Genomic DNA, 123,660 nt, shown 5'->3' with positions numbered 1-123,660 from the left:
TTTTTGCGGGCCTCTCCCTAAACCCGCGCGTAGACAATCGACCACATGTGTAAAATCAAAAGTGTATCTATCTGCATACTATTATCTAAATGTGTACCACGTGACGTGATATGTCACCATGTATTTAGTGCCACAAAGATAATTATGGCTTGCTGTTACATCTGTTACATGAAAAACATTGAAACGAAATCGATATCTCTACTACCAATCTCTCTAACACATTGCAATATCGCTAGTAAAGTCGGTTATGACGTCAGCACTTCACAAGAAAAACACACGTATGGTTATATTGAGAGGAAAAGTAGGTCCACACATGAATATTATGACACGTTGTTTAAATGATCTCGTACATATTCAAATTACGTGATCTTTATATCAACATAGTAAGTTCCGGTGGAAATCTGCCAAATTTGAGTTCAACTAGATCTATATTGCCCTGCAGATACACGTAGCTTAATTTGTAATCAATTTGTCGCATGTTCGGAATTGTCGGTACTTTGAACATACCACGCCATGAGGTTATGGCATCCAGCCACATACATCATTTGCCCAAATCAAGACAGCCCCTTGGTACAAATATTTACGATATGAGAAAAGATAACGGGAAAATAAACTAAGAACATGTCTATTCTTTGAACAAATTAAGATAGAAGATTTCTTGACAAACCGTACTGAAATCTGAACATATTTTTTTGTCTACGTGTCTGTTCGCCGTGAATTGAAACTTGACGCCATACAAACTAGAAAGATTCATAATTCTTCATGTTATGCCCTGCTCGCGCCCAACAAAGAAACATGCTATTCCTGGAAGCAGGGACACTGCCAAAAATGTAATCAAATTAACTATAATATTTTGAGCAATAAGCCCGTGTTAATCCCTTTAGGTCAATAGTTGAAAATCTGTTTTGATTCTAGGCAGTAGATGACGTTATCCGAGCCCTGTCATTATTGGTAGAACACATTAGTCTTCCATCTTTGTTGTGATTTTCTATGTGTTGTGTTTTAGCTTAGTCATTCTTTTTTTTTCTTGTGTTTTCAGTGTGTTTTTGTGCATTGTGTTCATTTTCACTCATTTCAATGAATAAACAAAATGGTGTGTTACATTTACAATAATCGAATGATAAGTCACATGCCATATCTGGTACATGTATGTGGTTCAGTCAATCACAATAGATGAATTCTGATGACATATCACCGTGAGAAATACACAAATGTGCAGAATGCGTAACGAGACTCAGTTTCGAATAACAGAGTGCAATATCATATGAATCATTCCATTCATATTATTGAAAAAAAAATGTTTAAGATAGTTTTGTAGCTATTGGGGTTCAGAAAACATTTGACACTGTTATGTTTGAATCGTGAATGAAATGTTTTAATTTAGGTACATACTTTTTAATCACTTCCCCTTCAAGGTACTCGTATGTATTGGTGGATCGTCATACAGAGAGGGCGCTATATCCGATTTCTCCCAACTGTGTGCTGTTGTCACATCTTAAATGTTTGTTTGTATCATTAAAGGGCGCTGGTTGTCGCGCAGCAGAGTTCGAATTTCATTAAAAAATAGGGTTTTTACATGTGCCGTGTACGTCACTATGAGTCCCATATCGAACAGGACGTGGCGCGAAGGCTACCACCCTTTAAACTACAGATACAAGTTTCGAGCTCCGTCGTTACCTTTGAAACTCGCCCTGGCATGAAAACGTTCCAATTTCGTCTGCGAAAACCACGAATAAATTCCGCGAATAAATTCCTACTCCCTTCCTCAATTATCGCAAGGAAACCGACTGAAGGGGCTATAACACGAAACTCGTCTACCCAGAGTTATGAGGGAACCAGAATTGTCATTGCATATTACAGCTTATGACATGATGGGAGTGTGCATGAATCCTTTGCAATCTCGGCAGTCGTTGGGTTGGTGCACGTGGCTTGTTAGCTGGTGTATATATCTTGTAGCGTTGGTTATGTGTGGGCTTAGAATGCAATGTTCTTCGTGGTATTCTGACAGAATGTGCCGACAATGACAGTATGGTGTTATAATTTTACGAATGAGCTCCCTTTTAAATTCCCTGAGCTACAGGGGGCTCTCACTTCAATTCACCACCCGAGTTAGTGGCGGAGTCCTTCCGTGACGTCAAAATGACTTATATAGGTAAAATGAATTTGGTTCAATTCGACAACTGCGTTTTGTTGTATAGTTGTTCGTCATCTAGAACACGCTTGTCCTGGGATTTTTACAATGGGGAACACGAGTCTTTTTGTTTGAGAATATCCAGGTGAGGGGATCACGGTGGAAACGAAACGAAACGTTTCAATGACATCACAATGACGTAGATGTGAGAAACAAGTGTCCGTTTAAATGTATCGTTGAAACCATAATAAGCCATAGGTGTTGACTGACATTATTCCATTATTGATTCAGAACGCAGTCATTGATTGTTTAATCCTCGTCTGCGTGGAAAACGCCGTAATGTTCTATTTCACTTTTAAAGTTGAACGGTAGTTGTGTTCCAGTTTGTTGGTCCGTGCTCAACTGTGGGTCAGTTCTACAAGTTTATGTATTTATCAGTTCGTTGAAGAGTTTCGTTCGCAAATAAATGCAGTTCATGTTATCAATTGATTTGTGAGAGTTTAAGTTCAAGTTCCGCTGAAATCCTACTCAAGTTGGAATGTGGCCAACCGAACCCAACCACAAAATGTTTGACAGAATATAGCCAAAATATATATCACATGTTTATAATAATATTATGTATACTAATCTTGAAATTTCAGGGTATGATGTTCCAACAAAATGCCGCGGAGAAAGAAATATTTCGAACGACGATCTTGTTGCTACATGCATTATGCAAGACATGAACATTCTCACATTATACCGCATTTGTAAACATTTTGTAACACAAAGGTCGTTTCCGCCAACCCACAGTGTTTCGGAAAATAGTCTGTGATTGGAGTTGTTATATCTTTGGGAGAAACGGACATACTAGTATGTTGTTGAAATATTATCGTTTACATGTACATATCTTAATTACTAACAAGAAAGTAATACATACATTCAGTATGTCGTGCTTTAGATTTAGACAATAAAAAAAATAGATAAGCCGAAAATCTATACACAGTCAACTCTAACTCTAACAACTATAACTCTGTCATTTCCACCTCCACATTTTTTAGATCATAGCAATTCGATAACAACTCATACCTGAGTCATATTTATCAAACACACTTCCGGTATACAGTCAATGATTTTAGACCAAAAACTCTACATGACGCAGTCACAAAATTGTGACTGACAACTATTGATTCGAACATTCGTCAGTTTGAGTTATTTGTTACATGACGCACCGTGACGAAACCTAATAAAAAGTTTCATAATTATTTCGATGTCTTTGTTCCCAACAAAAACGCTGTTACCTGGATACAGTGCTGACATTTGGTCAAATGCGTTTTTAGGGGATTTATGCGTGTGCCCGTCCTTTTTTCAACGTTTTCCTGGAATTGTCTGTCACCCGAAATACTCGTAGTTTAGTGTAAATCACGGGCTGTCACGAGCAATGAAGTTTCGATACGTGGTTGGCACCTCGGACTTCGCCCTCAACGATTAATGCATGCCAGGATCACATGCCGGGATTTGAGTAAATCCTAGTCACAAATATCAGTTCCAACTTTACGGAAGTGGGCAAAACGAATTGCCAACGCAATAAAACGAGTTACTCGATGCATTTGTTTATTTTCAAAAACTTCTATTTCGAACAAAATATTTGTTCTTTTTTCTCCTTGTCATTGTCGGCTTCTGACTCACAATGCAAATTAAATGGAATCTTCCATTCGAACGATACTGAGCATGCGTACATGGACGGAAATTTTCCGTCGTCGGGGCTTCGTTGGTGTAAGTGTTGAGGGATGTCTGTTATTTTACGTGGCTGTGTCCGTTGTCGGGGGTCTGCGGATCAGATTTTGTCAAGGAGGTGTGTTTACACAGGTAACTAACCACAAGTCCCATTGCTTCTGTTTAAATTGCTCGAATTGGATAAGATGTCACAGGTCACCGGCATGTCACCGGCGTGCATTTTTGCATGATCACCAAGCTGACTACAGCATTTGCAATCAATACAGTACCTTCCATGATCGATTCGACTGTGTTTATGTCCGTATTCTTTAATTCACTGTCATCAGATATCAACCAGTGGCCGTGCCCTTTAAACACATCCGTCCAAGACTGTAGATTCGTCAGTATGATGTAAATAACCAGCCAAGCATACGTCAGCACAAGATTATTATATCATGAACATATCAAAGTTCCTTTCGTTGCTAAATTATTAACAATGCAAAAAAATAACAATCACAGCTTGTAGTCGGTATTACCTCACTTCCCTTTTCACTTTTTAAAAAGAAAAGTGCACATTTGCTGCAATTGTTCGAGTCTTATTGACTGGACGAAGTTGTGTGTCAGAAATACCACACGTCTCTGTTTTACAATTTTTCATTGATTGAGAAAACGTTTTCCTTCACAATAACAATCAGTTTGAGTGCAACTCTTTCCCATAATAATATGGTTATATTAGTAGTTTAATAATGTGTGTAGTAGTATTGCATTTAATATGACCTTTTATTTATTTTATTTAAGAGGACAAGCTTGCTACTAGTATCTAAAGTGACTTCTGTTTTTATTCTGTAGGTGAATTGTTTTACAGAAGGTCATACCTTGATCGAAGCTACTATACAGTGTACCAGCGTACTAGGTGAGGTATTTATGGAATATGCAAATTAGTGCTAGTCCCATCCTGGTGTGAGTCATTGAAAAGGCGGAGAAGGAGATATGGGGTGGGGGAAATTTTGTTTTCACATGTGGTATTTATTATATATGGCTAGATTTGTTTTGCTGGAAAGTCAGTTTGACTTGTTTTCTTGACTCTTTCCTCATCCATCCTAAATAATACAGTCATAATAAGCCATGTACTGCCAAGAAAATAAGGTAAACGTTTCTGGTCAATTTGTCTTTTTTAAATCAACGCACACAGGCTGCTTTTTATTTTAAAATATGATCTTTCTTAAGAACTGTCTTCCATTCTTTCCAAAATTTAGCTAAAAAAAGCTGAAAAAAAACACTGTGTGACATGCACATTTGCGTATGTCACCGGGCACCCCCAAAACAAGATTTTTAATAACCAAGCTTATTATATCCAGAGGTTATGGATTGTATCCAGTGACCGAGGGGAAAGACGTGCTGTGACATGTAGCTTGGCGATTTGGTTCTACCGGTATATACAAGTGTCACTCACATAGTATATATTAACTTTGATTTAACATAGTATAACTGTGCCTTTTATTCAGTATAATTTATTTTGGTTTACTTCCAATGTTAGCAGGCTACTATGGGATAGCAGTAAAATAACTCACTTATTCAACCAGTAGTAATGATGACTGCTAATATCTTTATGGTCGCATAAACAAGATTATATCATATATGACTTTAACATAAGTCATAATTAAATTTTTTTTAAATTAATCTTTTTGTTGGTTTATTAATTGACCCTATTATAAGGTAAAACAAAAACGTTATTTGTTTCTGGTCAACACATGTGTCTGTTCAAAAGGTGCCGCTCACGACCTTTTTTCTGTTTTCTGCGAAATTACTGAAAAATATAAAAGAAAAATTGAAAAAATAAAGACACTCTTAGAACCAGAAACATATCAGAAATTACATCAATAAATTTTAAAGTTAAAAATTGTTACCTATTGTGCCTAACCTTACTGTGTTTATTTTTTCGTTCCTGTCAGATTAAATTCAATTGGACAACAGAATGGAAAACTCTCTGCAGTTCACCATATTCCTAGTCTAAGTATTATACTTGAAAACCAACATAGACATGGACAATCATCGCCGCTCTTTCTAAATTCAAGAACACTCACACAGGTGCATTATGGGAATCATTCCATATTTGGAAGTTCTCCTACCTTTTATAGGACTTTGCACATATCATCAAGGACTTCCAAAGAGGGATTGGAGTCTGAATCCAAAGTTGAACAAACTGTTAAGAATTTGAAACTTAAACCCAAAGTTCCGGAATCCACTGTTACATTGCCAAAGAAGTCGTTATGGCAACGGTTTGTAGATGAAGTAAAACACTATTATCATGGATTTCGGTTGCTAGGCTTGGACATCAAAATTACAATAAGGTTGCTATGGCAGATTGCACAAGGACGTGACTCGCTAACTCGGAGGGAAAGAAGACAGGTAAATGATTAGGAATTCAATCGTAAATATTAGCTATCACTATATACTGTGGAATATTTTTCACTACAGAGGTAATTCGGTGAAAAAATAAGATCAGTGAATATGTTTTTCTTATGGTTTGCATGTGCTTTATCAGTTAAAATAGGTAAACCACATTTGAGAATATATAAAAATATTGTTTTATTTGCATCGTAGGTAATGTTACATTTATGTCATTAAGCTGGTACAGTAAAATAAAAAAAAAGCATATTTTAATCAAAACTTCCACCTCAGTGTAATCCCTCGGTGGTAACTCTCCTATTTATTGTGATATTAGCCATATTAGTTGTACCAAAATATAATACAGATATTTAATTAATAATGTCTAATTTTGTGACCATTTTTGTTGCTGTCAATTGCCTTCAAATGTAATAAATACCAATGTGACGCAGACTGTATTTTGTCATGTATGTGAATTTATGGATCATTTTGGTTTTTCATTTGATTGTTAGGCCAACCTATAGAACTCGCAAACTTTTTGTTATAACATTAAATGTGCAAATGATTTCAAGTTGTTACAATTTCTAAATGTTTTGCTAAGATTCAACAACTAAAAGTGATTAAATTCCTGAAAATCCTTGATTTACTCTACCTCCACTCACTCCCCTACCCTCCCTTTCTATATATGCATTAAGTTTGAAATTTTTTGATTTTTGACATTTAACCCCATGTACCACACAAATGAATCAACCAATTGTTTGCATCTTGACAGCTTATTCGTACTGTATCTGATCTATTTCGACTGGTGCCGTTTCTGGTTTTTGTAATCATCCCTTTCATGGAGGTTCTGTTGCCAGTGGCGTTGAAGCTATTTCCTGGCATGTTACCAAGTACATTTCAAGATGACAGTTCTAAGGTGAGTTGTATACTGTATTTGCTTCATTAGTAACACTTATAAACTAAAAATTGCATTAGCAACTCAGTTTGTATCAATGCAGAGTATAGTGCAATTATGTCGCTTTCTTCATTTACTTGTTGTGCACATACGTGTTTGTTCAAGTGTGTGAATAGCAACAGTGGTTGTCAAGAAGGAAATTTTATATTACTTATTATTGTTTTTAATTGATATCATCCATTCCAGACAAAAAAGGTAAATATATATACTGGTAATAAAGTTTTACATGCTTGGCAGTGACATTATGATGACAACCATAATAGCTCTATTAATTGCGCGTACCCTTAAGTAATTTACACTTTAAAATGGAATGGTCGTCACCTGCGAGAATTGAGTCCCAAGCCACTATAACAGCGAACCCTGAAAAGGTTTATGGGTGGACTCTTGTTTGTAAACAACGACACGCTATGGACGTCTGCCGCATGTGCAGGTGACGGCTCTCCCACTTCAATAATTCAGTATACAACAATATGCTCTTCTAATAGAGCAAATACAATATTATAAGGAGTAGACATCATCACATCACTTTGGGGGGGGGGGGGGGTACATGAACCCAGTCAAAGATATAATGCGTTCTCATAGTCTCTGTACATATGTCATGATCATTGATTCCAACAAATATTTATATTAATTTTATAGCTTTTAGTGTTTTGGAAACATACCTAATGTAAAATATTTTATTTTTGCTGTAGCGATGATTCTGTAAAAATAAAATCCATTCAGCTCATTAAAAATCAATGAAAATAAATTCCTGACAAAACACCAAAAAAGGACTGAAAGCGAAAATGAATTCCAGCTAAAATGAAGTATTTTACAGTAATATATACCGGTAAATTGACAGATAGAAATGAATATTTTTTTTATATATTTTAAAACTTTGTACAATGTTTACATGGTGAATGGTTCTTTACTATGATATCAGAAATGATTGGTTTCTCTATTCATCATGCATATATATCCAAATACATAGAACTTTGTAAGATTTCTAACAATCCTTGTGTCATGTATCATATATATACCTGGTATATACATAGTGAATTCAAAAAAAGAGAGACAGCTTTGTTATCAGTTTATCAATCTAAAGCTAGTACATCATTCAGGGAATACCCAGGACAGACCAAGGCCCTTTACCTCCAGGAAACAAAGAGAATAAGAATAACGGTGATCTTGAAAGCACGGTTCTTATCCCACCCACATTGTATGATTTTGACTTTGCTCCTTTCTGTAACTACATTTTCCTTACTTTGTTAATTGTTCTAGCCACAATGGCTAATACCACAATGATTTTCAGCCAGTTACATTTACACTACTGTAAAATCTGTATTAGAAGCTGCATCCCTGATAGAAGTTGCACTCATTCTTTTTGAATAATTGAGAACCTAACATTCACAATTTCTCATATGTGTAGATGCTTTAATAGAAGCCACATCCCCCCTGTTGCATTTTACCATTTTAATAGAAGCCACGGCTTCTAATACAGATTTCACAGTAATACAAATACAAATGTACTTCAGAAAACACAATCACAAACAAATCATGAATGTGAATATGTTATTTATAAAATAGAAAAGGTGTCAACATGTTACAGCACAACTTTCACACTGATTGTTTTGATTTGTTTGCATATCAAATTAGTTAATTATTCCACACAACACTATCTGCCTCTGAAGCTGACATTTTTAGTTCTCTTTATTTATACAATATTATTGTGTTTTCCAGTTTGTTATGAATAACTGGCTTTGAATTTGATTTAAATAATTCTACAAATTGTCTTCTTTTCATCAGAGAAAGAAACTTACAAAGCAATTGAAGATGAAATTAGAAATGGCCAAGTTTTTGCAGGAGACTATTGAAGAATCAGCTGTGCAAAAAAAGAAAGGCAAAAGTACTAAAAGCGCACAAGAATTTGCCTCATTCATGGAATCAGTAAGTTTTCAAAATCAATTTTACTTATCTATTTTAACACACTTTCCACAAACCTCATGTGAGGGGAAGGGGGATTATTTGTGACCCTTGTTGTGAATCTCCATAAGATGCCAAATATAAAATGACTACGGTACTACTAGCTTTGTTTACAAGTTATGAAATGTTGCAAGACAATATTTAATTTATGGCACAGTTTCTACTTGTTTCAAAACATTACCTTTTTGAATGCATCTCATTACAAAATAAACTCGCATAATTATTCCATATTTTCACATTGAGTCGTAAACTTACGAATGTCAGAATCCCTGGTAACAATTTTGGAGCATAATCCACAAAAAGTAATATTCCATGAAATGTGATCAACTAATGTGATCAACACAATAAAATACTACGAGAAAAAAGGTATTTTACTTGTTTAATTAATTGGACGAGCAATTGTTGTAAGCCTATAGTTTAGACCACATACAGTAATCAATGGACATTGAGACATTAGACTGTATCTTTTAAACAAAGGGATATTATTGTGATTATATTCCAGAATAATTTATCTTGTTTAAATGAATTTTACTAAAATAAAATTATTGAATTCAAATGTTTTAGACAATGTAAGCATGATAGTTAGGGTGAGCAAATTGAGAAATGTATACTGATTTACTGTTCAAATAATATTCATTAATAAATCAGTGACCCTGTTTATATTGGCCACCTTACAACCTGTGTGGCCGCTATAGACATGAATGACTGTATTGCACCAACATTTTGGCACGAAAAATTCCAGCTTGTGGTCTAATTAATGCTATATAATTTCTGAGTGTCTGATAAAACTCATCTATTGTACTATAATATGGATTTCACTTTTAATACTTGTAGATCAGAACGGCTGGACATCAAGCAACAAATGATGAAATCATACGTTTTTCCAAACTTTTTGAAGATGAACTCACTCTAGACAGTCTCTCAAGAGCTCAGTTGGTGGCGCTATGCAAGATACTTCTGCTGCAGCCTTATGGGACAAATAATTTCCTGAGATTTCAGTTGAGAATGAAACTTAGATCACTACATGCTGATGACAGGGTATGTATTCTAAAACTTTAAACTGAACGTTGAATGCACATTTGAATGAGTGGATTACATAGGGCATCTCCATTCACCCTATGTGATTCAAGATGTGCTCAAACCTGCCTGATAAAATCAAGTGTGTTTCTTTAGACCAATTTTCCATTGGACCATCGATAATTAAACAAACTTGGGAAAATAATATTCTGGATCTCTTCCACTTCTGATTGTTACTTTACCACTGTGGTAACCATAGCTGCTATTCCTGACAGCCATTTCTGATAGACTGAATGAATTAGCTTGGGTGTTCACATGCGACTACTATCAAAGTCAACACAAGCCATTCAGCACTTCAAGTGCAACTATTAAATTGGTTGTATGCATGTGTACACTATGCTATTTTTCATTTTTTGAATGTTCACAACAACAATATATATTTTGTCTTTTTAGATGATTGAAAATGAAGGTGTTGACAACTTGACAGTTGCAGAGCTGCAGGCAGCATGCCAAGCAAGAGGTATGAGGGCGCTTGGCGTGCCTATCGAAAGGCTCAAGTTTCAACTACAACAGGTGAACATACTTTGTTGCATAATAGCTAGATTTCAGGTACAGAATGAACACAACTTGGTCAACAAGCAATGAGTTGTAATCCAGTATATATATGTTTGACTGTTTGTTATTGCTTTTCTCCAGTGGATGGATCTTCATTTGAATGAACAGATCCCTACGTCTCTTCTATTGCTATCAAGAACTCTGTATTTGCCAGAAACACTGACTGCTCAAGAGCAACTCAAAGAAACCATATCAACACTACCTGAAAGTATGGTGAGTCAACAATGAATAAACATTAATGCATTGCTTGGTTTATATATTGAAATTAAAATTATAAGTTTAGATCTAGTTAGAGAATAAAAGTATCCATCCCCAACAGCCAAATACCTTTTCGTATTCAAATATGCTTATTTACAAGCATTGAGACATGCACAGGAAAGCGACATTTAAATAAAAGAAAAAAATAGTGTATTCACTTGTCCACAGAGACGGGCTATTTCTACATTTACCTATTCCAGGTAAAATGCCTGTCTTGCACAGTAAGACAATCTGAAACTTGCTCAAATAAGTTTCTCTCTTTCAAAAACAACTTAAAAATCAAGTGTCAGGGCTTGAACTTTGTAGTGCAGATGGCACTCATTTTCAAGGCTAAAATTTACTAAATGAACTAATATCAATGAACGCCAAAGTAAACTCATTAGTCATCATGGCAATGGCTTTTGATGCCTTCATGAAGTCCTGCAGTGTTTTGTGCCCTGTAGTGATATTTTTGATAAGCAAGTTGTATGACTAATGAAGATGAACTGTCTGTTCTAATTCTTTTAGACTGAGGAAGCTAAGATTAAGATAGCAGAGGTGGAGGGTGAAACGGTGGACCATGCCACTAAGCTCAAGGTCATCAAAATGGAGGAAGAAGCCATTGCTAAAGAAAAGGCAGAAAAAAAGAAGCAATTGCAAGAAGAGAAGGCTAAAAAAAAGAAGGTAAGCTGATGCAAATGAATGTGTGAAACAGTGGAAATGAAAATAAATATAAACATCAAAATGACAACATATGATCATGTCCATGCATGTATACGATTATAGCAATTCTCAAGTACTGTAAAATCTGTATTAGAAACTGCGGCTTCTATTAAAATGGTACAATGCAACAGAGGGGATGCCATTTCTATTAGAGCAACCACACATATGATAAATTGTGTTTTTTTTTGTTTCTCAATTTTTCAAAACGAATGTGTGCGACTTCTATTAGGGATGCGGCTTCTATTTGACGGTATTAGGCCAGCAAGTTGGCAAACAAGTGTGTGAATTGACTGGCAGTTTGGGATTTGAATAAACTATCGGTTTTTTCCTACTTTCTAGTGCCATCTTGTGGTTACGCCCACTCTAGACTTGTAGTTGCAGGAGATGTCAAACAATATGCTTTTACATTGCATGATTTACAGCGAGCGCAAGATATTTACATACACCTAACTCGCGCACCCGGTAGGTAATTACCGAGAGACTTTGCAATATCCCCAGACACTTTGCTAGATGCCCCAACGACCGTTGTAGACGCAATAAAGTTACACACACTCTCACGTGACAGTTAATCAAAACACCGGATGCGGTATGCTTTTGATGTGTGGGCACGAGGAATGAGGAGTAGTTGGGATATTCCATTGCTTTGTAGGTATAACAATCTGTGTAACACTTGACATTTAATCAAAACAACGGTCGGGGTTTTCAGATGGGTTCAACTATTACAACGTGTAAGCGCCCAGTCAAACATTTATCAAACAATGTTTTATTCATTGCTGTTGTCGGACACTTTATTATGTCATGCATAGATATGCTTGTTTATTTACTTATAAATAAATTCTATTTTGAACGTTTCAATAATATAATAAACCTTGTTAATACAAATATGTAATACAACACCCCTAACATATAATGGAATTACCATCGCGAGAACAGTTTAGTTTTGAGTGTAGTTTCTGGATTCAAGTTTGAATTGCTCGCCGACTATAAAATTATTGCTATTATGCCAAAGCGTGTAGACGAAGACACTCGGAAGGAGATTATTCGTCTTTTCTTTGATGGAAATAGTTTGCAAATGATCGCCAAGGAAGTTGGACTAGCGAGGGCAACGGTCCAAGGGATTGTGAGGCATTTCCGTCGCACCGGTTGGATACGTTCAGACAAGAGTAGCGGCCGTCGTCGACTGAAATCTACACAGGAAATCGTTGAGTTTATGGAATTTCGTCTCTTACAGAAACCATCCCTAACGGCAAAGGAAATACGCATGTCTCTCTTGAGGGAAAATATTTGCGTACAGGAAAATTTGCCTTCGGTGCGTATGGTACATCATATAATGAAAAGTGATTTGAATTATTCGTTCAAAAAAATAAGTCAAACTCCTACTGAGCAAGTTACTGAAAGAAATATGGAACGAATATTACAATATATAGACACTGTTTCTCAGCTTGATCCACAAACTTTGCACTTTTTCGACGAGACTGGTGTAAAGAGAACGACTCCAAATCGCAATTACGGTCACAGTTTACGCGGTCAAAGAGCTTTCGAGTTTCAACGCTATGCTTCTGACGTCAATTTTACAGTGAATCTCTTACACAACGCCCGAGGTGTAAGTAACTTCAACATTCTAGATGGTCCTTCCAATGGACTCGAAATGCTTAATTTTTTTGAAGAGACCATGGAGTTATTCGACGAGAATGGGCAACATGTATTGTCACCAGGCGATACAGTAATAATGGATAATTTAGTTTTTCACTATGGCCGAATAACTGAGCCAGCGCTTCGTGAAATGTTGGCAACAAGAAATGTTACGCTACTTTTTCAACCAATATACTCACCTGAATTTAATTCATGTGAAATGTGTTTTCGTCAAGTGAAGAGAAAATTACGAGAAAATGATATGTTTGCCGTGTTATTTACAGAGACTGCTATTATTGACGCACTTGCATCAATAACGCCCTTGATGTCACGCAATTTTTTTTCGTTTTTGTGGAATTGCCATAGACTAGATAACATTAAAAATATACTAAATTTTGCTGGTGGAGCTTTATCACAAAACTTACTGGAAAGTGTAAATTGAAAAATAAACATGTTTTTTTTCTTCAAAAATGTTGTCGATCTCTGATTATTTTTTCATATGAGTTGCGTATGGGGGTAGGTCTGCCACTAAAATTAACTGTTACAGGGTTAGGGTTGACCAATAGAAACACTGGATGGAGAGATAAAACCGTTGAAATTATTTAAATTCTTTACTTAGTTTGAGGTTAGATCATTGTTGATTATTTTGTTTTCAAAACAATTCGTTTCCCTGGAGTTTCAAATAATGATCAATCTTTTAAAATTTGTGTGTTTTACTGTTTGTGTGCCTTGTTAAATCATAGTATCACCCAGTTTTTTGGTTTTGTTGTTCTTCGGCTAGATATGTATATATAATTTTAGTGGCCATGAAAGTACGCTCACTCAGATAAGTAATATTTAATCAAAATGGATCTTTAACGGCAACAACAGCACCGTGACCTGACCGAGTTGAAAAAGCAGCAGCGACACTTCATCTGCTTGGCCAACAAAATGTGAAATGTCATTGAAATTTAGAGAGTTGCTTGGGCGCGCTCAAAATATTATTATTTATTATCCTGAATAAATGACAAAACAAATTATTACATGTCATGAATTAGTTTTTGTTCGGTTCACATGCAACGTCTAGTTGGTAGTATTTTGATCCTGAAATACACGTCATATAAATATGGCTTGTGTTAAACTTTAGCACTGAAGCGAAGCCATCGAGAACCATGATAAACTTGGAATCTCGGCCATAAAAATACACATATTAGTGGTTATCCGTCACACATAGTACAATATAGTGTATTATGAACAAGTTTTTTTTTATTTTCCCCAAGAGTATAGCATAATGACGGTAACATTACATATGATGTAGTTTAGTTCAGTCAATATCGTAGGCGCTAAAACGATAAAAACCAACGAGAAACAAAGCATATACTGACTAACTCAAAATATAAATCTGATTTTCGAATTTACTGTTTGTTGTTTGTTGACTGATTTTGTTGACCAGCTATTGCAGCCGCCTCCAAAAGTGCATGCAAATTGTTTGCGGCGTTGAATGTCCCGATGTTTGCCTGCTCGATCGTCCCTGCCCCAGTGGGTAGTCCCACGCCCCGCGAAGTTAAATCAGGGTGATTTGCTATGGATGTTTCCATTTTGGCGTCACGGCGATATACTAGAGTCAATTTGTCCCGTACCAGTAATTTGCGGGGTGTTTTGACTCGTATCAGTACCGGTGATTTGTAGGGTGCTTTGCATCTGCCCTGTGTCAGTAAACTGACCCTGTCCCATGCCAATAAGCCGTTCATGTTGGCCCATAGTTGGCGTGATTTGAGAAGACAAACTACATAAATTCATTGATTCGGGTGTAGGTGGTAAACTTGAATATTGAGATAGTAAGGGTCGAGGAGCTGTTGCTGGTGTAATTGGGGCTAGGTGACGATATTCTACTGTCCCATAATACTCTGGGAACCCACGGAACCCCGTATTAGTGGCATTAAACCATGGATAAGGCCAGGGTGGATAATAAGGTTCGTTGTTAAAATAGTCCTGCATACGCTCTCTTTGGCGACAACGTTCACGTGTGTTATTTTCTGACACATCAAAGTCGGTATTTTCTGTAATTTTTCTCCTCTTTGGTTGCCCCGACAACTCTTTGTCACTGTCATGGGAGGACTTTATTGGAGAGTCTGCAACAAAAAAAAATACACATTTAATTATACTGTATATTCAACGCTAGTCTCACAGCATATAACATTAAAATATTGACGAATGTGTTACAGGGTGTAAAAAAGAATGAGTATACCCGGTACTCATGAATATAATTATTAAAATATCGGGTGGGCTCACCTTTTAGCAGTCCATATCATATACAACTTCGCAACTATCAGGTGCGTTCTGCACTCCGGAAAATTCCGCTGATTGTTTCTTTAAAGCAAGTAGAAATTCTGTTCTGTCTGTTTGTGGGCTGTCCTGGGTTGGTAAACTATTGACATTGCTATTGTATGCTTTACGCAATATGCTGATATCTCTCAGTAGTTCCAATCTACCCGCCTTGGATCGTGCACTGTACTTCTCCGGGAAAGCTGCTTGTAATCTGGGTGTGATTGTTGTGGTGAAAACGAACATTGCACGGCTATGAAAGTCGCGTAGCTGTTTAAGTTCGTTTTCTTTGCCTGTTATCTCCTTTGTAAGCTTGGCTTCGCGGTCTTTCATTTTTTTAATTTAGGCCACATAATCTTGTTTATGTTTGTCCTTTCTCCCACAGAATATGTAATCACGACACGGTTCACCGACTAAACAGCCATCATTGTTACGGTTTCCAGTAGCTTTGTGGCCTTTGCGATGGCAAATTTGGCACGTACTTCTGATGTTGGTACCAACAGGCTCAGGCTCTTGAACGGGGCGATCCAATTCGGCCCTCTGTGACGCTATCGCCATTTTCTCGTCTTTTAAACATGAAATTTCTTTCACGAGGGCGTCTTCTTTCTGTTTCTTCCAATTCTTGGGGCGATTGCAATTTTCGTCAATATTTCCAAATTCCAACTGTTTAGGTCGACTACCAGTTATAGATTCGGAATTACCTAACCGATTTGGTGCTGGTGAACAACCCTATGTAATTATAACTTTTATACGGAGGTAATCGGCATTGGGCACGGTCTTGACACATCGAAACATGTCCTGCATGTCAAAGTCGCAGTCCGACAATATTACGGAGATCCCTTCATCATTTTCATATCTTATTTGAAAGACACTGTCTGCTAGCCTTGTTACGTTACTTCTAATGAACCGTTCAAACTCACTGTATGTTTTCATACATTCGGAATATTGTTGCAAAACACGAGATCTGAACGATATTTGAAACTGGTACATGGTGATGGTATATACTATATACTAGTACTAGTATGTAAAACTATAAAGTAGAAGATTCCTGGGAAAAGACTGACTGGGCGCTGTATGGCAAACTGGCAATGGGACATGCCATTATGCACAAACGCGACACTCACAATGATAATATTTTTAATAGGACTGTGTATAAACCCATTGACAACAAACTAACAATCGAAGGAATTTACTTTTAACGTTTCTTGTTAATATTCATTTCCAGTTTTATGTTCGTATTATATTTCTTCCAAGTGTTACACAGCAATGATTGTTATACCTACAAAGCAATGGAATATTCCAACTACCCCTGTTCCTCGTGCCCGCACATCAAAGGCATACCGCGTCCGGTGTTTTGATTAACTGTCACGTGAGAGTGTATGTAACTTTATTGCGTCTACAACGGTCGTTGGGGCGTCTAGCAAAGTGTCTGGGGATGTTGCAAAGTCCCTCGGTAATTACCTAGCGGGTGCGCGAGTTAGGTGTATGTAAATATCTTGCGCTCGCTGTAATTTAATGAAACATTTTGATACAACCTTGTCTATACATGTTCTTCAAATTATTGATAGTGAGATTGCAAGTAACTATGGTTACTTGATAACTCGTATAAATCAACCTTTGATATGGGGAATCCTAGAAAAAGTTGTGTCAATCAACTGACGTGATCAAGATTAAGGAGCCAACCTTATTATTATGTTATTGAGCTACCTGCTAGTTTACAAACTTACTCTCCCAATAATTCTGATACATGTTGTAGTATCTCATGACATAATGACATGACATGATTTCATAATCCTATGTCTTTTCTTCTTCTTTACACAGCAAGAAGAACTGGCTGCAGCAATTACTGTGGTTACACCAGATGATGGTGAAATGCTGGTGAGTCTGCTGAACATTAATAGTATTTTATTATATACATTTTGTATATATGCGATATTCACATTAGATTTCCTGAATTGTCTATTACCGTACTCGACCGCGTTAGCGCCCAGGGGCCTCAACTCAGAAAATCACGATTTTTTAGGGGTGGGCGCTTACCCGAGCACCCCCTCGAAAAAGAGTGCAAATGAAAAATTTTATTCATCATGTGACAGATTACGTCTTTGAGGGAAATCAAATTACGAAATTAGTTGAGTCGTCATTGATTTTCACAATGAAGGAACAGAAATGATCACAAAAAATATGCACATTTTATTACAATATTAATTACGTACCACCAGAATTTACAAAATTAAAAACATTTGAGTCTGTTGGAACACAGTCGAAGTCAAAATTGTCATATTATCTCCACTGACGAAGGTGTTGGATCGTACGCAAACTCTCGATGAAAATCACTTTCCGCCATGATGCATTTGCAGATTTCACCTGCAGCGGCATCCTTTGACCTAATGGGTCAAGTTGGTTATTAACCAATCACAATGCTGTGTTGTACTGACGCAATTCTTCGGAAATTCTCGAAGACTTTCCGGTAACGCAATGCGGAAGTGAATTATCGATGTCGAAGTACGATCTGTTGGAATTGATTTCAGCGAATAAACGACATAGTTTTTCCAAAAAACTAGTAACTAGCCATTTTTGAGAGCTAAACTGAATATGGCATGAAATATTTACCGCATTTTACTTGTATTAACAGGTCATTGTCAAAGCGTAGGTTACGCACGGTTACCGTGTTCTACGCATTCACAACATGTTCACAGCGATCGATATCCACGCTGTATCATATAAAAACGATTACCAAGATTTGTTACGCAAGACCAAGTTTTAAATTAGTTGCATTTTGAAGGGGTGGGCGCTTTGCCGAATGTGACCCCAAATATAAAAATTGCACAAAAGTGGGGGGTGGGCGCTTGCCCGGGCATGGGCGCTAACGCGGTCGAGTATGGTATTACAATGTGAAAAGTTTGGATTGGATTGACAACCTCTCTGGTAAAATTGGGTTTTAATATATGTTATCAATATTAATTGCACCTATACCTGACTCATCCCAGAGGATGGGTGTGCAGTAAAAATGCCACAAGAAATAATGATATAGATAATAATGAAACAGTGGAAATGACCTAAGCGATAATAATGGCAGTGTCTCATTGCAAGACATGATCTTACAAATAAAAATAAGGACTGTATGTTTTTAGCAGATATGTATTAGTGTCACAATTCAACATTGTGTCACAACTTAAAAATCACTGTGTGGTTAGTAAATGTGGTCTCTGCATGTTCAGAATATTTTTTCATAAGAGTAACATTACAATAGGGTAATATTTTTTAAATGTATTAAGCAGAATGATCTATTTATAACAACTTCAGTATCTCTGAATCTAAATGACAGACTCAGTACTGTTCTTTGTCTGTGCTTAAAAATGCATAAAAACACATACCAGGCAGGATTGGTATGTCAATATAACTTCAAAACACTGGGATATGGTTGATTGCAAAAATTATCGAAATACATGCACAAAAATTATAAATAACACTGTTAGGTTTTTTTTATGTTAAAATATTTCACTTTGTTCACTGTCTACTGTGTGAGGAAAACATTCAATCATTCATTTATTTTTAACAACCCTCCAACGTAGATTGATGTGCGAATGTAACCTACAAGACTTTGTGTATTGATATAGCATATTGTATGAAAGTATCAGTAGTTTATTTTTGCCAGGGCGCCCTCTAGTGGAGTATTTACAATAATTTTGTCTAGGTGACTCAGTATGTCCGTATGTTTGCAGAAGGAGCTACCATTACTATACCGACCTGACAAGGAGGAGTTAGTCGATAAAGCACCAGTTATTACTGACAAAGCTGAAGAGGAACTCAAAGAAGAGGTCACTAAGGAGGATATCAAGATTCTCAGTGAAGCCGTCTGTAGTTTGCAAGCAGAGAAACAAATCGTATCAAAAGAGAAAGAGGAACTGGAAGAACTGAAAGAAGAGGTTGAGGAATACAAAGAGGTGAAAGTTCATTTTATGTCAATATCTCAACATTGACCTTTGAACTCTTTTCAAAAATAATTGTTAACATTATTTAAAACTTTGGAATTAGCTTCCTTGATGAAAATAGATTTTCATCTTTAATTTATGTCTTTTTATTTTCTCTATAGGATGTTAAAGATTTGAAAGCAGTTGCCAAGATAGAAGGTAAGGATCTGACAGAGTCAAAGGCCAGCAAGAGACTCGGTAAGAAAGTTAACCGCATGATTGCCAGTATGAATAATATCATTGGTGAACTGGAGAAGGAGAAGTCGTCTCTTCAAAAGGAATTCAAGTTGCATAAAGAAAAGATGGAATCTTCTGAGGGTACACTCAAAGAGGAAGCTCAGGAGAGGGTTGATAATCACAAGTAAGTTGATTGCACCTCATTTTGCAATGTAACATGTTATTTTATTTCTTACCATAACTTATACTTTTACTGAAACTTATGAGTTACAAACACACAAGCTTCCAGTAGTTTCACTATGTTTACTAAACATAGTGGAAAAATGAACTACAAATTAAAGTAATGTATGTCTTCTTGTTTGTTTGTTTGTTTGTTTGTTTTCATCTAAATAGAGAAGGGATTGTGAGTATAGAAGAACTTGTAGAGGCAATAAATAAACTAATGGTGGTCCCAGATGAAGCTAAACTCCGTAGGATTGCTGACGTATTGGATGAAGATCATGATGGTATCATTAGATTAGAAGATGTTGTCAAGGTAACCTTATATAGCAACATTTTTATCTTTCACTTTGGTAGTAATATTACTTAGGTAAGCCTTGTTTACTGTGTACACACTAAATGTAAATGTATCGATACACAAACTTGCAAGTCCATGATTGTGGTGAGATGTTCGAGATACAAGTGTGAATACATACATGGATGCATGAAAGGTCGAACATAAACTAACAAGCAGCCTCTCGGCTGAGATAGCCCCGCTGTTAGCAATGCACATTACAATTAAAGAACTGAAGATATCATTAGAAAATGCATTATATATATATATAAAAAGCAACGGGACAAATCTGAAAGAAGTCCACACGTAGTACGTATATATGTAATATAAAAGCAATCGGACTTGCGGTTTTCAACAAGAAGTCAAAAATATCACTTTTCACCAAAAATTAAATAATTGAAGATTTCACAACGAAATTAACAAATCTGAAAGAGGTCCACATGTAGTACCTATATATGTATTATAAAAGCAATCGAACTTGCTGTTTTCAACAAGAAGTCGAAAATATCACTTTTTACCAAAAATGACAAAAATATTCACTAAAATTAGAGAATTAAAGATATCATCACAAAAAGCACAAATCTGAGAGAGATCCACATATAGTAATTATATATGTAATATCAAAGCAATTTGACTTGCGGTTTTTAACAAGAAGTCGAAAATATCACTTTTTACCAAAAATGACAAAAATATTCACCAAAATTCGAGAATTGAAGATATCATTACAAAATTAACAAATCTGAGAGAGGTCCACATGGTAGTACCTATATATGTAATATAAAAGCAATTGGACTTGCTGTTTTTAACAAGAAGTTGAAAATATCACTTTTTACCAAAAATGACAAAAATATTCACCAAAATTCGAGAATTAAAGATATCATTACAAAATTAACAAATCTGAGAGAGGTCCACATGGTAGTACCTATATATGTAATATAAAAGCAATTGGACTTGCGGTTTTTAACAAGAAGTCGAAAATATCATTTTTTACCAAAAATATTCACTAAAATTAGAGAATTAAAGATATCATTACAAAATGAACAAATCTGAGATAGGTCAACCCTTTGTACATATACACCAAGTATCAAAGCATTCAGGCTTGTAGTTTTCAAGAAGAAGTCGAAAAAGTAAAATATTGACACGGACAATCACTCGTATGATAAGCTCCGCTCGACAAAGTCGACAGCGGAGCTAAAAAGGATATGAGGTCAAATTGCCAAAGGGGATGGACTCAGCAACTGTTGTTTACCATTAAAGGCACATAAAATGATCAGGAAACTGATATGAGAAAAAAACATGCATATTCTATTATATCCAGTTTGATTGAGACTGCGTATGGGTCAAATTAGTAGTCCTCTTTTTTGACAGCACGGTGGCAAGGCCTCGCACTGCAAGGTGGTATTGCCTCGCACTGCAAGGTGGTATGGCCTCGCACTGCAACATGGTATTGCCTCTCATTATGAATTTTGTTGTGGAATATACCTGTCATCCTAGAAATATCATACAGTTTTCCCCATTTGGAATTCAAATTTCCTTATATGGATTGATGCGGATACTAATACTTATTCTAGTTCAATTGAATTATGTGTTTCCCATCACCTAAGTAGTGGATTTTCATGTTTCTTTGTTATAGACAATTGAACTGATTGCTAAAGAAGAAATTGACCTCAACACCAAGCAGATTGGTGAGATCATGGACCTAATTAGCAAAGAAGAGAATATCGAGAATCTTGAAAAAGATATTGAGAAACGAGAACAAGACATTGAAGACCGAGCAGGAAAAAAGCAATAAAGCAAGAACACTAATTTAGGGAATTTATGTAAATATTGGTAAATAGAATGAATTAAAAAAAAAAGAATATATGTATTGAAAGTGTTTGTCTTATGATTGATTTTTAAATATTAACAACAAATTTGCATTTGCAGTTTTTTTATCTGAAACTCATTTTTTCAACAGCTGGCACAAAATTGGAACTTTAAAAAAGTAATTTTCATTTACCGTTTTAATTTTGTGAAGTATGCTGTAGGATTAGATTAAAGTCATTAAGCCAATCAGATGTATTGGGCTTGTCATCCAATTATTTTATTTACATGTATTTACCATGTATTGTATTTATTATGGGATATAGTTTGCAATTATAATTCAAATTGCCCCCCCCCCCCCCCCCAAAAAAAAACAACCAAACCATGTATGGAAATTTTCAATAGTTAGACGCAAATGGCAACCGAGAATTTGTTGAGAACGAGAGAGCAACGCGTCAAATAGTGTTTCTCTCTCTCCTATCATCACGTTCCATGATTGCTCTTATCTTTGCAACCAAGGTATTTGGAACAGTGGAGATAGACGAAAATGAAACATTAGGCTGTCTCATTCTTACGAAGATTTCGGCACTTTCTGCTCATCTTCTCAACAAAAATGTATTCTCCTTTTTGGATTTCATATTTTCAATAACGTAAGAGACAATAAGCATCACTGCCAGGACACTCAATAATATCAAATTAGTTTCTGCACCCAGACTGATCTTTGTCCCAGGGTGAATGTACAGGGTTTGAAGTGTCTGCCATTTGTTGCACACGTACAAAACATGACTGTTTAGGGATATCATTATTAACAAATTCTATTAAATTGAAACGCACACAATAATATCTGCAACTTGTCAGTATTATCGATACCCAAGACAAGTTTAGTAGGCAATTTCCAGAATTGCAAAACAAAAATTCATATACAAAAAGAAATGCAAATCTTTCAGCTCCAGAAATTGTAGATATTTTTTTAGGTAAAAATAATTTATATATATATATATATATAAAAGCAGGTTTGGCATTTTATGTTTATGCATGAATTTCTGATGAAATAGAGTTCTGTTGTTGCTCCATTCCTAAGCATATTTATGCACACTATCAACTCGTTCTGAATTCCCGAGTGCCTATTCTATACTTCCTTGTATTCAAAATAGTGCAAAATCTGTCAACTGTGATCCACTCGGGAGACTTCATTAAAATGGTCATTATAGACGGGTGTATGGACGGTATCTCTATATGGAGATTGTCACTAACACACTGCAAGAAACTATAATTCACAACAAACAAGTCACATTGTATAGTTTTCATGTAATACCAAACCTACAATGTACTTTACAGAAGTGATGTGTCACTGTATTTATATCAGAAGTAATTTGATACATAGAATTGTTTTATATTTCTTCCTTTAACTGAATCGCTCAAGTCAGTCAAATGTATTTTTTTTATTTTCACTTTATTTTGTGTCTCAATTTTCTATGCCTATTCTATTTCATCACTGTTCATACATCAACACATTCTAACTTGAACTTTCAAGTTTCATGGCCAATTTTGATAAGTCTGGTTCAGCATATAAAAATATCTTTTTAACAAGGGACATGAAACTCATTGAACTCAAATCATTTGATGCCTCTATGAATTTTCAAACCCTGACCATGTATACAAGTTGCTTACTTCTCTGGCAAAGTTTCTCCTATGGAGATTACCGGTACTAGCAATTTGTTGGTGTATTAATACATTCTCTATTTGCCATGACAGTGGTTTTACTGGAATATTTGAATGTGTTTACTAGTCTTTAATGTATAATTATATAATGAGCATAGTAAAAACACTCTGTAAACTTTATGGTAGTGTGAATTGCTTACAGCGATATTATTTCTCTGATGTACCTTGGGCTTAATTTTACCATCTGTGAAGTCTTGAACATATGTAGTAAAACGAGGCAAGAATTGGAATTAACAGTTATGGCATTTATGAGTTATGCATGTCAGAACCTGACTAATTTATTTTTTATCTGGAATACATAAATTCTGACATGCAACATTGTTTTGAATCCTGCTCTAGAACACACTCAACGCAACTAGCTAAGGAAGTTATAAAATGTTTCATTTTCACTTGAGTGGCAACGGATGCTAAAGAAATCTCATAAAACGTGTATAAATTCAGAAAAACAGGACAACTTTAGAAGCAAGTGTTCATCAAAAAAAATCCAACTTGGTTCTTATCAAATTTTTAATAATTAGGCAGGCGGCATTAGAGAGTTGTCAGTTTTGTGTGCAATTTGATGGACTTATTGATGAATTAAGCTACTGAAAATTCCATTACAGCTGAATCTACATAAATGCTTTACATGTTTCAGCTAACAATTTCTGACCCAGATATCTTGCAAATTCCGTAATTGTTAAATTTGATCTACGTCACATACTACGAGGTTATCACAAGAATACCGCAAAGTATACACAATGGCAGTAGGGTAATCGTATCGATTCACACGTAGTAATACTTTACTGCCGGAGTGCACACTTTGCAGTATACATCTTTTTCCTTCCATTAATAATTTAACAACCTGAAATCTCAACGAGAAATGTCGCATGCTGTGCGAGTGTTTGCTTTTGGCAATGGTGCTTGTAGCACTTCTGTGTCTATTAAATAAACATGATGCATATTTTCCAAATAAGGAAAGCAGAATATGTCCATACAGTATTTTACGGATTGGGTAAATTCTATTCTAGTGTCTGATGTAAATCGGTAATACAGTGGCCCCTCGCTAAGTCGCGGGTGTCGGGATCCAAGCAAAAACCGCGACTGTACTTCATACGTAAAATAAAACAAATATATCGGATAATACAGCTTTAACGGTTGCATTTGCATTCCAATTTATTTTGAGATTCAATGACGTTTTACAGATGGGAGTCCATTTTTGCCCTTCAAAACATTCTAGTGGGTTAGTTAAGGTGAATAACTACAGAACCATTATATCATGCTTGCGGTTGTCATAACTACATGTTATACATTTTTTCAATATCAATGATTTTTTGTTTGGAGCTTTTCTTTAATGTAACTAAAAAAGAAATATAATAATTGTACATAAATACTGGCATCCGTAACTGCTTTCATCAAATGTTTTCTGTGGAGGATAAATAGTACACCACTAATTGTGGTACAAGATGTATTATTTGTGATTGTAAACATTTTTTTTGTTTAAATATAACCATCAGAATGAGGAAATCTTGCAAAATATTGTTTTAGACTCACTTGCATGGGAAAAGTGACCCAACACAAGGCTGATGTGAAATCTAAAGGTAGAGTGGAAATCATTGAAGGTAGAAAATTATGGCACACTATCATGGGAAAGGACCGATAAACCAGGGACCCCGGTAAGGTGTCATCTTGTATCATAATCCTTGTGGTTCACTTGACAAAACTGGATTTTAATATATGGTGCCCTCTAGAGACCTAGATGCAACACAGTGGCCACAATTTTTCACTCTATGTTTTCAGTGTTCACATTTTGGTACATACACGCACCAAAAATAGTTACACCTATTGCCTCTTTCAACCCTAAAAATCCCCCACAGTGCCATATTTGATGGGAAGTCTATACCAAGAGAATGTGCATCACATCTAGACCCTTTTTTGAATCAAATACAACTCTGTGGGATTCATTGTTATAATCCACCATTAGAACAAGTCATTGAAAATGACACAGTCCCCATTAAATTTTTGAAAGTTCTCTTTGTGCTTGTCATATTAAAGCGGAGGGGTTGTCGCGAGCGTGTCCTTGAAACTTGAGTTCCAAGTGGCGTATACAACAGATTGTTTATTTACATCAAAACGCATGTTCCATGTAGTAGTAATATGGCCAAAAATAAAAACGGCCGTTATTCGGCCATCTTTGATCTGATTATGAAACACACCGATATGTATGATGTATGTGCCAAATACGAATGAATATGGTACATAAATTGTGGAAATGTAATAGTAAGGCCAAAAAGTCAGATGGCTGTCAATTGGCCATCCTTGACCAGATTTTGAAACAAATTGTCATGGACATGCATTCTAACATGTATAAAGTACATGTATGTGCCAAATTTGAATGAAAACTGACAGAGCATGTCCAAGATACCACATAAAAAAAAAAAAAAAGATGCCTGCCAGTCGACCATCTTTGATCCAATTGCGAAATAAATCGTCATGGACATGTATCCTTACATGTATAATCTATGTACCAAGTTTGAATGAAAACTGAAAAAGCATGTCCAAAATACAACATTTTCAAAAAACAAGATAGCTGCCAGTCGGCCATTTTGAATCGAATCGCTAAACCACTGCATGTGCATATGTCCCACATAAACTACTAGGCACATGCAAGGAATAAATGGAATCGGTCCAAGGGATTCTGAGATAATGACTCCGGATGCACGGACACACACATGGATGGAGACCGAATTATAAGTCCCTGTTTTCGGACTTCGTCCGAACGGGGACTAATTAACAAATTACATTTGACGGCTTTGTTACATGAATTTACTAGTGAAAAGAGGTTTACATTGTCATGTGATAAAGTTACGACTTCAAATTATTTTTATAGTGTTTTATAATCTACCATATTGAGATTTTTAGGACAAATATAGAAACACCAAGTAAATCCTAGAATGCCGATTTCCCTAGAACAAGTCTGTTAGTTAGATAGTAAACAAAACTGAATCAGAACATGAAATGAATTACATGATGTACTTGTAAAGTTTGATTGTGTTTAATCAATGCATTTCGGAGACATGACTTTAGAACGGTATTTGTTAAAATAAAGTGGTGTACATCATCAGTGGTACTCGAACTGCGTCTGAATGGGGACCAATACAAACACGGGGGCAAGATTTTAGGGGGTCCCCTTGACAAACATTCACAAATACCAGAGGGTATTAGCATCTAATTCCTACATATTCCTTAATTTTACCGTGTTACATTGTATTTTTTTTTCATGTTGTTCAATAATTTATATATACCAAATGAACACGCATGTTTAATCATTTGGTATGGTTCTTAACAAAAATATGAAATTGGTGAAAAAAACATACATGTAGCTGATGTCCTAAATATCTTTAAATAACTACAGATGTGTCAAATCTAGATGCGTGGTGAAGTCTCATGCAAAGGCTCTACCCCCCGGTATATATTGCATGTCAAATCTGAAATCTTGATTTGTATACGCCCCGATGCTCAACGCTTAACTAAATTGATACTGTAAACGTGTTAATTATTTGCTGGTTTTTTATTTTGCTATTTTCGTTTGACAAGTAAAATTAGCTAAATTAAATCCATGTTGACATGTAGAATATCAATTGTTGTTTCTCTGCCAAATTTGTGCACTCGCTTAAAACATTAAAATAGTGAAAATAAATGGTTTACAGTAATTTAAAACAAAAATAAGAATTTGTAAATATTGTAACCATTCTATCCCTGACTTTCTTGTAATTCAAAGTTATGATGTACAAAAAAAAATATTGTAATCAGAGTTTTCTAAAAAAAAATATATTGAAAGCAGTACACCTGTCAAATACTGACAAACAATTCACGAGTAGACATTAAATTCGCTTGCACAATACTTTTTCTGAGCAATGTTGCCTTCCAAAGTCCATTTGTGTATAAGAATTTGAAATGTCACAAAACTGGAAAAGAAGATGTTCATATCAAAGTCCTGTATACACTGGTTCTGTTTTTTCTCCAATCAGTGGTGTAATCTCTTCAGTGTCTACTGTGTGAGACTGTTGTCGTTTCCTGCAATATTGATAGACACCAATCACACCAACAACCACCACAGCCAAGGAAGATATGCAAACAATGATGTAGAACATAGCTGTGGGTTCACAATGCTGGAAACAGAATGTATAAAAATGATTATTTATAAAAATATTCTTCATTTTCGTAGAATAAAAAATTGTCCAAACAAGTTTTATACGTAGACAGCTTTAATTTCATGAGACAAACATTTTTTGAAATTCTGCTGTCCTACGACGTGCAGTACCGGGTATCATTGACTTTCTCAAAATGACAATGTCTAGCAGTGAAAATTGAACAGTATACAGTAGAAAACAATAGTTTTGCATTCAACTAAAGATGAGTTTTGAGTACACTGACCAGTTGGTTTACAAATATTTGTAAATCAACCAAAATCACTAAAACAACATTAAAATGAAAATCTGAGGGAAGTGACTATTGTAAACACTTCAAATTCACGAGACAAAGTTTTGTAAATTTTGCAAGTTAGTGGAATCATGTCACAGTAACTTTTGCGAAATGTTGTCTTCACAAATGTCAGTAAATCCTGAAATTGCAAAAATTTCTAGCAATGAAAATTAAACGAATCACTATATTTTCAATGGATAACTCTACTCCCTAGTGAATAAATTAATTATACCCCCTAGGTTATTGAAAATTACTAACCTTGCCTTCCATAGTAAAGAGGGCTGATTCACATGTAACTGGTTTGTAGCTACCAGGAGGACAGTAACCATCTTTAGGGCATACTTGTGGTGAGCAGGTTGGACACTGAAATTAAAAGTAGATATTTAAATTATGAATACTAGGAGGACAGTAACCATCTTTAGGGCATACTTGTGGTGAGCAGGTTGGACACTGAAAGTAAAAGTACAGGTAGATATTTAAACAAGCCGGTAGGCTGGTTGGCGATCCGCTCCGCTCAAAAACAAGCAACATGTTTTTTGGCTGTTTCCATGGTGACATAAACGTGAAGCTGACGTCGGTTTATAACTAATACGAAGTTCGCAAACACCATTCAGTCTTTAGAAGTCACTTAGTTTAGTACTAGGACCACAGTTACTCTCTCCTAGTAGAGTGACTGTGCTAGGACGTATTCTGCTGTTACATTTATTAATTCCAACCGTTTTGCGATAGCATTTTTTAGAATGAAGCGTTTCCCGGAAATGCTGGAAAGCAAAATAATGAAATAACGAAATGGTAAATATTTACCTAAATTGCAGTGTGTTGACCTTCATAACAATATACTTCATAATGCAAAACACTAGTCACAGTGAGTAATTTAAATATACGACTCCTAATCGAAAAATATGACCACAGTCCAGAATTTCAGACGGATATTAAGCAACCTAAGAGCATATCAGAAGCATTTACTCTAAAATATAAAAAAAGAACTGCAGTCAAAAGTCAAGAATGCCAGCAAATAAAGGACTCTGTCCCACAATCCTTTGTGCGCGTTATTACGGACACGCGCAAAAAACTGTACCACGCTTATCAAATCTGGGTCAAATATACAGTACGCTACTATCTTGCCACAGATTGTTTAGTAGTGGAGTGTTCGGTGACCATTGAATTAGCCCGTGATTCATATTTTATGTGTATTAATTTATTCATCAATTTTCGTGACTGACAGTACTGCCCAAATTTTAGTCAAAAAACGCAACTGGTGAAACAGAAGAGCATTGCCAGGCGATGGACGCAGGGCTCTTTGGCAACGACCGCATAGAGGTCAAAATACGCGTTCTATTTTTACGCGTTAAATTTGGCTCTTCCCTTTCGCCCCCTCCGGAATATTCTACTTTTGCAGCCTAATAGCAGGTTTTTCGAAAAACGTCTAAAAAACACAAGAATTAGTAGAAATGTTCCTGTTTTGGGCGGATTATTGATAGAGAATAATGTCTTTATTACAAAAATGCTGAAAAACCGTGAGTTGTTGCCTTAGTTATTTTTTTATTGGCGAAAAACTGCGAACTCGGCAAATTTGGTTGCACAACTTCCCTTTATCATATACACCCAGCGACACGGATGCCAGCTGACTGTGTACAAAACTGGTAGGAGGTAATACATTTGGGGCGAAAGTATTCAAAAATCAGTTTTTGGATGTTGCAATGGCAGTGGTGGGCCAGGATTTTTTTCCAATTAGTGACGGCACGACCTACCTGTGAAGTATGAACAAAACCAGCGGAGCCGTTGCTGGTGAAAAGTTACCCCAACTTTGGGGTCAAATTTCTCGGTAATGAAAACAGATATCAAAAATTCAAATGGTAACTTTGTGCCCACACTCAAGCTGAGTAGAATGAGCTATGTTTGAAGTATTTTATCCCAAATTTGTAGGAGGAGATACATTTGGCGCGAAGCTATCCAAAAATCAGTTTTTTGGCTGTTGCTATGGCAACGGTGGGCCAAAACAATTTTCCAGATTTTTCCTTATAACTAGGGTTAAGGTGTGACCTACCTGCCAAGTTTGAACGAAATCGGCCAAGCCAAAAAAATCACAGAAGAAATAATACGTGAACACTGGAACACTGGAAATGTACACACACACAGACACACACAAAACGACAAAAGTGATTATAAGGGCAATCCTAGCGGAGCGGATCGCCAATTATGAATACTAGGAGGACAGTAACCATCTTGAGGGCATACTTGTGGTGAGCAGGTTGGATACTGAAATTAAAAGTAGATATTTAAATTATGAATACTAGGAGGACAGTAACCATCTTGAGGGCATACTTGTGGTGAGCAGGTTGGACACTGAAATTAAAAGTAGATATTTAAATTATAAATACTAGGAGGACTGTAACCATCTTGAGGGCATACTTGTGGTGAGCAGGTTGGACACTGAAAGTAAAGTAGATATTTAAATTATGAATACTAGGAGGACAGTAACCATCTTGAGGGCATACTTGTGGTGAGCAGGTTGGACACTGAAATTAAAAGTAGATATTTAAATTATAAATACTAGGAGGACAGTAACCATCTTGAGGGCATACTTGTGGTGAGCAGGTTGGACACTGAAATTAAAAGTAGATATTTAAATTATGAATACTAGGAGGACAGTAACCATCTTTAGGGCATACTTGTGGTGAGCAGGTTGGACACTGAAATTAAAAGTAGATATTTAAATTATGAATACTAGGAGGACAGTAACCATCTTGAGGGCATACTTGTGGTGAGCAGGTTGGACACTGAAATTAAAAGTAGATATTTAAATTATAAATACTAGGAGGACAGTAACCATCTTGAGGGCATACTTGTGGTGAGCAGGTTGGACACTGAAAGTAAAGTAGATATTTAAATTATGAATACTAGGAGGACAGTAACCATCTTGAGGGCATACTTGTGGTGAGCAGGTTGGACACTGAAATTAAAAGTAGATATTTAAATTATGAATACTAGGAGGACAGTAACCATCTTGAGGGCATACTTGTGGTGAGCAGGTTGGACACTGAAATTAAAAGTAGATATTTAAATTATGAATACTAGGACAAATTGTTCTTTTATTTTGATTTTTCTAACAGTCCTGAAGAAGTGTCTTCTTTTCACTTTGTTAATTGATACCAATTTTCACCTCCATTGACATTGAAAAAATAAACTAAATTTATGAGTCTCTGTACAGCAATTTATTAAATAGAACCAAATCAAGTTATGTCTGCAGAATCCAGTAAAACTTAAATTAAATATTTATTGTGGCTATTTTTCTGTGTTGACTAGAATTACAATATATTTGCTATGTATACAGATATAATAATAGTTGGTATGTATTCTGATGTAGTGTCAGTCGTCTGTTTCATGCCTGCCATTATTCACCTTTCCAGTGTGTTTTTACTTAATCCTGCCAGTCATAAACCTTCTAGAAATAGTTTTAGCAATAATAAAATGCAATTGTGGCCACAAGGTTTTCAACCATCAAAATTTGTGACACCATTTTGATTTTACATTGTGTTTGATTGAGACGAACAGCATTTTATGCCCTTTTTATTTCAATCACACAAACATTCAATTCGATCATTCTTCACCTAGGTAGACAGTTCAACAATTTTTAGAGCTGGTAGGTTGATTCCTTTATGTCATAATTGCTATGCCAATCATCCGGTCTCTCCTGCTTTCACCAACTAGCTTTTCCATCATGCGTTCACACTCCCCCCATCTGATAATAAGCGATGGATTGCTACTTACCGGACAGAAGAAACCTTCTTGACATTCACTACACATGACCTGCCCAGAATGCATTTGATACCAACCAGCTGGGCATGGCAAACAAACGCCAGCACTTGTCTCAGGCTTATAATGTCCCTTCTCACATGGGGTACAAGTAAGAGCACCTTCCTGTAATGATTCATATCCCCCGGGACATTTCTTACAGTTAATACAGCCAGTTACATTGCAATAGGATCCTTTGGTACACGGATTACATGCCGATTGTCCAGTCACTGACTGATGATGACCAAAATCACATGGGAGACATTTACTGGCATTCAGTTTATTGTTGTATGTGCCTGTTGGATGAGTTGAAATAAAAACTGACATTGAATTGTGTTTTTAGTAGTATATATAGATATATTTGTGTCATATTTTGAATGAGATCATTGCAGTCATATATAATCAAATGACGTAGAATACATCTTTAAATATGCAGAAGCTAATTTCATTTCACAGTCTATCATACTCGTTACTATGGCAACTGAAGAAGTAGCCAGATATAAAGTTAGCTCAAGAGTCTTGGAAAATCAAGAAATTTTTAGCAGAGGAAGTTTCACTGGGATCCCCACAAGACAAGAATCACAGATTTGGGAAATGTTGTCACTGTCACCCCTAATTATAGACATGAACTGCCCTCCTCCAGATGCTTTGATACAAGGCTACAAATGACAGTTTTTGGGTAAACATCAATAGAAATAAATCTGCAGTGAAAATTTCAATCAATATTTCAGTATTTGTCTTGTGTTAGTTGCACCCACAGTCTCTCCCAAGCTACATCAACAGTAACCACAATGAAAAACAGTTTTTTTTTTCTAGCAAAATATCCTGAAAGTATCAAGACTCAAAAATTACCTTTGGGGCACTCTGAACATGCTGTTTCTCCAGTTGTGTTACCAAAATGACCTTTTTGACAGGGTAAACACTTAGCTGCTCCTTTTACTCTGCAAAACAATGTAAAGGATTCATGTTTCAGATATATTGAGTTCCTGAGTTAATTATGTATCCAATAATACTGCCAATTACTTAGATGTACATATAAATACATCTCAAAATAACGGGCATTCCTCCAAATGCTATTGGTAACAAACCTGAAGCTCAAACTGTGATTAAATTAAAGACTTTGTGTGTAATTTTTTTAAATTTGATTTGACAATCATTTTATATAATAATTAATTCAAGGTACAAATGTAGTTTAAGTGCCAAATGTTAATGGCACCATTTGTCACCTTGCACAAACTAAACCTGCATATTAAATTGTTTTCCGTATTAGTAAAAAAAATTGATCATAACCTTTAGTCAATGGAAAAGTATATCGATTTTGTGAAAAAGTTAACAACCCAATTATTCTAAAATACATAATCAAAGAAAGCTTGAAAAGAATTACTGCGTGCTTTAGTAATGGAGGAAGGAAATGTATGTATGTGCCCTCTGACAGGACTGATTTTATAGAAATTCTGACTGCTTGGGATGTTGGCCTTTAAGAAAAAGTAAATAAAATTGTATGTGACTATATAGGTGACTTGCGACACAAACAAAAATCCTGCAGTCAGATTTCATTCATAAAAAGTGAATTTTGTTTTACCAAATTACAAATTTGATAACTATAGTACCATGATTTTCATAATATTAATGTATGATTTTCTGCAAATCTTAGTCATACATACATGTCAAATGTAGAACTTATATCATATTATATTGGCTGCATGTATCTTATAAGGGAGTGTTCATAATAACGTTGAGGTCACATGACACCCCTACCCCTATATGTACTATATATGTTCAGTGAGTCTAGTAAGCAATGTACCCATCTGGTTTTTGTATACTTACTTTGAATATGTACCAATTGCACACTGTTTACAACTAGTCTTTCCTTCTTTATCTTGGTAATGTCCAGTTTGACATAATTTACATGTTGTACAGCCTGTTGAATTGCAACTTGTACCTGCCTTACATTGTGAACAGACATCTTTGCCTGATATATTAGCATAATGGCCAGCTTTACACTCTGTACACAGAACACTACCAGTTTCACTGAAAGAAAATGTATCACAATATTAAACAAGCCCCAATATTAAATGTTGAACACAGATCTTGTTTTTGACATACTGAATAATCTTAACACACACACAAATATAAAACTGCATTCTTTTTGAATTTTTTCAGGAATGAAAAAAACAAGCAATGCCAGGGGGTACTTACTTTGTTGCAGACCCAGGAGGACACAACATACAAGCAGTCTTGTTTTTCATATTTTGGAAATGACCAATTGCGCATTCTGTACAGGCTTTTGTTGTATTACACATACCAGCATAACAACAAGTACAAGAAAAATTTTCTGTAAAATAAAATAATTATTGAATCGGTGTAAAAATATTCATAACCATTAATTTATATATTTCTTACTATAAAAAGGTTGATAACAAATTTATGTCAATAATTTCAGAACAAGACAACTGCATAGAAATTAATACAAATGATACAATTGATAACAGATATACCCGGTAGTATCAACGGAAGTACATATGATCAGTCAAAAGTTCGAATAAATGAACCAGTGTGTTTGCCTCACATCTGCTTCTAATACAGCAATATTCTTTACAAGCAGCCAAATAATGATCAGTTCAGTTCAATTTTGTGGTTTTCAGATTTTGTGTTCTAAAATACTAAATTGTTTTGCTAGACAGTGATTGCAAAAATGCAGAGCAGATATAATTAGAGTGTAATATACCCGGTAAGTGAATTTACAAATATCATCTATTTTGAGTCTTATGAATAAGCTGATAAAATATGTCACAAATGCCAATTTTCAGCATATGTCATATATTCCTATGATGCAATGAAAACAGTCGAAAGCCACATGCATTTATATTCAAGATACTGGCATTTGGTCCATTTTCCTGTGAAAATTCTGATGCTGTATTTTGCAAATATAATATATTTTTCTATAATTTCTTTACTAATTTTAGACTGAACAAATATAATTTTCTTTTGGCTACAAGTCTTTATGAAAATTGTTGCCAATACTTACTGTGATTTGCATATGTTCCATTTGGACATTCTTCACACAGTGATGGATCAACATGTGTACAGTCACCAGAATCAGATACACTTCTTGAGAATAAATGATGTAAGACATTGTATGGTGTAAAACTCCATGATGAAATAATACCACCACCACCACCGAGTATAACTGCAAATAAAAATATAAGAACATTTGAAATAGTGTTCACAGTAATTTAGTAGCAAAGAACATTTCATTTCGGAACTTTGAAACAGCAAGTCACAGTAACTTTTTTCTGCTTTTTTGTATTGTTCTTTGATAATTTTACCAAAATATATCCAAAACCATCTACATTTTTTATGAAGTTGATTTGTTTTTGACTGGCAGTTGCAAATTCCTGGCTAATAGCCTGAATCACAGTTACTTTTGTAGCAATGAACATTTCATTGGCATTTACTACAAAATGTTCAAACAATGTATTGTACATGCGTTCTGTACGTCTTCATGGGTCCCATATTGAATATGCAGCAGTGTAGCACTTGCAACTCTTTAAATAACACCTGTATATTATACTTATTACTGATCAAAATAATTTGTGTGAACTATTGGAATTGAAGATAATTTTTATTAATAAATTAATGAGACTAAAAATAAATATTTCATAGTTAGTAACAGATCTGTAAATTATAACCAATAATGCGACATAATGACGTTATCACGTGACCTTAGTCATGGAGCAAAGGTGCCAACGTTGACACACGTTATTTTGTCAAAATATTTATTTTAAATATCAAATCAGGCAATAAGCTTATTCACTATTATTCGACATGACTTTTAAATCATAATTACTTGAATACTAGCATGTACATTTATTATGTCCTCGTGACGTACCATCAGATTCGAACTGTAACACCTCTCTGGCGTGAGAAACAACAGAACATGATCACATAATGACATACATGTACGCTTCAAATTTATACAAAAATACATATAAACACGAAAACAAAAATCAATATAATTGATTTCATTAGTGACCCTGGGTGTATCTTTTATGTAGTGCTATACAATTCATAGACATCATTTACATGCCGACTTGGCAACTCGACCCATTTTTACACGGGTACTTACCGGGTAAAAACGCAAGCAAGATGCACCCCTGTGTGACCAGGCGCTTATTCGACATCTTAAATTCGATATTTAACGCAGACAGTAGTTAAAATTCGGCCATAATTACGTCACGCCGCCAGATTTATCCATCGTGTGATAAGTTGTATTTTCTGATATCCGGCTGGCTGGCTGTGTCATGTGATTATTAGAGTTCAATGGTTCAAAGGTCAAACAGTCTTCTGCAACTTAGGTTTTTTCTCGCGTGCACAGTCGCTCGTAACCTGCGACTAAAACTTTGTACATGTATTATTAAGAGCTCTCAAAACAAGCCGTTAATTCTTGTTAACCATACTCGTGGGGGGGAGGGGGGTAATAATAATGTATGTTTGCTTACATGTAAGGATGTGATAACTACATGTATTAGAAAACATGTACCAGGATTACTTAAGCAATATGGAAACAAAAAATAAAAAAAGAACACAACATTAAAATTAAACTAAAGAAAAAAAATGTATAAAGTAAATCCCTGTCGCAATGATTTTATTCATTCTCTCATTTTATATATTTATTTTTATCTAATTTATCAATCTGCTTCGATTTCCCTTTTTTTCAAATTACACAAACACAAACACAAGTGTAAAATTGTGTACATACAGTATTTTTTTTATTACATTTGTTTATTTATGTCTTTTTATTCTCATTACCTTACTAAATCCTCTGATGATTTAGTTGTGTAATAAAATTATTATTATTATTATTACTATTATTATATACTATTTTATGGATATTGAACATGCATACATACACACACACACACACAAAAACTAGAATAATTTGCCTCATATTGCCTTGTTTTATTGAATTATACCAGTGTACAGATTATATGACATAACACTCACAATATTCGATACCTGTTGTATGGTTAAAGCATTACGTAATACTCATTCCATATAAATAGTAGAGTACACTATTGACACGCAACACACGATGTATGATTTGGGGAAGGGTTAAATAAGGTCAATGCGATTAGGTTGTCGTAAATAAAAAGATAGTTAAAAAATATTAAAGCCGAGTCAAATCCACTTGGTATAGGCTAAATTTCCACTTTTGTGTGGAATTAACTACATAGATTTTATCTTCCCTGTCAGTTTGTGACCGTGACATTGATTGGCTGAGAAATTATACATGTTGATAACCAAAATAATATTTTCAATCATCGGAAATTAATTCATATCGTTTGATGGGAACTTCCATGCATTATTTACTGACTATAGGATGCAATTTACTACAAGAGCAAACATAGTTGCTATGGAAATATATCACCTTATTCTTCATGATGATGGAATAAATTCACATTGTCATAAGAAAACACCTGGTATCGTAGTAGAACACAGACTATGAAGACATTTTAACCTGGCGAGGTTGAGGATGAAGTTCATTTCGTTTTACGGATTTCAGATGTCACTATAACAATATGAAATATAGAAAGAAGTCATGCGTCTCATGTTATTGTTTGCGCGCAAGATTAAGTTATGGAAAATGTCATGGAAGAAAAATAAATCCACTCGGATGAACCGAGTCTTGTCGTTCAATCATCCTACATGACCAACATTTCTACAATTAAGATAATGAGCAAACGAAGTGTGTATAGGATTTGTTATTGCTGAATTGTTAGACTTATAAAGAGCATAAGACATATTGCTTCGTGATGAACAGCCTTGAAATAGGGGAGTAATATAGAATAACACTGAATCCGGCAAATTTTAGTGTTCTGTTAGTTTTGATTTGTTGCAAAATAAATTTATTTCACAGGCAAGTCGCCAATTTCTTGAAAAGATATGGAATGCTATATGTTTAGTAAACTCATCTAGAATATCTTAATTGCAAACTAAGTACTCCCCTAGCTATTCCCCACGGTCTTACAACCTGGAGAATTATTGTCTTTATTCTTTATTCTGCCCTAATTATTAATTGAATTAAATTCCAATACAGACAATATAATAAAACCAGTAGTCAGTATAAAAATACCATGATGTATATCTTTGACAACGATGAATTTAAGGTTCATAATCGGTAAAAGGTAACATGACGCTACCCAATTACAATGCTACATCGAGTCAGACAGATATCGCTTTGTAAATATATTGCAATAATGTCAATAATAGAAAACTGGGTTTATATATTGCATGTTAGGACGCTATACTGTTCATTTCGCACTATTTAGTGACTAGATTAGATTTCATCTCAATCTGACATGCCAGCCTCTTTCAATATTGAAACACAAAACCTCAGTAAAATGTGCAAGAAATCCGCATTATCAATACAGAGTGAATATTTTTTTTTTTTTTCGTGCAAGATAATTTTAGATTTTTATACAGATCTAGTTTGGAATGACGATTCAGTTCTTCCTGCCAACTATGATAATCGATGTCAGAACATCATGACTTAAAAGCGGCCAGCAAACATTTCTCATAACCCACACCTTGATTAATCCATGCTTCATCAAATCATATAAAAATAACAGAATTTTCAATTTATAGGCCCAGCACGTTTTCTATGTTTTTTATAATTAACTTTCTCTGACTAAATATCGGCAACTGAAGTTTTAGACATTAGAAAACCACGTGTTGACATTTCTGCCATCTAGTGGCAACAATAGGAAAATGCAAAATACGTGGGTTTACATGGTGAGTATGTATCATACCACTAAATAGATGACAATGTAACAATTGATTGAATCCCCCCCAAAAAACACAGGTTTCAAAAGTCGAAATATTGTTCAAAATTGTTGAAACAATATGGAAAAATCCAAGCAACAATAATCCAAACAATCAATGTCAAAAGGCAATATTTACAAATTCGAGAACACACAGGGGACACACAAACAAAACAAACAACATACTGTCAAATCGGTGAGAGAGATACATGGACCTCAAGACACAAACCAATAGGTGATGTCAGGTGTTTCGAAAAGAGTGAGCACATCCTGCTCCACATGTGGCACCCACCATATATCTCTCTGAGTCACAATCGTGAATTTTCAGGTCATCCTCGTGCAAGACAATTGACATCCAGCGCTTCTATTACCATCTATTTCATAGAAACATGATACTTGTCCACAAGCTGATGATACTTGCCATAGAACTTTTTAAATGACAAGATCAGTCTTCTCTTATAAACCCTTGACTTAATAGTTTAAAACAGAGAAGACGAGAATACATACTACATGCTCTGCCATAACGATGTATTATGTAATCAAATTTTCACCAGGTATGATGTTCTCCAGATCAAACGTCTACAGAATGGATGTAAATAAAACACACAGATTTGTTAACTCTTCTACCATTCAACATACAGAAAAAAACACACAAAGAAACATTGACTAACAACCACAATATAATTTGAGGACTGATAGAATAGTTGGTGGTTCAAGACATTTGGATACAGCTATAGGGTGTACAAACAGAAACATACGAGTTAATCTTTGCCAATATTGTGATAAAAACACAAATTGGTTAAAAAAAACTTTTTTCAGAATTTTCATTAAAAAAAAGAAGACAAATCCATTGTCATGACAACAAATTTGACCAGAAGCTGCTAATGTGTGTTACCAACACTTCATTACCAGACTCATGGGAAACCAATAAATAAGGAATATTTTTTTTTTACAAAAACATCTTTTAATTTAATTTATTCAGTTTATGATTATGAAGTATTCTAAATAAAAAAAAGATTGTGTATTTTACATTGGGATACAAATAATTACTGGTAATTTAATAAAATTGACTAAAATATGCCCACTAAAGCCATTATAAAAATATTAAATACGTTAAAAAGTTTTACAATGTATTGGTAGTATATATATAATTTATCATAGTCATCTTTACACAATATCAGTGAAATTAAAAATTAATTTATTCAGTAAAAAATATACACAAAACATTGAAATACAAATAAATAATTATTCTAAATAAAAAAAAAATTGTATATTTTACATCGGGATACATATCCTCATTAGTAACTTAATGAAATACATTAAAATATGTCCACTAAAGCCATTATAAAAATGTTAAATTACATTAAAAAGTTTTACAATGTATTGGTAGTAAATACAATTTATCACAGTCATTATCTTTATACAATATCAGTGAAATTAAAGTTGAAATTGATATGTACAATCTATTTATAATAAGTTAAAATGATCATGGATCAGTCCTATCAAATATCTTTATTTTTTTTTGTAAAAGAGAAAGGAGGATCTGGAACATAATGCAGCAAGGCCTAATAAAGTGATGACGATAAGCAAAAAAGAAGAAGTGGTGTTTGACAGATTTGAATTTCTGGTTCAACAGTTCCTATCTTCATGTTCTATCCAAGTCAGCTTCAAATGTTCAAAGATTTCTTGTTCTGATGATGCCGGGATGTATTGTTGCTGGAAATGACAGAACATAGTGAAACTATTACAGACTTGCATTCAACAATATCACATTAAAAAGCATGGTAACAGTGTCTAATTTTTCAAAGGAGATGCAAAAAAAATTAAATTGTCATAATAAATTGTAATATGGCCATGGTAATTTTATTAAACACATTTTTTTTGCAATTCCTGTGGGTAGAACAGACTTTTAAACTTGACTTTATTTTGACCACTATTTCAGTCCATCCACTCCAATAACTTTTCTATATCAATTTCTAGACACTCACTTATTGGTGTAATAGAAGTAATGTGTTATGGCTATGATTCATTTCCAATGCCATTCATTTTTTTAAAACACTAAAACCTGGTTACTGTTCTCTTCTGGGTTGTGAATATTCATTGTTGTAACATTCAAATAAATAAAATATAATTATGAGTTTTTGCATTTGCCCTTGAGTCAATAGTCATGTCGGAGTAATTACTGAATGATTTATCTGTGAAGCATTGTAATTGAAACATGCAATATTTGTTACACACTTTACTCATCATCAGAGTATCCTGACTTATCATACATTGTTTCAAAATACCGATTCTGAAGTGCGGCGACGGCATGAGAGCGAACATGGTAGAAACCGTTGCAGTTTGTTCTTTTTGTTTCAATTATTTATATTCAGCCAATTAGAGGTATTCCCACTAATTTCTTACATGGTCCAGATCATATCGATGTATATCAAGGGTATACTGCACGTTCTGTGCCATTCTTTCAATTTTTGTTATATTGCATTGTAAGTCTCCAGATTGCCATTGGGCTTTCTGTTAGTATATACATCCTGAGTTTATGTGCCGATTGGTGCTGATTGTGTAATAGATATTTTTAATTTTGCATACTATTTTTTGTTATTTTACAAGTCATATGGACTGCATGCAAAAAATATAAATCTTTCAAAGCATCAATTGAACATGGTTTTATACTGTGTTAGCTTTACTGCAGCTGACTGCAGCAGTATGTCACACGCAACGATTACCGTAATTGGTATAGTACAGGTGTGATGGTTCAAATACCAAAATGGCAACAGTAACAGAAAGACTTCCCTGGCGGCAATGATAAAATACGAACACGGAGCCATCAGATGAGGTTTCAACTGGTACTGGTATTATTATACTCTGCAAAAATCAAGTACAATAACGCGGTAAAACTCCACTACTCCAATAACTAGATACTTAAACTCCAATACAATTCAACGAGATCTCCGATCTGATCTCAGTGCTGAACAACTCCCCTATATATACCCACACTGTCTATAAATAGACCATTACATCAGCATACATAATGAGTCTGGAATTTACTATAAATTTCTAGAATGTTCCATTACCTTCTATTGTCTCCTACAGTTGTTCTATTACCTATTCAACCAGTTTCTAAAAAAAATCTAGAATATTCCACCCAGACACAGCACGGTTCTAGAACATTCTCAGTGACACGGAAGTGGTAAATAAGTCGTATGCGACACAGTACTAGATATAATGTGATAACTTACATTAATTCTATCATAGAGACCATGACTTGATAGCATCATACCAAGTTCTCTGTCAGCATAGAGTCTGATGGATCTATTGAACATTTTGGAACCAACCCATCCTAACAATGCATATCCATACTGACTTTGTGGACACACAACAAAATCCACTCTCACAGCCCTCCATGTTCTGTCTTTTGGAAGATCAAAGCTATCTGTGTGCTTTAGTATATAGTCATCGGATTTTGTATTTGAGGAGCATGACTTGCCACCTTGAACCTTTTCTGTCGTTTTAGACGCACCACCACAACTGGTATACTTGTCAACCATAGATTTTTCAAGTCTGAAGATGCTCAAACTTTTTTCAAAATGATCCAACATACTTGATTTGTAGTGTTTTGGGGATTTCAACGATTCTTTGTGAAATGTATTGGCTTGTAGACTGCATTCCAGTAAAAGATTCTTCTGTTTTAAGTTTGTGATCAGTTTTTGAAGGACACCTTTCTCCTTTCCATTATCTGGGTGGGACATCAATAAATCAACATCATGTCCAGAATCTTTTCCCCTGTGGTTAAGAATACAAAATACAACAATGACATACAAATCAACCAATGGTAAACTCTGTTACATACAAATCCACCAATGGTAAACTCTGTTACATACAGATCCACCAATGGTAAACTGTGTTACACTCACATCCACCAATGGTGCACTCTGTTACACAGATCCACCAATGGTACACTGTGTTACATACAAATCCACTAATGGTACATTGTGTTACATACCGATCCACCAATAGTACACTGTGTTACACACAAATCCACCAATAGTACACTCTGTTACACTCGCATCCACCAATGGTACACTCTGTTACATACAGATTCACCAATGGTAAACTGTGTTACATACCGATCCACCAATGGTACAATGTGTTACATACACCTCCACCAATGGTAAACTGTGTTACATACACATCCACCAATGATACATTGTGTTGCATAATGAACAAATAACGAGAATTTGCTTTCAAAGGACACATATCACAATAGACACTATTTTTGTAAAATCACATTAAACAAGGATTTCATTCCAATTTTTGTGGGTCTGAATGACAATATTCCTTGCTAAATTTATTGGCTGGATTGTATTCTTCCTAACTTAACAAGCCATGCATGGCCCGTTAGTTATCAATTTTAAGATATATAGTTTTGTTTATAGTAATATAGCTGGAATATAAACATGTCAGGAATATGATTATGATGATTGTTTAACATTAAAATGATTGACATTTCTTTCTGATTGTCAAACGAGTATTGAGAGATATTGCTCTGGAACAGCATTAATTAAAACAAAATCAGCCATTTTGAATACATGTATAATGAATACATGTATATAAAATTTGAACATAATCAGTCAAAGCATGTCAGAGATATGGCTCTAGAAGCCCATTCATTAAAACAAAATGGCCGCTAGTCAGCCATTCTGAATCCGATCTGAAAAATAAAATTATTTTTTAGCACAAAAATGGCCACCATTCAGCCATTTTTTAAAAGGATCGTCAAACCAATATTTCTGCATATCCATGACATGATATATAATGAATATTTAAAATTTGAACATAATCAGTCAAAGCAAGTCAGAGATATGGCACTAGAACCACATTCATTAAAACAAAAAGGCCACCAGTTGGCCATTTTGAATCTTATCTGAAAAACAAAATGACGTGCATCAAGGTCCTATAATATCCAACGTATATACCAAGTTTGAACAAAATCCATCTGTAAACAGCTGAGAAATGCTTGATTTTGATGATTTTTTAGCACAAAAATGACTGCCATTTGGCCATCTTGAATCAGATCGTGAAACAAATTGATGTGCATATGTATAATATCATGTATGATGTACGTGTGAAGTTTGATTGTGATTGGTCCAGGCATTTCTAAGATACAGGTCCAGACGCACGGACACACAGAGGTCAAAACATAAGTCCCGTTTTCAGACTGCGTTCGAACGGGGACTAATTAAATAATAATTCTTCATACCTTATGAATCCTCCTGTTATAACAACAGTAAAATCATTGGATATTTCCTTTATCTCTTCAATTATGAAATTCCTGATAGCCTCAGCTTCCCGTCTTATCACCGGAGTTTGTAGATCATCATAAAACCTTATACCTGAACAAAGAAAATAAAAACTGCAAACAAAAACTTGGGGGCAGGGTGGGTTGTTGAAATCAGCAATGAGAGAGAATATATGGTGTCAGCAGAATTGTGTGGGAACGAGGTTCAGAACAGACTAAAAAAAAAATACAATTTCTTCATTATGTTATTTAAACTTTTTCATATCTTTGGTTTTGCATTGGTATCCATGGTGACAGTACTTCATCAAATCAAGCAATTGGACTAAGTTGCTACATTGTCAATGACCGTGGAAATTGTATAGATTTTCCGATGAATGATAAAAACAAAATGGTGAAGCAAACACAAGATGCTGCTACAAAACAAAACAAACAAAAAAACAGACAAAACCAGACAAGGTTTAAATAACTATTATAATACCATTTCTTTGATCTGCTGTTAGATGAATAGTTGTTGATTTCTTGATATCCTCCAATGTTCGATATCCCATATTGTACCATTTTCGTGCTGTAGCCGGGCCACAACCATAGATACCTACAAATAACTAAAAGGTATAACCTTGTTATCGTCTCAAGAGGTGTACATACAGCTGTTTTTTGAATGTAGATAACAATTACTTATTTTTCTGGGTTAAAAATAAACCATGATAAAACCATGAGGGCGCTGTCCTCAAATTGACACACTGCTGATACCAGGTAATATATACATGTATACCTGTATAGTTTTAAACCATTCACTTGACTTGATGTCTTCTATTTCAGTTGAGTAACCTTTCTCTAATATTTCCTGAAAATTAAATTATTGTGAAAAATCAGGAGAACTGGGATTGCAATAAAAGATTTTTGGATTTACTGGTTGCAAAGCTACCCATCATGTGCCTGGGTTGATTCAGATTTTATTGACTCAAATGATTATACAAATATAATACGGGCAGTAACTTTGTGACAATTCAAAATGATGATAATCATAGGTTTCTTCATGATCGACTCACTAGATACAAAATTGTAGATATTTCTAACATTCATATTTGTACAAATGTAGATTCAAAAGACAATAATTGTATTTGATGTAATTTATTACTCACCCTAATAACATCTTTACAATGCTTGCCGATGTCTTTCAAATTAGCAACATCTCTCATACTCGTTACAGTATGTGGTAATGATTTCAAGGAAGCCGACGCTCTCCTGAAAGCCAACGCTCTAGAGTAATCCTGATCACCACCAGTGTAATCAGCGTTCTTTTCAAGTACCTCTAAAGCATCCTGGAAAATGATTTGTAAATATCAGCACTTAGGACCTGTAGTAATTTCATAACTGAAGAATAACATAATATTCATTGAGTATTTCCATAGACAATAGAAGACTCCAATAACTGGAATGGATATGTCTACCCTAGGGACCATTCTTGGCTACTGAGGATAAAAATAGTTTTTGCCACTAACACAAATAACACAATTAATTTTTGTTTTTTATTCAATTACTCTTAGTAATATTAGCTAATGAAAAATCATGTTTATTTTTCCTATTTGTTATAGCAGATTAGAATGTGTGTACTCAACAATAATACTTGCCACTGTGCACACTATCATTTGTTAAAAATCCCTCATTATATTGGTGCCCTGCTTTATAGGAGATATTATTTCTTTACATCATACATTGTGTTATAGAGGTGCATGATATCGTAATTTTAGATATTAAGTAGTTATTGTGGCTGATGAAATATAAATCTAATTAGCCACATTTGATTTCATTTAGCATTGGCACTAACACAGACAATTTCACCTCTGCACGTCTATGCATCCGTGTGTCCAAATTTGTATCTCTGCCTGGACATTCACACTGTTACACCATACATTTGAGATACATACCCATGAACATTTATTTGTTATACAATTTAAGATGTTAGTGCTAACAAGTAAATAAAATTTCTGCCATTCAAAGTTGGTACATATATCGGGAATTAGGAAACCTTAATGCACATCACTTTGTTTTGCATATCAGATTCATAATGGCTGACTGGTGGCCATTTCTTTTTTTTTCTTAAATCCTGTTCTAGAACTCTATTGGCCCAATCATGTTCAAACTTCACAAATACATATAATACATTATGTCCCACAAGATTATGTATTTTGCAAGTGCGATGGAGGTTTGTACTTATGGAGTGCTTTCTAGTTCTGATGTCACATGTGACATGAGCAGTGTCTATTGACAACAGCTTGATTGAATAAACTTTACTCACTGTAAATATCTTGTTGTGGTGTTTAAGTGGTGTTCTCCTCTGACAGGCATATTTAGTATCTTGATACTCAGCTTCATCTTCTATGGTTGCTATGGTTTCCTAAAAGCAAAAACTGTCAGTTATGGATCTGTAATTTGTTTTCAAATTACAATACAATAACTATGTACTGTGGAATACTTTATTTTCGCTGGAATTAATTTTCACTGAAAAGGGTTTTTGGGAGTTTTGCTTGGAATTTATTTTCACTGATTTTTGATGAGATTAATGTAAAATATAGGAAAAAATTTATATTCGCTGGTTTTTATTTTCACGGAATCATCCCTTCAGCGAAAATAGCGAAAATAAATTCCAAGCGAAAATAAAGTATTCTACAGTATTTGGTTCAGATTTTCAAACTTCCACTTATCTAAATTGTACAGAATAATCTGTCTAAATATGTCTTACATTAGTAACATAGGTAAATACTACAAAGAACAAGTTGAAATTATGCAGGGTAATCTGTCTAAATATGTCTTATATTAGTAACATAGGTAAATACTACAAAGAATAAGTTGAAATCATTGATGACAATGTTACTTGCTTTAAAAATTAATAAATCTCATGAATAGGCAAAGCCATGATAACCACCTCGAAAGTTAAGTTATGCCCTGACTGCCTAATTAGCCTAATCCAATTGCTGTTTTACTGGCTTTTCACATAGAGATTGACAACTATTGACAAAATAGTTTGCTACTCTGACATTTCCTAAAGTGATCATCTTTGCAGTGTTCTTCCAAGAAGTATACTAAAGCATCGCAGACAAATTTGAAAGTGGTGTTACCAATGATTCACTCGTCTTGTCTAGTTTATTGTCCACAGTTTTATATGTAGCTATCAAATGTCAGTCCCACTGCTTTGTATTAACTCCATTTGTGTGTTTATTAGCAGTAATAATGCTCCTTATTGAAACTCTAGCTCAATAAACAACTGGGAACTAGTTTTAGTGCTGGTCAAAATCGCTATTACATTCAACCCTATTGGATAAACCTGTGGCGTTTAATAATGACATCTATGGAAACTGACCTTCAATCAACAACTGCAAACTATGCTAGTTAGAGTGCAAACCATTTGTGCAATATAACACTTAAAATTTCTAGATAAATCAGTCTTTTGTTACATCAGCAGTGTATAAGCTCAACAGCTATAGATGCAGAAATTTGTACCAAGCCCTTAGCAACTACGCATTTTTAGATCAATGTCTATCTGTATAATAGACTAAGATAACAAAAATTGGTGAATTTGATCTCTTGAGACTGAATCCACAAATTCAAAAATTGAGCGTAACATGATGTAAGTAAAAGACAAAGTACTTATGTCTTTGAGTGGCAGACAACTGGTTAATGCATGAGAAATGCAACAAAAAAAACATTGTGTGATCTTGCTCATTACTGGTTCTGGCAGAGCACCTACTCATGGCACAGTATCAATATACCTTTTGTTCTTGTGGAAGTTTGTGTTCAGCAGTAACTTTGATTGGTTTATTCTCTTCCATGCTGGCAGTGAACCAGTGAATGGAGACAATTTCAACTTCATTTTCCAGATAAACGTGTTTCACATCTCTGTACCTTTTATTCAATATTTCTAATACTTTGTCTCTTGTCTCAAGTTCAGATATGATGTGAGTGACGTCATTACTGTAATGAGACACATATAAGGGTTAGTGATCAAATTGGATGAGTTAAAGCAATAAATCTATTTGAATATTGTTGTGTCCGGGAGTGTCAAAGTCAAAATAACTAACAATGTTCCTAGGAATATTGCAATGTTGCAAGGACGATTGCTAGGAAAATAATTATCCCGATCATTAAACCTTGGTGTCCGGTGTAAAAGTTGCATGGGATCCACATTTAACATGTTTACACATATTCATTGATATTGTTACTTATTTTGTTATTCTTATTAATTTACCGCCAAAGGCACTCGGTACTGTGTTTCTAGGGTAATAAACAGGTGCTAAAAGAGTCGGATATGTACTTAGCCGCCGGCACCGCTCTAGAACCACTGACAGCACTGATTGTGCAATGTAACGCGGAATCACAGGTGATTTTATCATGAGGATGTCTGTAAACAGGGCTACCATAGTACCATTTTTACACAAATTACAGAGACAGCGAAGATGTGTTTAGAAAGCCTCACCAGCTGTGCAGGTCTCATGCCACTAATTAACCAATGGCTGCTCGTCAATTTAAATGCCTAGCAAGAACCAATGAAATTTTTTAAATATTATTTTTCTCAGGTGCTTCCTATTTGAGGGCGTAATCACCTGGGTCAGAGGTGAGACCAACATGTGGTCTTTTGTTTACTACTTAGCGGCTGTGTACCTGTGGGTTTATTCTGTGTGTTAATGGATGTTCTAATCTTGGTGTTTTTCCAGTGATTTCTCTTGGTGCAATCCAAATACAGTAGGTGTGTCTTGTTTACCTGAGATTTGCAAGAGTTTGAGCTGGCCAACATGTTAGTTTTTTTCATATGGTTGATTACTGGCATGTTGATTTCCCATTTTTGAGCCATATTTTCAACTTTCTTCGTCATTTTCATATAGCAATCTCGTCATATGTTAACATTGTCGTCTATGGAAATTCAATTAGTGGTATGAGCCCTGCAGAACATACCTGAGATTATCCGCAACTGGAATACCTTTCCCCCTGGCAAGCTTTTTCAGATGATCCACTCTCACCCTTGGAATCTTGGCGTCTACAATATAAAGAAGGGTTCCGGGGAATTTAATCGTAAATTGTTGCTTAACAGCAGGCCCCTTTTCAACTTTCCGTCTTTTACTGGGCGCAGCCATCTTGGTTTATTTATACCGATTACTAGTACATGACAGAGAACGTAAACCGACAGAGGGCGCTGCCTGTGATTCACCAAGAAATGTTCAAGCGAGCTTACTGTAAAAGGGTTAATTACTCACTGGGTTTTAATTTTGCTTATTTTGCTGACTGGAAAATGCGCTAAATTAAAACAAACCCATTGAATATGTAAAGTTTAGCATAGAACATATTATCTAAATGATAAAACCGTGAATTTACATTAAAACCCACTGAATATGCCTGAAATGGTAAATCAGCGAAATTTAAACCCAGTGGAAATTAGTCATTTTACAGTATCCAAGTTTTTCTTGCCAAATCGGCTAGACCTAGTTGATTTTCAAAATGAATACTAGTAGTTTGGTTTCAGAATAACATGTCAACCCACACCCACACATTTATTACAGTCAAGAACAACTAGCGAGAGAACAGGAATTCAAATACGATTGATGCATGATTTGTAGATCTCGGAAAGTTATTTAGCAGCGGCTTTTCAAACAAAGCTTTTAAAATAAAATGTCACAACATTTTATTTTCACAAATTCTCAACATTATTAAGGACATGTACGCTAATGTAATAAAACCGACTGTATAACGTGAATATAAAGGACTAACAACTGGTTTTCTATTCACATCCGGTGTCAAACAAAGCTGCCATCTAAGCCCTAATTTAATTAACTTATTCATAAGATCTGATATAACTTAGATATAGAATGTTGTCATTCGTCATTATTAAATAACTTAAGAATTAGCTGTCTTATGTATCCAGATTACACTGTCATTGCACTCAACTTTTTTCGTAAAACTTCCCAAAATACATTTTTAAGAAGGACTATTTATTTACAGCGAATTTGGCAGATATCCAATTCTCATTGTTTCCCTATAAAACATGCAATCGAATATATAAATAGCATAACTAACTACCGTAAAATACAAAAAAAAAACAGAGATCGAAATCCCCCCCCAAAATATGACAATTGTATTGTTTTGATATATCATTTGCATAATTAATGACGTCATTCAACAAATGTAACACATGTTTTATACCGCACATCAGTTTATACGTTCAACTTGTTATAGAACATGAATGAAAAAAGTCAAAAATGAGCGTTATAGGGGCAACAATGGTTTTATTCGATTACAAAAACGTAAATTTCAGAAACTTCCATTATAGTTCTAAATAATAAGCGGTCCGGATAAATTGTTATCTTTAATGATAAGCATGGGTTTGAATATAAGTGTCAACGAACATAGGTGTCGCCGTATTATTGAATATTGAAGTTTATAATTTACAATACGTCATACTAAATTTCATACGTTATACTAAATTCATACGTCATACTAAATTACTAGCAACTGAAATGGTATACTTGAACTCAAACACACACATGCACACCTCAATATTCTTAATTGAGATAGACACACTTTTGTGACGTCATTTCCTGCAGAAGCATCCTGCTCAATACAAATTCAAGAAAGTTTTTATATTTTTTGTTTATAATTTGCGAATATATTGCTTCAAGTTTTTTGATATAAACGTGATATTTCTGTAAGTGGATAACGGAGTTAATACATGTAAATATATGAGAAAAAAAGTAAAAAAAATTCAGTTTCCAGACGAAGAATCCCGAGTCCAGTTAAGTTAAGTTAGAAGCAGAATATGGAAAAAATTAACGTTCATATTTGTTTGCCATAATGGTCGACAAAGAGATATGAACTTTTCGTTCTTGTAACCCTTTTAGACCAGTATTTTAAAAATCTGCTTCGACCCTAGACAGCACTATCTGAATATATTTGTGACATGCAATTATCTTGCCAATTCTGTTTTGTCGGGTATTGTTTTAACATCATAGCTATTTTTTGGTGTTTTCTGTGCATTAATTCATTTTATTCCAACGTATATTAATAAATGCAATTTGACTTCATTCCATCTATACATAATGAAACTCCGCGTATAATTATATTGTGACTTGAAGCTTGAAAACTACCTTTACCGTGTAGCACCGGAATCATGCTTACATGCCAGTGCTTATAATCAAATCCATATAGGCTAAATAACAAAAAAGCTAATAAAACCGACCAAGGATTAGTCACATATTTTAACAGTATCTAATCACGAATTCAATCGTTTTCAATAAAAATAAGGTGAAAAAAAGAAGATAAATATTCAGCAATTATTTTCAATAGAGGTCAAGATCATAAAAAAAAGAGTTCGGTCAGATTAACGGAAACAATTATGAGTAAAACTAAGCCTAACGGTGCGTATACGAAAATGGGTGATGAACTCCGCTAAAACACGTTTGCAAATAGTAATACACATTATTGCATTGACTATTGCATCCGTCACATATTTCTAATTTAACCGTTTCACGATTATAATCTTACAACTAGTACGCATCATTCCATAACAACCACTGTATACATACATGGAATTTTAAGCATGGCACCGAGTTTTACGATGCTTGGTAGCTAAAATGCCGAACTTTAACTTTAATAGAGGTTATAGACGTGTTAATGATTTCCATTTTAATAAAACACACATGTAAATCAGATAGTATTATTCATGCAAAATGTCCGGTATGCTTGTGAATTTACCCGGGGGGAACACTGCAATAAATGGTAAATAATACTGAAACACGTGATACACACGGGAGGTGATGTTAATGCTTAGATTTTATCACCATGACAAGATACATGTATATAGTAATTATAACATGTTACAAGTATACCCTTGTAGGTTATTCCACCCGAGTCGAAAATGTAATTTTGTCAATGACTCCTTCTCTCACGTTTTATTATACCGCACAATAAAACACGATATCTGTTGATCTATTGCGACTTATATAGTGGCAGTCATACACAATCGTTCACAAAATTATTATAACCGATCAATAATGTTTTTTATAACACTACCAGCTACAAAAATACACGAAGAGGATGTCGCCATAGTAAATTGTATCTATAGTAACCGCCAATATTGTAATCACTGTAAATTGAGGATACTACAAGCTATAAAAATACACAAACAGAATGTCGCCATGGTGATCCGTATCTATGGTAGCCTGTCAGTATTTATAATCACTTTAAATTAAAGATGTCAGTCAACCAATCATTGTTGTGTCCGATATCTAACGATATGAAGAGTTAATAGAATATAATGTTGGCGTTACAGCGACGTGTCTCACGTGAGTCCACATATTGCGCCACGGATTCACCCTTTTTACCACGCTTTTTTAAATAGCATAATAGATAATGAAATTGACACATAGCATGTCATGTCATATACGTTCTGAAATCAGACAGTTTAATAAATCTGTTGCGATAAATGGTGTCATTTAAAACACGCTTTTATGAGGATCACAAAAGGTCGGTAGAAGTGTATATTGGTCATCACATTGATAAAACAAACAATTAAAATATGATGTTTGGATGTTTGTTTAACGTTCATTCATATGCAGGCAATGTTTAGAAGTGAAATACAAGGTGATAGGGGTTTGTAACCCTTATTAATTATGTGAAACACCTGCAGCTACGTGAATTGAATCCTAAAACTTAACATATTTAATGAAAAAGTAGTGCTCACACGCGTTTTACACGCAATAAATAGTTCAAATTTTCAAGATCAGATTTTCACAATATGGTTATATTTAAGTTTGTGTTTTGAATCAAATATCCTAAGACTTGACAGCAGATTTTATATGTGTAAACATCGGCATGTGTGTCTCTTTTGGTGTCAAATATGTTGACGTCACGAACAATGTAAACACCACGATTTTACACTGCGTGCTTCGAAGCATAGCAGTGTTTATAGCTCAAGAACATAGTGTGCTGACTTACCTATCGTATAATGGAATCACCAACAGTAAATCTATATGAACCAGTGAACTACATATATCACTCCGATAAACGACAACGGACCGGAAGAACGTTCCATTAAATTCGCATAGCTTTTATAAGTTGGACGGCGCCAAATATGGATACGATGTAGAAAACGACTTGTGCGTACCTTTCGGATGGTTTATTCCCATAAATATTCAAGAAAATGTCACACGTTATTTTTGCTGATGTGTATTATAATGGATCCTACTATTCGGGAAACCATAACGACTCGTTGGGAAGCGATGATCACGGACACGACGGGGTATTGTTTTCTCCTCATCCTCACGTATTGGTCCTTGTTGTTCTCTCGTGTATCATTCTCGCCGCAGTTATTGGAAATATTCTCGTGATAGCTTCTGTATACTCACAGCGTCGTTTGCGGACAGTGACGAACTATTATATCGTATCGCTTGCATGGGCGGATTTTTTGGTCGCTCTGTTCGTGATGCCGTTCCACGTGGTAGGAGAAATTACGGGCAGGTGGTGGCTCGGTGTCGTCTTTTGTAACATTTGGATTTCACTGGACGTTCTTTTATGTACTGCGTCGATATTAAACCTATGTTGCATTAGTTTAGATAGGTACTTTGCTATAACAGAGCCTCTCAAGTACGCAGCCAAGCGTTCCAAGCGCCTATGCTTTAGCATGATCGCGGGTGTTTGGATCGCTTCTGCATTGATCACATCCCCGCCTATCTTTGGGTGGAAAGACCCGGATCACGGAAGAGACCCTACACGGTGCCAGCTAACACAGGCTCCAGGTTATGTCATATACTCGGCATGCGGCTCTTTTTACTTTCCACTTTTAGTCATGATTTTTGTTTATTGTCGAATATTCCAGGCCGCATCAAAGAGCGAGAAAAAGTTTGGTTTGAGGAGAAAATTCAACAACGGCCAGAAAAACACCACTACTACCTTGGAGAAATCCGATTCTTTCGATTCGCAGTACAGTTTTAGCAGCGAGGAAAAACAGAAAGGAAATATTTTGCTAAAACCGGAAAAAGTCAAAACATTGAAATTAATATCAAGATCATCGCTTACAAACGAGCATAAAGTGAAAACTACGCTCATCTATGGAACGCCGATGCTTAACAGACGTGTTTCTAAAGTGAAACTACAGGGCAGTCAAAATGGAATAGTAGAGTATCATAGCTGTCAATCTACGCCAACGCTGCCACGGGAATGCGGACACACACCACTTCGTTCTTCTAGTGTCGCTATGCTGAGGTTGAAAAAGTTGGTGACAGAAAGCCCGGTATCCGCGGTGTGCAACTCCCCGACTCGGCGGGGAAAGTCTGGAAAAAGCGACGAGAGAAAAAAAGCGCGCATGCTTCTGCGAAAGGAGAGAAAGGTAGCGAAGACACTGGCTATCGTTGTGGGATGTTTTACTGTGTGTTGGCTGCCCTTTTTCCTTGTTTACATTATAGCGCCATTTTGTAGACAATGTCACGTGCCAACAATGTTAACTAGTTCGTTTGTGTGGCTCGGTTACCTGAATTCGGCCCTTAATCCGATTATCTACGCATTTTTCAATGTCGACTTTCGGCGGACGTTCTGGATGCTTACCTTCGGCAGTTGCAAGCATTGTACGCCCTCGTGCGTTGAAAAGGAGAAAGGGATGTCTTATAATGTCTGAATGTTATTAATTGAGTTTACGCTTAAGGCGAAAGCTTTATTAAAGTAAATCGAACGTCACGACGAGGATATGCTGCAATGTGTTATCATTTCTTTAATTTCAAGTTCTTTCAGTAGAAAAATGCCAAAAAGTACTCGCACATTGTACAAGTAGTAACCGTAGTGAGACTTTCACCCACTTGGGGATTTGATGTTAAATGCCGACGCCAGTGGGTTTCTGAGTATTCAAAATTAATACTGTTTGGTACGTACTAGGAAGTAATTTCGTTTTCATTTCATTCATATTTTCAATTATTGAGTCTATTTATAAAATTAATGACTCACATGGTCTGTGTGTTTATTAAATTGTCATGATTTCTCGCTTTAACTTGAGACATGTTACGGAAATCATTCTGACATACGCCCGGGGCCCTCCATTGGTATATCGTATTTCACTTTAGTATCTGGGTGTTATTGTTGAGCGACTCCTTTCCTCGCCAGGTATACCATACACGCCATGTCTGCGATGCATCTGGCTAATTCAGCTAAGTTAAGGAGCCTACAGTTCATCATCATAAGAATAGAAAAAAAAACAAATAAATAAATAGTAGCTAAATTGGATACGTCTCGAATTAGCGAAAATACAGTGTAGCTAAATTAACTACATCTTGAATTAGCAAAAAATTACTTAGGTAGCCATCTTGAATTAGCGAAAATACAGAGAAGGTAAAGGTGAAATATTAAAGCCAAGGTCATTTATTGAATCCCAATGCCAACCCTGAACGACAAGTTCAAACTTATCAACACTAGGGCCAAGTCTTTGAATACTGAAGTCAACCCTGTAAGTCAACTGTTGTTATAAGATAAACCGTGTCAAAACTTTTCCAGATTATTCACTAAAGATCTGCAAGAAATTGTTTCCATTTAACCCTAAACCGACAAAATGTTGTTTAACAATTTTGGCGGGAAAATTTATGACATTTATTTCAACAAATTTTGAACAGACCCAATGTTGCTCAAATATACCACGCTTGAAGAAATATTGAACACAAATAAGTAAATGATGGAAATTAAATGCTATCATATATTTATGTATTACAATGAGACAGTTATCTAGTGGAGTTTTCTCGATCTCTATTCAGCAATCGTACCGGGGTTAATTTAGGTCTGTCTAATCGCTGAATTTCATGATTCGTTTCACTCAATACACACTGATATCTATTTATCTTGAATCGACTCTGCCATTATCATAATAAATTTTTCGATGAAAAGCTAATTATACTGTTATATATTCCAAATCTATTCAACTATGCGCACAGCCTTATCATAACGCGATGTTTTTTTTATTTCTCTAAATCTAGAAATAACTTACTGTAATTCAAAGATCGTAAACTATTTGTATGTTGAATAGCATTCAACAGTATCGCGCCTTCTTACAATTAAAGAGGCATTGTGGTTTTTTTTGAGCAGGTTTGAATATTTTGTTTTATATCTTAACTTTAAAAAGTCTGTAGAGAAGTTACAGTGTGATTTATCGTGAAATAAAGACGTTTTTCTAAAATTAAATTCTGCACACAATCACAGGTCAACGTAACGAAATTATATTTCCGTTACTGCCTTTTTGTGTGTGAGTTTTGGTGCTACACGCTGAGATTATACATTTTGTATTGGTAATTTACGACTAATAATTTGATGGCATGAACATGTGCGCAGTAATGGGATTGTCGCTTTTATTTCGAATTACTTCAGGTGGCAGTAACTCGTAGCAAGCGTTAATCGTCGTGAATCCACATGCATTGCAATGAAAACTCAGCAAACACTCACACGAGAAGCTGAAGCAATCGAACGAGAATTGTTGAAATGATACATAGGACACGTCTCCCCTCAATTCATACCATAACCATGTCACGTATTAGTGCCAACACATCTACAAGTACGGTATTGTAAAGTAACTTTTATGGAAAACACATACTAGTTGAAAAAAGCCTAGCCCGCGGTGTCTAACTGAACCTAAATAAATCTACCGTTACCATGTGACACCGTGAGTGCTTCACCAAAAAGGATTTTTGACGTGGGTCGAATATGGCCGCCACGATCTCCGAGTTGTTCGAAATAACGACCGTATCTTTGCAACTGATGTAAAGCGTGAGGACAAGACGTACGGTACGAGAGGTTGTCTGGAATTATACGTTATAGTAATGACATTTCGGGCAAATCATGAGTATATATGGTATGCAAAACTAACCAGGGTCGTTTTATAGTTCTATTGATCTATCTAAATCTGTCAATCAAAGTTTGGATAGTTATATGGCCAGTGATTATAACTGCATAATATATTAGTAGACATGTGATGAAATGCAAGCATTGGCGGTTGAAGTGCTTTGAAAAGTGAAATGTATAGTGCTAGTCTTGTCGCAATTAGGTATTTATTTAAACTTTAGGTTCTCATTTTGACATTTCTTTTTTGGCACTGTCAAACGACCACATTTCATTGCAATTATTGTCACTTTGCATACACGCGATGCTCAGATAAGAGGGACGTACGACGTATTGATCGCCTGTCACATGACACTTATGAAAAAAAATAAACAATGCTCGATTGTTTGTAAAATGGAAAAAAAAAACTACTGATGGTTGCCAGCTAATCACGCTTGACAGGTTGTTATGGCAACGGACCATCTGGAAGGTATCGTTTTATAGATTCAAATTTAAATAAAAACCCATCATTAAACAACCATATTACATGTGATTTCATAGCGATTCTTGTGTAGTTTGTCTTAATGACGATATTTCATACTTGTTACCTTTGATGTATGTAAAGTCATCAAAAGTACGCACCATAAGATATGCAGTTGTTGGTTTTTGTCTTATGAATAACATTTATAAGCCGTGTATAATAAAGTACAATTCCCGATGAAGTACGCATAGTGCCGTACTATTCGAAACGTTATCAGGTGAACTACCATGAGTATAATGTAATACAACGAGTGATTGTCAAATCTAGGCAAAATGATGTTCGCGATGTTTGCCTGCAAGTGATACATGTCAGTCGTAATATATGGAACACAGTGACATCAAACCAATCAACAAACATTGCCTCGCAATCAAGGCCAGAAATAACATGTAATGGTACAATAGAAAAAGTGATATTAAGACACCATACTGTGACAGCCCGCTAAGTTGGTTATCAGGGTGACGCGGAACGTGTGACTTTGGGAGCGCTCAAAGATTTACAGAAAACCCGAGTGAAAAAGACGAGTAATTGCATGCCACATTTCTCATTAGTATATTACAAAACTGTCAATTACATTCTAGACAAGTTCGTGTGTTCTGTATAACACCGTGTAACCATGACAACGTGAGCGGCAGAATTGTAGATCATCTCTTTGAGTCTAGCGATATCGTGCAACTCATTAAGTTAACATGTCGATGAGTTAACATGAAGTTATTACAAAACTATCCAAATCATGAAACGTGTTTAGTTAATCGAATCGAAAATAGTTATCGAATAGCTATGTTATTTTGAAAGATACAGAAAGATAAATTAGCATTGTAAATCACAGGGCAATTCGTATTATACGTTCTTTTCACCGGGGCCAGTTGCTCCATCATTTAAATAATTGAAATTATATATTGTATATTCGGAATACTATATTAACAATAATTTTATTGTGTATACAACTTCTAAAAATGAAAAATAGCATTTCGCTTTACCACAGATTTGTAGCATTTTTACCACAATACTATCACACAAATCCAAAAACAAAACAAAAAATCATTTATTTTTTCTTGAGAAAAAACGCGACAAAAGTATGCATATTCATGTGAGAACAAACGACGACAAACACTATGTAGTATCTAATCAACTACACTATCATTATTATTACGTCACATTTATGCCGATAACGATCCTCAACTCTAATCTAAATCAGTAATCAACTGTTTCTCGTTGGAGCTTAACTCGAACGCTTAGAAAAGATTACCTGCGTTTAATGAATGTTACAAATTAAATTAAATTCCAATTGCTTTGTAATTTTTTCACAAAAACAAAACACTGTTGGATCTGATATTTCGTCAAATTCAATTGCAAATTATTGTCACATGGTCTGCTTTTTGATGTTTGGCATGAAGAATATGAGCAGTAATGTGAACGGCACATTGATTGGATGATGCTTTTAACGTTCAATATGTCACAAAGAATGACGCTTTGAATTGTAATGCTTCAAATGTGAATTCAAAAGGTCACAAAAGATTATGCTTGACATGTGAATTCAAAAGGTGACAAAAAACAATGCTTGACACGTGGATTCAAAAGATCTCAAAGAATAATGCTTGACATATAAATTCAAAAGGTCCCAAAAGATAATGATTGACATGTGAATTGAAAATGTCAAAAAAGATAATGCTTAACATGTGAATTGAAAAGGTCACAAATGATAATGCCTGACATGTGAACTCAAAAGGTCCCAATGTATAATGCTTGACCTGTGAATTCAAAAGGTCACAAAAGATAATGCTTGACCTGTGAATTTAAAAGGTCAAAAAAGATAATGCTTGACATATGAATTGAAAAGGTCACAAATGATAATGCCTGACATGTGAACTCAAAAGGTCACAAAAGATAATGATTGACATGTGAATTCAAAAGGTCAAAAACGATAATGCTTGACATGTGAATTCAAAAGGTCCCAATGTATAATGCTTGACCTGTGAATTCAAAAGGTCCCAAAAGATAATGATTGACATGTGAATTCAAAAGGTCAATAAAGATAATGATTGACATGTGAATTGAAAAGGTCACAAATGATAATGCCTGACATGTGAATTCAAAAGGTCACGAAGCTTGACATGTGAATTCATAAGGTCACAAAGAATAATGCTTGACATGTGAAGTCAAAAGGTAAAAAAAGATAATGCCTAACATGTGAATTCAAAAGGTCAAAAAGGATAATACCTGACATGTTAATTGAAAAAGTCACAAAGAACAATGCTTGACATGTGTATTAAAATGTTCCCAAAGTATAATGCTTGACCTATGATTTGAAAAGGTCACGAAGCTTAAAAATGTGAGTTCAAAAGGTCACAAAAAACAATGCTTGACCTATGAATTTAAATGGTCACGAAGCTTGAAATATGAGTTCATAAGATCACAAAGAATAATGCTTGACATGTGAATTCAAAAGATCAAAACGGATAATGCCTGAAATGAGAATTCAAAAGGCCAAAAAGGATAATGCCTGACATGTGAATTCAAAAGGTCACGAAGCTTGAAATGTGAATTCTTAAGGTCACAAAGAACAATGCTTGACATGTGAATTCAAAAGGTCAAAAAGGATAATACCTGACATGTTAATTCAAAAAGTCACAAAGAACAATGCTTGACCTGTGAATCGAAAAGGTCACGAAGCTTAAAAATGTGAGTTCAAAAGGTCACAAAGAACAATGCTTGACCTATGAATTTAAAAGGTCACGAAGCTTGAAATATGAGTTCATAAGGTCACAAAGAACAATGCTTGACCTGTGAATTGAAAAGGTCATGAAGCTTAAAAATGTGAGTTCAAAAGGTCACAAAGAACAATGCTTGACATGTGAATTGAAAAGGTCACGAAGCTTAAAAATGTGAGTTCAAAAGGTCACAAAGAACAATGCTTGACCTGTGAATTGAAAAGGTCACGAAGCTTAAAAATGTGAGTTCAAAAGGTCACAAAGAACAATGCTTGACCTGTGAATTGAAAAGGTCACGAAGCTTAAATATGTGGGTTCAAAACACCACAAAGAGCAATGCATGACATGTGAATTAAAAAGGCCCCAAAACACATGTGAATTCTAAGGGTCATGCTTCAAATATCAATACAAGATGTTATTGTTTTAAAAGGTCTGAGTCTCAAACGAAAAATATCTTTTCTCTGAATTTAAAAATCTCGAATTGGAAAACTAGATTTTTGATATATAACTAGTTTCATGTTGCGCGCAGTGAGTGATGTTACTATAAGGAAATGCGCTGACCATGATCACTATCGCATTCCCCGTTAACCTTAATACATGTACCATTATTTATAATCTCAAAATCAGTACACATATATTTCAATGCTTTTAATCACAGCTGGCTTGACATCATTCCCCTATGAGTATGGTTAAATAGTACATGCTGTACCTCCTCTCGTACTCGTACGTTGTTATATATATTTAATGATTACAGAAGCAGTTAAGATTCTGTCAATCGGAATATCACATTTGATATTAGTAAGAAGGATTATTTACTTCTTATTTGTGTCTCTGGAAAATAATTTCTTTACATTTACGCCGTCATTTTCGTGATTCATTACGTAAATATTGATTATGTTACTATAGGGAATGTGACAACGGGAATGGGCAATTGTAATAATGTGTTAATTGTGTTAATGTTGAATCATACTTTTATAATTAATTTTGAGTGTCTTACACATCTTCCATATAAGTTTTGTTTACCATGTCAGAATGATCGATTTAGGATTTTGGATAATGTTTTACATCATAACGCAATTACAATTAACTAAATAGAATCACTCAAGTGTTCATTCATGGTACATATAGCGTGTTGATTTAAAATGACATTAATTAATTATTAAATATTTTTTTAATAACATTAATAACACAATGAGCCCAATAGAAGCACGTACGTCACCTTGCACGCCTCTGTGACGTCTGCTATATCACAAGTATTGAACCTAGGGGAATTAGATAATAAATCACTAATTAATAAATTCAACATATGTACTGTAGACGTACATATCACGCTACTTCTATTTACACAGCTAATGCCGATTGTTCAAACTGTATTATATTATATTGTCAGGATATGACACATTGTTACAAATGTCCCATGAATTACCAAGATAAAACGTATGTACAGATAATCACCAATTTGTGTGGTAGTCAGACATACATGTATATTTATGTGCAAAGCAAACGTCATCTACAAATTGAAGAAATAAGTGGCCAAGTTAATAACCCAGTAAACGCCTTATAGTATAATATAAGCAGTATCTTCAGATACTTCGCTCTGAAATAACAGAAGTCTTGTGAAAACATGCCTTCATGGGGCTACATGTCGCTTTTTGATAGCATATAGCGTAGTAGGTAGTTGAGCTGTACAGTTCCGTCAGTTCCATTTGGAAAGTATTTTTTTATATTTGATTGACTGGGAGGTTCTCAGTGGAGAGGAAAAAATATTATAAAGTTTTCATTTCAGGCGGAAAGAATACAAATTCGAATATGATGAATTTTAAGAAAGCTGTGAACATTAGTCGAAAATAGGTAATTATTCAATTTCAGGTTAATGTAGGGAAAATCATGTTGGTTGTTAGTGTGACTGGAAAACGCCATCGTCGGATGGAATAACACAATCTTTGCCTTTTAACTTGTAAAAAGACAACGTGTTAATACAGATGGTTATAATGGCGAATACAGGGCGAATTGCTCTTATCTGAATTGTATATAATTATATTTTATAATGCAGCCAATTGTGAAACAAAGAAATTATATATTTGGATTTAGGACGTGTAAGTGCTCGCTTGATAACAATCAGTTTCCACTGATCGTTATTACTAGAACATTACCATGAGATTGACCACGATTATTTTACACGAAAAAAAACAATTATTACGTGGGTGTTTTTGACTCAACTTTGGTAATATGTACATGGTCGTCACGCTGCTTCACAATAAAGACGCAGGCACAAACAAAGATGCAACGTAATTAACACCTATTAAGTATTTTTGCGTTCTTAGATTGCTTGGGTTTCACCTAACCCGTATTGTTATTTGCGTGCTTTCAGCTAGGAGGTTAGCAGTGATATTTCGTGATTCAGCGAAACACTCTCCGTAAAATGTTTATTTTACATTTTACATTTGTTCGGAATTATTTCATTTTTACTTTACCTGTGAGTCAGTACTGTTCTCGTGCTCGGGTTCACCCATAACATAATTCCCGAATAAATCAATTAATTATCACATAACATTGTAATGTGCTTTTTGTCACATAGGTAAATACACTGATTTGTTTCTTTTTTTCTATTTTCTAGATGTAATCAAATGTGAACGTTAAACTGAATTTCCCCATTCCCTGGTCTATACAAATCCCCCGCTATTCGCTATGTCTGATTTATAATCCGATTTGCACTGAGGTTACACACAGTCTTCTTTGTTTAAAGTTATTAAATTAAAGGTTTTCCGGAGACGTTCAAAAGGTTGACATCGTGGGAGGGTGAAGAAGATCGGTGCATGAAACTACGCTATATGTAGTGAACAATTTAATTAGAACTTCGTGACTTCTTTGCGTTTCATATGCTTACTTATATTAGCCAAGCATGTCAATTCCATAAAATACTGCATATATTTTGTGAACAAAATCCAAAATATTTAAAAACAGGAAACAGCATCACTTTTTTGTAATTTGATTATAAATGTCTGACTATTTCTTTTTATTATCCGTTTATCATATCCATTTCCTCGATACTGTTTGACAGATTAAATTCAAATTATATAGATATGAAAATATCGCAATGAAAGGTACTATTAAACATTGCAGAGAACTAACTTGAAGAAATAAGTCAACCGTTCGACCATAATAAGATGCGAGCTTCACTTTCAACCTATACTGAGGATACGGTGTTACAGGTGGTCTGAACAGAATACTGGAACTTATAATGATGAATGATATTACGTACGGGGATGGGTGGAACCTATACGTTTTCGGCACGAGGCGCACATAATAAGAACTGTTCAAAGCCTACTCGTTAATGAAACAAACCAAAACTAACCAAAATTATGTATTTGACCATTTACGCAAGACAGATTTGTAAAACCAGTTTTCAAAATAGAATATATACTATACACCAAACAACACATAAAACAATTCGTTATTTGATGACGATTAATGTCTAAAAACATCAATAGAAGAACTACCGTGCAAATAATGTACTCGACGTAAGTATGATGTCACAATGACATATTTGACTACACACATGGTGTATGTCCAACATTAGCTAGTAATTAATGCGATCTATAATTACCAATTAAAAGAACTCAATGAATAATTATATTGTCGGATACTCCTGGTTAATATATGTTATATTGGTTTTGAAACACACTGTTTTTTAATAACGGAATAAAAACAGCGAGATACTTTTTCATTAAGCCCCAGTGGAAATCACGATGCAGTAACTTGCATTCAAGCATACCATATTAAATGTTTACGCATTCAATACACGCTATGCGTCGTGAATGGTTGGAGCTTGTTATGTGAACACTAATTAGACTGAGTATTCGATTGAATGGCATGGACAATGCAGCAAATTATGTCTCACTGAACTATTATTATGTCATCATCAACTCTAAACAAGCACACGTTTTCATTATAGGATATGACGTGAGATCAATTAAGTTTAAACGCCCGATTTAACAAGATGGCACTAAGGAAATGTCAATTTAACGCAATGAATATAAATTAGATTTTACGAGAGAAAAGTGGTTCGATACATTAACAACTATCTTGGTAAATCCTACATACCAACTATAATCCCGCATTTTAATGAATGAATGTAAGGAAATCGAAATCATACTAATACGAAATTCACTCACGCTGAACAGATTTATTTCACAACATAGCATTGAGGGATAATTCCCAGATAACATCCGAATACTAACATGTAATGGGTTTTTCAATCTTTACAAAAACGGTGACGCAATCTTGAGCGATACATACCAATTCAATCAAACAGTCTGATGGCGTAGTGGTATCTGCAGTTGTGATAACCTGTTGTCCGGTAACAGATGTTAAGCAAACATTATCTGATCGCGCACGTCAAAGTAAAAACGACAGCATTCATACCTCATAACTGAACTTTCCCATGTACTTTTAGTTGTCTTTTTTTAAAGAACTGTCTTACAATCTTATCAACTAGGGAAATGTTGAGTCGATTTCTTTTGTATGTATCTGTAAACATTATTTAATATATGAAATGTAACACAATAAAGTGTGAACAATTAAAATACATGTATTATTTTGAAAATAAAACTGATTATATTAAATATCCAAAACCAAATCTAGAAAACGTAATTGAATTGATATATTCAATGTAATATGGGAATATATTAAACATAGTGTTAAGTATTACCAAATGGTGTCCTGAAAGCTACCTGGTAAATTTCTAATCGAAATTATAGGCATATATACTAACATATTAACACGAGATTATAACTCACAAATGCGGGGAAGTATACGTACCGATAATAAAAGTATTTTATGAACATGAACGCATAGTGATTATATTACTCACTTATGTCTGAGTGGATAAAACGAGTTTTTTACTTTAGCTTATTTCTCTGTAACAATTATATATAGTGCCTATACCTATGTGTCACGTGCTAGAATTATACATGCACATTTTGTTTGGTTGTAAATATCAAAGAGAAACACTCTCTCAAAATGTGATATTATGTAACAAAATATGTTTAATATTGAAATATCATTGGTATGATAGTATTTGATGTCCCTTTCGTTCTCAAAATAGTTTTATTTCTTACCCATGCTCAATTCATGGTTATTGAACGGAAAACGTGATCGTCGGATGGAAAACACAATTGTGTAAAAAAACCCCAAAACAAGTGCGTGTTCGGGTATTATAATTATTATAATCGTGCTTTATATTGGTGGTCGAAATTACAGTGTGTCAAGTGTGTGACAAATTTTGAGCTGTTCGACTAGTTACAAAAAAATTATATTCCGTACTAAGAATTTGTAAAACAATTTAACTAGTTACATTTGCATGATTGAAGAAAGATTAAGCATGTGTTAAAATGAACGAACATTTGTAGTTTTAACATCGAGAAGGCAGAATTAGACCAGATATTCATACAGATCCAACTAGACTGTTTTTACTATGTAAGACAATCGTTCCAAAAGTGTACTGTTCAGAGTGTTCCGGTGTCACTGGTAATGACTTCGGATGTACAATAAATAATCAAATAATACGTGGTCATCATAATTACCTTCTCTGAATAGGTTATGTTTTACAGGCAGGATAACTAAAACTTTATGAAGGAAATAACATGAAATTTAGATATATGTATGGCGTTATTTTTAATTTAATATTTCAATGTAATTATTTTAATGTTTCATTTTGCATAATTTATTTGACTAACAGGCGCATTGAATGCTTTTCACTAAAAGCGGTTTACTGAAATTTCTATGTCGCGGGTCACGGGTAATTATTTTGCGGCGCTAATTCAGTTTGACATCAAATTCATATGAACATCAATATATCATTGTAAGCAACCATGTTTTCAGTTGGGGTGCGATTCAGTTGTATGTATGCATATTTGCAATCACTGTACATGTCAAATGATATTCAATGATATTTATTCAAATAAAATCATTCTCAAAAGGAATGTACTGTGTAGACAAATATTAACATAATAATATGTTGTTATGTGCAGTATTTAAAACACTTGTCTGAAAGCTTCAGAAAATGTCAAGATATGAGAAATTATGTCTATGTTTTGCAAGTAAGGACAATTCGAAATAAGAACAGAGACACAAGTTCATGACGAGGTTGTTAGGTGAAAAGGTTCAAGTAGAATTCCCTCTTAGGTGGTATGTATCCAATCAGTCACAACATGATATATTATTATTTGTCAATCGTACGTTTTCTTGTATTAGTGAAACAAAATATTTTATCAATATAATGCACATTAATAGTGTGTTCGTACAATTACAGTATCATTTCGTTTGTCATAAATGTGACGTATAATAAGAATATCAGCGTGTTTGATGCACAAGAAATTTATATGCGATGTTACGATCTTTTATCCAAGTAATATACACTTTATTGTCTGTTTCAAGAGGAAGTCAATTAATAGACGTGATATTATCTCGCTAATGGATGTAGTGTACATATATCTGTCAAAGATTCACTCACCAACATACGATGAGTGATAGCCTGATAAGAAATTATGCAATAACATAAAAGAGAAACGTCGACAACAACATCTAATACTAAAGTGAAATCTAAACTATCCCGCTATGATATCATGACATGAATCTCCTTACACATCAGAAACCTAAGCATTTTTTGATTACTACGCCAGCATATACATTTTGTGATGTTGTTTGAGTTGCATACTTGAATCACTCTAGGCAATGGTCTAATATTGGTTTATACCGTGAATACATTGAAATTGGCTGAGCTGTTCATCTGACAGGTTAGATGTACCTCAATCGAATAACATTTCTGCAAAAAACATTGCTCTCTAAAGTTAATTCCTATCGCCCATACGAGTCCGTGAAATGAAAATTTTTCTTTTGTCGACGGTTCCCAATATCGAAACAGTTAGTGCTTACTTGTCCACAAAGGTAGCAACTTATTATTACAATACAATATTTTAAATGTCAAATACGTTTTACCTAAGGCGAGCGAGATAAAATCTTACTCTTAACAATAACCCCTCTCCATCGGGGATAACACTCTAGTACTCATAGTATTTTCTTAAAATAAAACCTCGGAAATTAAATGATATTAATATTAACATCTGACCTTATCTAAAAACAACATGTTCCTGAGTGTACAGGGCTCAGACAGGTCAATACCGCTAACTGTAAGTGATGGATATTTTGGCGAAACGTTGTTTTGCACTGTTTTGTGAAACGAATGGTGAACTTTATAGCGATTGGCCGAGGCACGTTGATATAAATCTCGTTCATTTATATATGTGACAAATACCATCACTGTGGCAGGGGCGTCGATCATGGGGGACAGGGGGGACACGTCCCCCCACTTTCTGAAGGGTGGGGGACACAATATCAACTGTTCCCTCCACGTTCCAGACTTACCCAAATATCAATAATAGGCTTATATCAAAGCCTGCGTTTGTGTAAGGCCTTTGGTTCTGTGTACATGTACTGTATTCTTAATGATCAAGAATGAAAATCCCCAAGTATGCATGCACCAAATGACTTCATTTTGGTTGCATTTTTAAAAGATTTCTACCTTCTGAGGGGGGCACATCCCTCTGAGGGGTTACACACCTATATTCCGACACCCCTATGTTCCGACATCCATATATATTCCGACACCCCTATGTTCCGACATTTCTATATTCCGACAACCCTATGTTGAGATGCTAATAGGTTCTGACACCTACGAAATTTTAGAAACGTTGTTGACATTTCACTGCGTTTTTATCTCTTTACTATAAGAAAAAATATCATTATTCTTCTTCAAATATTATTCTACGCTCACCTTTTGTAGCACAATGTTACATTTCTTTACATTAAAAAATAACTATGCCGGATTATAATACTTGCCACTCTTCTGGCCATGGGCTTTCATGGAGGTGTTTTTGTGATCATAGTAGGCAATATTCTCAGACGCGATGTATCCTATCAAGCTTTATACGCAAAATATTTATTTTTTTAATTACTGCCAAACGTTCAGATCAACAATAATCTATGTACCTGGCAGTCTTCATGTGGGCCCCTAACAACTTGTACTCGGGGAGACCTAAATTGTTTAGTATTTTTATGTTCGACGATCATCCAATAAATTCTGAGCCGGCCAGAATGTGCCTTATTTTCAATGTAAATATGTACGCTAGTGGTCGGAAGCCAAAATTGGATAAATACCCCTTCCCATGGTAGAACAAAGCAACATGTTTTTTCTCTGTTCAGCGTGATCAGTCTAGTTACAGAATACTGACTGTACAATTAAAATTAAGACAAGGCTGTCAAATTTACATGCCATAAAATAGACAGAAACATGGGAATTAATTTGGTCAATTTTGGCTGTAGAATCTGAAATCAGGGTAAATATGTTAGCTTTAAAAAATTATACACAGCGTCAAATAAAAAGGGAATTTTATGGGGTCAACCTTATACAAAGATATAATCACGCAATAGCCTGTCATATATTAAATAGGAATACCTCAGACAAACACCATCATGTTATATATCAAATTAAAGCTATATTGATGTAGCGTACAAGTATTACGTTGGATATTACATCGTATAATCCATTACTTATTGACATTATAAATTCATTAACTTTATTATACGTTATTCAAAATCATCAAATGGCATTTTCTGGGCAAATCCTGTCTATGATAAAATGAATTAGTCATGACATATTCATGTATTTGAAAATAAGTCTTTTTATGCTTTCTCAATATTTTATTTACTTATTTTTATATTTATCTATTTAAGAGAACGCTATTACACTGCCAAGAAATTACATATAGATAAAAATGGAATTCAAATAGATGGCGAGACGTTGCCTGACCTAAGATTTACATAAGTAAATTAAACATATGTAGCAAAGAAGTTTGGGTAATTTACACAAACGTAAAACACAAAATCGACGACTGCACAATTGAGCGAATAGGCAGTTTTAAATACATCTGCAGAACACCAAGGATTTTGAAGAAATAATGTAAAGTATAAATACGGGATATACATGTTTTGGCAGATATAAGGATAAGTATTTAAATTGTGTATTATACCAACTGCAATTTAGGAGTGTAACATATGGGAACATTTTCAGAATAAAGAGGAATATCAGAACAATGCAATGGAACAACGAAGAATGGAATAGTGCTTTCTGACTTCCTTAAGGAAATCTGTCTAATATGGACCTTAACCTTAAACGATGAATTATGCATCAAATTTGCAGGTAGTATAAACGTGTGCAATATCCTCGCATTAGAGGAAGCCGGCCTATTGTACATTTGAATTATCGGATAAATATCTGATAATTTTCGATGTTTTAGATTGATATTAGACAGGGTCTACAGCTGGGTGGTGGTTTAATTCTCTGAGACCTATCAATGTCTTAGATTGATAGGAAAACGTATAACGTGTGGAGGTAAACAAGGAATGTTGGCCGAAAACACACAATATAGGAATGGAAAAAAATAGTGTGAAAGCTTTGTATTTTTTGGCAATCTCAAAAACTTATGCAAACACTACGGAATGCTAAATGCAGTGCCTGTTCATCTCTCGCATAATAAATAAATATATAAATGATTTTAATTAATATGTAGATAAACTTGTAAAGGTGCTACCGGATGTAAACGGGAACATTGCAATTCCACGACTGATGAATATCGAAGTACAACTTTCATAAAAAAGGTAAAATAATTCTCCGATAATTATCGATCTAAAACTTCGATAGTTAAGCAATCGGAGGATTTAAGGTTGGAACCACATCCAACTGACACGGATATTGTCAAATAATTGTCGAACTATTAGAATGATACAATGGGCAACATTGTTTGATAATTCTCTGATAATTATCCGATAACATTATGCAAGATCCCGCCTTCACAGACTTTCGAGCATCATGGCCGGACTACATTACAGTTGGATTCCCAGTATTAATCCACAGGACATCCTGGTTATATCAAGGTAGTAAAAGGTCACGCACGGCTAGTCAGATTAAGTTTGACACAAGTATACTGTGTGTCGGAACATAGGGGTGTCGGAACATAGAGATGTCGGAACATAGGGCAGTCCCCCCTTCTCAGACACGCGCGGACATTGGCCGCTTACGCGGACACAAAAGTGTCCCCCTCACTTTTCAGAATGAATCGACGCCCCTGCACTGTGGCATAATGACACCTTTTCCTAGTTACACGCATCCATATCAAAGACAATGCGGCGCTACAAGAATATAATACGATGATTCGCATAATAAATCCACTTGGCATTCGCGTAAAAACCATTACTCAAAACGCACGTTTTGATATCCCATCTTGATTCTGGAATTACTGTGTACACGAACTTTTATTTTTTTTAGCAAATTTCTTTTTCTCGCAGAAATTTATATTTTTAAATGTGAAATTCATGATTTTACGTATGTAAGACTGCTACCCTAGTTTCACCAGTTGCCCCTGGTAAGTAAGCAATATGACATCGGGGTGGGGGTAGGGGGGAGGCTGTGAGGGTAAGTGCAAATCACTAGATTAATATACCCTATACTCATGATATATATTCTCTGTACATACGTTAATTGAGACACAGAATAAGATATGCGATGCAGAACAAAACAATATCACATGTGACAGCACTGTATTGAATTGTAAATAATACCCAATGGACCAAGGTAAATACTACTGACGTATTCACCGAACGATTTAGAATGCTGGCAAACATGCTTGCTATAAAACATTAACGCAATTGTCAGTCATTCAGGTCAGTGTATACCTACCACATCCCGATGACGTCAGTTAATGTATACCCATGGTATACCGATGACGTCAGTTAATGTATACCCATGGTATACCGATGACGTCAGCGATTGCAGACAACAGTTTGACGCAACATCGATGACTCAATATATAACCATAAACTAATAATATTGATATTTTGCCATTAAATCCGCGGATTCGTATTTCTGTAGAACATATCAAAGCAACCAATGACAGGACTGTTTTGAAAACACTTGAGAGACCAATTGTTATTTTGACCATCAAATATACATTGAATATGTATAACATTCATCATGGGAACACTAATATTAACATATGTTATTTTAGGTAATCGTTCATGTTACGGCCGAGTCTGAATAGAAAGTCGGATGACGGTCAGATACGAGTCTTTCCGTTGACCCCAACCCAAACAAGGGAATCGCAACAAGAAACGACACAAAAACAAGTTGTTATCAGAACTAAATATCGTATTCGTATAAATGTATATAGTGTGCTTTCGAGGTATCTCTGGATCGTACAGTATATGAAAAGTTACATACAGTAAAGTACTATAATTTCAATATTTGTCAAATACAACATACATCATAATATCACCGGCATTCGCGCCGTATTCAATTCGTTACAAACTAAGGTTAAGTATTCTGAACATCCCATGAATATATTATCTTGACACCAGACTACAGCTGGGTTTCACAACAACTCCAATTCAACTAATTAAACAGTGGCTGTAGAAACGCCACAATAATCACTACAACAAATAGTACTATATTAACAGTGGTTTCGGAAACACCACAACATCTCAGCTCAATGTAAATAACATGCAATTATTGGGAATGCTTGCCCCTTAAAGCAGTTGATCAATTACAATATAATGTTATGCAAATACAAATCATAGGGATTCAATATAATTACAAATATGTACGCAAACAATTTAGTTCAGTTCGTGAACACAGTTAGTTCCATAAGAAATACATTTGGCTACGGTAACGCGGAAATACACTAACGCCGGAACGGCGACGTAGAATACGTACTTGAGACGGTGACGTCCATGCACCTTAAAATTCTTTGGTTATAGCATTGATATAGTCAGTCGACGACGTTCACGCACCTTGTGGTTCTTCAGCTGTTCAGTTGCAGTAGTCAGTCGACGAACACGCCCTTAAAGTAATTGCTGAACTTAGCGGAGAACCGCATAGCAGAACTGCAGCATTGGTAACATACGGTGACGGTGGTGAAGTACGCGGCGACACCAGAACCTGCTGACCACGAATATATAGAATGTTGTCAGTAGAGCACAGTGATCTGATCAATTGAGCTGATTAATGCAAACTAGACGTTGACCTTGTCAATCCGATTCAGATTTCTGTGAAACGAGAGAAAACATATGTCAATGTATTTGTAATAAATAATAAAATAATGCGTACATGCATGGTAATTTCTGACCGGTCAACACACATCAGCGGCCATGTACTACGATAATGTATTGTACGGGCTATATAACCAGTTTATTCGATGTTTACGTTATAGATTTACAACCCTCTACTTTACCATCGTAAATGACCTCTATTATTTTCATACTAATAGAGGTTATTCACTTAAGTTATTCCAACTCCCTGTGGATGTATTACTTTCAGTGTATATTCTTTCATATATTCTTAGGTTTTGATTAAAAAAAGAAGATTTACTACGAAATGAAATTGGGACCCCGACTCCGATCTCTAGTAACTGATCTAGTTATGTAAATATTTACTTTCTAGAAATGATGTTTGGCACCTGTGTGTTTCCTGAAATATGTAACCAAAGTGAACTTCATATATTCCGTAAAAAGACAGTTTACAAAAACAATTTTGTCAATTTCGTTAGGCTAAACCATTGATTACGTGATGGCACCTTAAGAATATGCAGACGAACGCACAGGTCAAAGACCTAAACAAAACATTTTTTTCTATTTTCTGATGACTATTTTCTATTTCTGATGGGTTTTCATTCTTCGTGACAATTAGTCGTTTAAATTCGAATATCATCTTTTCACACACAAAACATTTACAGTGTAGTTGGTGTAATTAATGGCCACGTGATACAACTAAACTTGATGGCGATGTAAGACTTGGAAAACAAGGATATATATATTACACATAGTCGAGTTAACAGTCTATTACAAATTTGTCTAGATTGTAAAATCAAATAGTAAACACCATCTTCACAGTTGACAGTTCTAAACATTTGTAAATGGTTTGTTTTAAGTGTTATTGAATTTAATGACTTCTGAGTTTCTTTGAGTATTTCAACCCATGTTATCAAATGAAAGAAAGAAAGAAAGAAAGAAAGAAAGAAAGAAAGAAAGAAAGAAAGAAAGAAAGATAGAATGAATGAATGAATGAATGAATGAATGAATGGATGAATGAATGAATGAATGAATGAATGAATGAATGAATGAATGAATGAATGAACGAACGAAAAACTAACGAAATCAGTCAAAAGCATCAGAGGAAATAAATATTCAACATTTTATTCTTTTGATATTGATATAGTACAAATCTGAGCTCGTTCCAGGGAAATGGAAATCATATACCCAACCGGAAATCATATACCCAACCGGAAATCTTAATACAACATATTTACTTGATATGTACCATTAGTTATTAACAACATATAATATGTACAGTCTCACGTCTAATATATCAGTGACGGAGTTTTCTAATTTACGTAAATCCTGACAATTTGATAATACAATGATCCCCTAAAGGTCTGTTGTTATTTGATTATTCCTATTCATCTCTAGGGATGGAAGCACGACTCAAATAAATTGAAATCGGTCTGGGTAAAATGTATTAACAGCGTACTACAAACAGCCAGATTGCTTCTATTTTATGGAAATAACGTTTTCATCTACTAGCTTCAGTCCCAGAGGGAAGGAAAATGCGATCTATAGATTGTATGTAGTTCATTTCCATTTAACTCAGAATAACAAAGTGGAAATTGCGGTTAAAGAAATCACACACGTCCATAAATAAATAAATAAATAAATAAATAAATGGACTATACATGCTACCAAATGCCAAACAGTTGAGTACAAGTTGGAATATAGCTGTCTTTAATGGTTGGTTCTAATAGTTTACTTAAAAATTTACTTACTTTTTAGTTGCATTACTAATTAAAATTGCTACTTATGCTTTTAGCATAGAAGATGAAAGTCAGAAACAGACCACTAGGTGTAGGTTGCCGTTATTGAGAGGAATAACCAGCAAATCTTCACATATAATTTCACACATAAATGCCAACAGAGACAATGCATCATTAGAATTTGTTGTGCATACCAGTCACGTGACATAACAGAGTGGAGTGGTGGGACATAATAAGTTTACTTTTAATATACTGTGAAGAATGTAACGACAATGATAAGCACTAAATAAAGACAAAAATAATTGTTTTTGACAATTATTTAAAAATTAACATTAAAAGAGTCACTTCATTTGGCAATTAAGATATATTTATGTAATCGGTACCGATGTTTTGACGTAGTACGTATGTAAAGTTCAATATGGCCGTTGCTAGGACACCCATCAGTTTGGTGATCCTTACCTGTTGTCTTCAGTTTATTGAAGACTACAGTAAGGAATATGATGTAAACACGGTGTATGATAATTCGTGAATTATAACCCGTGAGATAGGGGTTACTATATCGATGACTCCTTATCTCGTTACTGATCACTACTTCTGATGGATACAACTTCATTGTGAATGGCATATAAGAGTACTTTATCTATTGAGGTATGTTTTCCTGGCATTCACTTAGTGAAGTCAAGGCAGCTGGACGTTATTCTAAATATATCTGTAATTGTCCCGTTGAGCCCATTTTTGAAATGCCCATAATATGTCAAACTCAACAGTCTTTTGATATACTGGCCACGTTATTATTATAAAATATTAATAATATACTCATCACATTTGATAAATGCAATCCCTTCCTATAACTGACAACTAATAAAGGTATATGTTGCACGATTTGGACACAATTACCTAAATGTCAAACAGTGACTGCGACCAATTGAATCATTACAAAGGGCAGAGGTTCTTATTTTCTGTTTTATAATGTTGATAATATTTTCATTGTTGTACCTTTCGTTCATTGATTTGACAGTGTATTGTTATATGTCGATCAGTCGTTAGTCAGATGTATACTGTTTCGTTAGTCGTCAGTTAGATGTCTATTGTTTCATCAGTCATCGGTTAGATGTCTGTTGTTTCGTCAGTGGTCAGTTAGATGTCTATTGTTTCGTCAGTGGTCAGTTAGATGTCTACTGTTTCGTCAGTGGTCAGTTAGATGTCTATTGTTTCGTCAGTCGTCAGTTAGATGTCTATTGTTTCGTCAGTTGCCAGTTAGATATTTATTGTCTCGTCAACCGTCAGTTACATGTCTATTGTTTCGTCAGTCGTCACTTAGATGTCAATTGCTTCGTCAGTCGTCAGTTAGATGTCGATTGTTTCGTCAGTCGTCAGTTAGATGTCTATTGTTTCGTCAGTGGTCAGTTAGATGTCTATTGTTTCGTCAGTGGTCAGTTGATGTCTATTATTTCGCCAGTCATCAGTTAGATGTCTGTTGTTTCGTCAGTCTTCCAATGTCTATTGTTTTTTTAGTCGTCAGTTAGATGTCTATTGTTTCGTCAGTCGCCAATTAGATGTCTATTCTTTCGTCAGTCATCAGTTAGATGTCTTTTGTTTCATCTGTCGTCAGTTACATGTCTATTATTTCGTCAGTCATCAGATGTCAATTGTTTCGTCAGTCGTCAGTTAGATTTCAATTGTTTTGTCAGTCGCCAGTTAGATGTAAATTGTTTCCTCAGTCGATAGATGTATATTTTGTCGGCACTCGTCAGTTAAATGTTGATTGTTTCGTCAGTCATCAGTTAGATGTTTATTGTTTCGTCAGCCATCAGTTAGATATTTATTGTTTTGTCAGTCGTCAGTTAGATGTCTATTGTCTCGTCAGTCGTCAGTTACATGTCTATTGTTTCGTCAGTCGTCACTTAGATGACAATTGCTTTGTCAGTCACCAGTTAGATGTATATTGCTTCGTCAGTCGTCAGTTAGATATACATTTCGTCAGTCATCAGCTAGATGTATATTGTTTCGTCGGTCGTCAGTTAGATGCCTATTGTCTCGTCAGTCGTAAGTTAGATTTATATTGTTTCCTCAGTCTTCAGATGTCTATTGATTCGTCAGTCGTCAGTTAGATGTATATTGTTACGTCAATCATCAAATGTCAATTGTTTCGCCAGTCATCAGTTAGAATGTCTATCCATTCGTCAGTCATCAGTTAGATGTCTATTGCTTCATCAGTTGTCAGTTACATGTCTATTGTTTTGTCAGTCATCAGATATAAATTGTTTCGTCAGTCGTCAGTTAGATGTCAATTGTTCTGTCAGTCGCCAGTTAGATGTCTATTGATTCGTCAGTCGTCAGTTAAATGTTGATTGTTTCGTCAGTCATCAGTTAGATGTTTATTGTTTCGTCAGCCATCAGTTAGATATTTATTGTTTTGTCAGTCGTCAGTTAGATGTCTATTGATTCGTCAGTCGTCAGTTAGATGTATATTGTTACGTCAATCATCAAATGTCAATTGTTTCGCCAGTCATCAGTTAGAATGTCTATCCATTCGTCAGTCATCAGTTAGATGTCTATTGCTTCATCAGTTGTCAGTTACATGTCCATTGTTTTGTCAGTCATCAGATATAAATTGTTTCGTCAGTCGTCAGTTAGATGTCAATTGTTCTGTCAGTCGCCAGTTAGATGTCTATTGATTCGTCAGTCGTCAGTTAAATGTCTATTGTTTCGTCAGTCGTCAGTTATATAACTATTGTTTTTCACTCTATAGATGTCTATTGTTTCATTAGTCACCAGTTAAATGTCTATTGTCTCGTCAGTCGTCAGTTAGATGTCTATTGTTTCGTTAGTTGTCCGTTAGATGTGTATTGTTTCGTTAGTCGTCAGTTAGATGTATATTTTGTCAGTCGTCAATTAGATGTCAATTGTTTCGTCAGTCATTAGTTAGATGTCAATTGTTTCGTCAGTCATTAGTTAGATGTCAATTGTTTCGTCAGTCATTAGTTAGATGTCAATTGTTTCGTCAGTCATTAGTTAGATGTCAATTGTTTCGTCAATCATTAGTTAGATGTCAATTGTTTCGTCAGTCGTCAGTTAGAGATATATTGTTTCGTCAGTCATTAGTTAGATGTCAATTGTTTCGTCAGTCATTGGTTAGATGTCAATTGTTTCGTCAGTCATTAGTTAGAAGTCAATTGTTTCGTCAGTCATTAGTTAGATGTCAATTGTTTCGTCAGTCATTAGTTAGATGTCAATTGTTTCGTCAGTCATTAGTTAGATATCAATTGTTTCGTCAGTCATTAGTTAGATGTCTATTGTTTCGTCAGTCGTCAGTTAGATGTGTATTGTTTCGTCAGTCGTCAGTTAGATGTCTATTGTTTCGTCAGTCGTCAGTTAGATGTTTATTGTTTCGTAAGTTGTCCGTTAGATGTCTATTGTTTCGTCAGTCGTCAGTTAGATGTTTATTGTTTCGTTGGCCATCAGTTAGATGTTTATTGTTTCGTTGGCCATCAGTTAGATGTTTATTGTTTCGTTGGCCATCAGTTAGATATTTATTGTTTCATCGGTCATCAGTTAGATGTTTAATGTTTCGTCGGTCATCAGTTAGATATCGATTGTTTGGTTAGTCGTCAGTTAGTTGTCTATTGTTACGTCGGTCATCAGTTAGATGTCTATTGTTTTGTCAGTCGTCAGTTAGATGTCTTTTGACTCGTCAGTCGTCAGTTACATGTATATTTCGTCAGTCGTCAATTAGATGTCGATTGTTTTTTTCGTCGTCTGTTAGATGTGTATTGTTTCGTCAGTCGTCAGTTAGATGTCTATTGTTTCGTCAGTGGTCAGTTAGATGTCTATTGTTTCGTCAATTGTCAGTTAGATGTCTATTGTTTCGTCAGTCGTCAGTTAGATGTCTATTGTTTCGTCAGTCATCAGTTAGATGTCTTTTGTTTCGTCAGTCATCAGTTAGATGTTTATTGTTTCGTTGGCCATCAGTTAGATATTTATTGTTTCACTGGCCATCAGTTAGATGTCTATTGTTTCGTCAGCCATCAGTTAGATGTCGATTGTTTCGTCAGTCATCAGTTAGATGTCTATTGTTTCGCCAGTCATCAGTTAGATGTCTATTGTTTCGTCAGTCATCAGTTAGATGTCTATTGTTTCGTTGGCCATCAGTTAGATGTTTATTGTTTCGTTGGCCATCAGTTAGATGTATACTGTTTCGTCAGTCATCAGTTAGATGTCTATTGTTTCGTCGGTCATCAGTTTGATGTCAATTGTTTCGTCAGTAGAAACAGTTTCAAAATAATTTATTAAGGATAGTTATATCATACACCGGCCACGGACGATACATGCTACCAAATATTCCTTTATATAACGAATGGTTGGTTCAAATAGTTATGATTAAGCTCAATACATTTACTTATTTTACACTTTTTAGTTGCATTACAAATTAAAATTGCTACTTAAGCTTTTAGCATAGAAGATGAAAGTCGGCGTTCCTCTCTGAAAATCCCCTCTCGGCTGCTGTGATGTTCCTGTTAAAAGGTGTGTAGGATTTCGAAGTTGAAGGAAGGATTTTGTATAATTACTGTTTATTCGACAAAATGTGCACCATCAGAGGAAGGTACTGTATGATTGGTAGTAGAGCTCCAAAACTCAAATTACATGCGTCAGATTTAATTAGAAGAACATATGTATTTACTTGTTGTGTTTCTCTTGTCGCGCGGGCCGTTGTTATGCCGAAGGTGTATACCGTACGTCGACAGAAACAGACCACTAGGTGTAGGTTGCCGTTATTGAGAGGAATAACCAGCAAATCTTCACATATAATTTCACACATAAATGCCAACAGAGACAATGCATCATTAGAATTTGTTGCACACATCAGTCACGTGATATAACAATATAATGGATTGGTGGGACATAATAAGTTTACTTTTAATGTATTGTAAAGCAAGTAACGACAATAATAAAGCACTAAATAAAAAGAAAAAAATATATGTTTGTGAGAATTATTTAAAAAGTAACATTAAAAGAGTCACTTCATTTGGCAATTAAGATATATTTAAGTAATCGGTACCGATGTTTTGACGTAGTACGTATGTAAAGTTTAGTATGGCCGTTGCTAGGACACCCATCAGTTTGGTGATCCTTACCTGTTGTCTTCAGTCTGTTGAAGACTACAGTAAGGAATATGATGTAAACACGGTGTATGATAATTCGTGAATTATAACCCGTGAGATAGGGGTTACTATATCGTTGACTCCTTATCTCGTTACTGATCACTACTATTGATGGATACAAGTTCATTGTAAATGGCATATAAGATGTTTTCCTGGCATTCACTTATTGAAGTTAAGGCAGCTGGACGTTATTCTAAATATATCTGTAATTGTCCCGTTGAGCCCATTATTTAAATGCCCATAATATGTCAAACTCAACAGTCTTTTGAAATACCGGCCACGTTATTATTATAAAATATTAATAATATACTCATCACATTTGATAAATACAATCCCTTCCTATAACTGACAACTAATAAAGGTATATGTTGCACGATTTGGACACAATTACCTAAATGTCAAACAGTGACTGCGATCAATTGAATCATTACAAAGGGCAGAGGTTCTTATTTTCTGTTTTATAATGTTGATAATATTTTCATTGTTGTACCTTTCGTTCATAAATCGTTAGTCGTCAGTTAGATGTCTATTGTTTTGTCGGTCATCAGTTAGATGTCTATTGTTTCGTCAGTCGTCAGTTAGATGTCTATTAATTTGTCAGTCGTCAGTTAGAGATATATTGTTTCGTCAGTCATTAGTTAGATGTCAATTGTTTCGTCAGTCATTAGTTAGATGTCAATTGTTTCGTCAGTCATTGGTTAGATGTCAATTGTTTCGTCAGCCATTAGTTAGATGTCAATTGTTTCGTCAGTCATTAGTTAGATGTCAATTGTTTCGTCAGTCATTAGTTAGATGTCAATTGTTTCGTCAGTCATTAGTTAGATGTCAATTGTTTCGTCAATCATTAGTTAGATGTAAATTGTTTCGTCAGTCATTAGTTAGATGTCAATTGTTTCGTCAGTCATCAGTTAGATGTATATTGTTTCGTCAGTCGTCAGTTATATGTCTACAAATTTGTCAGTCGTCAGTTAGAGATATATTGTTTCGTCAGTCATTAGTTAGATGTCAATTGTTTCGTCAGTCATTGGTTAGATGTCAATTGTTTCGTCAGTCATTAGTTAGATGTCAATTGTTTCGTCAGTCATTAGTTAGATGTCAATTGTTTCGTCAGTCATTAGTTAGATGTCAATTGTTTCGTCAGTCATTAGTTAGATATCAATTGTTTCGTCAGTCATTAGTTAGATGTCTATTGTTTCGTCAGTCATCAGTTAGATGTTTATTGTTTCGTAAGTTGTCCGTTAGATGTCTATTGTTTCGTCAGTCGTCAGTTAGATGTTTATTGTTTCGTTGGCCATCAGTTAGATGTTTATTGTTTCGTTGGCCATCAGTTAGATGTTTATTGTTTCGTTGGCCATCAGTTAGATGTTTATTGTTTCGTTGGCCATCAGTTAGATATTTATTGTTTCGTCGGTCATCAGTTAGATGTTTAATGTTTCGTCGGTCATCAGTTAGATATCGATTGTTTGGTTAGTCGTCAGTTAGTTGTCTATTGTTACGTCGGTCATCAGTTAGATGTCTATTGTTTTGTCAGTCGTCAGTTAGATGTTTTTTGACTCGTCAGTCGTCAGTTACATGTATATTTCGTCAGTCGTCAATTAGATGTCTATTGTTTCGTCAGTTGCCAGTTAGATGTATATTGTTTCGTTAGTTGTCAGTTAGATGTCTATTGTTTTGTCAGTCGCCAGTTAGATGTCAATTGTTTCGTCAGTCATCAGTTAGATATTTATTGTCTCGTCAACCGTCAGTTACATGTCTATTGTTTCGTCAGTCGTCACTTAGATATCAATTGCTTCGTCAGTCGTCAGTTAGATGTCGATTGTTTCGTCAGTCGTCAGTTAGATGTCTATTGTTTCGTCAGTGGTCAGTTAGATGTCTATTGTTTCGTCAGTGGTCAGTTGATGTCTATTATTTCGTCAGTCATCAGTTAGATGTCTGTTGTTTCGTCAGTCTTCCAATGTCTATTGTTTTTTTTAGTCGTCAGTTAGATGTCTATTGTTTCGTCAGTCGCCAATTAGATGTCTATTCTTTCGTCAGTCATCAGTTAGATGTCTTTTGTTTCATCTGTCGTCAGTTACATGTCTATTATTTCGTCAGTCATCAGATGTCAATTGTTTCGTCAGTCGTCAGTTAGATTTCAATTGTTTTGTCAGTCGCCAGTTAGATGTAAATTGTTTCCTCAGTCGATAGATGTATATTTTGTCGGCACTCGTCAGTTAAATGTTGATTGTTTCGTCAGACATCAGTTAGATGTTTATTGTTTCGTCAGCCATCAGTTAGATATTTATTGTTTTGTCAGTCGTCTGTTAGATGTCTATTGTTTCGTCAGTCGTCAGTTAGATGTCTATTGTTTCGTCAGTGGTCAGTTAGATGTCTATTGTTTCGTCAGTTGTCAGTTAGATGTCTATTGTTTCGTCAGTCGTCAGTTAGATGTCTATTGTTTCGTTAGTTGTCCGTTAGATGTGTATTGTTTCGTTAGTCGTCAGTTAGATGTATATTTTGTCAGTCGTCAATTAGATGTCTATTGTTTCGTCAGTTAGATGTCTATTGTTTCGTCAGTCATCAGTTAGATGTCTTTTGTTTCGTCAGTCATCAGTTAGATGTTTATTGTTTCGTTGGCCATCAGTTAGATATTTATTGTTTCGCTGGCCATCAGTTAGATGTCTATTGTTTCGTCAGCCATCAGTTAGATGTCGATTGTTTCGTCAGTCATCAGTTAGATGTCTATTGTTTCGTTGGCCATCAGTTAGATGTTTATTGTTTCGTTGGCCATCAGTTAGATGTATACTGTTTCGTCAGTCATCAGTTAGATGTCTATTGTTTTGTCGGTCATCAGTTAGATGTTTAATGTTTCGTTGGTCATCAGTTAGATGTCGATTGTTTGGTTAGTCGTCAGTTAGTTGTCTATTGTTTCGTCGGTCATCAGTTATATCTCTATTGTTTCGTCGGTCATCAGTTAGATGTCGATTGTTTGGTTAGTCGTCAGTTAGTTGTCTATTGTTTCGTCGGTCATCAGTTATATGTCAATTGTTTCGTCGGTCATCAGTTAGATGTCGATTGTTTGGTTAGTCGTCAGTTAGTTGTCTATTGTTTCGTCAGTCATTACTTAGATGTCAATTGTTTCGTCAGTAGAAACAGTTTCAAAATAATTTATTAAGAATAGTTATATCATACACTGGCCACGGACGATACATGCTACCAAATATTCCTTTATATAACGAATGGTTGGTTCAAATAGTTATGATTAAGCTCAATACATTTACTTATTTTACACATTTTAGTTGCATTACAAATTAAAATTGCTACTTATGCTTTTGGCATAGAAGATGAAAATCTGTGTTCCTCTCTGAAAATCTCCTCTCGACTGCAGTGATGCTCCTGTTAAAAGGTGTGTAGGATGTCGAAGTTGAAGGAAGGATTTTGTATAATTACTGTTTATTCGACAAAATGTGCACCATCAGAGGAAGGTACTGTATGATTGGTAGTAGAGCTCCAAAACTCAAATTACATGCGTCAGATTTAATTAGAAGAGCATATGTATTTACTTGTTGTGTTTCTCTTGTCGCGCGGGCCGGTGTTATGCCGAAGGTGTATACCATACGTCGACAGAAACAGACCACTAGGTGTAGGTTGCCGTTATTGAGAGGAATAACCAGCAAATCTTCACATATAATTTCACACACAAATGCCAACAGAGACAATGCATCATTAGAATTTGTTGCGCGCATCAGTCACGTGACATAACAATATAATGGATTGGTGGGACATAATAAGTTTACTTTTAATGTATTGTAAAGCAAGTAACGACAATAATAAAGCACTAAACAAAAAGAAAAAAATATATGTTTGTGAGAATTATTTAAAAAGTAACATTAAAAGAGTCACATCATTTGGCAATTAAGATATATTTAAGTAATCGGTACCGATGTTTTGACGTAGTACGTATGTAAAGTTTAGTATGGCCGTTGCTAGGACACCCATCAGTTTGGTGATCCTTACCTGTTGTCTTCAGTCTGTTGAAGACTACAGTAAGGAATATGATGTAAACACGGTGTATGATAATTCGTGAATTATAACCCGTGAGATAGGGGTTACTATATCGTTGACTCCTTATCTCCTTACTGATCACTACTATTGATGGATACAAGTTCATTGTAAATGGCATATAAGATGTTTTCCTGGCATTCACTTATTGAAGTTAAGGCAGCTGGACGTTATTCTAAATATATCTGTAATTGTCCCGTTGAGCCCATTATTTAAATGCCCATAATATGTCAAACTCAACAGTCTTTTGAAATACCGGCCACGTTATTATTATAAAATATTAATAATATACTCATCACATTTGATAAATACAATCCCTTCCTATAACTGACAACTAATAAAGGTATATGTTGCACGATTTGGACACAATTACCTAAATGTCAAACAGTGACTGCGATCAATTGAATCATTACAAAGGGCAGAGGTTCTTATTTTCTGTTTTATAATGTTGATAATATTTTCATTGTTGTACCTTTCGTTCATAAATCGTTAGTCGTCAGTTAGATGTCTATTGTTTTGTCGGTCATCAGTTAGATGTCTATTGTTTCGTCAGTCGTCAGTTAGATGTCTATTAATTTGTCAGTCGTCAGTTAGAGATATATTGTTTCGTCAGTCATTAGTTAGATGTCAATTGTTTCGTCAGTCATTAGTTAGATGTCAATTGTTTCGTCAGTCATTGGTTAGATGTCAATTGTTTCGTCAGCCATTAGTTAGATGTCAATTGTTTCGTCAGTCATTAGTTAGATGTCAATTGTTTCGTCAGTCATTAGTTAGATGTCAATTGTTTCGTCAGTCATTAGTTAGATGTCAATTGTTTCGTCAATCATTAGTTAGATGTAAATTGTTTCGTCAGTCATTAGTTAGATGTCAATTGTTTCGTCAGTCATCAGTTAGATGTATATTGTTTCGTCAGTCGTCAGTTATATGTCTACAAATTTGTCAGTCGTCAGTTAGAGATATATTGTTTCGTCAGTCATTAGTTAGATGTCAATTGTTTCGTCAGTCATTGGTTAGATGTCAATTGTTTCGTCAGTCATTAGTTAGATGTCAATTGTTTCGTCAGTCATTAGTTAGATGTCAATTGTTTCGTCAGTCATTAGTTAGATGTCAATTGTTTCGTCAGTCATTAGTTAGATATCAATTGTTTCGTCAGTCATTAGTTAGATGTCTATTGTTTCGTCAGTCATCAGTTAGATGTTTATTGTTTCGTAAGTTGTCCGTTAGATGTCTATTGTTTCGTCAGTCGTCAGTTAGATGTTTATTGTTTCGTTGGCCATCAGTTAGATGTTTATTGTTTCGTTGGCCATCAGTTAGATGTTTATTGTTTCGTTGGCCATCAGTTAGATGTTTATTGTTTCGTTGGCCATCAGTTAGATATTTATTGTTTCGTCGGTCATCAGTTAGATGTTTAATGTTTCGTCGGTCATCAGTTAGATATCGATTGTTTGGTTAGTCGTCAGTTAGTTGTCTATTGTTACGTCGGTCATCAGTTAGATGTCTATTGTTTTGTCAGTCGTCAGTTAGATGTTTTTTGACTCGTCAGTCGTCAGTTACATGTATATTTCGTCAGTCGTCAATTAGATGTCTATTGTTTCGTCAGTTGCCAGTTAGATGTATATTGTTTCGTTAGTTGTCAGTTAGATGTCTATTGTTTTGTCAGTCGCCAGTTAGATGTCAATTGTTTCGTCAGTCATCAGTTAGATATTTATTGTCTCGTCAACCGTCAGTTACATGTCTATTGTTTCGTCAGTCGTCACTTAGATATCAATTGCTTCGTCAGTCGTCAGTTAGATGTCGATTGTTTCGTCAGTCGTCAGTTAGATGTCTATTGTTTCGTCAGTGGTCAGTTAGATGTATATTGTTTCGTCAGTGGTCAGTTGATGTATATTATTTCGTCAGTCATCAGTTAGATGTCTGTTGTTTCGTCAGTCTTCCAATGTCTATTGTTTTTTTTAGTCGTCAGTTAGATGTCTATTGTTTCGTCAGTCGCCAATTAGATGTCTATTCTTTCGTCAGTCATCAGTTAGATGTCTTTTGTTTCATCTGTCGTCAGTTACATGTCTATTATTTCGTCAGTCATCAGATGTCAATTGTTTCGTCAGTCGTCAGTTAGATTTCAATTGTTTTGTCAGTCGCCAGTTAGATGTAAATTGTTTCCTCAGTCGATAGATGTATATTTTGTCGGCACTCGTCAGTTAAATGTTGATTGTTTCGTCAGACATCAGTTAGATGTTTATTGTTTCGTCAGCCATCAGTTAGATATTTATTGTTTTGTCAGTCGTCTGTTAGATGTCTATTGTTTCGTCAGTCGTCAGTTAGATGTCTATTGTTTCGTCAGTGGTCAGTTAGATGTCTATTGTTTCGTCAGTTGTCAGTTAGATGTCTATTGTTTCGTCAGTCGTCAGTTAGATGTCTATTGTTTCGTTAGTTGTCCGTTAGATGTGTATTGTTTCGTTAGTCGTCAGTTAGATGTATATTTTGTCAGTCGTCAATTAGATGTCTATTGTTTCGTCAGTTAGATGTCTATTGTTTCGTCAGTCATCAGTTAGATGTCTTTTGTTTCGTCAGTCATCAGTTAGATGTTTATTGTTTCGTTGGCCATCAGTTAGATATTTATTGTTTCGCTGGCCATCAGTTAGATGTCTATTGTTTCGTCAGCCATCAGTTAGATGTCGATTGTTTCGTCAGTCATCAGTTAGATGTCTATTGTTTCGTTGGCCATCAGTTAGATGTTTATTGTTTCGTTGGCCATCAGTTAGATGTATACTGTTTCGTCAGTCATCAGTTAGATGTCTATTGTTTTGTCGGTCATCAGTTAGATGTTTAATGTTTCGTTGGTCATCAGTTAGATGTCGATTGTTTGGTTAGTCGTCAGTTAGTTGTCTATTGTTTCGTCGGTCATCAGTTATATCTCTATTGTTTCGTCGGTCATCAGTTAGATGTCGATTGTTTGGTTAGTCGTCAGTTAGTTGTCTATTGTTTCGTCGGTCATCAGTTATATGTCAATTGTTTCGTCGGTCATCAGTTAGATGTCGATTGTTTGGTTAGTCGTCAGTTAGTTGTCTATTGTTTCGTCAGTCATTACTTAGATGTCAATTGTTTCGTCAGTAGAAACAGTTTCAAAATAATTTATTAAGAATAGTTATATCATACACTGGCCACGGACGATACATGCTACCAAATATTCCTTTATATAACGAATGGTTGGTTCAAATAGTTATGATTAAGCTCAATACATTTACTTATTTTACACATTTTAGTTGCATTACAAATTAAAATTGCTACTTATGCTTTTGGCATAGAAGATGAAAATCTGTGTTCCTCTCTGAAAATCTCCTCTCGACTGCAGTGATGCTCCTGTTAAAAGGTGTGTAGGATGTCGAAGTTGAAGGAAGGATTTTGTATAATTACTGTTTATTCGACAAAATGTGCACCATCAGAGGAAGGTACTGTATGATTGGTAGTAGAGCTCCAAAACTCAAATTACATGCGTCAGATTTAATTAGAAGAGCATATGTATTTACTTGTTGTGTTTCTCTTGTCGCGCGGGCCGGTGTTATGCCGAAGGTGTATACCATACGTCGACAGAAACAGACCACTAGGTGTAGGTTGCCGTTATTGAGAGGAATAACCAGCAAATCTTCACATATAATTTCACACACAAATGCCAACAGAGACAATGCATCATTAGAATTTGTTGCGCGCATCAGTCACGTGACATAACAATATAATGGATTGGTGGGACATAATAAGTTTACTTTTAATGTATTGTAAAGCAAGTAACGACAATAATAAAGCACTAAACAAAAAGAAAAAAATATATGTTTGTGAGAATTATTTAAAAAGTAACATTAAAAGAGTCACTTCATTTGGCAATTAAGATATATTTAAGTAATCGGTACCGATGTTTTGACGTAGTACGTATGTAAAGTTTAGTATGGCCGTTGCTAGGACACCCATCAGTTTGGTGATCCTTACCTGTTGTCTTCAGTCTGTTGAAGACTACAGTAAGGAATATGATGTAAACACGGTGTATGATAATTCGTGAATTATAACCCGTGAGATAGGGGTTACTATATCGTTGACTCCTTATCTCCTTACTGATCACTACTATTGATGGATACAAGTTCATTGTAAATGGCATATAAGATGTTTTCCTGGCATTCACTTATTGAAGTTAAGGCAGCTGGACGTTATTCTAAATATATCTGTAATTGTCCCGTTGAGCCCATTATTTAAATGCCCATAATATGTCAAACTCAACAGTCTTTTGAAATACCGGCCACGTTATTATTATAAAATATTAATAATATACTCATCACATTTGATAAATACAATCCCTTCCTATAACTGACAACTAATAAAGGTATATGTTGCACGATTTGGACACAATTACCTAAATGTCAAACAGTGACTGCGATCAATTGAATCATTACAAAGGGCAGAGGTTCTTATTTTCTGTTTTATAATGTTGATAATATTTTCATTGTTGTACCTTTCGTTCATAAATCGTTAGTCGTCAGTTAGATGTCTATTGTTTTGTCGGTCATCAGTTAGATGTCTATTGTTTCGTCAGTCGTCAGTTAGATGTCTATTAATTTGTCAGTCGTCAGTTAGAGATATATTGTTTCGTCAGTCATTAGTTAGATGTCAATTGTTTCGTCAGTCATTAGTTAGATGTCAATTGTTTCGTCAGTCATTGGTTAGATGTCAATTGTTTCGTCAGCCATTAGTTAGATGTCAATTGTTTCGTCAGTCATTAGTTAGATGTCAATTGTTTCGTCAGTCATTAGTTAGATGTCAATTGTTTCGTCAGTCATTAGTTAGATGTCAATTGTTTCGTCAATCATTAGTTAGATGTAAATTGTTTCGTCAGTCATTAGTTTGATGTCAATTGTTTCGTCAGTCATTAGTTAGATGTCAATTGTTTCGTCAGTCATTATTTAGATGTAAATTGTTTCGTCAGTCATCAGTTAGATGTATATTGTTTCGTCAGTCGTCAGTTATATGTCTACAAATTTGTCAGTCGTCAGTTAGAGATATATTGTTTCGTCAGTCATTGGTTAGATGTCAATTGTTTCGTCAGTCATTAGTTAGATGTCAATTGTTTCGTCAGTCATTAGTTAGATGTCAATTGTTTCGTCAGTCATTAGTTAGATGTCAATTGTTTCGTCAGTCATTAGTTAGATATCAATTGTTTCGTCAGTCATTAGTTAGATGTCTATTGTTTCGTCAGTCGTCAGTTAGATGTTTATTGTTTCGTAAGTTGTCCGTTAGATGTCTATTGTTTCGTCAGTCGTCAGTTAGATGTTTATTGTTTCGTTGGCCATCAGTTAGATGTTTATTGTTTCGTTGGCCATCAGTTAGATGTTTATTGTTTCGTTGGCCATCAGTTAGATGTTTATTGTTTCGTTGGCCATCAGTTAGATATTTATTGTTTCGTCGGTCATCAGTTAGATGTTTAATGTTTCGTCGGTCATCAGTTAGATATCGATTGTTTGGTTAGTCGTCAGTTAGTTGTCTATTGTTACGTCGGTCATCAGTTAGATGTCTATTGTTTTGTCAGTCGTCAGTTAGATGTCTTTTGACTCGTCAGTCGTCAGTTACATGTATATTTCGTCAGTCGTCAATTAGATGTCTATTGTTTCGTCAGTTGCCAGTTAGATGTATATTGTTTCGTTAGTCGTCAGTTAGATGTCTATAGTTTTGTCAGTCGCCAGTTAGATGTCAATTGTTTCGTCAGTCATCAGTTAGATATTTATTGTCTCGTCAACCGTCAGTTACATGTCTATTGTTTCGTCAGTCGTCACTTAGATGTCAATTGCTTCGTTAGTCGTCAGTTAGATGTCGATTGTTTCGTCAGTCGTCAGTTAGATGTCTATTGTTTCGTAAGTGGTCAGTTAGATGTCTATTGTTTCGTCAGTGGTCAGTTGATGTCTATTATTTCGTCAGTCATCAGTTAGATGTCTGTTGTTTCGTCAGTCTTCCAATGTCTATTTTTTTTTTAGTCGTCAGTTAGATGTCTATTGTTTCGTCAGTCGCCAATTAGATGTCTATTCTTTCGTCAGTCGTCAGTTAGATGTCTTTTGTTTCATCTGTCGTCAGTTACATGTCTATTATTTCGTCAGTCATCAGATGTCAATTGTTTCGTCAGTCGTCAGTTAGATTTCAATTGTTTTGTCAGTCGCCAGTTAGATGTAAATTGTTTCCTCAGTCGATAGATGTATATTTTGTCGGCACTCGTCAGTTAAATGTTGATTGTTTCGTCAGTCATCAGTTAGATGTTTATTGTTTCGTCAGCCATCAGTTAGATATTTATTGTTTTGTCAGTCGTCTGTTAGATGTCTATTGTTTCGTCAGTCGTCAGTTAGATGTCTATTGTTTCGTCAGTGGTCAGTTAGATGTATATTGTTTCGTCAGTTGTCAGTTAGATGTCTATTGTTTCGTCAGTCGTCAGTTAGATGTCTATTGTTTCGTTAGTTGTCCGTTAGATGTGTATTGTTTCGTTAGTCGTCAGTTAGATGTATATTTTGTCAGTCGTCAATTAGATGTCTATTGTTTCGTCAGTCGTCAGTTAGATGTCTATTGTTTCGTCAGTCATCAGTTAGATGTCTTTTGTTTCGTCAGTCATCAGTTAGATGTTTATTGTTTCGTTGGCCATCAGTTAGATATTTATTGTTTCGCTGGCCATCAGTTAGATGTCTATTGTTTCGTCAGCCATCAGTTAGATGTCGATTGTTTCGTCAGTCATCAGTTAGATGTCTATTGTTTTGCCAGTCATCAGTTAGATGTCTATTGTTTCGTCAGTCATCAGTTAGATGTCTATTGTTTCGTTGGCCATCAGTTAGATGTTTATTGTTTCGTTGGCCATCAGTTAGATGTATACTGTTTCGTCAGTCATCAGTTAGATGTCTATTGTTTCGTCGGTCATCAGTTAGATGTTTAATGTTTCGTTGGTCATCAGTTAGATGTCGATTGTTTGGTTAGTCGTCAGTTAGTTGTCTATTGTTTCGTCGGTCATCAGTTATATCTCTATTGTTTCGTCGGTCATCAGTTAGATGTCGATTGTTTGGTTAGTCGTCAGTTAGTTGTCTATTGTTTCGTCGGTCATCAGTTATATGTCAATTGTTTCGTCGGTCATCAGTTAGATGTCGATTGTTTGGTTAGTCGTCAGTTAGTTGTCTATTGTTTCGTCAGTCATTACTTAGATGTCAATTGTTTCGTCAGTAGAAACAGTTTCAAAATAATTTATTAAGAATAGTTATATCATACACTGGCCACGGACGATACATGCTACCAAATATTCCTTTATATAACGAATGGTTGGTTCAAATAGTTATGATTAAGCTCAATACATTTACTTATTTTACACTTTTTAGTTGCATTACAAATTAAAATTGCTACTTATGCTTTTGGCATAGAAGATGAAAATCTGTGTTCCTCTCTGAAAATCTCCTCTCGACTGCAGTGATGCTCCTGTTAAAAGGTGTGTAGGATGTCGAAGTTGAAGGAAGGATTTTGTATAATTACTGTTTATTCGACAAAATGTGCACCATCAGAGGAAGGTACTGTATGATTGGTAGTAGAGCTCCAAAACTCAAATTACATGCGTCAGATTTAATTAGAAGAGCATATGTATTTACTTGTTGTGTTTCTCTTGTCGCGCGGGCCGTTGTTATGCCGAGGGTGTATACCGTACGTCGACAGAAACAGACCACTAGGTGTAGGTTGCCGTTATTGAGAGGAATAACCAGCAAATCTTCACATATAATTTCACACATAAATGCCAACAGAGACAATGCATCATTAGAATTTGTTGCACACATCAGTCACGTGATATAACAATATAATGGATTGGTGGAACATAATAAGTTTACTTTTAATGTATTGTAAAGAAAGTAACGACAATAATAAAGCACTAAATAAAAAGTAAAAATATATGTTTGTGAGAATTATTTAAAAAGTAACATTAAAAGAGTCACTTGGCAATTAAGATATATTTAAGTAATCGGTACCGATGTTTTGACGTAGTACGTATGTAAAGTTTAGTATGGCCGTTGCTAGGACACCCATCAGTTTGGTGATCCTTACCTGTTGTCTTCAGTCTATTGAAGACTACAGTAAGGAATATGATGTAAACACGGTGTATGATAATTCGTGAATTATAACCCGTGAGATAGGGGTTAATATACTGATTACTCCTTATCTCGTTACTGATCACTACTATTGATGGATACAAGTTCATTGTAAATGGCATATAAGAGTACTTAATCTATTTGTGTATGTTTTCCTGGCATTCACTTATTGAAGTCAAGGCAGCTGGACGTTACTCTAAATATATCTGTAATTGTCCCGTTGAGCCCATTTTTGAAATGCCCATAATATGTCAAACTCAACAGTCTTTTGATATACTGGCCACGTTATTATTATAAAATAGTAATAATATACTCATCACATTTGATAAATGCAATCCCTTCCTATAACTGACAACTAATAAAGGTATATGTTGCACGATTTGGACACAATTACCTAAATGTCAAACGGTGACTGCGATCAATTGAATCATTACAAAGGGCAGAGGTTCTTATTTTCTGTTTTATAATGTTGATAATATTTTCATTGTTGTACCTTTCGTTCATAAATCGTTAGTCGTCAGTTAGATGTCTATTGTTTTATCGGTCATCAGTTAGATGTGTATTGTTTCGTCAGTCGTCAGTTAGATGTCTATTGTTTCGTCAGTCGTCAGTTACATGTCTATTAGTTTGTCAGTCGTCAGTTAGAGATATATTGTTTCGTCAGTCATTAGTTAGATGTCAATTGTTTCGTCAGTCATCAGTTAGATGTCAGTTGTTTCGTCAGTCATCATATGTCAATTGTTTCGTCAGTCATCAGTTAGATGTCTATTGTTTCGTCAGTCATTAGTTAGATGTCAATTGTTTCGTCAGTCATCAGTTAGATGTCTATTGTTTCGTCAGTCATTAGTTAGATGTCAATTGTTTCGTCAGTCATTAGTTAGATGTCTATTGTTTCGTCAGTCATTAGTTAGATGTCAATTGTTTCGTCAGTCATTAGTTAGATGTCTATTGTTTCGTCAGTCATTAGTTAGATGTCTATTGTTTCGTCTGTCATTAGTTACATGTCTATTGTTTCGTCAATCATCATATGTCAATTGTTTCGTCAGTCATCAGCTAGATGTCTATTGTTTCGTCAGTCATTAATTAGATGTCTATTGTTTCGTCAGTCATTAGTTAGATGTCAATTGTTTCGTCAGTCATTCGTTAGATGTCAATTGTTTCGTCAGTCATTAGTTAGATGTCAATTGTTTCGTCAGTCATTAGTTAGATGTCTATTGTTTCGTCAGTCATTAGTTAGATGTCTATTGTTTCGTCAGTCATTAGTTAGATGTCTATTGTTTCGTCAGTCATTAGTTAGATGTCAATTGTTTCGTCAGTCATCAGTTAGATGTCTATTGTTTCGTCAGTCATTAGTTAGATGTCAATTGTTTCGTCAGTCATCAGTTAGATGTCTATTGTTTCGTCAGTCATTAGTTAGATGTCAATTGTTTCGTCAGTCATTAGTTAGATGTCTATTGTTTCGTCAGTCATTAGTTAGATGTCTATTGTTTCGTCAATCATCATATGTCAATTGTTTCGTCAGTCATCCGCTAGATGTCTATTGTTTCGTCAGTCATTAATTAAATGTCTATTGTTTCGTCAGTCATTAGTTAGATGTCTATTGTTTCGTCAGTCATTAGTTAGATGTCTATTGTTTCGTCAGTCATTAGTTAGATGTCTATTGTTTCGTCAGTCATTAGTTAAATGTCAATTGTTTCGTCAGTCATCAGCTAGATGTCTATTGTTTCGTCAGTCATTAATTAGATGTCTATTGTTTCGTCAGTCATTAGTTAGATGCCTATTGTTTCGTCAGTCATTAGTTAGATGTCAATTGTTTCGTCAGTCATTAGTTACATGTCTATTGTTTCGTCAGTCATCAGATGTTAATTGTTTCGTCAGTCATCAGTTAGATGTCTATTGTTTCGTCAGTCATTAGTTAGATGTCAATTGTTTCGTCAGTCATCAGCTAGATATCTATTGTTTCGTCAGTCATCAGTTAGATGTCTATTGTTTCATCAGTCATTAGTTAGATGTCTATTGTTTCGTCAATCATCAGCTAGATGTCTATTGTTTCGTCAGTCGTCAGTTAGATGTCTCTTGTTTCGTCAGTCATCTGTTAGATGTCTATTGTTTCGTCAGTCGTCAGTTAGATGTCTCTTGTTTTGTCTTGTAGTATTTTTTTGTCTTTTTATTTGTAAGTCGTTGGTTTGTTGTCTTTCGGAGTTGAAAAAAGGGTTTTGTATAATTATTGAGTTATTGAGAGGTTTACGATTTTAATGCATGATTAGGTATGACGTTGAATCAAAGTAACACTCTTAGATAATACCTTTAAGATTTTTCTTTGTTAAACCAATAATTATTTATAATTAATTAAATAAATAAATAAATAATTAATTATGGATTTAATCACTACCTCTACTGCTAACTCGCTGCTCACGTTGTCTTTGTCCACGATGCATACATTGTCATATAGTAGGTATACTTTATCATTCAAAAACATCGCAGGTGATTCTAAGTCGAGAACACCAACTATAACTCTGCTTGTAATTCCCAACTATTAGCGAGGATTATATTCAAAACGAGTGTAACTCGGATCCAATATTTTATATTGATATATATGACCACGTGTCCCGTGTCTGCGTCCGTGTCCAAGAAAAGTCGCTCATAAAGCAAATGATACCACGGACGCAGACTTGGATGTACCATATCAATGTGTATTTTGCAACGTCTTTCCCATGTTAGCGATTTCTCGCGGACAAGGAGGCAAGGACAACGGTTTACATATTAATAGATGGCTAGGTTCACGCGAAATCGTTTAAGTAGAATGCCTTTGCTATCAATAATCAAACCTGTGTTGAATAAAACACACACTGTAGACTTTTGACTATTCACTAGAAATGCAAAGATGTGAGGCTGAAAGATAAAATATGTAACTGAACTGAGTTGACCTTTAAATATGGAACTACTAGGATTGTATCTGTAGGTGTCAGAATAGTTTACGGATTATCTATCATTAATAGCGGATATAGTGTAATATACGTGGATATTAATATAAATGTGACTTGAAAAATACGCCCACGGCCTAAACAAAAACATTTCCGGCTTCTGTACGTAGATTTCTGCAAATGTGTAGGTGACAACTACCACGCACGAAGAATCGCACTCAAAGCATGTATAAATAAGACAATTAACACACTAAAATTGTCGACATTTTGAAGCGTACTCGTATACTAGAATTAAATCTACTCCACATTTTCAGGGAAAATGATTCGGAATCCATAATTATCTAATTAGGTGATTTGATTTTTATGGATCATGAGTAATATATAAGAGAATTTTGTAAAAAAAATTTGGAGGGGCGTCGCCCCCTCGCAAATCAAGCTGAAACTGCAAGAAAATGCAAGAAATAGCGTTTCAGAGGGTCTAGATTTCAAAATTTTTAAGGGGGAATATGCCCATGGATCCCCCAAGTAAGCTCGCGCCGAAGGGATGATGAGCAGATCTCGCCCCTCCATGCAACATTTCGTGCCGCCGCCTTTGCTCAAATGAGCGTTCATCTCCGTGACATCCACCTTAAGCTTCCACGCACACACAGGGGACACTGCGAGTGTGAGTAACGGGGTCAATCCAATCAGTACCTCGGTGTTAGCTACTGACAAGGTCATATGATCTCCACTTACTTAGAATTGTGACTATATGCCTCATGTCTTTACTTACTTATCGCCACTCACGCTGTGACAAGAAGGTCATGTTGCATGCCTAGAGTAAGATATTCTGGTTTCAATGTAGAGAGAATCAATACTTTTCAACGGCTATTTATAATGTATCATTGTATATGTCTATCAGATATTCCAATGATGTCATAGCACAGATAACGTATTGATCATTAATATAATATGCATTCTGATCACGTGATGCAACAAAACAAAAGAATGAGCGCTTAATTAAAAAAAAATATTCGTAATGTAGTGAAATCGTAAAGTTCAGAAAGAAAAAGGAACATTTAAGCATTTGCTCACTCAATAGGTAATTATGTATGACTTTATGCTGTTATTTCTTTTGTTTTTTATTTGAATCAGCAGTAACAGTGTTTTGACGGATTGTCTATTTAAACATCAATATGGCCGTTGCTGGGACACCCATCAGTTTGGTGATCCTTACCTGTTGTCTTCGTTTGGAGACAAATGTAAGGAATATGATGTAAACACGGTGTATGATAATTCGTGAATTATAACCCTTGAGATAGGGGTTACTATACTGATTACTCCTTATCTCGTTACTGATCACTACTACTGATGGATAAAAATCTAATGTTAAACTTATGCGATTGTGGTAAATTTACAATGTCAAGGATCCGAGTTTTAAAGAATGTTACGCGATTATGAGCTCATTGCGAGAATACCGGACCAAGTATTGCAAAGAAGTATGTACGTCGAGCGTACTCACACGTAGAGATGATAGCTCTATTGTTAAACATATTTTCCCGATTGTAGGGAATGTATTGGGAAAAAAGTAACCCAATACACCGTTACTGTACAACGAGCCCTCTCGTGACGAATCAGTAATGTGACGTCAACATAAGTATGGATGAAGACAATGCCTTTCAAATCGACAATGTGTTTGGCTGTGGAGTTATTCGTCATCTGGAATATAGTAAAATCTCTCAAAAATCTTCATTCTTGGACGTCTACGTAACAAAACCATAACGATATTGCTCTAAAGAGCGGTGGTCGTCGCACCACGCATGCGCGATATGTGAGTCTCATCTAAACAAAGATGGCGATTTTAACTGTTTTGCAGACCATGTAGGTATAAACAGATTAGTACCTCCATGTGCAGACCAACGAGTCTACACTGAGACGTAACTAGGTAATTTAGTTGGTGATTAGAAGGTATCAAAGATGTCACCGGCGGTAATTAGTGCAAGTCGGTAATTAGTGCAAGAGCGCATTGGATTGTGGGAAAATCAACGTTTAGCAACATAAATGTCACACAAACGCTGCGCGACGACTACCACCCTTTAAACGATCGTGACTTTCGTGTCACCCATTCACATCATAAAAGTGTCTCATCACTGAGGGCGCAATTATTAAGTAAAGGTGTGTTGGGCGGTACATCACGTGCACCATTCCATTTCCACCACGCGGTCAATTACTGTTGTGTCCAATGTCAAAAAAGAAGCATTCGAATGTGACGTAAATATGACACACATTTTCCAAATAAGGAAGACGTTCACAGCCGATTCGAAACACTATCTTTCACCGATTGACGTCACAAAAAACCCTGTCGCTGGAGGGCATAACTAATAGGAATAGTGTATAGTGTGAACCACAACTTCATAAATGTAAAGTCATATAGGGAATCTATAAATGTATACAAATGAACCCAAAATGCAATTGGGCATTTCAGTTTAATGTCATTCGTGAAGCTGACAAACCAAACGTACTGTCATAATTGTATTTTACCCAGCATATTACTTAGTTATTAATCATTGTAGAATATCAACATGCATCTATCACTGACTATGTACGTAGGAAATGCCTCCCAAAACTAACAAACCTCATAATTATTTAAAACACGCACCTAAATTTACAAATTAGGTGACGAAACAACAGCACTGGCGCCTTTGTTCCCTATGTGCTTCTCATTTGACATTGCACGTTGACATTAGGATTAATATTTACTAAAGTTCAAGTTCCATATAAATCATCGTATTTATTGTCACCCAAAAGCCTGTTGGCATTCAACTCACAGACCTCAATAAATTGATCTCAAAATAATTAAATTTAAACATTATCACAAATTGATGATTTGCCGTATTGCGATTACCAACCCGCCCAATATATTATCACGAACCTTAAACATTTTTATATTTTTATAAAATCAAAACTTGTATGTATAACACCTTTGCTTCAAGAGCGTTAAAATGTGGCAGCAATCTTTCATTGAAAACGAGGCGATTCATGAGGCATCGAACCATGCAGCTCTTTTCACATGTCATGTTGGACCAGGCAACATCGCCTGAAACCCTGTCACGATGTTTGTTTGCCAACAAAGTCGCCCTTCGCCACAGTTAGCTGCCTCGTATACTATTAACCGTTATTGTCGCCGAGTCTCTTGAGTTGCTTGGTGCGTTGCCTCAATAATGGTCTCGTGTAAACCAGCCTTAAGACTGATATGGTCAATAAATTACTTGTAACTCTGAATGATTAATGGTATAGTGTATGAAACACCATGTTTCACCTTGGTTAAGATGGTGGAGATTACTTCCTCACGTAATACTCATTTTCTCTATTTGTATAATAACTTACGCACTCTTGATACAGATATGAACGAAAAGAAAATGTTTTCAAATCTATGTCCTTCCTTTTATCGATTGAAAAGTACCTTGAATTAAAAGAATCTGGGTTAACGTGACTAGATAGGTTGTTCATATCAATTACACGTTACGAGAATTAGTCGGAAGATCGCTGTGTAAAGTAAACTAGTTTCACAAATCTACTGACGACCACTGAGAGTTACAACAATATAAAACCTAGCATATAGATTGTGATTATATTATAGATTGCAAATAAACAATTAAATATCTTGCTGAAAATTCTTGACACTTCGTCGATTCTAGAATTGAATAGTATACCCTAATTGTATTAAAAAACAATTACAAAAAAAAACCGCCACACATTAAGAACAGAAGAAAACATCAGTGAAATTCAACGTCGGTAATAGTCGTTTGGTACACATATATTATTTACAAAATGACTAAAGAACATGTTAAACACATTATTCACAATATGATATGTGCTCGAGTGTACATGTTTGAGTGATGACTTAGGTCAAGATTGCACTAAAGTGATTAGTGTTGCTATAAATTGAGCCCATTGGGTCGATATCATTCTAAAAATAATACATTGCATATGGGAAAACGTACGTTCCACGCCACATATAGCACTGAATTAGTATCTAAATATTATTAAAATAACTACACACTAGTTAGATATGAGTTTAGCGTCCTTTTTTAAAACCAATCTCATCAGAAATACAATTGTGTGTATGTCTGGTGAATGGTCACGAAATAAATATTGGCAATATGTAACGGGATTCAATGTACAGTTAAGTAATGATATAAATCACAATTACGTTAGGTCGATCATTACATATGCAAATTCAGGTTTTTAAATAACCTTGCGTTCTACTACGGTAGAACAGTGTAAAAATGTCTAATTTTTTCTTTTGCCTTAAAACCTCAAGAGTGCGTCTTTCCCTGCTAAACTGATTTAAGGATCACTCTCACATCTTACCTTTTCATATATTGGCGATCAAGCTGGGTCGTTTTTCGTTTTAAGTATTGTATTACCTACAGCGTCCAAATTTAAGATGAAACTCTGTTTCTCCCAATAAGCGGATTACAACACTTATAGCAATTGCGTACAAATATGCTTGATGGACGTCCATTTAGATAAGCCCACTGTCCTTCTCCAGCTGCAAATTGTATATGTTATGTTTTATTACTCGAACGATCTCGTTTGAGTTTACTTTGTTGACAGAGTGTCTACTGTACCAAGCATTACCATTATGCAATACTGTGAACAAATTGAAAATTAATGACCGTCACACGCCACACTCTACGCACGGCACTGACCGTCACACGCCACACTCTACGCACGGCACTGACCGTCACACGCCACACTCTACGCACGGCACTGACCGTCACACGCCACACTCTACGCACGGCACTGACCGTCACACGCCACACTCTACGCACGGCACTGACCGTCACAGGCCACATTCTACGCACGGCACTGACCGTCACACGCCACACTCTACGCACGGCACTGACCGTCACACGCCACACTCTACGCACGGCACTGACCGTCGAAAGGCCATGTTCTTTTTTGAAAATTTCACAACATCATTACATATAAATGTGTATGTATTTATGCGTGTTAATATTAGTGAGGTCATATGTCATCATCAGTGGTAGCTTGCATTTTGTATCCTAACGGACCGTATTATCAGTTTATTTTAGAACGGTGAGAACGTGGTGATTCCTTGTCAAAATATATGTCACACACTCGGCCAAGCTGCAAGATATAACACGCAAAATCCGCCATCATCTAATTCTAATAAATTTGCCAATATTTTTGTCTTCCTTAAAATGTACAAATCACAGTCAACCGATTGATCACTTTATGGGGCAGCCATCTTGAATACGGCATAAGAACTAAATAAAAAAGACAAGTTGATAAACGCGATATTCAGATTTTTCTGCAAATCAGGAAAAAATACCAAACTTTCACAATTAAATGATCCGTTTGGGCAACAATAAGCCAACCGATAACACAATTAACTTTAAATTATTACGTCTTCTATTGAATTTCCCAAAAGCACTTAAAGCTCAGGCAGGTGAAGAAGACATTCTTCTTCGTAAGCTTCACTTCTATAAACGTATACTGATCGACTCCCGGATGACAAAACCATTTCACCAACGACAACGTAATCGGTGGAATTTTCATATAATTTCATTACTGGTAGTAAACGTATCGTTCTTAATCTGCAACAACTCGCCAAATCCACAATCTTGTTCACTTCTCCAGCAAATTATTTGCGTCTAAGAATTTATCCCAAGATAAATTGTTGTCAGAATATCGGGTATTTATAAGCATAGCATGTAGGTATCGTCTCGTTCGTTAATATATACGATGTATTCCGCTGTTAATTTCAATAGTGTATTACATTGAAAAGCTCTCTCATATATCATAAACGTGACAGTTATGCGAATTTGAAATACATTAGAAATAATTTACATATTCTTAAAACTCATATAGCTTATTTACTGCAAAAAACATTATGTACATTTTAAATGTGTCTCTCGTATATTATGATATATGTTATAATCGGTCTATAAACATCAGTTTATAGATGACTTAACTAAGCTACATTAAAAAAATAACGGGTTATATTTAGTTATATCTACGGGTGAACTTGTAATGGCTTTCTTGAAACGTATATATAGGTTAGTCGGTCAGTGACTTGAAAAGTAATCTATGCTAGCAATTTGATTATTATTTTCGATATTAATGGACATTGGACAGCAGCTTACTCAACTGAGTCATTTTTGCTGATTATGTGTAGAGCTTGGATTTAGTTTATTATTAAAGTGTAAACAACATCCATTACCGAGTGTTGTTATGATTGCTGTACACTCGATTCTTTCATTACATTTGCATGTGTGTATCGACAATTAGAAAAATTCCAAAACTACTAAGCGGGAAATTGTTTTTATGGACAAATAAGTGACATTGTACATTAAAAAAGAACAAAGAGACTACTTAAGTTAAATACTATTTTGCCTCTGGTATTTTAACACGGACCTTTAAGATAGCAGACACTGTGTCTGCTCTGTCGAATTAGCGAATGTTAGTAAATTACCATAGCAATGACACGCATTTCACTGTACTGTCATGTTAATTGCAATGCTTGACCTATAGTGTTAAATCAGCGTTGTTATGTTTCTATCAGAGTGGCATTTCGGATATGAGTTCGTATTTGTTGATTAGAGCACTCCATTAGGCACTATGAGGAATATACAGTTTAAGCATTACGCCAGACAGATTAAAAAAATCATTGGCTTGCCGAGGAATCACTCTATTACTGCAAAACAAAGTTTTCGTTATCACTGTACAGTGTAGATTGGTGTTATGTATTGTTGATACCTGTTATCTTGAATCTCATTCTTCGTTCTACGACACGAATAGTCATTAACGTCAGGACACTTACTCAAGAACAACGCGAAAGAAACTCAGTTTTAAACGAGAATTTGCTACGTCTTACTCGAGAAAACATCTGTTACTAACAAGGACAATTAGACATTCAGGGTACATAGTGCTTGCATGTACCGTTAGCTCTCGGTGTTTTATAAAACATGACGTCACAGGGAAATTATACGAATTGATTCCTAGGTGTATATTATGTTACAGTCTGTCTGCTTGGCGATTGTGTTGGTTTGCGTGACTAATCACAGACGGGGATGGAACGAATATAGATAGAAGGATTGATCCAGAAGGATTAACCACATCGCGTCTAATAAGTAATGGCACGTGAGTCTATTAAATATCACAATCATCGCTCCATCTCCAATTAGGTCATAATCGTGTTTATTTGTGCGCAGAGGCTGTGTATAGACGTGTATGCTGAACAAATCAGGGAAATAAACTGTGATGAATAAAAGCCTGATGTTTTTTTAAAAATGATTTTCTTTGCATATTGTTACTGTTTTAATCGTGGAAATATGTAAGATCTCTCTACGCTTTTTGATGGACTGTTTCTTAGGATTCCTATTTGTGATTGAAGCTTTGTGAATTATTAAAGCGCGGTAGTCGTCGCGCAGCGCGTGCTCGAACTTCATGTTGTATTTCACACGCGTTGTGTACGTCGCTATGAGTCCCATATCGAACAGGACGCGGCACGACGACCACCGTCCTTTAAGTTCCGTACAACAGTTGCTCATTACCATGTTTGCGATACGTTACATTGGTTGTTACATATTATCTTGGTTACATATTGCTGCTCATTACGTGGGTTACTGCCAATATTTCCAGGATTTCCTTCTACTCATTACGTGAGTTGCCACTCATTACGTGGGTTGTTGGTTACTGCCAGGATTGTCAGAATTTCCTTCTACTCGTTACGTGAGTTGTCAATCATTACGTGGGTTGTTAGTTACTGTCAGGATTGTCAGGATTTCCTTCTTCTCGTTACGTGAGTTGTCAATCATTACGTGGGTTGTTAGTTACTGTCAGGATTGCCACGATTTCCTTCTACTCATTACGTGAATTGGCACTCATTACGTGGGTTGTTAGTTACTGTCAGGATTGCCAGGATTTCCTTCTACTCGTTACGTGAGTTGTCAATCATTACGTGGGTTGTTAGTTACTGCCATGATTGCCAGGATTTCCTTCTACTCATTACGTGAGTTGTCACTCATTACGTGGGTTGTTAGTTACTGCCAGGATTGCCAGGATTTCCTCCAACTCATTACGTGAGTTGTCACTCATTACGTGGGTTGTTAGTTACTGCCATGATTGCCAGGATTTCCTCCAACTCATTACGTGAGTTGTCACTCATTACGTGGGTTGTTAGTTACTGCCAGGATTGCCAGGATTTCCTCCAACTCATTACGTGAGTTGTCACTCATTACGTGGGTTGTTAGTTACTGCCAGGATTTCCTTCTACTCACAATTTGAGTTGCCACTCATTATGTGGGTTGTTAGTTACTGTCAGGATTGCCAGGATTTCCTCCAACTCATTACGTGAGTTGTCACTCATTACGTGGGTTGTTAGTTACTGCCAGGATAGCCAGGATTTCCTCCAACTCATTACGTGAGTTGTCACTCATTACGTGGGTTGTTAGTTACTGTCAGGATTGCCAGGATTTCCTCCAACTCATTACGTGAGTTGTCACTCATTACGTGGTTTGTTAGTTACTGCCAGGATTGCCAGGATTTCCTCCAACTCATTACGTGAGTTGTCAATCATTACGTGGGTTGTTAGTTACTGTCAGGATTGCCAGGATTTCGTTCTACTCATAATTTGAGTTGCCACTCATTATGTGGGTTGTTAGTTACTGTCAGGATTGCCAGGATTTCCTCCAACTCATTACGTGAGTTGTCACTCATTACGTGGGTTGTTAGTTACTGCCAGGATTGCCAGGATTTCCTCCAACTCATTACGTGAGTTGTCACTCATTACGTGGGTTGTTAGTTACTGTCAGGATTGCCAGGATTTCCTCCAACTCATTACGTGAGTTGTCACTCATTACGTGGGTTGTTAGTTACTGCCAGGATTGCCAGGATTTCCTCCAACTCATTACGTGAGTTGTCACTCATTACGTGGGTTGTTAGTTACTGTCAGGATTGCCAGGATTTCCTCCAACTCATTACGTGAGTTGTCACTCATTACATGGGTTGTTAGTTACTGCCAGGATTTCCTTCTACTCATTACGTGAGTTGTCACTCATTACGTGGGTTGTTAGTTACTGTCAGGATTACCAGGATTTCCTCCAACTCATTACGTGAGTTGTCACTCATTACATGGGTTGTTAGTTACTGCCAGGATTTCCTTCTACTCATTACGTGAGTTGTCACTCATTACGTGGGTTGTTAGTTACTGTCAGGATTGCCAGGATTTCCTCCAACTCATTACGTGAGTTGTCACTCATTACGTGGGTTGTTAGTTACTGCCAGGATTGCCAGAATTTCCTCCAACTCATTACGTGAGTTGTCACTCATTACGTGGGTTGTTAGTTACTGTCAGGATTGCCAGGATTTCCTCCAACTCATTACGTGAGTTGTCACTCATTACATGGGTTGTTAGTTACTGCTAGGATTTCCTTCTACTCATTACGTGAGTTGTCACTCATTACGTGGGTTGTTAGTTACTGTCAGGATTTCCAGGATTTCCTCCAACTCATTACGTGAGTTGTCACTCATTACGTGGGTTGTTAGTTACTGCCAGGATTTCCTTCTACTCATTACGTGAGTTGTCACTCATTACGTGGGTTGTTAGTTACAGCCAGGATTACCAGGATTTCCTCCAACTCATTACGTGAGTTGTCACTCATTACGTGAGTCGTTTGTTACTGCCAGGATTTCCAGGATTTCCTTCTACTCATTACGTGAGTTGTCACTCATTACGTGGGTTGTGACTCATTATTCAAGGATTCAATTATGATATTAGCCGTGTATCCGAATGTCGTCACACAATAAGTACCGTGCATAACACGTAACCAACGAATAACGTGCCATGTTCGGTAAGCACGATGACCAAATCTGAACCGAACTACATAAATAGATTGAATATAAACCTACTCATGTGAATTTCTCACCCGTATTTTTAACTTATCCGTGAACATTCTTACTGTATTTAAACTTAGAAAAACAACAAATCTTAAAAAGAACGTTTACGTTAGAACGAGGCTCGTTCTCTTAAATCACTCACTAGTCGCATCAATCAGACAGTAAAGTACTAGCAGAGGGTACACTCGCTATTGAAAACGCATTCTTCATTTTTTTTACCAAACGTTGGAATCAAGCCACAATATTATACAATTTGCGAATGACGAAAGTCCACTGAGAGGAGATATCAGCAGTAATATTCAGAGATATTCTTTTGTTCAAAAGTGATCATTATTTGCGAAAGAAATAAATGGAAACTGAACCATTAATAAAAGCGACATCTATTTACAATTTCAATAGTTCGGTTTATAACCTCACTGTTGAAGAAATGCAACGACAAATGATGCAATGTGAATGTATTTTGGTCGTTAATACGTTCATTCATGAAAACTAATGATTTGCATGTAGCGATTAATTCTAAAAATATATCTTGTACACGTCAATAACTCGTCGATTCTTACCATTGTGTCAAGTAATAATGTATATTATAGAATCAGTGTAATTGAATACAGCGCCCTCAATGGCAGACATAGCCAATCTGCAATTGCTAGACGTTTTCAATGAGTCTCTTTGTTTGATAACAAATAATTAAATTGTTCACACTTGTTCATCGTAATGTCTACTCGGGACATGTAGACCGTCATCATGTTTGAAACATACATATTACAAAATTGTCAGCTGTCTGCAAAGAATCAGGTAAAAGCTGAGATGTAAAACGAAAACAATTTCAAAATGTATACCGCCACCTTTTGGTGGTTTATATATGATGAAGTAATCATTTGCCACTAGTGGGCGACAGATCATACATAATATGCTGCCAAATCGAACAACATTCAGAAGAATATCCAGCTCATAAGGTTTGTAATGATTACATTACAGTACGATTACATTACAGACTTATTTTAATTGGACAATTGTACGATTACAAACATAACTTATTTGAATTAATTAATTTCACGATAACATACAGAATTATTTGAATTGAACAATTGTACGATTACATACAGACATAATTGAATTGAACAATTGTACAATAACATACAGACTTATTTGAATTGAACAATTGTACGATTAATTTACAGACTTATTTGAATTGAACAATTGTACGATTACATTACATTCTTATTTGTATTGAACAATTGTACGATTACATTACAGACTTATTTGTATTGAACAATTGTACGATTACATAACAGACTTATTTGAATTGAACAATTGTACGATTACATTACAGACTTATTTGTATTGAACAATTGTACGATTACATTACAGACTTATTTGTATTGAACAATTGTACGATTACATTACAGACTTATTTGAATTGAACAATTGTACGATTACATTACAGACTTATTTGAATTGAACAATTGTACGATTACATTACAGACTTATTTGAATTAAACAATTGTACGATTACATACAGACTTATTGGAATTGAACAATTGTACGATTACTTTACAGACTTATTTGAATTGAACAATTGTACGATTACATTACAGACTTATTTGAATTGAACAATTGTACGATTACATACAGACTTATTTGAATTGAACAGTTGTACGATTACATTACAGACTTATTTGAATTGAACAATTGTACGATTACATTACAGACTTATTTGAATTGAGCAATTGTATGATTACATACAGACTTATTTGAATTGAACAATTGTACGATTACATAAGACGTATTGGAATTGAACAATTGTACGATTACTTTAAAGACATATTTGAAAACAAACAATTGTATGATTACATACAGAATTATTGGAATTCAACAATTGTACGATTACATTACAGACTTATTTGAATTGAACAAGTGTACGATTACATTACAGACTTATTTGAATTGAACAATTGTACGATTACATACAGACTTATTTGTATTGAACAATTGCATGATTACATACAGACTTATTTGAATTGAACAATTGTACGATTACATTACAGACTTGTTTGAATTGAACAATTGTACGATTACATTGCAGACTATTTGAATTTAACAATTGTACGATTACATACAGACTTATTTGAATTGAACAATTGTACGATTACATTACAGACTTGTTTGAATTGAACAATTGTACGATTACATTACAGACTATTTGAATTGAACAATTGTACGATTACATTACAGACTTATTTGAATTGAACAATTGTACGATTACATTAGAGACTTATTTGAATTGAACAATTGTATGATTACATACAGACTTATTTGTATTGAACAATTGTACGATTACATTACAGACTTATTTGAATTGAACAATTGTACGATTACATTACAGACTATTTGAATTGAACAATTGTACGATTACATTACAGACTTATTTGAATTGAACAATTGTACGATTACATTACAGACTTATTTGAATTGAACAATTGTATGATTACATACAGACTTATTTGTATTGAACAATTGTACGATTACATTACAGACTTATTTGAATTGAACAATTGTATGATTACATACAGACTTATTTGAATTGAACAATTGTACGATTACATTACAGACTTATTTGAATTGAACAATTGTATGATTACATACAGACTTATTTGTATTGAACAATTGTACGATTACATACAGACTTATTTGTATTGAACAATTGTACGATTACATACAGACTTATTTGTATTGAACAATTGTACGATTATATTACAGACTCATTTGAATTGAACAATTGTACGATTACATTACAGACTTGTTTGAATTGAACAATTGTACGATTACATTGCAGACTATTTGAATTTAACAATTGTACAATTACATACAGACATATTTGAATTGAACAATTGTACGATTACATTACAGACTTGTTTGAATTGAACAATTGTACGATTACATTACATACTATTTGAATTGAACAATTGTACGATTACATTACAGACTTATTTGAATTGAACAATTGTACGATTACATTACAGACTTATTTGAATTGAACAATTGTATGATTACATACAGACTTATTTGTATTGAAAAATTGTACGATTACATTACAGACTTATTTGAATTGAGCAATTGTATGATTACATACAGACTTGTTTGTATTGAACAATTGTACGATTACATACAGACTTATTTGTATTGAACAATTGTATGATTACATACAGACTTATTTGAATTGAACAATTGTACGATTACATTACAGACTTGTTTGAATTGAACAATTGTACGATTACATTACAGACTATTTGAATTGAACAATTGTACGATTACATTACAGACTTATTTGAATTGAACAATTGTACGATTACATTACAGACTTATTTGAATTGAACAATTGTATGATTACATACAGACTTATTTGTATTGAACAATTGTACGATTACATTACAGACTTATTTGAATTGAACAATTGTATGATTACATACAGACTTATTTGAATTGAACAATTGTACGATTACATTACAGACTTATTTGAATTGAACAATTGTATGATTACATACAGACTTATTTGTATTGAACAATTGTACGATTACATACAGACTTATTTGTATTGAACAATTGTACGATTACATACAGACTTATTTGTATTGAACAATTGTACGATTATATTACAGACTTATTTGAATTGAACAATTGTACGATTACATTACAGACTTATTTGAATTGAACAATTGTACGATTACATTACAGACTTATTTGAATTGAACAATTGTATGATTACATACAGACTTATTTGTATTGAACAATTGTACGATTACATTACAGACTTATTTGAATTGAGCAATTGTATGATTACATACAGACTTGTTTGTATTGAACAATTGTACGATTACATACAGACTTATTTGTATTGAACAATTGTATGATTACATACAGACTTATTTGAATTGAACAATTGTACGATTACATTACAGACTTGTTTGAATTGAACAATTGTACGATTACATTACAGACTATTTGAATTGAACAATTGTACGATTACATTGCAGACTTATTTGAATTGAACAATTGTACGATTACATTACAGACTTATTTGAATTGAACAATTGTATGATTACATACAGACTTATTTGTATTGAACAATTGTACGATTACATTACAGACTTATAATTGAACAATTGTATGATTACATACAGACTTATTTGAATTGAACAATTGTACGATTACATTACAGACTTATTTGAATTGAACAATTGTATGATTACATACAGACTTATTTGTATTGAACAATTGTACGATTACATACAGACTTATTTGTATTGAACAATTGTACGATTACATACAGACTTATTTGTATTGAACAATTGTACGATTATATTACAGACTCATTTGAATTGAACAATTGTACGATTACATACAGACATATTTGAATTGAACAATTGTATGATTACATACAGAACTATTTGTATTGAACAATTGTACGATTATATTACAGACTTATTTGAATTGAACAATTGTACGATTACATTACAGACTTATTTGAATTGAACAATTGTATGATTACATACAGACCTATTTGTATTGAACAATTGTACGATTACATACAGACTTATTTGTATTGAACAATTGTACGATTACATACAGACTTATTTGTATTGAACAATTGTACGATTATATTACAGACTTATTTGAATTGAACAATTGTACGATTACATTACAGACTTATTTGAATTGAGCAATTGTATGATTACATACAGACTTATTTGAATTGAACAATTGTATGATTACACACAGACTTATTTGTATTGAACAATTGTACGATTACATTACAGACTTATTTGAATTGAACAATTGTATGATTACATACAGACCTATTTGTATTGAACAATTGTACGATTACATTACAGACTTATTTGAATTGAACAATTGTATGATTACATACAGACTTATTTGAATTGAACGATTGTACGATTACATTACAGACTTATTTGAATTGGATGATTGTACGATTCCATTACAGACTTATTTGAGTTGGATGATTGTACGATTACGTACATACTTATTTTAATTGGGCAATTTACGATTACGTAAGACTTATTGTACGATTATATACAGACTTATTGTTTAAAACATTTCCATTTATAAACTCGGCTTTGCACAATAAAAGGTATTTTCATATTCAAAAAATAAATAAAATGGTTTTGCATGAAATAGGTTGACAAGCAATTTATACATACAAACATGTTTATTGTTTGTTTTATGCCGTTCTGAAACGTATTCAACTCCTATTTATGTAGGTACATGTTCGGAAGGTTCACTACATGTCATGTTTATTGTGAGAATAAACTAGATTTAAACGAAACGAGCATTTAGTCGCATTATCCACATTCCCATATGTCATGCACAATGTATTGCTGTAATTTCATCTATCAAATGTTGAATTATTTGAATAGTTCTATTATAGTATAAACGCAGAGTGAAATAGTTGTGTGTAATCCCTTGTTATGATGATGTTACTAAAGAGATACATAATGATATAACGATCAGTATACGGTCTACTTCGAGAGACTCGTTACTATATCTGATGAAAACACGCTTGATAGAATAAACTGATATGTAGATATTAATCCCGAAAATGCGTAGTTCATCTCCTAGTTCTTTGGCTCTCCCGGCAAATTCCACCACTAGTTATTGATATTATGCGTGTTTTGTTTGTCACATTGACCTAAATTAAAATCGTGTTGATAAGTTTACAACCACGTTGGCTCGTTCGAATAACTGTCTCCGCTGTTAATATTACACTACTATTGTATACCAAGATTGTCTGAATAGCTCAATATACAACAGTTTTGTTTTTTTAAACTCTTGCTAAAACTAACTACAATTCAAACACCGCAGTTGTTAAAATCTCCAACAAGTTTGATATATGACTGCCATTACGGCATTCAAACTATGACACTTATGAGAAATACATTGGAACATACCATAAATACAGCATGTGGTGACATGTATTTTGACGAATTCAACACTAAATGTACATGGCAGTAAAAGGACACCCCATGGATGGTATCTGACCTATAACCTCCTCGGAACCTACACAAACCGTCAACTTGCCAGGTTCAATTGGAAGAACAATAAACGAGAGAGGTGGGTTAGTAATGAGACGAGAAGCGTTTGTTTTGATTTTACACACGACTTATATACCAGGTTGCAGTCATCTGCCATATGGAAATACTTGCAACTAACATACTGAGCATATTGTTTCCAAATTTCGTGTCATGACTGGTGATTTGCTTTTATCTCTTTAAAGCTTGTGGGATTCAGTGCGACCACAAGACAATTTGCGAGAGAACGAGAGAAATGACTTAGCAGAAGCAGCTTAGATTAGATGTAATAGACAGACAAAAACTAATTCCACACACTCCCTCTTAAAAGATATGTAGGTACGCAAGGGGCAGCTAATTTCGATTAGGTAAATAGACTAAGAAAAACCGGCGGCGTAGATTTTGTCTAGACAGCATTAAATGGCGACGCTCTGTTTTCAATTGTGCTAAACATGGAAATGAAACATACACATACACTCATAGCGACGTATACAACGCGTGTAAAATAAATAAAATAAAATTGTTTATTCACATGAAATTCGAACACGCGCTGCGCGACGACCACCGCGCTTTAAATACATGTTAATTTGATTATGTGTTATTAGACCACGTTGACAGATCGATTATACGCGAGAGATTTGAAAAGTTGAAGTTTTTGGAGTTCATTATCGTGCGAAACCAAGGTAACACATGTGTAATTGTACCCACCTTCGGAATTAAATAACTTACATATTATTTACGACAAAAAACATGACTAGTATAAATAACCAATGTGCAAGAAAAAATATTTGAAATGAACGAAGAATGTTGGACGCTTAATTTTTTGGTTAGTTAGTTATTTAAAGCCAAGAAATGTAAGTCAACCTGTATTAATATTAATAGTTGTCAGCGCTAGTCTTAGTAAAACACTGTAATCGCATTGTTGTGTAATTTTTCGCATTACCAGACGGTTCATCATTAGTAATAATTGAATGGTTAGTGAAATGTACACTTTACGATAAACATATTGTTAATGCATCAGTGAAGGATTATGTTCTGTTTGAATTTAGATTGTGTTCTTTGCGCAGTATTATCACAAACGGATCATACTAAAAACGGCGACATTTTCGAGAACAATGTTACATTTAAGAAAAATTGTGAAAGTTTTGTACAGTTAGAATTGAACGTAGAATAGGTTTTAAAAACGACGACTGAATCTCCACATGATTTATTAAACATCTGTCAAAATAGTATTACGCGGGTGTTATAGCCACTTTATATATAAGATTGAAGGCTGTGTGAAATAACAAATATACGGACACTCTTGTGAAGATAAACGTACCATCACCAGTATGAACAATTTAAATCAAATCACACCATGTTTGAAGTTAAGACAAAACAGAATAAACGGTGATAATGTAAATTTCAAATCGGATCATTCTTTGTAGAATTTTAAATCGTTGTAGGAATATGTTTCACTTGTGATAGCACCCCGGAATTTCAACACTATTTAGTTTTCTTTAGTTTTCCTTGGGTTTTCCCTGGGTTGTAACTTATTCAGATACTAATGAATTACAAAGGAATTATATTACAAATTTCACTATTTCATATTTTATGAATATAATATTTAATTATCTATGTAAACTGAAATGAACGATACTCAATAAGTCGATATAATTAATAAACAGGACAAACCATGTTATTGTATTCGTTAAACCACTATGGCTGACCCATGGAAATCCAAACTGTCTGTGAATTGTACGCAACATCAGTTAGAAAAATACACAAGGCTTGGTAACATTATTGTTAACTAATCCTAACAGTGATTCGAATGTAAGGCTGACAAAGCAAATTATATAAACATTCCACTTATAACTTTGAGAAACATGAGACTTGTTTATCGTTTGAACGTAGTTGTTATTATAACCATGAATGATCCATTGAAAAGAGTAATAAATGTACAAAGAGTGCATCATAACAATCTGAAAGATTGCTTATTATGCAACGTCGTTTAGTTAGTTTCGTGTAATAGATGTTCCTGCATTGTTTTCATCGAATTGTCAATCAACCAATCAAACACATCCTACAAGGCCAATCTCAGTTGGTATGACACCACGTATAATCATGCACCGTAGGGAGGAGGTGTTACACCTCGGTCAGTATGAGTTCTCCATACACCATATATACTCTGTTAATTCACTCGTAGCAAAGTGTAACGGCAACAATCAAACAAAAGTATCTAATGTAATGATTATGAAACACATCTTTAAATTTCTGTACAGCAAACACTTTTTGACAACACAATTATAACTTTAACCGTCAGCATATAGAAAACATTTGAACGAAAGACTCAAATTCAGAACACAATAATTCTAGTGACCCGATTTTAGACAATCTAAGAGGAAATATTTGAAATGTATTATTTTAAATTGATACAATTATTAACATTGTAAATTGTGAAAATAACAGCTATGTACTATCGTCGTGATGGGAGTTATGTCATCATTACGTTCACCTACATGTCTGCTACTTGGTGTGGGGCTTGGTGTAAGTTTCAGTATTGTTTACAGCGGTAACGCAGTACTCAACTGATGACAGGAGGGTACGAAATAAAATAGCATAGTACGAAATAAAATGTGATGACTGTTCAATGTTCACGAAAAAATAACCTGTATGGCACAAAGTTATGCTGATACAAATGTGCCATAAGAATTTAATTAAGAAGTAAGTTGAGAATGTAATATTATAAGTTCACGAATCTATGTGATGTTGTTGATCAGTAATTTTAAAGACTAATAAAAGTTGTACTCTCACTCGCACCAGTGATTTCACGTCCATCTTCATCAACAACTAAATGATTAATCCTAAACAAAACAAGTACCGCTTCTGGTAACTTTGTTTTCTTGACAACAAATCCAGTAACCAGTAACCTTGTGCTGAGATACGTAGTGATTTACGAGCACACATTTATTTTCGAAACGTTTTAAGGATGTTCCGATGATTATCTTTTACCATATGTGCGCTCAACCAGAATCAGTTTCTTATGCTACGATATTCCCTAGCAGAAATGAGTTACTTTTAACATTTATGAAGTGAATTGTGGTATTACGTAAAACAAATAACAGTAAAAAGTGACTGCCTGTAGTGTTTAGAGTAGTGAATATCTCTTCCTGCTCAGACGCATAAGTGGACGCAGTAGTGATTCTAATTGGCACTGAAATGTCACCCACCTTTCAGATAATATAGAATTGTCAGTATTTAGCTCGGCGTCAGCGGTCTAAAATTCCATTCACACCACGGCGGGTATTTGGTTTATTGCATACCAGAGTATATTGTATATTATAGATCGAATTAAAGTGGAATGCCAAGGTATGTACGTGATAAACCTGCGATATATATGCATCTCGGTCACAGTGGCGCCGGGCATGCTGATTTCAATTTACTTCAAACACATAGTCGACTGACACTGACACTCTCGAGTGGCTAGATGATATTTGTTACACTCCGTCGGTGTTACATTGACGGAGTTATTGGGATTTTGGTGTTGAATTTTCAATAAAATATCACACTAAATTAAAAATGCTCTGACTCTGATCTTTCCCGCTAATAAAATTCAACTTTCATCGTTGAACTTGTGAAACGACTTAATGAACAAGTCAGATTTCGTATCAGTTTGTTTCAAATACCGACACTGAGTTCAGAATAAGGCCAGTCAGTTTATGTGTAATAGGTTAAAGAAACTAGGATGTTTATGCTATTATCATAGATGTAGCAGTAAATTATCGACTTCCTTTACATGACATCTGGAGGTTATCTCCAATTATCTCCAGACCAACGGCAATAACACCACCAATTCATATAGTATTACCACCGCCATCTCGTTCCATTCTGTCTAGTTTAGTGTACGGCACTTTCTAAGCTTAGAAATTCGTTTTACATGGTATGCTAATTCATGGTTGAGTCATTGCCGTAAATCTAATGTACGAGAGCTGAGTACGTCTGTTTGCAGGGCGTCACAACAAACATCACGGAAAGTAACCATCTACATTCTCAGTCCTTTTCCAAGCGTAATTTCCCTAATGAAAATATATTTTGTATATTTATGATTAATCTATTCATAGTCCTATCGAAAAAAATGTTATTATCAAAATTCAAAATCCGCGTGTCAGATCTACTGGATATATACTTCTGAATTGAGTATTGTAGATTTTTGCCACTATTAACAAATCTGTTTTAATTCTGATTCAGGGAGATTATAATTAAGCCTTTCTGGAATCAGATATGCAATATAGAGACATATTAGCGAATTGAATGATGACTTCTACTCCTTCATATAATCTCACAAGATTGGAGAACACACCTGATTTGTATAAGTCTATTTTTGACTTATGGCTTTCTTTTTCAAAATTTGTTCTTATTTTTAAACGTAGTTAATGCTCGGGTTTGGTGCAATTTTTGAAATAATGTCACAAACACTTGGAATTAGTCTACACACAAATAAAATGAGCCACACACACGACTTCTCCTTGACTATAAAGCTCTGTGTGTATTATATAATGTAGTCATGATATGGTAAATGGACGCTGTGAAAGCAATTACTACAAATACGTCGTAAATACGTCGCTTCAGGGTATAGCATGAATTCGTAATGACTCGTAACGATACAAGATTGAATTATAACATGGCAAAGAGCAACCATCCAGGATAATTCCATCTCATATACTCGTAAAATAAGTTAGTGTAATTTTGCATGTGTTCCACAGACCACAACATAAATACTCAATTGGGCATTGACATTTCTGTGGATTACAAATTATTACGTTATATCTTCATTTTTGAGCACAAATACCCGTCTCTGTAAGCTAAAATACGTTGGATACAACTGTCACCGCTGTCACTAAGAATACATCACGGTGTAATTCAAAGAAATTACAAATAAGAGTGTATAAACCTAACAGTTATTTCACCCTCTCACTATCATGTTTAATCATGTACGCATACAGAATACCGATTAATGTTACGCTGTAGACCGTCTACAGGTAACCATATACAAGACACTAATCTGAATAAAGTGCTATGACTTAGAGTCAGCGGTATTCCCCCAGAGAGTTCAACTATTTATTTTCAAAACGAGCTTTGAAAATTGTAATTATTTATTTTATTTTATTCATTGTATTTTTCAAATTGATGTTTTTATCTGAATTTAGAGATGAAAATAATTTCTTTCCCAATCCTGAAGAAATTATGAACCATCGTAATGGAATGTGAGTAGTTTAAAGATTTCTTAGAATAACGTCTAAGGCGTGGGCTCCTAATTTCACCGTTTATCGCATGCACGAGCTTAGCTTTAGTGCCCCACAAGGAAGAATTACATGGAGAAGTCGGGTAATAATACCCCGCAGGTTCTTTAGATATCATGGAATAACTCATCGATTCGCAGGGAGATCGCCTCAAACATATATATGAAGCACTGCGCTTCTATCTACAAAGTCGGTTCCGACTGAGATGTAGAATGTATCATAAATAAACCAGAACCATTCATAAACGAATACCAGTGACAATTTATCATATTGAGGTCACCAAAGCAAAACAACGTAGCCAAAGGGTAACGCGCCTTGACATATGGCAACACCCCTGTGAACACATAGCGACACTCCTGTAAACAGATGGTTTGATCCTAATCCAAACTTGTGTTAATTAACGTCATAGCTCTGTTAGGTATATATACACATACATAGTGAATACCGACTTCTTTTTTGCCACATCTGGTTAGGTCGGACGCGATATATGTTTTTATTAACGTTCGGATTTGCTTGATGTGGCGATAAAGTTGGGGATAGGGCGGTATTGCAATTTATCGTATGATTCATACTGTAACAATGACATGCACTGCTGTTTACTGATCTGTGTTTTAAACATCGTTTGATTCTCAGTTGGATCGCATTGTCTAAGATGACGAACGAATCAAAGACGTGATGGTTAAGACGTCTGATTTACAGGTGAGTGAACACTTGCATACAACATACTTTGCCGGCAACACATTCTACCGGTTAAAAAATGCTTTCACTGAAAAGCTGATGACTAGAAGAAAATAGAAAATAATTACCTAGAAGCAGTCGATGTTAGGGAGTTAGTTGAGTAGTTAGTTAGTTTGATAAAGACGACAACCTCGTACAAAAGTGCATCATTAATTGTATTAACAGCGGGATACCTCGATAACAAGACCCAAGGCCCGGGATTAATTATACTGCTTCTATCGTTAATATGTCCATCCTTATTATTTGTTTCACTGTTGAGCAAATGAATATACTTGCAAAGCAGGTTCTAGACGTCACTACAATGTGAGCCCCTATCCGTAGCCACTCCAACTATTTTCATATTGTATAATTAGAATTCATATTTTTATAACACACAGCCACGGAAACGGCGGTTGCTAGATGAAGTAATTTGATATTCTGAATATAATTAGAGGAATGGTTATTAGAATCCCGGAGCAATAAGTGAATCCGATTAAAAAGTGGCAACATTTCTAAATGTTAATTCGTAATGGAGGGCCAGGTGATGTAATATATTGCAATCGACACTGATACCAGGAAAAAAGGGTCCCGGGGAATGTATATTCATTGGTAGCATACGTATCTGCTTTCGCCGAGAATCAAACACAAATTATATACGTGGTTCAAGTTCGTGTTTATCATTACTATGTACCAGCGGTGCTTTCCCAACTGTTTTATTTAATTAGTATTTGTCATTTAATCTAACGTTGCAAACAAACAAATGAATATATAAAAAAGTCTGCTATTTGAAATATGTATGTTGGAATCTGGATCAGTATCACCTTGCGTGTTGATAACCGGAGAAGCAGGAGTCACGTTATTTTGTCACTTCTATTACTGTTACGCAAACAGCGTATCGAGGAGTACCGACGAACTTAAGATATATGCTTTGCTTGTATGCACATGAGTTATATTCATGGAGTCACGGTCGTAATATCGGTAAACATGTTTGCTTCGCGACGGTATCGTTAATTAAGACTCGCGTGCTTGTTGCATGGCGGTAATTCATTCTCGAGGCACATATTTTGAATAATGTAAATTGATATAAATACACAAATATAAACAGATTATGTTAATTGAGATGGAAGAGTAATTCCTAGTCTCTGATTCGTATGAAATTACCACATTTTGTAAATACTCACACAAAGCATTCATAGCTGTTATTGTATTTAACAAATACACTAGTTTCGCATGACCTAATCGAGTACCACCGCAATCTGATTAAAATAATACCCTAGTTTTTTAAATATGTATGTAATTATATATTTTTCATTTAGTTTTTATTTTATTTCATTTATTGTTTTCTGACAGTTTATTACAAGTTGTGTTAATCGTGAAGGAGTACAAGTTCAAATAATAAAAAAACACGATGACGCAAAAATAATACGAACATACAAAATATTAGAAAATATAGTTCAAATAAAATAAAATATATTAACTTAAATAAAATGCACGCCGTACGATACAGATTTTAATCAATTTGGTCCCACCCAAACTAAATGGTGTCATTTGTAATGTGTATCTAAGAAGTATGTGTTAAATATCTAAATATTGTAACAAACACTGACGTAATTACTGCCCTGGTCATGGTATATCATGAGTTGCGGCCCGCCTTAGCTGGCAGTTATTGACTACAGCTACTGGGAAGCCGAATGGGGAGAGGGGGTGGCTGTGGTAATTCCTGACATAAGATTTTTATTATACCCAATAACAACAGCGAGAGAGCTATTAGGTTATATCACTAAAATCTCATCGTAATAGGGATGTAATAGCGAACAACTACTGACCAAGACTTCCGGCGATACACGATCTGCTGTACTTCCTTTGTGTTAGTCCCGGGACTGCGTAGCCCATACAAACTGCCTTTATCACTGAGAACTATACAAATCGATACTGTACACTACGGTCAATACTGGTTTAAAGTCACAAAAACCCGTGATATGGCGGTAAAACCATAGCCTTCCATGATAAAATGTACTTACACTTGTGTGAATAATTCATGTGACTTCATCTATAAACAAAATAACGGTTTTTTTTGGAAACTGATAATCCAGCAGTAAGAGTGGATACAAAATTTAAATATTATTAATTCAACAACCTTTGACATATTTTCGCTTGTGTACCAACAAATAAACATACGGCAAGAGTTTAGTATATTGATCATCTGAGGTCAGTCAAGTGACTTACAGATTTTCATATCGGATACACCATTAAAGTCATCCGTTCGGTTTAAACATGTATAGTGTTAATCCAAAAAGTCGGGTAAACACAAGTTCAAATAAACAAAATCATTGCGTGCTTAAAGGGTGTCGAATTATTAAGTTTGGAAGTTAAAAAAAATACATGCTGCTATGATAAATACAGTGCTAATAGTAGAATAACTTGTTTACACGTTCTATAATGAAAAAGTACTCATTTTACCCTAACCATTCCCTCATACTGGTATGGCGTATTTCACTGAGGCCAATCTTTAACACTTCCCTATACACCGAATGCCTGCAGCATTTTAAACCAGCATTAATTTCACTTAGGCATTTTTCTGTCAGTAACTTCTAGAAGTTCAGATTACGAACTTTTTTGTCAGTATATATGGAATTGAGATTCACAGTGTCATAATTTCAAGGTATATATGGCTTAACAAAAGTTTCGTGATTGACTTTGACATTAAAAAAAATACCAAGTTCCCAAATTTAAAGGTGACGAATACAAAAAAAAAACTTGTGTGCCAATTCTATTGATAATTTATAATAATATATTCCTTTACACAAGCATTCTGAATACCACCACAATTTTAATGTGTGCAAATGCACACACATAAATATACATGTTAATATTGGTTGAAAATGCTGATAATTTATAATATATGCAGTAATGTAAAAAAGTTAAACTCCCATGGTTCATTTTAAGTTGATGTCGAAATACATATATACCAAATTTTAAAAGTAATATTAATCTGTAGATTCGAAAAATTACTTGTTTAATTATGTACTGTTATTATTGCTCACCACAAAACGTTCCCGCACACAGCCAAACCCATCTCAAGGTCACACAAGACGATACTGGTCATGCCTGTAACTAGATTGTACTCATGTAACACGGCAATACCGACACAGGGGCAATAAAATCTGCAATATCAATTTCGGATTAATATTTATCGACGGTCATGTGATCATCCATTGACCAATTAAATCAACTGAGCTATTTACGACTGATGTAATGTTAAATATCATATATATTATGGTCTAGAAAACGCGTTACCATTTTCAGATCCCCAAATTTGAAAAAAATCTAGTCTTCGTCTCCCTTAAAATATGTTTGAATACCAATCATTTAATTGAGCAAATTTGTTTTTGACATAACTTCACGGAAATCGTTTATGACGTTTATGCGTTAGAATATAAATTACAAATATGACGAGGTTATAATATCACTAAAATAAAATATGAAAGGTCACATAGTTGTGGCGCCATCTGTCGACGACAAACACACTTGCAACGTATAATGGAATAGACATTTTCCATTGTATGTGTGCCATGTGTTCCTTCCCATCCACTGCGTTACAGTAGTGCTATATTGATGTCAGGAAAACCGAACGTTTAACAGGTAACACTGCTGAGCTCAACATACCGCCAAGAAAACTGTAACAATAACCCATTCTCGTTCAAAAGCCTACGTTTCCACCAATTTTCTCCTATGTTAGTGTCACACATGCTATTTTGGCTCAGTATTGTATACATTAAAACAATATGAGAAACAGGACGTAGCTGTGCCTTTAACCGTTTTACCATGTGATTATATGATAACCAATCAACTTTTATATACTTTAGTTTGTGGGATCACTGCCTGCCTATGTAACTAGTCTACATTACGTCAGAAAACAAAGCGTAGAGTCAAGGATCTTTTATTTTGTGACGCAAACAACGGAAATCACATTCTCTTCACTGTCCCTTATATTCATTAATTTGTCGAGTAATTGTTTCGCGGACAGATTGTTTATTTGGGGACTTTGTAGGAAGCGGTAGTTTACGTTTATGGTATAAACATATGACCGAGTGTGTGACGTTTCCGCAGAAGCAAGTATTGGCACGATTGGTTTCTCAGGAAAATAAAAAAAAATGTGAAGGGCAGAGGGGAGTGGTTGCTATGGCGATCTCTTGTTACCGGGCAACTAGACAAAACGAATGAATCACTTCGCTCAGTTGGGCACGAGTGTATGTAGAATAACAAATGAATTCTGGGAAAACCATAGAATTGTTATAAGGCTTGTTTTGTTGATGCTACTTATTAAGCATCTTATCATCTAGTGTTCTACACCCGCCGAACTTACTGCCATCAAATGGATGTAAACACCTCTGGAAATTCACCGAGCTGGGTTGGTATTACACATTCCCAGATCAGCATGTCGGGGTCATATCCAATTCCATTCAACGAATTATTACACTCAAATCTAATCAAGTATACTAAACAACTCGTTTTCATTTTTTTTTCACAGTGCGATTGAGAGTAGAAGAAACGGTATTGAAGTCTAAACAATACCGTGACCCAGCCTTGATCTTTTAGCTACCGCAGCGGTTAAGTATCGTGGCAATTCGTTGTCAGGAAGGAGCAGTAGTGGATACCAGGCGTATACCTCACTGGAAATTGTTACATTAGGCGATCAATGAGTGGTGATTGTTCGCTGACGACGTTCTGACACTAATAATTCACGCCGAGTGACACCTGGATAGCTTCATATGTGTAGATGTAGGCTAACTTAGCAACTAACACTTGCGGATAATTACTCCAGGGACAGATATGTTACAGACACTCACCAATGACGAAGATGTTTTTGTGTACAGTCACGCACACCGAGTAAGATAACCGTTCTAAGTATGATTCGCGAAAAGATGAACCTCCTCATCGGATGTACATGATCTGCAGGGAATACGAAGAGTTACTTCAGTATAAAATAACCGATTTCCACTGGTAAAACAATCATCGCATGGAATTCTCAATTTATTAACTGCTGTGATTAATGTTATCTAGTATTTCGACGATATCGCACTAGAAGTGGGGCAGCAGCCAAAATGGACCGATCAAGCACTAATGCCACTGGGAACAGTACTGTAGCTCAGGCAGACGTCGTATTGACCATGACTTTCGCTACTGCGGTGGTTTTAATTATCGTTCTTACAACCATTCTTCTAGTTGGAATTGTTGGTAATATTTTAGTTTGTGTGGCCGTATTTAAAACACGAATTTTACGAGTTGTCGGAAATTACTACATAGTGTCGCTTGCAGTGTCCGACTTGTTGTTGTGTCTACTGGTTCTTCCCTTCGCCACGTCCCTCGAAGTCAGCGGAGGTACCTGGTTTTTTGGTGATATTATTTGCGGCATTTGGGTTTCAATTGATGTATTTTTCTGCACTGCGTCAATTTTGAATCTTTGTGCCATATCTGTCGATCGATTCCGTGCTGTTACTTCGCCTCTAAGGTACTCAATTCAGCGCACGTCATGCAGAGCAATCGTCAATATCGCCATACTCTGGTCGGTATCTGCCATACTGTCATTTCCGGCCGCCATCGCATTGAAGGCAAACAACAAACTGCCGACTCGTGGATGCGTATTGTCTGATGATATCTACTACTTAACGGTTTCCTCCTGCGTTTCCTTTTATTTCCCCTGTTTTGTCATGATTATTCTCTATTGGCGCATCTTCCGTACCGCGCAACTGAGAGCGAGAAATGTTGTTGCCCCTACAGTTGCTGTCATCAACCTACAACCGAACGCCGCGACAGGAGGAAGCGCTGATTCGGAGGAAGACGTTTTGCATCGCCACGACAACGTCAAAGACGCCAGACAGAGCGACCGAAATAAGATCTCAATCGCAAAAGAAAGAAAAGCCGCCAGAACTCTCGCGATCGTCATGGGGGTTTTCATCCTCTGCTGGCTGCCATTTTTCACCGTGAATATCACGATTGGTTTGTGTAGCACATGTGTAATGCCGGACCAGTTATTTTCGTTCGTTACCTGGCTGGGGTGGTGTAATTCAGCTTGCAATCCGATAATATACACAGTGTTCAACAAAGAGTTCAGGAACGCATTTAAACGGATTTTAATTTGCGGACGAGGAGGCTCACAATTCAGACAAATGTAATTTATATCAACCCTCGAAATGTGTGAAACCATTACAACTATTTTAATGACACCTTACAAAAAATTATAGTTTCTATATTACAACCATTTTCATAATACCAATACCATTTAGAAAAAAACCAAAAAAAATTGAAAAACCTTACTTCAAAATGTTTGAATATGTTGTGAGAACATACTTGTTGTCGATTAAATATATTATAGTCGACCATACAGTAATGATTATGTGGTATGACATACAAATACGTGGGACAAATTACTGTCTACATCAAAATATTTTGTATATTTGCACGTGCTGCATCTTTTGACCCGTTCCATTAAATCATAGTGACTTGTGTGACCGCAGATATAATACACCCACCATTGTATATTCAGTATCTGTTAACCTCTATCTGGGTGTAATTAAAACTATGTAATCACATCGTCTCAATTACTGTTACGTTTTGATCCACAAACAATTTAATTAAGTATTGCTTATTGTATTGCATATATGTTGGATTTCATTTAATGCTTGCTGTTTCCAAAGCAGAAGACTGCGTTTAAACCAATGTATGCCTGATATATTGTGAATACAATATTAGAGTTAGGTATTTGGCTTGATTGGCACAAATTAGTAAACATCTCGACACTGGAGACAGAGGGCAATTAAATTAATAAACAAATCGCTGTTTTATTGATGCCAATAATGTGTTTGTTAAGTGTCATCTCTATCACATACTGTCAACTGCCATGCCTTGTTGACCTAGATTCGTCGATGCATTATGACGATTGTCAACACACACTGCGTGGTACATGTAGCGAGTGTGGAGCCAAACACGAGCCTGTATGTACAATTATACATATCACAAACGACAGGCGACACGTTTATTTATCATGCGAACAACATTGAAATTGGATTTATCCAACAAATAATATTACATACCTAATTTGTGTAACATTCAAAATTATAATTAATTACATTATTTTTCC

The 123,660-nt window shown here is 35.0% G+C and overlaps 5 protein-coding genes, 4 non-coding genes and 1 pseudogene across 10 annotated transcripts; 7 read left to right on the top strand and 3 right to left on the bottom strand.

The window, feature by feature from the left end:
* The first annotated feature begins 3,841 nt into the window (after positions 1-3,841).
* LOC100373702 (mitochondrial proton/calcium exchanger protein-like) lies at positions 3,842-24,005 on the top strand. Its single transcript, XM_006812930.3, has 14 exons — positions 3,842-3,979; positions 4,676-4,739; positions 5,779-6,235; positions 6,987-7,130; positions 8,955-9,095; positions 9,966-10,169; positions 10,602-10,721; positions 10,845-10,976; positions 11,529-11,684; positions 17,481-17,537; positions 19,382-19,603; positions 19,753-19,991; positions 20,201-20,342; positions 21,994-24,005. The coding sequence occupies exons 1-14, from the start codon at positions 3,901-3,903 to the stop codon at positions 22,150-22,152; spliced, it is 2,316 nt and encodes a 771-aa protein (XP_006812993.2). The 5' UTR covers positions 3,842-3,900; the 3' UTR covers positions 22,153-24,005.
* On the bottom strand, positions 14,940-17,408 carry LOC146738017 (uncharacterized; annotated as a pseudogene).
* Positions 24,006-25,005: 1,000 nt separating the features above from the next.
* LOC100373102 (uncharacterized) lies at positions 25,006-36,446 on the bottom strand. The gene is made up of 8 exons (XM_002731884.4): positions 36,271-36,446; positions 35,170-35,331; positions 34,341-34,476; positions 33,969-34,172; positions 32,994-33,082; positions 32,118-32,437; positions 28,605-28,709; positions 25,006-28,033 (listed from the first exon to the last, which is right to left on the bottom strand). Exons 1-8 carry the CDS (start codon positions 36,323-36,325, stop codon positions 27,851-27,853), a joined length of 1,254 nt encoding a protein of 417 aa, XP_002731930.2. The 5' UTR covers positions 36,326-36,446; the 3' UTR covers positions 25,006-27,850.
* A 4,030-nt stretch (positions 36,447-40,476) lies between these two features.
* Positions 40,477-49,411, bottom strand: LOC100373551 (DNA nucleotidylexotransferase-like). Its single transcript, XM_002731887.2, has 9 exons — positions 49,215-49,411; positions 48,035-48,236; positions 46,564-46,662; positions 45,407-45,586; positions 45,037-45,108; positions 44,743-44,866; positions 44,226-44,358; positions 42,205-42,748; positions 40,477-40,681 (listed from the first exon to the last, which is right to left on the bottom strand). The coding sequence occupies exons 1-9, from the start codon at positions 49,391-49,393 to the stop codon at positions 40,595-40,597; spliced, it is 1,620 nt and encodes a 539-aa protein (XP_002731933.1). The 5' UTR covers positions 49,394-49,411; the 3' UTR covers positions 40,477-40,594.
* Positions 49,412-53,451: 4,040 nt separating this feature from the next.
* LOC102801068 (putative G protein-coupled receptor No18) lies at positions 53,452-54,987 on the top strand. Its single transcript, XM_006812936.3, has one exon. The coding sequence runs from the start codon at positions 53,452-53,454 to the stop codon at positions 54,919-54,921; it is 1,470 nt and encodes a 489-aa protein (XP_006812999.1). The 3' UTR covers positions 54,922-54,987.
* Positions 54,988-74,700: 19,713 nt separating this feature from the next.
* Positions 74,701-74,849, top strand: LOC144341779 (U8 small nucleolar RNA). The gene has a single exon (XR_013418656.1). It is a non-coding gene; the product is annotated as a U8 small nucleolar RNA (small nucleolar RNA).
* An 8,550-nt stretch (positions 74,850-83,399) lies between these two features.
* On the top strand, positions 83,400-83,548 carry LOC146738016 (U8 small nucleolar RNA). The gene has a single exon (XR_014930817.1). It is a non-coding gene; the product is annotated as a U8 small nucleolar RNA (small nucleolar RNA).
* A 3,874-nt stretch (positions 83,549-87,422) lies between these two features.
* On the top strand, positions 87,423-87,571 carry LOC144341780 (U8 small nucleolar RNA). The gene has a single exon (XR_013418657.2). It is a non-coding gene; the product is annotated as a U8 small nucleolar RNA (small nucleolar RNA).
* Positions 87,572-91,535: 3,964 nt separating this feature from the next.
* Positions 91,536-91,684, top strand: LOC144345222 (U8 small nucleolar RNA). Its single transcript, XR_013419332.1, has one exon. It is a non-coding gene; the product is annotated as a U8 small nucleolar RNA (small nucleolar RNA).
* Positions 91,685-116,270: 24,586 nt separating this feature from the next.
* Positions 116,271-123,377, top strand: LOC144345219 (5-hydroxytryptamine receptor 1D-like). 2 transcript variants are annotated; one of them, XM_078006781.2, is made up of 2 exons: positions 116,271-116,501; positions 121,051-123,377. In XM_078006781.2, exon 2 carries the CDS (start codon positions 121,625-121,627, stop codon positions 122,693-122,695), a length of 1,071 nt encoding a protein of 356 aa, XP_077862907.1. In that variant the 5' UTR covers positions 116,271-116,501; positions 121,051-121,624; the 3' UTR covers positions 122,696-123,377. The 2 variants fall into 2 exon arrangements, with proteins under 2 accessions (XP_077862907.1, XP_085360627.1); XM_085504501.1 differs by lacking the exon at positions 116,271-116,501 and adding an exon at positions 120,895-120,930.
* The last annotated feature ends 283 nt before the right edge of the window (positions 123,378-123,660 follow it).

Source organism: Saccoglossus kowalevskii, chromosome 10 (genome assembly GCF_978046115.1).
Source record: "Saccoglossus kowalevskii chromosome 10, keSacKowa6.1, whole genome shotgun sequence".
NCBI lineage: Eukaryota > Metazoa > Hemichordata > Enteropneusta > Harrimaniidae > Saccoglossus > Saccoglossus kowalevskii.
Note: the sequence above shows the minus strand (reverse complement) of the source record. Positions and strands in the feature narration are given on the sequence as shown.

Excerpts from the sequence above, each read along its gene's own strand:
- LOC100373702 (XM_006812930.3), top strand. The coding sequence starts at position 3,901 with ATGTCTGTTATTTTACGTGGCTGTGTCCGTTGTCGGGGGTCTGCGGAT. Across the intron at positions 4,740-5,778 it reads ACAGTGTACCAGCGTACTAG|ATTAAATTCAATTGGACAAC; the intron begins GTGAGGTATTTA and ends CGTTCCTGTCAG. Across the intron at positions 19,604-19,752 it reads AGGTTGAGGAATACAAAGAG|GATGTTAAAGATTTGAAAGC; the intron begins GTGAAAGTTCAT and ends TTTTCTCTATAG.
- LOC100373102 (XM_002731884.4), bottom strand. The coding sequence starts at position 36,325 with ATGTCGAATAAGCGCCTGGTCACACAGGGGTGCATCTTGCTTGCGTTT. Across the intron at positions 33,083-33,968 it reads GCAATTGGTACATATTCAAA|AGTAAAAGGAGCAGCTAAGT; the intron begins GTAAGTATACAA and ends ATTGTTTTGCAG. Across the intron at positions 32,438-32,993 it reads ATGTTCAGAGTGCCCCAAAG|GCACATACAACAATAAACTG; the intron begins GTAATTTTTGAG and ends CTCATCCAACAG.
- LOC100373551 (XM_002731887.2), bottom strand. The coding sequence starts at position 49,393 with ATGGCTGCGCCCAGTAAAAGACGGAAAGTTGAAAAGGGGCCTGCTGTT. Across the intron at positions 44,867-45,036 it reads AATGGTTTAAAACTATACAG|TTATTTGTAGGTATCTATGG; the intron begins GTATACATGTAT and ends TATACCTTTTAG. Across the intron at positions 40,682-42,204 it reads GTCTCTATGATAGAATTAAT|CAACAATACATCCCGGCATC; the intron begins GTAAGTTATCAC and ends TGTCATTTCCAG.
- LOC102801068 (XM_006812936.3), top strand. The coding sequence starts at position 53,452 with ATGTCACACGTTATTTTTGCTGATGTGTATTATAATGGATCCTACTAT.
- LOC144345219 (XM_078006781.2), top strand. The coding sequence starts at position 121,625 with ATGGACCGATCAAGCACTAATGCCACTGGGAACAGTACTGTAGCTCAG.